Consider the following 142,604-nt stretch of genomic DNA (forward strand, 5'->3'; position numbering starts at 1 on the left):
TTAAAATTGTAAATTGATGTATATTAATAGCCCATTTAAAGTCTGTGAATTCAATAATAGACAGGTTGTCACAGGACAGAGGATTGGTTAACACCATCAGACACATCCTGAGGTTGGTGTGACCACTAAGGACACCAGCACAGACTAAACAACAGGGGTCAGATGCAAATAGAACTAAGTTATGGGTGTAACCAACCATTGATCTATTTTTACTTCAGACCATGGTCTCACTGGTTGGTTATAACTGCCACTTTTTTGGACTGTCAGAGGTCCTCTAAGTGTTGTTTTCCTTTGGGGGGAAAATCCAGTTCTCTTCAAACCGTTTTCGACTAACTTAAGCCTACTTTACACTGACAGACTTTGACAAGATTTGGGAAAGATTCTTGAAAGATTGTAGTTTTTTGAGTAAAGCTTGAATTAGTTAAAACACTACAATCTTTTAAGAATCTGTCCCAAATCTTGTTAAAGTCTGTCAGTGTAAGGTAGGCTTTAGCTGTAGTTGTCAGCCTAAGGTTGAATGATTCCTTTCTGACAAGAGAAAGTAATGCAGATTTAACCACCAACCCCTCAACCTTCATTAGCTATCACCCAAAACACTTTTTCAGAAGCGCAATGAACTGTTATCATTCTTATAGTTGGTCGGCTGAACCTAGTATACTCAGTGTACTGATACTTGGCAACAAACTTAAACAAGGTGTTCAGATAAAGATACAAAAATATCATATAGACAGAAATTGCTATTAGAATAGTGTTCATGGAACGTACTGTGATTTTGACACAGAATCTCCCTTTTAAATATGGTACACTTTGATTCATTTATCCATTTCTTCCTACTGTATTTCTTTTATTTGTTATTTCAATGTCATAACATTTTATGTTACTGCTTTTATGATGTCACCTTATGTTGTTTATACCTGCTTGTGCTGCTTGAGAAGCTGCTTTGAGAATATTTCAGTAGTGAAAGGCACTATACAAATAAACTTGCCTTGACTTCTACTGTATGACATCATTCTGAACTCAAAGCTTATGACGATTCTGATGCAATTCAATTAAAATTGTAGTCGTTTTGTTTTATTCAAAGATCATAACTTGTTGCCTGAAGCAGATGTAGAGCTTGTGTTGTACCCCTCCCACACACCAATATTTACAAAGCCTGTGTAATAGGAAATTCATGCGGCAAATGTCAGTGCAGCATAAAAAAGTTAATTATAATTTATAATAAAAAGGGAAATGATAATACTTAAGTGAAATATAAAACAGCTTTTCTGGAATTCAAGACCTTTTGGAATAATGGCCTTTGGAATACTTTGGGAAAGGGTCATGATCCTATCATTACAATACATACTACTAGGCTATATAAAGTGTTCCTAACATGTTTTGGCAATGTCAGAGACTTCATTTTCCGTATTATAAAGTTGGTGTAGCATTATTTTTAAGGTGAAATAACTGCATTGTGTTGATTTAATATAATCTGTCACAGTTAGTAGGTCAAGTGGTTGTCAGTTGCAGTAATTTCAGCAGTTTAAACATTTGGAAATGGAACATTATTATAATGTCCAGAGTTTGATCATGCTACCTTGACCATTCGCAAATACAAGATATTCCACTGGAAAGTACCACCGCTGAGTAGAATGGATGAATTGAGTATTGCACTGTGTTCTCTAATGTAAAAATGGCATATATTCAACTTTGGTTCGTAAAAAAATAAACTCAATTGCAATTTTACAAGCCCAATTAAAACCTTGTATTTAGGCTGGTATTATAACGGTTCGTTAGACTAAATCGTGCCCTCTTTGGCAACTAGATTGAACTTTAATGGCTTTGCGATATTTTACATCATAAGTAGTTTTTGTTCTAATTCGCCATTTTTTAGTGGCTATATCTAAGTTCAAGATATTCGTCGGAGGGATGGCACAACCATGCCTCATGTTCATGATAGCTCTTTGGTTATTCATCAAAACCCAGACAAAAATGGTTTCCATTCTATGTCACCTTTAAGCTACTCCATATGTCATTCCAAAATGAGGCTAACCTCTTGTGCCACTAGTCCACAATAACGTTACAAGAACACTTTAACAAACGCCTTTTATTTTAACACTGTACATCACAGAAAGGACTTTCACTTGAAATTGCACAGAATCAGAAACACCTAATCATTCCATTGTATTCAGCAAGTGTCCCTGAAAGAGGTGCACCAAAAGATGAAATGATAAAAAGGAACTTCGGCTCTCTTCAGCAACTCATAAACATCTCTGCTATCGCCCCCCCCCCCCCCCCTATCAGAAATGAGGCTCCAAGACAGACCACTGAGAACGTGCTTGTTCCTTTGGAGCTGTTAAAGGCACCCGGTTTTAGATCAGCAGTGCATGAGAATAACTTGTATGTGTGTGCCTACATTTAGTCTCTATCAGAACTAGGTTCACAATGAGGAGGGTCTCTCAGGCTTTTTTTGGACACTGTCGGTAAGGCAAGGAGCGTGTGGCTGATCCTGCAACGCTAAATCTGTGGCGTGTGGGTCTGTGTGTATGACTGTGTGTGGGAGTGTGTGCATGGCTGTGTGTGGTCGTGTGTGCATGGCTGTGTGTGTGCCAATGGGATTCCGTATAAGAGTGTGCTGGTAGACAGTGTGATTTTCAGTTTCTCTAAATAAATATTATTTATCCTCAGAATCCAGGAACTCATCTAGGAACTCCAACACTTCACCCTGTGACAGAAAATATACATATTGAACATACCTGATTGATTTTCATGCTTAGCATTAATGGTATGGTTTTACAATGAACTATTGCTAGGTAGACAGCTAGAAATAAACACATACTGGAACAAGACATATTCTCAAGCCATGAACTCGAAAACTACCACTCTTATAGGCGTGTACTGTAGTGTGCAGAGAGAGTGTTTGTGAAATTGCCCTAAGCTACAGCCAGAGCTTAAGCCAACCTCCCTCTACTGGCCAAGTACTAGAAATGCAGGCAAAAAAACAATTTCTCCAGAGCGTTATCATTCCCATTCTCAGAAACAGGAAATTATACAAATGCCTTTGTGATCTCTAAAATATTTTCTATATCTAGATCACAGTATATCTGCCACCAATGGATTCTGTGAGCAGTTACTTTGATCATTTGTGTATTCATTTGCTCTCATCAGAATATGGTCATTTGAAGAAATGCGACCAAAACATTCAGCTATTTTCACTACTATTCAACTATTATGAGATCGATGCAGTATACCGGTACTCTTTTGCCCCCTGTGAGCATTGCCCGTAGTGGAGGTAGAGACATCACTGACCTCATCATCATCCAGTAGTTTTTGACGAGAGAACTCTAACATCTGTGCTTGCATGGTGGTCTGATTATGTATTCGAATGGCCTCCTGTATAGAACACATAAAACACATATTTGTGTTAGTTTACATTCATTAGACTTTCATGCAAAAACTTACAATGGGCACTACATGAAATGCATACAACATGCACATGTTGCCCTCGTGAAGAATGTATCCCAGTAGGATTATTTACCCAGGGGGGTATTCCAAGTATGTGGTTTAATGGGTAACCTGGGTAAGTCAACTCAGAGTAAGGTAAACCTCCTACAACAAGAGTCCTGTGGGATTGTTTTGTTAGGCAAATGAAGCCATACAGCTCTTCTTTTAGCAGGTTTACCACTTAATACTCTGAGTTAACTTACCCAGGTTTGTTTCTAAACCACCTACTTGGAATAACCCCCTGGAGTGAGACCGTGGCGTGGATTTAGAAAACAGCATCTCACCGCTCTTGGTTGGAAGTCGTCGTCGCCGAGCCCCCATTTGTCCCGATGGTATCGGTAGTAGACCACGTTATTCTTCATCACCTCATCCTCAGGGTCAAACAGCAGATAGCTCACGGCACACGGCACTGCGTTTTTTAGATCATCCACTGACCACAGCAGCACACAAACATCAGGATAAGCAAACATGGCAGAGATTGCAAACATACACGCACAATCAATTCAACAGTGGCATTTATCCTCGACTACTAAAACTAAAAGGAAATCATTTTGTTTAGCATATGTTTGAGATGTCTTTACAGTAATCAAATGTCACTCAATGGTTCCGCCAGTCGACAAACTGATTGATTGATAGATTGATTGATTTTACCTATCTACCTAGAAAACATCTTGCTCATATTGGATCTTGATATTTTGTATGACCGTGCTGGTCATTTTTACAGGATAGCTTGATAATAAATTGTTCACTATAACACACCAAGACAACAATCGTCCACATAACCATACTGTAAACTGAACTCACATCACACCATAAATGCATAAATAACAGCCTTCGTTTGACTTACACTTATAGTATGCAAACTGCAGGTAATGGTACATTGTCGCCACATATTTGTCAACAACAAAGCCTCCAACCACTGGGTTCAGTTCAGCCTCACAGCGCACCTTCCTCTCCAGGACCTCCGAATAATGAGCTGGGGCACGGGGGCAGATCAAGAGAACAGTTAGAGAACAGATGTTCAACATTACCGTAATTTCCCGACTATTAGCCACGGTTTATACATTGATTTTGCAAAATTTCTTCCGCGGCTTATACATACTGCGGCTTATATGCGGGAAATTACTGTACAGCTCATTCCCCCCAATTAACATCATTGTCTAGAATGACATTCCGTATCTAAAAAAGAATATCCTATCTAAAGTTGTGGCCCATGCTCATTGAATGAGTGAGTGAGTAAGACTGAGTTGAAGCTGATTGATCCAATTGCTCATTAGCATCTTTATTACAAGAGAAGGCTACCTGCAAATGGATGAATATGGTTCAAAAATACTTGAGAACTTCTTCTCACTTTCGTTCCTTGTATTCTGAAGCAAGAAAAGTCTCTGTGACAATGAACCTTTGGACAGTACTGCATCCAAAAGACTATTCTGACTACACTGGCTGTCTGTATAGTCTGTGATTAACTTTGGCATCAGGCACGAGTAGCCTACAGTAGAAAGCAACACTGAGGACATTCACCTGCAATGGAGGGGAAGAAGTCCTTGAAGTCTTTAATTTCTCTGGGACCTTCCGAGGCTGCCAGGCACTCATCATACACCTTGATGTAGTCCCTAAGGGCCAGTTCCATGTCCGATATGGACGTGCGGAAGTTATCCCCGTTGAATGCCCGCACTGCACGCACAAATAAGGTCTGCAAAAGATGTCAAGCAACACACACAAACATAAGGCACAATAAAACACAACACATTGAGTGAATGCATTGAATGAATGAATGAATGAATGAATGAATGAATGAATGAATGAATGAATGAATGAATGAATGAATGAATTAGCCCAATGCAAAAACAATCCCCTCACCCAAAAGGAGACAATAAGCAACTGCTGCATAACGCTGCACTTTAAAGTGGCAGACAACTGCACACACACACTTAGCCAGTAATACTCAGTAAATCAGAATATTACATATGCAATGACAAATGACAAAACTGTATCATGTAGCCCATAGCATGCTGCTCTGATTTACAATTATGATGATCATGATGTCTACTGTAGACAAATATTATGTCACTGGGGATCACTCTGTTTATCTTCCAAATTCGCAAAAAGATGTGGTAAAGATAGATACATGCGAAGACTTAAGGATAAGGTGTGGAGAGAATTGTGGCATTTCTATTGAATAGAACTAAAAATCCGTCCATATCCACATCTGAACACATGGGCACTATGTATGTTCAAACAGGCACGCATCTTGTATGTGCATGTTTGTCTAGACGTCTGAAATTCGTAAATGAGTCACAAAAAACGTGATAAGTATATCCACCTCGTAAGACTTGCTCTCCAGGTCTTTCAGATGATCATCAGAACCAGGCAAGCTCTTGTAGTAGGCCATATTCCTCTTCATCATCTCGTCCTCGGGATGTTTCAGTAGGAATGTGTGAGCCGCAGACACGGCCTTGGCAACGTTATCACTCTACACAAGCAATTAAGCAACACACAGAGACACTTGTCAATATTGGAAACACTTCTTCTTCGGAGCATGGTGCGTAACAACTGGTCTAGGGGGGAAAAACTACAAGCTAGGCTATCTTCATCTACTTACTTTGAAGTAGGCGAACTGGAGGTATTTGTATGGTTCACGTTTCTCGAAGTCCTCCACAGTTTCACGGCTGGGGAGGGTCTGTCGGAATGCGGGTAGACCCTGCTTGCACCGCTTCAAGCACTGCGCGCGCTTCATAACGTTACCAAACGCGTGAAGCTCCGGGAAGTCAGCGAAGCGCTCCTCCTGATCGATGCGCACAGAGCTGCAATTTAGATTGCAGAAGGCCTCGCTGTCCCGCAACAGCCGGTAGAGGCGCAGACTCACCTCCAAGAACTCTACGGTCTCCTTCCATTTTTCTCCACTGTATTGGTCTAGCGCATGCCGATACGCGGAGTCCAGTGGCATTAACTCGTGTCGAGGAAAACTTCGGAAGCTATATTTTTCATACTGCGCACTGACGAGCAGGCCAAGTGAGAATAGCACAAGACCGAACAAAGAAATATGCATCCTCGACAGACGTGACACCATGATAATCTCCACAGAGCGCTCCAGATCTTTCTGCGATTGTGTGTGAGTTTAGTCCCGCCTGCAAACTTTCCACGTCTCCAGGGGCGCGGCCCAACTGGATGTCCGGAGCGACGCAAATTATTTGGCGTGGGAATACCGGTGAAAGCCAAATATGTATTTGTTTTTTCTCTAAAGACAAATGCTTATTTCAGCTGCTGCTATTATTCGTGTTGATGTTGTCATCTGTCCAATGATTACTTCCTGTTTTTTTGTTTTTATTTTTTCCCTCACATGCCCATTATAACTGTACGACTGGGGGACGTCGCATCAGTAGGCTTACCCTCCTCCTACGCCACGTGGAACGCCTTTCATTTGGCTACCCTTTTCCGGATAGCGGAAAAAAAAACCAATAACGCCCCGCCTTTCCAAATACATTTCTGCGCAGCCTATAGCGAGAAGTTAACTTTTGGGGTCAATCTAAGAAGAAGCCACGAAGGGTGGTCTGCGCAGTTTTGCAGGCGAAGTTCCACGTCTACAGGTTTGATTTGCGCCTCTGGGCATAGCTTACGACGTGGTTACTACGAAAACGGGAGAGACCGAAGTAGAGGAAAGTTGTGTAGGTAGGCCACACTGCAGGAAATCACTGCAAGAAGGAGGAGATCAGGCGGCACCGGCGATCCATCCCACCTCACTTGCATCTGGAAGATGATAACGCTTACGCACAAGATGATTTTATTACCGTTTTTCGTAGCTTTTGTTTCGTGTAATGCCCCGCCGGTACCAACCGATGACATAATAATTGAAAAAACTTTTAGTCCGGAGCAATGTCTGCGCGCAGTTAAGGATGGAGATTATGTTAGATACCATTATAACGGCGTGTTCCCAGACGGGAAGAAGTTCGACTCCAGGTGAGAAAATGTCTCTCAGTCACTGTCGTAAACTCTCCCATTTGCCCAACACGTCTGCCCCATTCATTGAGTGGCCACGCAAGCACAATGTGGAGTTAATTTAGTCAATCTTTGCTTTAATAGGCCTACTGCATCTATGACTTTTACCTTCAATCAGTTGAACCATTCGGTGCATCTGAGATTGCTCCGTTTTTCAGTCTACAGGCCTATTGCAAATCATGGTTGAGCAGTGGTTCATGTAGCATTAGTGGAATGTTTGGTCTGATTTAAAATGTTGACTGTTATTTCTGTGTCTCTTATGTGTATGTGGCAGTTATGATCGTGGCTCCACCTATAATGTTTTTGTGGGTCGGAAGCAACTTATCGCAGGGATGGATAAGGCTCTGCTGGGAATGTGTGTGAATGAACGACGACTTGTGAAAATACCTCCACATTTGGCCTACGGCAAAAATGGTTACGGTAAGTGGTGTTTGTGTGTCTCAGTGCAGCCTATCACGAGCATGTTTTGTTTGTGACTGTTTCTCTTTCAACTCATTCATGCATGATGTACCTGGCAGCTGAGGAGTTGCACACAAACGGGACTCCATCAGCTTTCAGTGCGTGTGTAGACTTGCATACTGTAACCAAAGATGGCCAAGAGAGCAGCCCATGGATAGGAAAAAGACATATGACTGACACACTGAACATCCAACCACTGAATGTGAACAATGGGACAGGCAGAAGCAACAGAACGAAGTTGCGCGTTCCCTAGGCCTCAGAGGACCCGTGGCACTTTGTGGGTGGGACTTCTGATGTCCGACTAGCTTCGACGAAGCTCCTGACGAGGAGCTGCTCATGCAATAGAATTAAAACATTTCATTTCTGAATTGGAAAAAAAGCGAACACACTCACAGAGAAGTACTTTTAATTGATGCAGGCTAGTCATAGCTGCCAAGTGGCTCTGCTCTAAGAAGTTATTTTCTTAGTTTAGTTGACAAAATTCAGGTTTTTGCGGTTTAATGGTATGTTAAAACAGTTGATTAGTTTTCATAAGTTTCCAAAACTCATTGTGGCAGTGATCAATTCAACTGTTGTAGCTCTGGTTATTCGCTGTGTAGTTTTGTGGTCCAGAAGTGAAAATGTACAATTTCAGATGTAGACCTATTATATACTGGAGAGGTTGAAATCCCTGTGCTGTAATTGGTAGAGGATTTCCCACACCGGCCTATCAACAACCAAGCCTGTTCAAGACATGATGTGGGACACAACAACAATGCACAATTAGACAGTGTAAAATCACAAATATGCCACAATGTTGTACATGTTGATCCGTAAAGGCCCTCCCTCATGGTACAATATGCGTTACCAGTAACCTGAATGCCCAAAGAATCATATCAGCAAAAACAATATAGCCAACAAAGCATCTTACATGTGCAATAAATAGGCTTCTTTAGTGAGTGCTTACAAAATTAAGAACAGGTTTTTAGGGTGTCTTGAAGTCGTATAGTGCTAGCCAAGTCTGTTGGCTTATTGCCTTATTATTGTTCTTAGGCAATAGTTTCTAATGCCTTTTTAAAAGTGAAACTCAAAATCAGTCTGAAGATGTTGCAGCCAGAGTGTTTTGGAACATGTTGACCTACTTGGGAAAATCCTTACTCCTTAGGCTAAATACGACTCAAAGCACCTTCATAAATGTGTAGTAAATGTGAAATAAATGTGTTCTGGTACAGGTGATGTCATCCCCCCAAATTCCGTGCTGCACTTTGACGTGCTGCTGCTGGATATCTGGAACTCTGACGATCAGGTGCAGAGCAACACCTACCACACGCCCGAGCACTGCGGCCGCAAGGTGCAGGTGTCCGATTACGTCCGCTATCACTACAACGGAACCCTTCTGGATGGAACTCTGTTTGACTCAAGGTGACGACATGGAATCGCCACGTGGGATTAAAAACGTATTAATGGGATGTTTTTGTTGATCTTTCCAGCTTGATTTTTGACACCTCCCCCTTGTGTTTCGTCTTTACAGTCACACGCGCATGCGTACGTATGACACCTACGTTGGCATCGGCTGGCTGATCGCTGGGATGGACCAGGGCCTTCTGGGAATGTGTGTGGGCGAGAGGCGCATCATCACCATGCCTCCATCACTTGGCTATGGGGAGAATGGAGATGGTAAGCACTAGCATTTAGAAATATTTAGATTTATTATTACAGTTATGCCCTTCTATTCCCTCAGTTTGTCAGTACTATACTGGTGTGATGGCTTTTGTGTTCATTTTATACATATTATTATATTATTTGCATCTTTCATATTAACATCTTTCTGTTCATTTTGGAGAGTTTGTTAAGGTTTTCTGCAGAGAGCTATTATTGGTTTTACTACATTGTGAAGCAGTGCTATACAGAAATGCAGAAGTTGAGACACGATAAACAAGAAGGTTGCTAACTTTGAGACATGATAAACAAGAAGGTTGCTAACTTTGAGACACGATAAACAAGAAGTTTACTAACTTTGAGACACGATAAACAAGAGGTTCGCTAACTTTGAGACACGATAAACAAGAAGTTTGCTAACTTTGAGACACGATAAACAAGAATGTTGCTAACGCTGCCTCTGTGTCTTTATACCTCTGTAGGAAGTGACATTCCTCCTCAGGCGTCACTTGTGTTTGATGTGGTGCTGTTGGATCTGCACAACCCAAAGGATGATATCGCAGTGGAGGTTCAGCATCTCCCAGACCCTTGTCCACGAAAGAGTGCTGTTGGTGACTTCATGAGGTACCATTACAATGGATCCCTGCTGGATGGTACCTTTTTTGACTCAAGGTAATTTGTTCAACTTTGTTGGCACAGAATTATGGTTCAGGATTTTTAGAACGTTTCCAAGTGTTCTTATATTAGATACTGCATCTCAGCTATCCATGCATCACATTTGTTTTTGTGTTGTAGTTATTCAAGGAATCACACTTATGACACATATATTGGGAAGGGCTATGTGATCGTTGGAATGGACCAAGGACTGCTTGGTGTTTGCATTGGAGAGAGGAGAAGAGTCACCATCCCACCTCATCTTGCTTATGGAGAGGAAGGGACAGGTATGCATTAGCCACAGAAAGAGACAGAAAGAGAGAGAGAGAGCGTGTGTGTGTGTGTGTGTGTGTGTGTGTGTGTGTGTGTGTGTGTGTGTGTGTGTGTGTTATCTGTGTGTGTGTGTGTGTGTGTGTGTGTGTGTGTTTGTGTGTCTTTGTGTGTGTGTGTGTGTGTGTGTGTGTGTGTGTGTCTATGCAGCTACGTGTGTAACAGAATATCTGGTTGCTGGTGTGGTTACCTTGTCCAACCTATATTCTACTCTGTTCCTATTCTGAAACTCTTCCTCCTCAGGCACCAAGATCCCTGGCTCCGCAGTGCTGGTGTTTGATGTGCATGTGATAGACTTCCACAACCCATCTGACTCAGTAGAGATAACCAGCACCAAGCCTGAATCCTGCTCGCCTGTATCCAAAAATGGAGACTATGTCAAATACCACTACAACGCTACTTTACTGGACGGCACAGACATAGACTCTACGTAAGTTACAAAGAAACACACACGCCGCTAAAAATGGATGTTATGTCAAATGCCACCACATTGCCGTTTTACTAGACAGCACACACATAAAGTTGCACCGAAACACACACAGCAAAGCCGAATGTGTCCATGTAGGTCTTTGTGTCTATGGTGCTTGTCTGTAGCTTCAGCATTGTCTTGTCACATTTAACAATAACTAGTCTTCTATCTGTACCATTGACTTATATGTGATGTTATTATTTTTAAAGTATATTTTCTAGGCTTTTTTGCCTAGTGACAGGAGGCAAGCGGGAGAGAGAGAGAGATGGGGTGGGATTGGGAAATGACCAGAGGTCGGATTTAAACCTGGGTCCCCGTCCCACTCGGTTCCATTTATGGCATGAGCGCTGTTAGCCCGTTGCGCCACAGCGCCCCCTACTGATATGTGATGTTGTCTTCTTGTGCAGTCACAACTATGGGAAGACATATAATGTGGTTCTGGGAGCCGGCCAGGTGGTCATCGGCATGGAGCAAGGCCTGATGGGAATGTGCGTGGGAGAGAAGCGCCGCCTCGTCATCCCTCCTCATCTGGGCTATGGGGAGAGGGGAGTGGGTAAGACTCACACGTACACACACGTAAACACACACAGTGACCTACAGAGAGGAAGGAGTGGGTAGACCCAGACCGCTCGGTCATCAGAACTCGTCCACCCCAGAGCTTACTGCATACTGTAGATCTAGGGTTTTTCCTCGATGGTGTTTTGAGCCCCCAACGTCGTCTTCCAGGCAGCGCTGCCTCTGTTGACTTAAAGGCACTTAATCCTACCCCTAACCCTAACCTTAAACCCATGCCTAACCCTAGTGCCTTCTAGGCAGCGCTGCCTTGAAGACAACGTTGGGGCCTCAAAAGACCAAGAAACAGAGTGGCTCGTTTTCTTGTTCTGTGTCTTTGCACTTCACTGTGAAGCACTTGTGGTGCGGCTCAGCTGTCTGTAAACGTGCTATAGAAATCAACTAGACTAACTCTTTGACTAGAGTGGGCCATGGTAAATGTGTAGTTCCACATTATATGTCTCTGACACATGCATCAACTACTGAGGCATTCTTTGTAGAAATGAGAAATGCTACTTTCTATCATAGATGGTGGCTAAACAACCTTGACCCTGTTCAAATGCCAAGAACTTAAAACAAAAATTGTTACATCTCATTACACTATAATGGATGACTGGTACGTGACCAAGGAACAATAGATAGATAGTCGAAGCTTCGCATCAGGACTTTGATCAGTGTTTATCAACAGTAGTTAGCTGATGTTTCCTATTTCCCTCCCTTTAATATCAATCACATTTCCAATCATTTCACCCATACAGTGATGGAAAACATCATGATATCCTTCTAACGTGTGTGTGTATGTGTGTGTGTGTGTGTGTGTGTAGAAGGAGAGGTTCCAGGCAGTGCTGTGCTTGTGTTTGATGTGGAGATGATTGACATGGAGGAGGGCCTCCCCGAAGGCTACATGTACATATGGAACAACGATGTCTCTCCAGACCTCTTTGTGGAGATGGACAGGGACAAGGACGGCAAAGTCGAAGCAAGCGAGGTACATACATCATCTGTCCTAAACCCATCTGATGTTTGGATTGTACCTGTAATTAAGAGTGCTTACTTGTTTCTACATTTCTAACTCATTTACCTGTGTGTGTGTGTGTGTGTGTGTGTGTGTGTGTGTGTGTGTAGTTCTCAGACTACATTATTAGACAAGTGAATGAAGGTCGTGGTCGCCTGGCTCCTGGCTTTGACCCTAACCGCCTCATCGAGAACATGTTCAATAATCAGGACCGCAACAAAGATGGACACATCACCGAGGCAGAGTTCAAACTGAAGGCAGATGAAAGCACTCATGATGAACTTTGAGAGGGGTCTCAGGAGGGTCCAGTGATTTCAGGGGGTTTATGAACAGATGTCTGTGGTTGAATGTCAGGATGTAAGAGGTAACTATGGAATGAAATTACTGAAAAAACGTTTGTATGCCTGTAGATTATAGTTTGTACTCGTAGAAATGTTTTGTACTCGTACAAAAAAAATGTGTACATGAAAAATAATTTTGTATGCCTGTAGATTATAGTTTGTACTCGTAGAAATGGTTTGTACTCGTAAAAAAAAGATTTGTACATGAAAAATAATTTTGCTTGTAGAAAAAAGTTTTGTGTTCGTACCAGGATTCTGTGCTTGTAGAAAAATCAAGGAGGCAAAGTAATTGGCCGGTGGATTTGTGGTGATTGGCTACTTTGAGATAGCAGTGTTGTGATTGGCTGGCTACTTTGAGATAGCATGGTGATTGGCTAATTCCAAAAAAGTTCCAAAAAAAGTTTTGTGTTCGTACCAGGATTCCGTGCTTGTAGAAAAAAGTTTTGTGTTCGTACCAGGATTCTGTGCTTGTAGAAAAGAGTTTTGTGTTCGTACCAGGATTTTGTATTGGTAGAAAAAAAAAAAATTATTACAAGGACAGGTTTTTATTACAAGCTCAAAACTTTGTTACAGACACAAAAAACATTTTTTTACAAGGACAAAATTATTTTTCATGTACGAATTTTTTTTTTACGAGTACAAAACATTTCTACGAGTACAAACTATAATCTACAGGCATACAAAATTATTTTTCATGTACACATTTTTTTTTTACGAGTACAAAACATTTCTACGAGTACAAACTATAATCTACAGGTATACAAACGTTTTTTCAGTAATTTCATTCCATAGGTAACAGCGGTGTGTTTATGTGTACATGTGTATCTATGTGTGTGTGAGTGTGTGTGTATCTATGTGTGTGTGTGTGTGTGTGTGTGTGTGTGTGTGTGTGTGTACGTACGAGTACAAGTACGAGTGTAGCAGTGCAGAGAGTGTGGTGCCATTATGTGAGCTGTTTGCTGTTAGAATGCTCTTTTATAAAAAATAAATTCAAAACCCTCTAACCCATAAAGGGTACTGGTGTGTTTGTCTGTCCTAATGTTATGCGTAAGTACTGTATGTGGTTCCATTTATGTAGCCTGGTAGTAAACCAGACCTTGGAATCAGATTAAGGGGCCACGAATAATGAAAATGGCGGCAACAAGCATGCATTTGAAAATCTCACTGCACGCAATTGGATAACTGCGACCAATGTTCACTCTGACTGATATTTTATGCCTTTAATCAGATAGGATAGTAGAGTGAGACATGAAGTGAGTGGGAGAGAGAGTTGGGGTGGGATCCGGAAAGGACCACGGGGCGGGAATCGAACCTGGATTGCCTGCGTGCGGTGCAGGTGCCCTAGCCAGTCTAGGCTATATCTAACTGTACTGTTAACATACTGTAGACTGGCCTTGCACATTGAATACCTCAATACATATACATGTTCTATAATGTATACTTGCATACTAATGTATACAAAGACAAACAAATAATACATGATTTGTATAATCACTTAAACATAAAAAGAGCAGTCAACTGGTGCAAATATTTATTTCAGGTGAAAAAGTATGGGCTACATGTGGATTATCAAACCAGATCTTCATGTTGATATCTTCTTTTTCATTATTTTCATTTAATTGATCTGGAGGAATAAAATACTGGAGTTTATATGGTGTGGATGTCTTGTCTGAACAACTTTGAACAAAAAAAAAAGATTAGTTTACTGTTGACTAAATACTGGAACTGGAAGATGAATGAGGAGAATGAATTGCTTACAAAACATTTTTGTCGAAATCTGGATTCTTCATTAACTTCATTAACTTCTTCTAACTTCATTAACCACTGAAATTAGTATTGTAGAACTGTGAAAAACGTACCAATATAAGGTTATAGACTTAGTAATTTCGTTCTCAATATGAAACTGTGTCTTTTCCATGTGTTTTGGAGTTGGCATTCCACACAGTCTGAAGACCTTTCTGGTTACGTAGTCCTATACGATGACAATGTGACAAACCGTAAGGTTAAAAAGAATTATAAAACTTCAGTAACACATAAGCTTTTACTGTATACTCTACCCTTTTAAATTATTATTTTATTGTTGTTAGAATTGCTCTTAAAAAGCTTAAAATGTTTTACCATGTTTTAAGTGGCTTTGGTTAAAAAGCGTAAGCCAAATGTAATGTAATGTAACATTGTTCATTATTATTTATTTTGATGGAATTGGTGTAAATTGCACCATGGCATCATCTAAGAACATGTACTGTAACAGATCAGTGATTCTGTGCTTTGTGACACTTACCTGAACATCACGCAAGGATTTTATCTTGCTCATATCAAACTTAGGTTGTGGCCTGCACCAAGCGGGTTTTGAATCGTCGGGAAAGATATCCAAAAGCATCTCCCAGCACAGTTCATAGATATGCTTCACAAAGAGACATCATGTTGAAATCATAACCTCACACAGGACTAGTCTCATGTAAAGGTGTTAATAATGAATCATAGTAATGCAACTGATGGATTTAAATTAGTTCATTCAGATCTCACCTTGCAGTAATTGCGCCTGGTGGTCATCGTGAGATGTTGTGCGCAGGTTAAACTTTGTATAAAAAGTTCAGATGGAACTGGCTTGTGCTTTCCAGATAGAACCCTTGGACCTTCTCCTCCAAGGTCGTGCATCTCCCACAATTCCTTGACCACAGAGTGCACCAGGTTTTGCACCTCAACTTGCTGATGGTTAGGAGATGGCTGTGAGGTCTGCCTGGAATCCACTTTCAGCTCATGAGCTTTTGTCTTCACACTCATTTTATTGCTCTGGTCAGCGGCCGGTTGAAAAGAAAGAGAGAGAGAGAGAGAGAGAGAGAGAGAAACATTGATCTGAAATAACCAGTATTTCCTTTGATGTGTATACAAATCAGTTTCTGCTATACTATACTAATGTATGACAGCAGTCTCTCGGCATTAATAATACAGTAGGAAAACAACTCATGTGTAAGTTGTCATGACAAGTGAAATACACAAACTAGCTGGATAAAGTTAGCATAAGGAACACAGCATACTGTAGGTGAGCATCTTACAGTTCCAGTGGGCTGCGGCTGCTGTGGGGTCTTTGATGCCTCTTCTCCCATGTTGTCATGAACTGCTGGAGGCAGTTCAAGAACATCATCAGCTTCCACATCAGCCTGGGTCCCAATCAGATCTGTGTGTGGCTGCAAAAACAATTCCCATCACTAATACATCTCACATTAGAGGGGTTTACAAAAAAAGTTAAGCTGGCTGCTTTTCTTTTTTAGGAAAATTGGTGTAGGAAGTCAATTTCACTCTTTGTTGAGGACTATGATTAAGAAACAGAGAGAGAACTCAGTTTATCCTATACTATACTTAATATATGACAGCAGTCTCTGGGCATTAATAATACAGCAGGAAAACAATTAATGTGCAAGTTGTCATGACAAGTGAAATACACAAACTAGCTGGATAAAGTTAACATAAGGAACATAACGTAGGTGAGCATCTTACAGTTCCAGTGGGCTGCAGCTGCTGTGGGGCTAATGATGCCTCTTCTCCCATGTTCTCATGAACTGCTGGAGACTTTAGCAGCTCAAGGACATCATCAGCACCATCCACCACATCCGCCTGGGTCCCAATCAGATCTGTGTTTGGCTGCAAAAACAATATCAGACAGAGAGAGAAAGAAACATTGATCTGATATAACCAGTATTTCCTTTGGTGTGTATACAGTTTCTGCTATACTATACTTAATATATGACAGCAGTCTCTCGACACTGATAATACAGCAGGAAAAACAGTAATGTGCAAGTCGTCATGACAAGTGAAATACACAAACTAGCTGGATAAAGTTAACATAAGGAACATAATGTAGGTGAGCATCTTACAGTTCCAGTGGGCTGCAGCTGCTGTGGGGCTAATGATGCCTCTTCTCCCATGTTCTCATGAACTGCTGGAGACTTTAGCAGCTCAAGGACATCATCAGCACCATCCACCACATCCGCCTGGGTCCCAATCAGATCTGTGTGTGGCTGCAAAAACAATATAAGACAGAGAGAGAAAGAAACATTGATCTGAATAAAATAACCAGTATTTCCTTTGGTGTGTATACAACTCAGTTTCTGCTATACTATACCTAATATATGACAGCAGTCTCTCAGCATTAATAACACAGCAGGAAAACAACTCATGTGCAACTTGTCATAACAAGTGAAATACACAAAGTAGCCTAGCTGGATAAAATTAACATAAGGAACATACAGTTCCAATAGGCTGTTGTTGCTGTGGGGCTAATGATGCCTCTTCTCCCATGTTCTCATGAACTGCTGGAGACTTTAGCAGCTCAAGGACATCATCAGCACCATCCACCACATCAGCCTGGGTCCCAATCAGATCTGTGTGTGGCTGCAAAAACAATTCCTATCACTCATACATCTCACATTAGAGGGGTTTACAAAAAAAGTGAAGCTGGCTGTCTTGTTTTAGGGAAATTGGTGGAGTAAGTCAATTTCACTCTTTGTTGAGGACTTTCATTAAGAAACAGACACATAAATAACAAAATACACCACTTCTTCTAACATTGAAACAAATTGGTGGTTCATGGCATTCTATAATTTGCATGGGAATGTAGATTCAACAGCTAATTTAAACTTCTCTAAAACCAAAACACATTCTTACTGGTACATCTGAAGGGCCCAGTTCAGAATCAGGCAACACCAGAACCTCCATTAACTCACAACCGCTGTCAGGTGTAGCAGTGGCCTGCTGAAAAGAGAATTAAAACAATCATTGGTGCATGCAATAACATTTCTTTTGGTGTGTACAGAAATCTGTATCAAGCCATCAGGTTCTGTCATTCTATTATGTAAATTATGTCATCAGTCTCTCTGCATAAATATCATAGTACACAAAGTAATGGGCAAGCAATCCTAATATACTGGATACAGACTAGCTGGATGCTAAGGTTAATAGAACAAAGGTCCTCAGGATCAGGCAAAAGCTGTAGAGCTTCTGAAGTGCCGTCTCCCATGTTCTCATCAACAGGCTGCAGTTGCTGTAGAGCTTCTGAAGTGCCGTCTCCCATGTTCTCATGAACTGCTGCAGACTTTAGCAGCTCAAGGCCATCATCAGCACCATCCAGCACGTCAGCCTGGGTCCCAATCAGATCTGTGTGTGGCTGCAAAAACAATTCCTATCACTCATACATCTCACATTAAAGAGGTTTACAAAAAGGCTTTGTTTTCTAAATAATACAATTTCCAACATGCACAACCACCTATGCAACAACACAATCTACTAATATTACTTCTGCAAACAGACGCCTTTGTCAACACTTTTAAGTAAGAATAATATTGAAAGTGCTCCTGTGAAGTGCTCTCCATAAGAAATGTCCCTCTTACCTGTGTGGTTGGTGTTGACAGCAGAACATCTGATAACATCAGTGTGGCCTCTGCTACCTCCACCACCTCAGGTGTGATGCTCTCAGCAACTGCAAGGTCTTTCCAAACATTGTTTTCCACAATGTCTCCACCAGCATGCTGAGAACCTTCCTCGCTGTTCTCTTGGTCCTCTGTCTCTGTGATAATTTCACAGTGCTGCTCACACGTCTGTTGACAAAATAATTTAGAAAATAATCAATTAAAAGAGCACAGCAAGTGAACCTGGAGCAAGATGGCTTTAAAAATAGCATTCTTACCGGTACAGCTGGAGGATCCAGTTGAGAATCAGGTGTAGAAGTGGCCTGCTGAAAGGACACATAAAACAATTATTGATCCATGAAATTTCTTTCGGTGTGAATAGAACTCTGTATTAAGTCATTGGTTTCTGTCATTCTAAATGTGTCATCATCCACCAAAAAGGGTTTTATTTTCTTAATTATAACATTTCCAACTTCCATAACCCAACACCTATGTCATAACACAATCTACAACCTGTATATTTTGTAGAAGGGAAATTGGTCAAGTTCTAGGAGGACTTGGCCTATACATGATGTATTGCTCTTAACATCAATTACTATTTCTTCTAACAGTCTCAGATCCTGTGCTCTGCTATATTCAAATGAAGACTTCTCCAAAACCAAAACACATACCATCACGGCTGTTGGGCACAGTGGAGAATCAGACAAAACCTCAAGTTCCGTCATCTCAAAACTTCTGCCAGGTGTAGCAGCGGCCTGCTGAAAAGAGAAATAAAACAATCATTGATCCATTAAATAACAGTTCCTTGGTGTATAGAAATCTGTACCGTGTCATCAGGTTCTGTCAGTCCACGTGTGATGACATCAGGCTCATAGCAAAATTATTGCTCTACAGTAACAAATGTGATCCCAAGACAAGACATACAGTATATAGACTATGGGATGCAGAAGAAGGTGCATGCCTACCAGCATAGCTGCAGAGATCAGCTGGTCATCAGGGTAAGGGAGGGTGGACACATTTGCCTCCATCACCTCACATTTGGTGAGAAGGCCTGGAGAGTGATGCAAGTTTTCCTTGTCTCCCACTTTTGCATCAAACAGCTCCTTCGGAACCTGACACAACAAATATTGGAAATGATACAATATTTACAATTTGCATCTGTGTAATTTCTTTCCTAATTATTTGATGTAAGGTTGGTCTTCAGCTAGTAAACCTGAAGCACATCACACACCCGTACGGCTGCATCTTTGCACTGTTTTATGTGACAGGTCTCATGGATGCTTGTATTGCTCTCCTTGGTACTGCCCACGGCTGCACGCGTTCCTGATGGAAAAACATAGTAAAATTTACATTTCTGTATGTTTAGATAAATATTTTCCCAAAATGATTAAAAAATGAGGCAACTGACCTAGTGATGCCTGAGTTGAGCTGCTCTCCTCTCTAAAGTAATGACAAAGTGGCACTTCCTTGTCCTTATTGCCAATGGTCATAGCTGGAAGTGGATGAGCTATTTCCACCTTCTCTGTAAACTGCCTCACCATTTGCTCCAAACTGCCCAAACGAGACCTGCAGTCTTCCACAAGATCCCTGAGACCATATCTGGAGATAGCAATGGCAAGCATGTCAGTACAATAGGGAAAATATCATGTTTTTCATGGTCAATCGGTGAAAACAGATACAGTACTGTACATCACCTCTCGTCATCAGCTTCATTCTCCTTCTTGTATTCACTGACCATCGAAGTAGATGGGCAACAAATATGTGCTTCCTGCAGAGACATTTTTGTGAATTTTTTTTTTACCTGAAGTGATCCTAATAAGTAATTTTGAGCTGTAAGATGAACTAATATCTGAGGAAATTTCACCTGGCTGTGGGACTTTCTATCGTCCTGCAGGTGGACCGTAGTTCCCATGGTTTTCTCGATTTGCTTAACCATAAGGACAAACCACTGCCTGTCACGGTCGGCCGACTGCATGACTTTGGTGCAGGTATTCATTAAATCCTACAGAAAGAACACAAATGATCAATCATGATGACTCAAAACTTTTATCCAAAAATCAATCTGATGTTCTCAATGGACAGGATTGATGAACTATACCATTGTGACTGTGCTCCAGTACTTTGCACGAGCATCACTCTCAGCTAGCATCCTCTGCAGCACAGCCAAGTCCAATGGCTCATTGTCGTTCCTTGTGGGACAGCTAACAGCTACAGCCATCTCCTGAAAAGAGGAGCAGAGGGATTTCCTTTTCAACGTACACTTTATCTGGAACCTCTGTTTCTCTCTCCAGTGTTGTGATGTGTGATCAGAACCACCTGTACTCAGGTTTGCTATGAATGTATAAGTAAACTAACATGTGACAATTGCTGCTATCTCTTGTGCTAATTCTTCCCCGGTATCCATAGTAATGATAGATCTGATCTTTCATAGGTCAAGCACTAAAGACATACAGTTTGGCTTGAGATAGTGTGCTACATAATTTTAAAAACATTATATATGTCAGTTTGTAAAGTGGAAACAATATTTTACCATTTTGTTATTGGAGTGGTATTGGGAACAGTTATTGGGATTTGGGCTATTCCACACACATTTCTAACATACTGACCACCACCAGACCAAATGTTTACCTTAGTTGAAACCACTAGATAGAAGGATAACCATCTCAGCATTGTACTGTATCAACACTTTACATGTTATCATTTTACATCTTATATTCCTCATGGTGTTTGCCCTTACAGTATATGCCTTTTAAATTCTTACCATGTGTGCCAAAGCTGGGTCCATGCTATTGCCCCCTGGAAGTTTACCATGTGGCTCATCTGAAGGCAAACATAATTTACATAATGATAATGAAGACATCAATCTAACTAGACAATCCACTAGACATGATACATTACATTTGTAAATTCAATCTCTAAATTCATTGGACATATACTTACTTCCAGCCAATGGATCATCCATTCTGAGTGAAACTCTCAGGTTTGATGTTTTCAAAGAATTCAATACATCAACACCTGATAAGCTTAATGACAAACAAACCTACCTCCAACCAAACCAAACCTCAAATGACCATGGGATCACTGAAGATTCTTCTCTGTCAAATTTGGAATGGAATTTCATGGTGTCATAAAGTAAACATTCCATAAGTTGTCATGGCAACAATTGTGATCTAAATCTGAGGCAGCAATAAGGGTTAGAATGTCCTGTCTGCTCAACTCCCCAAATCAAATGAGATGACTGCGTGAGAGCATCATTTAAGTTCACTAAAGAAGATGTAACATGAGCAGGCTTACCTGAATGAGGTGTAGGCATGGTGCCAGGACAAGAGTCTCACACACTAAATATTAATATGACATTATGGAGTTAATGGATTAAAAAGCATATAATCAGCAGAAGGTTTTTTGCCCTAAAGATGGCTCTCATTGGAGAGGGTATAACGTTTTAAATAGCTTGGTTTGAAATGTTACTGATCAGGACCGATCAGGACCAAGCCCACTGATTCCATGAGCAGGGGCGAATGGCCAGGGGCCCCCACCCCCAAAAAACAGCTGAGCACACCCCAAAACACACTGGACAGCTGCACTCGCTAATTTACCCGCATTTTTTGCGGTTCGGCCCGAGCTTTCATACTGAAGGAATACTTGGAATAACCCTCCTGTAGGGGTAGGATTAAAAAAAAAAAAAAAAAAAAAAAAAAAAAAAAAACACCATTGCAATCTTTAAATCCACAAAGACAGGCATTTCACGTTGACTGTAGCATGGAATGAAATCGTTGATAGGCTAGCGACAAACAAAGCATGAACTCATGAACGTCTGTCCCATTAACTGTTAGCCGTTTAGAGACATAGCGAACATAGCTAAAAGGACAATGAACTCTTACCTTGGTCTACAAGCTATCAGTTAGTCCACAGTCATATCCGTCATGCATTCTTCTCGATATGAGCTTGTTGAGAGCATAGGTTGAGAGTCGTTCTTCACACGGACTAAATTCACAGTTCCACTCCAGAAACATTAGGCCTGTTGTAGCGAAATTAAGCGAATGACCACTATTCTGACTCTTCTTCAGGTAATAGCAATGTTAGCCTACTCTCCTTCAATAACAACTTTTTATACGTTAATTTGATGAACAGGCGAGGCTAGCATAATATCAGTGGCGCTATTAACGTCCATTGTCATTGTTTCTTGATTTAATCTACTGGATTCAGCAGGCTTAAAAAGTCCTATCAATTTAAAAATGTTTGCAGGTTTTTAAGCTTTTCTTTAGCTCTAGCCTTCGTTTTCGAGCCCCGCTCTCATTCTGTCTTCCTTTTTTTTTTATTGCAAAAATGGTGCAAATACAAGTGTAGGGGTAGACTGAGTACAGTTGGGACAGTTTTTGCTTTCCCCATTACCACTTGAAAGTTTGACTGTAAAAAGCCATTGAAAATAACTGTGTTCTTACATGGTATATCTTTGATCTGTGCGCTAAAAATAAAACCCAAAGTATATATCCGTAAGTTCTTTAGATTTTTCACAATTAACTCATAAACACAAGGTGGCATTTTGTCTCAACCGTACCCTAATATAATTATATTGAGTACAGTTGAGACAGTAGCATGGTACAGTTGAGACGCCCATTCATGATGCTGGAAGGCTGACTAGCCATTCACTGCAAATGTAGCAAACTTTTTAAAATGTGTAATCTGAGTGTTTCTTTTTATTTTAATCTATTTTTTTAATCTAAATTGGCATCAGATAGACATAAAGCAGGGACAAATGTTTAAAGATGAAAATATATTTTTTTTTCTTGGTTTCATCATGGCTAATTTTCAAATTATGATGTAATCCTTAAAATCGTCATGTTATAAGATATATTCATTAATAATATATAGTTTAAATATCAAAAACATTCATTTTATTGACATTTGTGTTCTATATTGCCTAAATGCCATCATAATATGCACAAATAAACACCATGCAATCCAATGGGATTTTATCCGGGTACAGTTGAGACAAAGTGTCTCATCTGTACCCTTCTGACCATCTTGCACATTTTTCTAAATAATGCAACAACCTTGCATGAAAGGATGTCATGAAATATGTCAGTTTGTAGAGCACAGAATGACCTTTGCAATGATGTAAGAAAAGTATAACAGTCACATTGGAGTAACAAGATATTCAATGTGGAAGGAACATGGTTAAGTGAAATTCTCACTATGGTAAAAATACTTTTGCCAATATCTTTGGACAGGAGATATGCACAGTGTCCAAATTTCCCATGATTAAAGAGAACACTAACACACATATGTGTAGCAAAAATCATAGATCAGGCTTGGTTTGCAGGCAAGATATTTAAGGTGTCTCAACTGTACACATGACCCAACTGTACTCAGTCTACCCATATATGATAGCCTACAATCAAAACCAAATCAATTAAAAATACATTCACTCTCATTCTTTCTTTCCAGTAATGTGAATGACGTCTATTTTTTGAAAACAAATGTAACCTCATGAACTACGCCATATTTACCCAGTGTCTTCTTGCTACTGCTTAATATTTATCTTGGACCAATTAAATTGAATGTTCATTCTCTTAAGTAAATTTTACTGATTTTGTTTGTTTGTTTTGATGGCCAAAGGGGGCCCCTATATGACACGTGGGGCCCCTAGCCGTTGATCCGCGCCTATCCATGAGGAAGACACAACGGCATCTTTTTAATTAGACACCTCGAGAACTTTACAGATCCATTAGGCTATTGAAAGCATTATCGCAGGCATAGCAGTAGGCCTAACACGAAAGAAGAAAAATATGCAGTCCTGAGGGTGGTGAGGTCAGCAAAACAGGATTACACTACCAGGAACTGTCCGCCTAGATCAGATGTCAGTCCAGAGCTAAGAAAAACCCATCCCAAATAATCCCAAACTGCTGCAAAACCACTTACCTGAGAGACTGAGAAAAAACACTGTTAATGTTCTGGAGGATTCAGTCAGAGTCCAGATCTCAATCCAATTGAGAATAATGGCTATTATGATCACCATGCAAACAATTGAGAGCAGTTTCTCAAGAGAAATGCGTGAAAATGGCATTATCCAGATATAAAAACCTAGGCTAATAATAACACAATAACACGGTATTCACACATGCTAAAAACGGACAATGATAAATTATTTGAATGGGATGAACACATGCAATCAATGTTATTTAAAGAGGAACTATGCAGGATTGGCGATTTCATCTCTGGTTTCGTTTTTCGTTTTTGCTCGTTTTATGCTTGCATATTTCTCTGCAGAGCTTCCCCGACAGCTTCAGCGTGTATAGTTATACATATATAGGATATATATAAATATATAAATTGCAAGTGTGGTTCTTCTTGTTCCTTACGCATCTCAGACTTCCAGATGTAAACAAGGAGCGATCGTGTCCTGCAGAAACTGCAAGGTTGCAATAGCGGATAGGGACACTGGGGGCGGGAGGAAATATTACTGTTTTCGATGAAACTGGTCAGTCAAACAAAACAACGATTTCTGAGCGATTTTATGACTATGAAAAAGTTGCATAGGGTCTCTTTAATCAACTTTGTGGAGATGGACAGAAGCAAGGATGGTAGGCTAAAGTTGAAGCAAGCGAGGTAGGCTACATCATCTCTCCTACACCCATCTGATGTTTGGAATGCAGATGTTGTAGTGCATACTTGTTTCTACATTTCTAACTCATTTACCTGTGTGTGTGTGTGTGTGTGTAGTTCTCAGACTACATTATTAGATAAATTAGATAAATTTCCTCAGATAATAGTCATTTTACAGCTCAAAGTTACTTGTAAGGATCACTTGAGGTAAAACAAATGTTCACAAAAATGTCTCTGCAGGGAGCACATATTTGTTGTCCATCTACTTTGATGATCAGTTCATTCAAGAAGGAGGAGGGTGTGGGTGTCATGGGGGTCTTTAATCAGATAGGATAGTAGAGTGAGACAGGAAGTGAGTGGGAGAGAGAGCTGGGGCCTGTGTCGCGGTATATCTAACTGAATATAGTAGGGCTAGCTCGGCAGTGGAAAAGAGGCAATAGATACTGTTAACATAGACTGGCCTTGCACATTGAATACCTCAATAAATATACATGTTCTATAATGTATACTTGCATACTAATGTATACAAAGTCAAATAATACATCATTTGTATAATCACTTAAACATAAAAAGAACAGTCAACTGGTGCAAATATTTATTTCAGGTGAAAAAGTATGAGCCACATGTGGATTATCAAACCAGATGTTCATGTTGATGTCTTCTTTTTCATTATTTTCATTTAATTGATCTGGAGGAATAAAATTCTGAGTTTATATGGATTGTCTCTAACTTCATTAACCACTGAAATCAGTATTGTAGCACTGTGAAAAACTTACCAATATAAGGTTATAGACTTCGTAATTTCGTTTTCAATATGAAACTGTGTCTTTTCCATGTGTTTTGGAGTTGGCATTCCACACAGTCTGAAGACCTTTCTGGTTACGTAGTCCTATACGATGATAATGTGACAAACAGTGAGGTTAAAAAGAATAATACAAGCTTCGGTAACATAGAAGCTTTTACTGCACTCAACCCTTTTAAATTGTTCTTAAATTGTTGTTAGAATTGCTCTTAAAAAGCTTAAAATGTTTTACCATGTTGTAAGTCGCTTTGGTTTAAAAGTGTCAGCCAAATGTAATGTAATGTAACATTGTTCATTATGATTTATTTTGATGGAATTGGTGTGAATTGCACCATGGCATAATCCATGTTAACATGTGCTGTAACAGATCAGTGATTCTGTGCTTTGTGAAACTTACCTGAACATCACGCAAGGATTTTATCTTGCTCATATCAAACTTAGGTTTTGGCCTGCACCAAGCGGGTTTTGAATCGTCGGGAAAGATATCCAAAAGCATCTCCCAGCACAGTTCATAGATATGCTTCACAAAGAGACATCATGTTGAAATCATAACCTCAGACAGGACTAGTCTCATGTAAAGGTGTTAATAATGAATCATAGTAATGCAACTGATGGATTTAACTGAATTCATTCATATTGTTAAAAGATCTAACCTTGCAGTAATTGCGCCTGGTGGTCATCGTGAGATGTTGAGCGCAGGTTAAACTTTGTATAAAAAGTTCAGATGGAACTGGCTTGTGCTCTCCAGATAGAACCCTTGGACCTTCTCCTCCAAGGTCGTGCATCTCCCACAATTCCTTGACCACAGAGTGCACCAGGTTTTGCACCTCAACTTGCTGATGGTTAGGAGATGGCTGTGAGGTCTGACTGGAATCCACTTTCAGCTCATGAGCTTTCGTCTCCACACTCATTTTATTGCTCTGGTCAGCGGCCGAATGAAAAAAGTGAGAGAGAGAGAGAGAGAGAGAGAGAGAAACATTGATCTGAAATAACCAGTATTTCCTTTGGTGTGTATGCAAATCAGTTTCTGCTATACAATACCTATAATGAGAGCAGTCTCTCGACATGAAATATACAAACTACTGTAGCTGGATAAAGTCAGCATTAGGAATACTGTAGGTGAGCATCTTACAGTTCCAGTGGGCTGCAGCTGCTGTGGGGCTAATGATGCCTCTTCTCCCATGTTCTCATGAACTGCTGGAGACTTTAGCAGCTCAAGGACATCAGCGCCATCCAGCACATCAGCCTGGGTCCCAATCAGATCTGTGTGTGGCTGCAAAAACAATTCCTATCACTCATACATCTCACATTAAAGAGGTTTACAAAAAGGCTTTGTTTTCTAAACAATACCATTTCCAACATGCACAACCACCTACAGTATGCAACAACACAATCTACTACACTAATATTACTTCTGCAAACAGACGCCTTTGTCAACACTTTTAAGTAAGAATAATATTGAAAGTGTACTGTGAAGTGCTCTCCATAAGAAATGTCCCTCCTACCTGTGTGGTTGATGTTAACAGCAGAACATCTGATGACATCAGTGTGGCCTCTGCTACCTCCTCCACCTCAGGTGTGATGCTCTCAGCAACTGCAAGGTCTTTGCAAACATTGTTTTCCACAATGTCTCCACCAGCCTGCTGAGAACGTTCCTCGCATTTCTCTTGGCCCTCTGTCTCTGTGATCATTTCAGTTCCAGTGGGCTGCAGCTGCTGTGGGGCTAATGATGCCTCTTCTCCCATGTTCTCATGAACTGCTGGAGACTTTAGCAGCTCAAGGACATCATCAGCACCATCCACCACATCAGCCTGGGTCCCAATCAGATCTGTGTGTGGCTGCAAAAACAATATCAGACAGAGAGAGAAAGAACCATTGATCTGAAATAACCAGTATTTCTTTTGGTGTGTATACAGTTTCTGCTATACTATACTTAATATATGACAGCAGTCTACCGGCATTAATAATACAGCAGGAAAAACAGTAATGTGCAAGTCGTCATGACAAGTGAAATACACAAACTAGCTGGATTAAGCTAACATAAGGAACATAATGGAGGTGAGCATCTTACAGTCCCAGTGGGCTGCAGCTGCTGTGGGGCTAATGATGCCTCTTCTCCCATGTTCTCATGAACTGCTGGAGACTTTAGCAGCTCAAGAACATCATCAGCACCATCCACCACATCAGCCTGGGTCCCAATCAGATCTGTGTGTGGCTGCAAAAACATTTCCTATCACTCATACATCTCACATTAGAGGGGTTTACAAAAAAAGTGAAGCTGGCTGTCTTGTTTTAGGGAAATTGGTGGAGTAAGTCAATTTCACTCTTTGTTGAGGACTTTCATTAAGAAACAGACACATAAATAACAAAATACACCACTTATTCTAACATTGAAACAAATTAGTGCATGGTCCATGGCATTCTATCATTTGCATGGGAATGTACGTAGATGCAACAGCTATTTCTTACTGGTACATCTGAAGGGTCCAGTTCAGAATCAGGCAACACCAGAACCTCCATTAACTCAAAACTGCTGTCAGGTGTAGCAATGGCCTGCTGAAAAGAGAAATGAAACAATCATTGGTGCATGAAGTAACATTTCTTTTGGTGTGCACAGAAATCTGTATCAAGCCATCAGGTTCTGTCATTCTATTATTATAAATGATGTCATCAGTCTCTCTGCATAAATATAATAGTACACAAAGTAATGGGCAAGCAATCCTAAAACTGGATGATACAGACTAGCTGGATGCTAAGGTTAATAGAACAAAGGTCCTCAGGATCAGGCAAAAGCTGTAGAGCTTCTGAAGTGCCGTCTCCCATGTTCTCATCAACAGGCTGCAGTTGCTGTAGAGCTTCTGAAGTGCCGTCTCCCATGTTCTCATGAACTGCTGCAGACTTTAGCAGCTCAAGGCCATCATCAGCACCATCCAGCACGTCAGCCTGGGTCCCAATCAGATCTGTGTGCTCCTGCAAAAACAATTCCTATCACTCATACATCTCACATTAAAGAGGTTTTAAAAAAAAAAAAAGGCTTTGTTTTCTAAACAATAACATTTCCAACATGCACAACCACCTATGCAACAACACAATCTACTACACTAATATTACTTCTGCAAACAGACGCCTTTGTCAACACTTTTAAGTAAGAATAATATTGAAAGTTTACTGTGAAGTGCTCTCCATAAGAAATGTCCCTCCTACCTGTGTGGTTGGTGTTAACAGCAGAACGTCTGATGACATCAGTGTGGCCTCTGCTACCTCCTCCACCTCAGGTGTGATGCTCTCAGCAACTGCAAGGTCTTTGCAAACATTGTTTTCCACAATGTCTCCACCAGCATGCTGAGAACCTTCCTCGCTGTTCTCCTGGTCCTCTGTCTCTGTGATCATTTCACAGCGCTGCTCACAAGTCTGTTGACAAAATAATTTAGAAAATGATCAATTAAAAGAGCACAGCAAGTGAACCTGGAGCAAGATGGCTTTAAAAATAGCATTCTTACCGGTACAGCTGGAGGACCCAGTGGAGAATCAGGTGTAGAAGTGGCCTGCTGAAAGGACACATAAAACAATTATTGATCCATGAAATAACATTTCTTTGGGTGTGTATGGAATTCTGTATTAAGTCATTGGTTTCTGTCATTCTAAATGTACACTATGTTATCATCCACCACATCAGCCTTGGTCTCAATCAGATCGGTGTGTGGCTGCAAAAATATATTCCTATTACTCATACAGCTCACATTAGAGGGGTTTAGAAAAAGGGTTTTATTTTCCTAACCATAACATTTCCAACATGCATAACCCAACACCAATGTAATAACACAATGTACTACACTAATATTACATCTACAACCTCTATTTTTTGGATCTATACCTCTATAAGGGAAATTGACCAAATTCTATAGGCCTACATGATGTATTGCTCTTAACATCAATCATTATATTTCTTCTTTCAGTCTAACAGATCATGTGCTCCGTTATATTCAATAACAAATGAAGAATTCTCCGAAACAAAAACATTCTTACCATCACGGCTGTTGGGCACAGTTGAGAATCAGACAGAACCCCACGCTCCGTCATCTCAAAACTGCTGCCAGGTGTAGCAGCGGCCTGCTGAAAAGAGAAATAAAACAAGCATTGATCCATTAAACTTTAATGATTAAAGAACAGTTCCTTTGGTGTATGGAAATCTTTACCGAGTCATCAGATTCTGTCAGTCTATACGTGTGATGACATCAGACTCATAACATAATTATTAGTCTTGCTATCAACATACTAAGCTCAATTTTTTAAGATTGAACATTAGTATGGGGAGGCTGCACTTTATTTCTACGGCACAATGATCAATGGGCATCGTTCAAATGACTCCATGCGCTTGCATAGTCCTTCAACCAATCAGACCAACGATCCGGTGTGTCTTTTGGATAAGCTAGTTTGTGATTGGAGTCAAAGGTTCTGGCAGGGAACAGAGGAGATAGATTATGCAGGTTTCCAGCCTGAGCTGCCGGGCAAAATCCAAATTCGCCGGAAGTTCAGGCAGGGTTCACCCAGCCTACATAATTATTGCTATACAGTAACAAATGTGATCCCAAGACATGACATAGACTATGGGATGCAGAAGAAGGTGCATGCCTACCAGCATGGCTGCAGAGATCAGCTGGTCATCAGGGGAAGGGAGGGTGGACACATTTGCCTCCATCACCTCACATTTGGTGAGAAGGCCTGGAGAGTGATGCAAGTTTTCCTTGCCCTCCATTTTTCCATCAATCAGTTCCTCAGGGACCTGACACAACAAATATTGGATATTGTACAATATATACAATTTGCAGCTGTGTAATTTATATCTTAATTATTTGATGTAAGGTTGCTTTTCAGCTAGTAAACCTATGAAGCACATCACACACCCGTACGGCTGCATCTTTGCACTGCCTTGGTGTAAGGATGCTTGTATTGCTCACTATGGTAGTACCCACGGCCAAACACGTTCCTGAGGCAAAAACATAGTCAGATTTACATTTCTGTGTGTTTAGACAATTATTTCCAAAAATTATTTTCAAAAATGAGGCAACTAACCTAGTGATGCCTGAGTTGAGCTGCTCTCCTCTCTAAAATAATGACAAAATGGCACTTCCTTGTCCTTATTGCCAATGGTCATAGCTGGAGGTGGATGAGCTATTTCCACCTTCTCTGTAAACTGCCTAACCATTTGCTCCAAACTGCCCAAACGAGACCTGCAGTCTTCCACAAGATCCCTGAGACCATATCTGGAGATAGCAATGGCAAGCATGTCAGTACACTAGGGAAAAGAAAATGTTTTTCATGATCAATCGGTGAAAACAGATACAGTACATCACCTCTCGTCATCAGCTTCATTCTCCTTCTTGTATTCACTGACCATCGAAGTAGATGGGCAACAAATATGTGCTTCCTGCAGAGACATTTTTGTGAATTTTTTTTTTACCTGAAGTGATCCTTACAAGTAATTTTGAGCTGTAAAATGAACTAATATCTGAGGAAATTTCACCTGGCTGTGGGACTTTCTATCGTCCTGCAGGTGGACCGTAGTTCCCATGGTTTTCTCAATTTGCTTAACCATAAGGACAAACCACTGTCTGTCACGGTCGGCCGACTGCATGACTTTGGTGCAGGTATTGATTAAATCCTACAGAAAGAACACAAATGATAAATCATGATGACCCAAAGTTTTATCCAAAAATACATTTCTATCAGATATTCTCAATGGGTAGGATGGATGAACTACAGTATACCATTGTGACTGTGCTCCAGTACTTTGCACGAGCATCACTCTCAGCTAGCATCCTCTGCAGCACAGCCAAATCCAATGGCTCATTGTCGTTCCTTGTGGGACAGCTAACAGCTACAGCCATCTCCTGAAAAGAGGAGCAGAGGGATTCCTTTTCAACGTACACTTTATCTGGAACCTCTGTTTCCCTCTCCAGTGTTGTCATGTGTGATCAGAACCACCTGTACTCAGGTTTGCTATGAATGTATAAGTAACTATAACATGTGACAATTGCTGCTATCTCTTGTGCTAATTCTTCGCCGGTATCCATAGTAATGATAGAACTGATCTCTCATAGGTCAAGCACTAAAGACATACATTTTGTCTTGAAATAGCGTAGGCTACATAATTTAAAAAACTTAATATATGTCAGTTTGTAAAGTGGAAACTATATTTGACCATTTCGTTTTTGGAGTAGGTATTGGGAACAGTTATTGGGATTTGGGCTATTCCACACACATTTCTTACATACTGACCACCACCAGACCAAATGTTTACCTTAGTTGAAACCACTAGATACAGTAGAAGGATAACCAACTCAGCATTGTATCAACACTTTACATGTTATCATTTTACATCTTACATTCCTCATGGTGTTTGCCCTTATATGCCTTTTACATTCTTACCATGTGTGCCAAAGCTGGGTCCATGCTATTACCCCCTGGAAGTTTGCCATGTGGCTCACCTGAAGGCAAACATAATTTACATAATGATAATGAAGACATGTAGACAATCCACTAGACATGATACATTAAATTTGTAAATTCAATCTCTAAATTCATTGGAATTGGAAATATATACTTACTTCCAGCCAATGGATCATCCATCCTGAGTGAAACTCTCAGGTTTGATGTTTTCAAAGAATTCAATGCATCAACACCTGATAAGCTAATGATAACTAAACCTACCTCCAACCAAACCAAACCTCAAATGACCTGGGATCACTGAAGATTCTTCTCTGTCAAATTTGGAATGGAATTTCATGATGTCATAAAGTAAACATTCCATAAGTTGTCATGGCAACAATTGTGATCTAAATCTGAGGCAGCAACAAAGGGTTAGAATGTCCAGTCTGCCCAACTCCCCAAATCAAATGAGATGTCTGTGTGAGAGCATCATTTTTAAGTTCACTAAAGATGTAACATGAGCAGGCTTACCTGAATGAGGTGTAGGCATGGTGCCAGGACAAGAGTCTCACACACTAAAGATTAATGACATTATGGAGATCATGGATTGAAAAGCATAATCAGCGGAAGGTTTATCATTGCCCTAAAGATGAATGGCTCTCATTTGGAGAGGGTAGAACGATTTAAATAGCTTGGTTTGAAATGTTACTGATCAGGACCAAGCCCACTGATTCCATGAGCAGGGGCGGATGGCCGGCCCCCCACCCCCCCAAAACACACTTGACAGCTGCACTTGCTAATTTGCCCACCTTTTTTGCAGTTCGGCCCGAGCTTTCATACTGAAGGTGGCTTGTCTCCTCCTGTAGGGGTAGCCTACACTTTTTTGCCGCCTTTTTCAATCTTTAAATCCACAAAGACAGGCATTTAACATTGACTGTAGCATGGAATGCAATCGTTGATAGGCTATCCTACAGTAGCAATAAACAAAACATGAACTCATGATGAACATCTGTCCCATCAAGTTAGCCGTTTAGAGACATAGCGAACATAGCTAAAAGGACAATGAACTCTTACCTTGGTCTACAAGTTATCCACAGTTAGTCCACAGTCATTTCCGTCATGCATTCTTCTCGATATGAGCTTGTTGAGAGCCTTGCGTTCTTCACACGGACTAAATTCACAGTTCCACTCCAGAAACATAGGCCAACTGTTGTAGCGAATGACCAACATAGCATAACTAGCTATTCTGACTCTTCTTCAGGTAATAGCAATGTTAGCCTACTCTCCTTCAATAACAACTTTTTATACGTTAATTTGATGAACAGGCAAACCAGCATAATATCAGTGGCGCTATTAACGTCCATTGTTATTGTTTCTTGATTTAATCTACTGGATTCAGCAGGCTCAAAAAGTCCTATCAATTTAATTTCTTTTGCAATTCGCTTTTCTTTAGCTCTAGCCTTTCGTTTTCAAGCCCCGCTCTCATTCTGTCTTTCTTTTTTTTTTATTGCAAAAATGGTGCAAATACAAGTGCAGATATATGATACAATCAAAACCAAATAAATTAAAAATACATTCACTCTCATTCTTTCTTTCCAGTAATGTGAATGACGTCTATTTTGAAAACAAACGTAACCTCATGAACTACGCCATATTTACCCAATCAGTACTGCTACTGCTTAATATTTATCTTGGACCAATTCAGTTGAATGTTCATTCTCTTATGGAAACTTTACTGATTTTGTTTGTTTGTTTGTTTTGTTTTTTGTTTTTATGGCCAATGGGGGCCCCCAAGACACGTGGGGCCCCTAGCCGTTGATCCGTGCCTGTCCATGAGGAACACACAACGGCATCTTTTTAATTAGACACCTCAAGAACTTTACAGATCCATTAGGCTATTGAAAGCATTCTCGCAGGCATAGCAGTAACACGAAAGAAGAAAAATATGCAGTCCTAAGGTTGGTGAGGTCAGCAAAACAGGATTACACTACCCTCAGGAAATGTCCGCCTAAATCAGATGTCAGTCCAGAGCCAAAAAACCCCATCCCAAATAATCCCAAACTGCTGCAAAACCTGAGAAAAACACTGTTAATGTTCTGGAGGATTCAGTCAGAGTCCAGATCTCAATCCAATTGAGAATAATGGCTATTATGATCACCATGCAAACAATTGAGAGCAGTTTCTCAAGAGAAATGCGGGAAAATGGCATTATCCAGATATAAAAACCTAGGCTAATAATACAGACAAAAACGGCTAAAAACTACGGTGGCCCTGAAGTGCAAAACACAACACAAATAAGACAACACAACACAAATAAGACAACACAACACATAAAGAGAAAACACAACACAAAAAGAGACAACACAACACAAAAAGAGAAAACACGGCCCCAAAGTGCACAACACAACGGCAAATCACACAACACAACACAAAAAGAGACAACACAACACAAAAAGAGAAAACACAACGGCAAATCACACAACACAACACAAAAAGAGAAAACACAACGGCAAATCACACAACACAACACAAAAAGAGACAACACAACACAAATAAGACAACACAACACAATTAGAGAAACCTCGGCCCCGAAGTGCACAACACAACGGCAAATCACACAACACAACACAAAAAGAGACAACACAACACAATTAAGAGACAACACAACGGAATACCTTCGGGCCACATGAATCGTCGCTGGGACACGTACTAGGCCTACAGCCCGCAGAAAATAGCATGCTGGGTCTTCACATGTCCATAAGAACCCACAGTAATGGAATATCCACGTTGTGTTTCATTCATAATATGTTTGGTGTATAATCCAACTCATACAAAAGCAACAAGTTTGAAACAAATAATCAGAAATCAGGAAGTAAAACAGCTTGTAACTCTGTCACCGTTCTAGATACCGTCATATACCATATGGTAATTTTTTGTGAGATCCCCCTAGTTACCGTGGTAGCTACCACACATCAGAGCGATGGCTTTGCCCCACATGTCTTTCTGCGACGAGATATTCAAAACCGGAGGAGATTGGGCAAGAGAGCTGTCAATCAGGCTCCCCAAAAATCTCCAGAATATTAGCTTTCTTTTGACACCAATATTATGCTTCTACTCAAAGGGGTTCTTGTGTAAGAGTTTTATTGTCAGTAGCCTATGCACCATTAAATCTTCGAATTATTTCAGCCTGCATGTCTCTTTAAATCTTTTAATGAATGTTACGAGGACTTTACTAGGGTTTATAAAGTAAAGTCGCATATCACTGAAATCGTCTACCCCTTGGCTTCAACATTATCCGGTTTTCAATAACGAGGCATGTGGCTGACTAGTGCTGTCGTCATTCAAAGCTAGGGAGCCTGATTGACAGCTCTCTTGCCCAATCTCCTCCGGTTTTGAATATCTCGTCGCAGAAAGACATGTGTGGCAAAGCCATCGCTCTGATGTGTGGTAGGCTAGCTACCACGGTAACTAGGGGGATCTCACAAAAAAATTACCATATATGGTATATGACGGTATCTAGAACGGTGACAGAGTTACAAGCTGTTTTACTTCCTGATTTCTGATTATTTGTTTCAAACTTGTTGCTTTTGTGTGAGTTGGATTATACATCAAACATATTATGAATAAAACACAACGTGGATATTCCATTACTGTGGGTTCTTATGGACATGTGAAGACCCAGCATGCTATTTTCTGCGGGCTGTAGGCCTACGTAGGCTACGTGTCCCAGCGACGATTCATGTGGCCCGAAGGTATTCCGTGTTGTCTCTTAATTGTGTTGTGTTGTCTCTTTTTGTGTTGTGTTGTGTGATTTGCCGTTGTGTTGTGCACTTCGGGGCCGAGGTTTCTCTAATTGTGTTGTGTTGTCTTATTTGTGTTGTGTTGTCTCTTTTTGTGTTGTGTTGTGTGATTTGCCGTTGTGTTTTCTCTTTTTGTGTTGTGGTGTGTGATTTGCCGTTGTGTTTTCTCTTTTTGTGTTGTGTTGTCTCTTTTTGTGTTGTGTTGTGTGATTTGCCGTTGTGTTTTCTCTTTTTGTGTTGTGTTGTGTGATTTGCCGTTGTGTTTTCTCTTTTTGTGTTGTGTTGTCTCTTTTTGTGTTGTGTTGTCTCTTTTTGTGTTGTGTTGTGTGATTTGCCGTTGTGTTTTCTCTTTTTGTGTTGTGTTGTCTCTTTTTGTGTTGTGTTGTGTGATTTGCCGTTGTGTTGTGCACTTCGAGGCCGTTTTTTCTCTTCTTTGTGTTGTGTTGTCTCTTTTTGTGTTGTGTTGTGCACTTTGGGGCCGTGATTTCTCTCTTTGTGTTGTGTTGTCTTATTTGTGTTGTGTTGTCTTATTTGTGTTGTGTTTTGCACTTCAGGGCCACCGTAAAAAACGGACAATGATAAATTACTTGAATGGGATGAACACATGCAATCAATGTTATTTAAAGGGATAATCCGGAGTGAAATGCACTTTAGATCAATTTTTCGGACTATTGGGAGTACATACGTTGAGTTGACACCAAAATCATGTCATTCGGATGTATTTTGAGAAAGTTCGAGTTCACCGTTTTTAGCCAAAACTCGTTAGCCTGGAAGTGACCGGGGCAGGTCCTTTCGCCACTACAAAACGCTATTTTTATACCTCTTCTACTGTTCCAAACAACACTACACTTACGTGGTAGTGAGTAGAGGGTCCCTAAAGCCAAACCGAAGTTAATCGAGTCAGTACCTTTCCGGAAATGTTAGTAAAGTGTTGTTGAAGCGTTGCGCAGCTACCGCAGCGGCATTTCCGGAAGGTACTGACTCGATTAAATTCATTCTGGACTCTCTATCCGACCACATAAAGACGTGGGGATACTTCGGTTTGGCTTTAGGGACCCTCTACTCACTACCACGTAAGTGTAGTGTTGTTTGGAACAGTAGAAGAGGTATAAAAATAGCGTTTTGTAGTGGCGAAAGGACCTGCCCCGGTCACTTCCAGGCTAACGAGTTTTGGCTAAAAACGGTGAACTCGAACTTTCTCAAAATACATCCGAATGACATGATTTTGGTGTCAACTCAACGTATGTACTCCCAATAGTCCGAAAAATTGATCTAAAGTGCATTTCACTCCGGATTATCCCTTTAAGAGTCATTGCATGAGAAAACCAGGCAAAACCAGCAGGAGGTAGGAAGATGGGTGTAGCGGCCATATGCCTTGACTGAGTCTGTGTGGGGTTTTGGTATCCACCCGCGGTGTGTGGGTCACGTGAGTGCAGGGTGTGGGAACCAATTAACCAATATAGGCACCTGGGCACTGGTATCGCAGTATTGGAGAGGGGCTCAGTAGGGAGAGCACACTTTTCGTTGACCGTATCAGTTTGTACCATCGTTTAATCTCTCGTTCTACTGGCACTAGCACTGGCACTGCACGGATATTTGGATTACATTTTAACATGAATTTTTGGATGTTTTTAAACTTTGCTAATAAACGACAGAACTCCGAACAAGACTGTTTGCGCGTCAGCGTTGCTCCCTCCCTGTGCTCCTCGGTGGCCTAAGTATCCACCGCAACAATGTCAACGAAAACGTGCAGCTAAGTTTGTAGCCCAACAAGTATCGCGAACGTTCTTTGTGGATTAAGACGACAGGCCTACGGCTGAATAAGGATATTGGGTTTTCTGTCTAATGCTGTTGGAAACAGGAACAGTTGGATGTATGGACAAAGAACTTCAAGTCCAAGGATTACAGCAACGCGAACTCCAGACTGGTAGGCCTATAAAAAACACTTTATTCAAGCTGTGCATTGGCTAACGCCGTTCTGCTGATTCGTGGTGAGTCCGTTGGAGAGCTACAGCCTGCCTGAGAAGTTTGTGGATGTGTTGAACTCTTCGAACGTAAAATTGACTTTAGAGCTGAACTTGTTGTAGCTACTGCTATAGCCTACTGCAAACAGATGAACTGTCGACAAACGGCAACATGAGTGAAACAGGCGATTCCAGCGAAAACGTTTTTGATGCAGTGCTTGCTAAACGTGAAATAAAACCCACTGAAAAGGCATTAGCATTACAAATTGAAAATCTTCAGAAGGATCGCAAAAAACATGTAGATAAAATCAAAGCGTTGATTCCAGCAATGAAAGAACTTATGAAACGAAACGAAAATGCACCACAAGTGAAAACTAAGTTGCCAACTCTAACACAATTATATAAATCTGCCGTTGAGTTTCACGATTCATTAATTCCTTTATTGCCTGACGATAGGAAAACAACTCACAATGAATGGTTCTCAAGCATAAAAAGCTATACCAGCGCATTTAAAGATGACGTGCTGATGTGGTTAAATGAACATGAAAAGACTCGTGATTCTGTTGAAACATTGCCCACTTTCGTTACAAATGACGGCGTGGCAACAAGTGTGCCTCAAATGAGTAATGCATCTCAGGAAAATGATGTTGATCAGGTGAAAATCAATTCTAATCCTGTTGAAACAATGTATGTCTCTGCTACAAATGACTGTGTTGCAACTGTGCCTCAAATATGCAATGTGTCTCAAGGAGATGATTTTTGTCAGGCGCAAGCAAAGACCGTAGACCATGACATAGGCCTACATAGGCCCATAGACCTAATGTTACAGGATGACGTGCAACCAGAAGACAGCATATCAAATGTGCCAAGTAGACGCTCTGTACACGGTTCACAAAGGAGTTCCACATCAAGCACCTCTTCTGCCCGTATAGAAGCTGAAGCTAACCTGGCGGCATTGATGGCACGGCAAAGGATGATACAAGCAAAACACGCACTTGAAGAGGAAGAAGAGCAGTTAAGGAGACGGAAAGAGAGACTTAAGCTGGATGAGGAGATTGCTGCACATATGGCTAAAGTAAGCGTGTTTAAATCTGCTAGTGTGACCAGTGGGAGCACTTCTAAACGGTTAAAACCTAAGGATTCATATTCGAGACGAATTCAAGTAAACCCACTGAATGCAAATGCGGCCTCATTCATCCCTTGGACATCTAAGCCACCGAAAGTGGTCATGCAGGCCACAAACAGGAGTGGCGACCCAGCCACCAGGACAAAAAGCAAAATGGTCAACCGAGACTCTAGAGTTCAGTTCTCTTTCTCAGAACACGACAAGCCGCAGCCAAATCTTCACATTGGCCCACATGATCAGTCACAGAGCATGAACCAACGCACATGCAATGCTGAAAGTCTGCTGGACAACACTGGTCAAAGTACAGTTTTTGATCTCGTGAACAAGCAAAACGTAATAACCACGTTACTGATGCAACAACAGCAAGCATCCTCTCTGCCAAAGAGAGAAATTCAAGTTTTTGAAGGCGACCCACTGCAGTATCATTCCTTTATGAGGGCCTTCGAGAATGGAATTGAAAGTAAGTCGGATAGCTACAGTGACTGCTTATATTTTCTTGAACAGTTTACTAGAGGGCGCCCAAGAGAACTGGTAAGAAGTTGTCTGTACGCTGATCCTGAGAGAGGATACGTTCAAGCAAAAGGGCTGTTGCAAGAACATTTTGGCAACGAGCAGTCCATTTCAGCTGCTTATATGGAAAGGGCTCTACAATGGTCTCCAATTAAGACAGAGGACGTTAAGGCGCTGCAAGATTACAGTCTCTTTCTCCGAGGTTGCTGTAATATGATGAACGATGTACAATACATGTATGAATTGGATGTGCCAGCTAACATGCTTGCCATCATAAGAAAGTTGCCTTATAAACTAAGAGATCGCTGGAGAACAGTAGCCTGTGAGATACAGGAAAGACGCCGCCAAAGGGCCGTTTTTAGTGACCTTGTTCATTTTATTGAAAGACAAGCAAAAATTGTAAATGATCCAATATTCGGAAAGATTCAAGACTCCTCGCCAACGTCCAGTAAAGGGCTGGACCAAATCTATTCTGCCCCCCGGGCTCGACCCAATAGAAGTAGTTTTGCGACGACTGTCAATACTGTTGAAACAAGGGAAAGGACTCCAGATAACGACCCACCCATGAATGCCTGTCTGTTTTGCGGAAGTGGACACAAATTGGACGTGTGCCCCCAACTGAATAAAAGGTCTCACAGAGAAAAGATCGCCTTCTTAAAGGAAAAGGGTGTTTGTTTTGCTTGCCTGTGTAGAGGTCACATAAGTAAGGATTGTAGGAAGCGTCTGTCCTGTGATGCATGTAGTTTGAGGCATCCTACAATACTTCACATACAATCAAATGAAAGGCAAAACGAATCTGAGACTGAGGCATTATGTGCTGCAGTGAGCAAAACCTTTGTGTCCAGTGGTTTGACTGGGGCTGGTGAAAGTGAATGTAAACTTCCCATAGTGCCGGTGCAGATTAAGTCCAACAAAAGTGACAAAATTCTGACAACTTATGCCTTTTTAGATCAAGGCAGCATCGCCGTCTTCTGCACCGTCAACTTGATGAATAAACTCAACCTCTCAGGGAAGAAGAGACATATTCTGTTACGAACAATGGGTCAAGAGAAGGTCACTGACAGTTATGTCGTCACTGGGCTAGAGGTGGCTGGTCTGGATAGCGACGTGTTCTGCCAATTACCTTGTACTTTTACGCAGCAAAAAATGCCTGTCAATGGAAATAACATCCCACGTCAGACTGATATCGAAAGATGGCCTCACTTGAGGCACGTCACTTTACCACAAATCAACTCTGAAGTTGAACTGTTGATAGGCACTAATGTGCCAAGGGCTCTGGAACCCCTAGAGGTGATTCGCAGCATTGATGACGGACCCTACGCCATCAAGACCATTCTGGGATGGACCGTCAATGGACCACTTGGAGGAGATGGCGGCGATCTCGGCACAGCAACGGTTAACCGAATCTCTGTTGTGAATCTTGATGAACCTCGGCAGCAGCAGTTTAAGACTGACTTTCCAGAGTGCAGCCATGATGAACAGCAAGGCATGTCAAGAGAAGATCAAAGATTTACGGAGCTTGTAAAAGACTCTGCTAAGCTGGTGAATGGTCATTATCAGATCGCTTTGCCCATGAGAGATGGTCAAGTAAGCATACCAAACAGGAAGGATGTAGATCAGCGTACTGTAAGGCTACGAAGGAGATTCAAGAAAGACGTGTCTTTTCGGGAACAGCATATAGACTTCATGAATGACATTGTCTTAAAAGGATATGCAGAACAAGTACCTAAAGAGCTGATTCGCGAATTGGTGGACTTAAGAATGAATCTCTTCAGCGCAACTTCATCGCCAAGTTGTGCTAACTTTGCTTTGAGGAAATGTGCAGAAGATAACGCACATAAGATCACGGTGCAAGAAAGGCCTCCAACGAGAAGGGGCATCCGCTCCATTGTGAGTCCAATTTACGATCCTTTAGGAATCCTGAGTCCTATCGTCCTTACTGCTAGGATCATTCTGCAGCAGCTGTGTAAGAAGGGGCTTGGTTGGGACGATCCTATACCATCGTCAGCTGCATTGGAATGGACACAGTGGCTTGAAGAGCTGAGCCATTTAGAACAGCTCTACATTAAAAGACGCTTAAAACCACCAGACTTTGGAGAAATAATCACAGCACAGTTACATCCTTTTGCAGATGCAAGTGAGGATGGCTATGGTGTTGTAATCCACCTGCTCTTGCAGAATGTACGTTCCGAGCTGCATAGTTCCCTGACAAAGAGGTCTTGTCCGAAGGGTTCAGATTAAGACCAAGACTAACTTCATAGACAGACCAATGACAAAGTTGTGTCTTTTGCAAGAGGCCCAAGCCTGAAGATCTTGTTTTGTTCTGACCATATAACTGACATGACTGACCATACTTTACTCACTTAGGACAGAGAGTGGTGGTAAAGACTACTCTGACGGGCTATGTGCTTGAACCTCTGGCCTCAGACTGACTTTGACCTGTCAAGAAAAGGACACATTCCGCAGGAGTTGGATTATGTTTACATGGACGTTATGTGTGTTGTGTGTAATTATTACATTGGTACATGGTTGTAATAATTAGGGGCTGGAATGTAGCGGCCATATGCCTTGACTGAGTCTGTGTGGGGTTTTGGTATCCACCCGCGGTGTGTGGGTCACGTGAGTGCAGGGTGTGGGAACCAATTAACCAATATAGGCACCTGGGCACTGGTATCGCAGTATTGGAGAGGGGCTCAGTAGGGAGAGCACACTTTTCGTTGACCGTATCAGTTTGTACCATCGTTTAATCTCTCGTTCTACTGGCACTAGCACTGGCACTGCACGGATATTTGGATTACATTTTAACATGAATTTTTGGATGTTTTTAAACTTTGCTAATAAACGACAGAACTCCGAACAAGACTGTTTGCGCGTCAGCGTTGCTCCCTCCCTGTGCTCCTCGGTGGCCTAAGTATCCACCGCAACAATGGGGGTCGGCCAAATCGGCTCATACTTTGTATGTGATAAGTATGTGGAACTATGAACAGCCATATACTTAAAACCCTCAAACTCTTTTTTGTTGTGGAGTTCTGGGGCCCCTCTCAGAGAACCTCAAAAATCCAACAATTCATGGCTGAAAATGACTGAAATTGCCATTTCTACCCTGATTATCCTGATAAAGATATGAACATGAGCTTTATGTTTCCATAGAGCTTAGGTAGAATAGTTTTAAAGACCAAAAGGTGCACTAGGGGGTTATCTGCACCACTGAAAGCAGAATTTTCATCCCTCTATAATTGGTCATTTTAGGAGGCATTATCTCACATTCGCAGTGGCTTTGGTGGATGGTTTTACTGTTGCTGGACAGAGGAACATCTTCTGATTCAAAAACAATTGTCGTCTAATTGGGCCACACATAATGTGCTCCGTGCCAGGAGGGTCTTTACGGGTTTTTTTCGGGTTTTGGAGTATAATAAACCAGGTTATAATATCTCACTATAGGGTAATTTATGGTCAATTTTTGTGTCACTGTATGAGAAATTGTTGAAGAAAGCTTTAATTAACTAGAAAGCACTCAAAGAGTGCAGACCTCTGCATGCATTGTTGTTCTTGGTTGTCATACATTTGAAACTAGACTATTCAGATCGCCACCGAGTGGCCATACCATGCCATTACATCGCAAACATCTGGCATTACATCTGTTTGTGATGTAATGCCATGGTATGGCCATGTGATGGCAATCTGAATATGGTTTATCATAGGCCAAAACACGACAAATCCTGCTAAAGACCCTCCTGGCACGGCACACATTATGTGTGGCCCAATTAGACGACAATTGTTTTTGAATCAGTAGATGTTCCTTTCTCCAGCAACAGTAAAACCATCCACCAAAGCCACTGCGAATACGAGATAATGCTTCTTAAAAATGACCGAAATTTAGAGGGAGGAAAATTCTGCTTTCAGTGGTGTAGATAGATAACCCCTCGGTGCACCTTTTGGTCTTTAAAACTATGCTACCTAGGCTCTATGGAAATATAAAGCTTATGTTCATATCTTTATCAGGATAATCAGAGTAGAAATGGCAATTTCAGTCATTTTCAGCCATGAATTGTTGGATTTTTGAGGGTCTCTGAGAGGGGTCCCAGAACTCCATAACAAAAAACAGCTGGAGGGTTTTAAGAACAGTATATGGCTGTTCATAGTTCCACATACTTATCACATATACAAAGTATGAGCCGATTTGGCCGACCCCCATCTTCCCACCTCTGCCTGGTTTTCTCATGCAATGACTCTTAAAGAGGAACTATGCAGGATTGGCGATTTCATCTCTGGTTTTATGCTTGCATATTTCTCTGCAGAGCTTCCCCGACAGCTTTAGCGTGTATATTTATACAGTACATAGGCTATACTGTATATAAATATATAAATTGCAAGCGTGGTTCCTCTTGTTCCTTACGCGTCTCAGACTTCCAGATGTAAACAAGGAGCGATCGTCTCCTGCAGAAACTGCAAGGTTGCAATAGCGGATAGGGACACTGTGGGCGGGAGGAAATATTACTGTTTTCGATGAAACTCAAGCAAAACAACAGCGATTTTATATTTTATTTCTAACTCATTTACCTGTGTGTGTGTCTGTGTGTGTGTGTGTGTGTGTGTGTGTGTGTGTAGTTCTCAGACTACATTATTAGATATTAGACAGGTGAATGAAGATCATGGTCGCCTGGCTCCTGGCTTTGATCCTAACCGTCTCATCGAGAACATGTTCAACTAGAAATGTGCATGTCCAAGGACCAAAAATGCTAACTATGCAAAAATGCTAACTATGCTAAACAGGTTGATCAGCGAACTTGGCTAATGATTTCTTAGCTGATGATTTCTAGCAGTTTTGCTTAAAATGCTAACTATGCTAACCATGCTAGCTATGCTAACCAGGTTGATTAGCTAACTTAGCTAATGACTTATATTATTTCAACAATGCTTAAAAAAAAGGCTGCCAAAAACAACAAAAAAATATTTCCCCATTCATTTCAACCGGCGAAAAACGTGAATATCGGAAAAACACCAACCGGCAGCCATCCGACATTAACAAGCAAGCTACACCGGATTGGGCCTGATGTTTTAGTGTTGGAACGGCGTCGATAGCTCAAACTATCTAGGAGAAGAGGCGTCTTAAAAAAATGGACGATTATTAGATTATTAGTGGGCTTGCTTTACAGCAAGCCCACTAATAATCAGGACCACAACAGAGATGGACACATCATCGCGGCAGAGTTCAAACTGAAGGCAGATGAAAGCACTCATGATGATGATTTTTGTCAGAAGGGTCCAGTGATTTCAAGGGGTTTATGAACAGATGTCTGTGGATGAATGTCAGGATGTAAGAGGTAACAGCAGTGTGTTATGTGTACGTATGTACCTGTGTGTGTGTGTGTGTGTGTGTGTGTGTGTGTACCATAGACTGTAAAGGTGTGTACGAGTAGTGCAGAGAGTGTGCTGCCGTTATGTGCTGTTACAATGCTCTTTTATAAAAATAAATTCAAAACCCTCTAACCCATAAAGGGTACTTGTGTGTTTGTGGGTCCTATTGTTATGTGTAAGTACTGTATATGGTTCCATTTATGTAGCCTGGTAGTAAACCAGGCCCTGGAATCTTTTATGAATAATGAAAATGGCCCAGCTCGAGGGATGGCACCAAGCATGCATTGGATAACACTACGACCTACGACCTACCACTGCGACCTACGACCTGACTGATTCTGGACTGTCATCATCAGTTCAGCTCGCCCGCACCTTTTTTGGTTACCACAGATAGTTGGGGTAAATGTAACGTGCATCATTGCTCGTGGCCAGAGTATCTTGCAGACACAATTCAAATTGTGCTCTCATGAGAACTCTGGATTTCCAGGGTACCATTTATGCACGATATATGACATGATCTGAACTGGCTATAATTCCCAGGGATACCCCCCGATATGTGAGCATCTACAGTATATTAACCTCAGAATTGCCTATTAGGTGAAAGGAATAGTTTGGAATTTTGGACATAGGACCTAATTTCCAACTTTACCGAGGTGATATAGGTCGGTGGAAGAGTTTTTTTTTTTTTTGGACTTTTTGACAGGACAGTAGAGAGAGACAGGAAGCGAATGGGTGAGAGAGTCGAGGTGGGATCCGGAAGGGACCTCGGGGCGGGAATCGAACCCGGGTCGCCGGCGTGCGGTGCAGGTGCCCCAGCCAGTTGCGCCACGGCTGGGTCCTGGTGGAAGCCGTTTTTATCGCGTTTAGCCCCTTCCTTCAGTTGCAGCGTCCCCCTTTGCTAACGCTGGTTTTGAGCTACCGCATTTCTATGGTAACATCAGTCTGACATCAACAACAGTCTTACTCACTCCACCGCACACCCGAGACAAGTCAATTAAAATGTCAGACTATCGATATACATGTCCGTGTTGATAGAATAATTTTAGAAATAAACCTAACCTTGCAACTCAATGATTTATTACAATTTGAGGGACTAGTTTCTCAATATCAATTCCGCCACTGCCATACAGGGAACAAAGTAGGCTATTGCAATGCGATGCAAGGTTAGTTTTATTTCTAACATTGTTCTATCAACATGTGGCATGTGCATCGATAGTCTGACGTTATAATTTATTTGTTTCGGGTGTTCTGTGGAGTGTTTTCAGAGGCAGGCTGGATGTTACCGTTGACTTGCGTTATCTCGGCACCTACGTTAGCACGAGATGAACGCTGCAACTCAAGGAAGGGCAGAAATTCACTGAAAATGGTCTTCACCGACCTATATCACCTCGACTAAGTTGGAAATGAGGTCCTATGTCCAAAATTCCGAACTATTGCTTTAATGGTATGAATATTCCCTATGAACACAGAGTGTGTGTGAGTGTCATGGGGGGCTTTAATCAGATAGGGTAGTAGAGTGAGACAGGAAGTGAGTGGGAGAGAGAGCTGGGGCCTGTGTCGCGGTATATCTAACTGAATAGAGTAGGGCTAGCTCGGCAGTGGAAAAGAGGCAATACTGTTAACAAAGACTGGCCTTGCACATTGAATACCTCAATAAATATACATGTTCTATAATGTATACTTGCATACTAATGTATACAAAGACAAACAAGTAATACATCATTTGTATAATCACTTAAACATAAAAAGAACAGTCAACTGGTGCAAATATTTATTTCAGGTGAAAAAGTATGAGCCACATGTGGATTATCAAACCAGATCTTCATGTTGATGTCTTCTTTCTCATTTTCATTTAATTGATCTGGAGGAATAAAATACTGAGTTTATATGGATTGTCTCTAACTTCATTAACCTCTGAAATCAGTATTGTAGCACTGTGAAAAACTTACCAATATAAGGTTATAGACTTAGTAATTTCGTTTTCAATATGAAACTGTGTCTTTTCCATGTGTTTTGGAGTTGGCATTCCACACAGTCTGAAGACCTTTCTGGTTACGTAGTCCTATACGATGACAATGTGACAAACAGTGAGGTTAAAAAGAATAATACAAGCTTCGGTAACATAGAAGCTTTTACTGCACCCTTTTAAATTGTTCTTAAACTGTTGTTAGAATTGCTCTTAAAAAGCTTAAAATGTTTTACCATGTTGTAAGTCGCTTTGGTTTAAAAGTGTCAGCCAAAAGTAATGTAATGTAACATTGTTCTTATTTTGATGGGATTGGTGTGAATTGCACCATGGCATAATCCATGTTAACATTTGCTATAACAGATCAGTGATTCTGTGCTTTGTGAAACTTACCTGAACATCACGCAAGGATTTTATCTTGCTCATATCAAACTTAGGTTTTGGCCTGCACCAAGCGGGTTTTGAATCGTCGGGAAAGATATCCAAAAGCATCTCCCAGCACAGTTCATAGATATGCTTCACAAAGAGACATCATGTTGAAATCCAGAAATCATAACAGGACTAGTGTAAAGGTGTTAATGAATTATAGTAATGCAACTGATGGATTTAACTGAATTCATTCGTATTGTTATAAGATCTAACCTTGCAGTAATTGCGCCTGGTGGTCATCGTGAGATGTTGAGCGCAGGTTAAACTTTGTATAAAAAGTTCAGATGGAACTGGCTTGTGCTTTCCAGATAGAACCCTTGGACCTTCTCCTCCAAGGTCGTGCATCACCCACAATTCCTTGACCACAGAGTGCACCAGGTTTTGCACCTCAACTTGCTGATGGTTAGGAGATGGCTGTGAGGTCTGACTGGAATCCACTTTCAGCTCATGAGCTTTCGTCTCCACACTCATTTTATTGCTCTGGTCAGTGGCCGAATGAAAAAAGTGAGAGAGAGAGAGAGAGAGAGAGAAACATTGATCTGAAATAACCAGTATTTCCTTTGGTGTGTATGCAAATCAGTTTCTGCTATACAATACCTATAATGAGAGCAGTCTCTCGACATGAAATATACAAACTACTGTAGCTGGATATTATATATATGGATAGGCATATTTGTTTAATATGCACTTAGTCTTTTGAGTGTTTGTTATGTGTTATGGTTTGTATAATAGTTTTGTTTTGTTATAATTTGTCCATTGTTAAAATGTTACATTTATTCTGCTATTGTCCTTAAATTTAGCCATACCTTGCTATAGTTATTGTTATTAGATAATTAACTGAGTGACTTATTTGATTGCTTTTGTCATTTCATTGTTTTATTTCTCATTAGATTAGTGCTTAAATGATTGTTGTATTGATAATATTGCTATTCTCCCTTTTTTGAAATTGTTCACTGTTATTTAATTTGTATTGCTATTCATTTGTATGTCGCTTTGGACAAAGGCGTCTGCTAAATAACCATAGCCATAGCCATAGCCATAGCCATAGCCATAGCCATAGCCATAGCCATAGCCATAGCCATGGATAAAGTCAGCATTAGGAATACTGTAGGTGAGCATCTTACAGTCCCAGTGGGCTGCAGCTGCTGTGGGGCTAATGATGCCTCTTCTCCCATGTTCTCATGAACTGCTGGAGACTTTGGCAGCTCAAGGACATCATCAGCACCATCCACCACATCCGCCTGGGTCCCAATCAGATCTGTGTGTGGCTGCAAAAACAATTCCTATCACTCATACATCTCACATTAAAGAGGTTTACAAAAAGGCTTTGTTTTCTAAACAATACCATTTCCAACATGCACAACCACCTACAGTATGCAACAACACAATCTACTACACTAATATTACTTCTACAAACAGACGCCTTTGTCAACACTTTTAAGTAGGAATTATTTTGAAGTATCCCTGTGAAGTGCTCTCCATAAGAAATGTCCCTCTTACCTGTGTGGTTGACGTTAACAGCAGAACATCTGATGACATCAGTGTGGCCTCTGCTACCTCCTCCACCTCAGGTGTGATGCTCTCAGCAACTGCAAGGTCTTTGCAAACATTGTTTTCCACAATGTCTCCACCAGCCTGCTGAGAACGTTCCTCGCTGTTCTCTTGGGCCTCTGTCTCTGAGATAATTTCAGTTCCAGTGGGCTGCAGCTGCTGTGGGGCCTTTGATGCCTCTTCTCCCATGTTCTCATGAACTGCTGGAGACTTTAGCAGCTCAAGGACATCATCAGCACCATCCACCACATCAGCCTGGGTCCCAATCAGATCTGTGTGTGGCTGCAAAAACAATATAAGACAGAGAGAGAAAGAAACATTGATCTGAAATAACCAGTATTTCCTTTGGTGTGTATACAGTTTCTGCTATACTATACTTAATATATGACAGCAGTCTCTCGGCATTGATAATACAGCAGGAAAAACAGTAATGTGCAAGTCGTCATGACAAGTGAAATACACAAACTAGCTGGATAAAGTTGACATAAGGAACATAATGGAGGTGAGCATCTTACAGTTCCAGTGGGCTGCAGCTGCTGTGGGGCTAATGATGCCTCTTCTCCCGTGTTCTCATGAACTGCTGGAGACTTTAGCAGCTCAAGGACATCATCAGCACCATCCACCACATCAGCCTGGGTCCCAATCAGATCTGTGTGTGGCTGCAAAAACAATTCCTATCACTCATACATCTCACATTAGAGGGGTTTACAAAAAAAGTGAAGCTGGCTGCCTTGTTTTAGGGAAATTGGTGTAGTAAGTCAATTGCACTCTTTGTTGAGGACTTTCATTAAGAAACAGACACATAAATAACAAAACACACCACTTATTCTAACATTGAAACAAATTGGTGGTTCATGGCATTCTATCATTTGCATGGGAATGTAGATTCAACAGCTAATTTAGACTTCTCTAAAACCAAAACACATTCTTACTGGTACATCTGAAGGGTCCAGTTCAGAATCAGTCAACACCAGAACCTCCATTAACTCACATCTGCTGTCAGGTGTAGCAGTGGCCTGCTGAAAAAAGAAATAAAACAATCATTGGTGCATGAAGTAACATGTCTTTTGGTGTGTACAGAAATCTGTATCAAGCCATCAGGTTCTGTCATTCTATTATGTAAATTATGTCATCAGTCTCTCTGCATAAATATCATAGTACACAAAGTAATGGGCAAGCAATCCTAATATACTGGATACAGACTAGCTGGATGCTAAGGTTAATAGAACAAAGGTCCTCAGGATCAGGCAAAAGCTGTAGAGCTTCTGAAGTGCCGTCTCCCATGTTCTCATCAACAGGCTGCAGTTGCTGTAGAGCTTCTGAAGTGCCGTCTCCCATGTTCTCATTAACTGCTGCAGACTTTAGCAGCTCAAGGCCATCATCAGCACCATCCAGCACGTCAGCCTGGGTCCCAATCAGATCTGTGTGTGGCTGCAAAAACAATTCCTATCACTCATACATCTCACATTAAAGAGGTTTACAAAAAGGCTTTGTTTTTGTTTTCTAAACAATAACATTTCCAACTTGCACAATCACCAATGCAACAGCACAATCTACTACACTAATATATTACTTCTGCAAACAGACGCCTTTGTCAACACTTTTAAGTAAGAATAATATTGAAAGTGTTACTGTGAAGTGCTCTCCATAAGAAATGTCCCTCCTACCTGTGTGGTTGGTGTTGACAGCAGAACGTCTGATGACATCAGTGTGGCCTCTGCTACCTCCTCCACCTCAGGTGTGATGCTCTCAGCAACTGCAAGGTCTTTGCAAACATTGTTTTCCACAATGTCTCCACCAGCATGCTGAGAACGTTCCTCACTGTTCTCCTGGTCCTCTGTCTCTGTGATCATTTCACAATGCTGCTCACACGTCTGTTGACAAAATAATTGAGAAAATAATCAATTTAAAGAGCACAGTACATGTAGCAAGTGAACCTGAAGCAAGATGGCTTTAAAAATAGCATTCTTACAGCTGGAGGACCCAGAAGAGAATCAGGTATAGAAGTGGCCTGCTGAAAGGACACATAAAAAAGGGTTTTATTTTCTGAACCATAACATTTCCAATATGCATAACCCAACACCTATGTCATAACACAATCTACTACACTAATATTACCTCTACAACCTCTATTTTTTGTAGAAGGGAAATTGGTCAAATTCTAGGAGGACTTGGCCTATACATGATGTATTGCTGTTAATATCAATTAGGCTACTATTTCTTCTAACAGTCTCAGATCATGTGCTCCGTTATATTCAAATGAAGACTTCTCCAAAATCAAAACACATTCTTACCATCACGGCTGTTGGGCACAGTTGAGAATCAGACAAAACCCCATGCTCTGTCATCTCAAAACTGCTGCCAGGTGTAGCAGCGACCTGCTGAAAAGAGAAATAAAACAATCATTGATCAATTAAAGAACAGTTCCTTTGGTGCATAGAAATCTGTACCGAGTCATCAGGTTCTGCCAGTCCATACGTGTGATGACATCAGGCTCATAGCTTAATTATTGCTCTACAGTAACAAATGTGATCCCAAGACATGACATATATAGACTATGGGATGCATAAGAAGGTGCATGCCTACCAGCATGGCTGCAGAGATCAGCTGGTCATCAAGGGAAGGGAGGGTGGACACGTTTGCCTCCATCACCTCACATTTGGTGAGAAGGCCTGGAGAGTGATGCAAGTTTTCCTTGCCTCCCACTTTTGCATCAAACAGCTCCTTCGGAACCTGACACAACAAATATTGGAAATGATACAATATTTACAATTTGCATCTGTGTAATTTCTATCCTAATTATTTGATGTAAGGTTGGTCTTCAGCTAGTAAACCTGAAGCACATCACACACCCGTACGGCTGCATCTTTGCACTGTTTTATGTGACAGGTGTCATGGATGCTTGTATTGCTCTCCTTGGTACTGCCCACGGCTGCACGCGTTCCTGAGGGAAAAACATAGTAAAATTTACATTTCTGTATGTTTCGATAAATATTTCCCCAAAATGATTAAAAAACGAGGCAACTGACCTAGTAATGCCTGAGTTGAGCTGCTCTCCTCTCTAAAGTAATGACAGAGTGGCACTTCCTTGTCCTTATTGCCAATGGTCATAGCTGGAGGTGGATGAGCTACTTCCACCTTGTCTGTAAACTGCCTCACCATTTGCTCCAAACTGCCCAAACGAGACCTGCAGTCCTCCACAAGATCCCTGAGACCATATCTGGAGATAGCAATGGCAAGCATGTCAGTACACTAGGGAAAAGAACATGTTTTTCATGATCAATCAGTGAAAACAGATACAGTACATCACCTCTCGTCATCAGCTTCAGTCTTCTTGTATTCACTGACCATCGAAGTAGATGGACAACAAATATGTGTTTCCTGCAGAGACATTTTTGTGAAAATTTGTTTTACCTCAAGTGATCCTTACAAGTAACTTTGAGCTGTAAAATGACTATTCTCTGAGGAAATTTCACCTGGCTGTGGGACTTTCTATCGTCCTGCAGGTGGACCGTAGTTCCCATGGTTTTCTCAATTTGCTTAACCATGAGGACAAACCACTGCCTGTCACGGTCGGCCGACTGCATGACTTTGGTGCAGGTATTCATTAAATCCTACAGAAAGAACACAAATGATAAATCATATTGACCCAAAGTTTTATCCAAAAATACATTTCTATCAGATATTCTCAATGGGTAGGATGGATGAACTACAGTATACCATTGTGACTGTGCTCCAGTACTTTGCACGAGCATCACTCTCAGCTAGCATCCTCTGCAGCACAGCCAAGTCCAATGGCTCATTTTCGTTCCTTGTGGGACAGCTAACAGCTACAGCCATCTCCTGAAAAGAGGAGCAGAGGGACTCCTTATAAACGTACACTTTATCTGGAACCTCTGTTTCCCTCTCCAGTGTTGTGATGTGTGATCAGAACCACCTGTACTCAGGTTTGCTATGAATGTATAAGTAAACTAACATGTGACAATGCTGCTATCTCTTGTGATAATTCTTCCCCGGTATCCATAGTAATGATAGAACTGATTTTTCATAGGTCAAGCACTAAAGACATACATTTTGGCTTGAGATAGCGTAGGCTACATAATTTTAAAAACGTAATATATGTCTGTTTGTAAAGTGGAAACAATATTTGACCATTTTGTTATTGGAGTGGTATTGGGAACAGTTATTGGGATTTGGGCTATTCCACACACATTTCTAATATACTGACCAACACCAAACCAAATGTTTACCTTAGTTGAAACCACTAGATAGAAGGATAACCAACTCAGCATTGTATCAACATTTTACATGTTATCATTTTACATCTTACATTCCTCATGGTGTTTGCCCTTATATGCCTTTTAAATTCTTACCATGTGTGCCAAAGCTGGGTCCATGCTATTGCCCCCTGGAAGTTTGCCATGTGGCTCACCTGAAGGCAAACATAATTTACATAATGATAATGAAGACATGTAGACAATCGATACATTACATTTGTAAATTCAATCTCTAAATTCATTGGAATTGGAAATATATACTTACTTCCAGCCAATGGATCATCCATCCTGAGTGAAACTCTCAGGTTTGATGTTTTCAAAGAATTCAATACACCTGATAAGCTAATGATAACTAAACCTACCTCCAACCAAACCAAACCTCAAATGACCTGGGATCACTGAAGATTCTTCTCTGTCAAATTTGGAATGGAATTTCATGATGTCATAAAGTAAACATTCCATAAGTTGTCACGGCAACAATTGTGATCTAAATCTGAGGTAGCAACAAAGGGTTTAGAATGTCCAGTCTGCCCAACTCCAGAAATCAAATGAGATGACTGTGATGTGTGTGAGAGAGCATAATTTTTGAGTTCACTAAAGATGTAACATGAGCAGGCTTACCTGAATGAGGTGTAGGCATGGTACCAGGACAAGAGTCTCACACACTAAAGATTAATATGACATTATGGAGATCATGGATTAAAAAGCATAATCAGCAGAAGGTTTATCATTGCCCTAAGATGAACGGCTCTCATTTGGAGAGGGTAGAACTATTTAAATAGCTTGGTTTGAAATGTTACTGATCAGGACCACGCCCACTGATTCCATGAGCAGGGATGGATGGCCAGGGCCCCCAACCCCAAAACACACTGGACAGCTGCACTTGCTAATTTGCCCGCCTTTTTTGCGGTTCGGCCCGATCTTTCATACTGAAGGTGGCTTGTCTCCTCCTGTAGGGGTAGCCTACACTTTTTTGCCGCCTTTTTCAATCTTTAAATCCACAAAGACAGGCATTTAACATTGACTGTAGCATGGAATGCAATCGTTGATAGGCTATCCTACAGTAGCAATAAACAAAACATGAACTCATGATGAACATCTGTCCCATCAAGTTAGCTGTTTAGAGACATAGCGAACAAAGCTAAAAGGACAATGAACTCTTACCTTGGTCTACAAGTTATCCACAGTTAGTCCACAGTCATTTCCGTCATGCATTCTTCTCGATATGAGCTTGTTGAGAGCCTTGCTTTCTTCACACGGGCTAAATTCACAGTTCCACTCCAGAAACATAGGCCAACTGTTGTAGCGAATGACCAACATAGCATAACTAGCTATTCTGACTCTTCTTCAGGTAATAGCAATGTTAGCCTACTCTCCTTCAATAACAACTTTTTATACGTTAATTTGATGAACAGGCAATTTGCAATGAGGCAAACCAGCATAATATCAGTGGCGCTATTAACGTCCATTGTTATTGTTTCTTGATTTAATCTACTGGATTCAGCAGGCTAAAAAAGTCCTATCAATTTAATTTCTTTTGCAATTCGCTTTTCTTTAGCTCTAGCCTTTCGTTTTCAAGCCCCGCTCTCATTCTGTCTTTCTTTTTTTTATTGCAAAAATGGTGCAAATACAAGTGCAGATATATGATACAATCAAAACCAAATAAATTAAAAATACATTCACTCTCATTCTTTCTTTCCAGTAATGTGAATGACGTCTATTTTGAAAACAAACGTAACCTCATGAACTACGCCATATTTACCCAATCAGTACTGCTACTGCTTAATATTTATCTTGGACCAATTCAATTGAATGTTCATTCTCTTATGGAAACTTTACTGATTTTGTTTGTTTGTTTGTTTTGTTTTTTGTTTTTATGGCCAATGGGGGCCCCCAAGACACGTGGGGCCCCTAGCCGTTGATCCGTGCCTGTCCATGAGGAACACACAACGGCATCTTTTTAATTAGACACCTCAAGAACTTTACAGATCCATTAGGCTATTGAAAGCATTCTCGCAGGCATAGCAGTAACACGAAAGAAGAAAAATATGCAGTCCTAAGGTTGGTGAGGTCAGCAAAACAGGATTACACTACCCTCAGGAAATGTCCGCCTAAATCAGATGTCAGTCCAGAGCCAAAAAAACCCATCCCAAATAATCCCAAACTGCTGCAAAACCTGAGAAAAACACTGTTAATGTTCTGGAGGATTCAGTCAGAGTCCAGATCTCAATCCAATTGAGAATAATGGCTATTATGATCACCATGCAAACAATTGAGAGCAGTTTCTCAAGAGAAATGCGGGAAAATGGCATTATCCAGATATAAAAACCTAGGCTAATAATACAGACAAAAACGGCCAAAAACGGACAATGATAAATTACTTGAATGGGATGAACACATGCAATCAATGTTATTTAAGAGTCATTGCATGAGAAAACCAGGCAAAACCAGCAGGAGGTAGGAAGATGGGGGTCGGCCAAATCGGCTCATACTTTGTATATGTGATAAGTATGTGGAACTATGAACAGCCATATACTTAAAACCCTCAAACTCTTTTTTGTTGTGGAGTTCTGGGGCCCCTCTCAGAGAACCTCAAAAATCCAACGATTCATGGCTGAAAATGACTGAAATTGCCATTTCTACCCTGATTATTCTGATAAAGATATGAACATGAGCTTTATGTTTCCATAGAGCTTAGGTAGAATAGTTTTAAAGACCAAAAGGTGCACTAGGGGGTTATCTGCACCACTGAAAGCAGAATATTCATCCCTCTATAATTGGTCATTTTTAGGAGGCATTATCTCACATTCGCAGTGAATAGAAGAATAGAATAGAATATATACTTTTTTTGATCCCGTGAGGGAAATTCAGTTCTCTGCATTTAACCCAATTTAACCGAATTAGTGAACACACAGCACACAGTGAACACACAGTGAGGTGAATCACACAACCCAGAGCAGTGAGCTGCCTGCCCAACCAGCGGCGCTCGGGGAGCAGTGAGGGGTTAGGTGCCTTGCTCAAGGGCACTTCAGCCGTGGTGGACTGGTCGGGGATCGAACCGGCAACCCTCCGGTTACAAGCCCGATGCGCTAACCAGTACACCACGGCTGCCCCTTTTTTTTTTTAAAAAAAAAGGACAACGCTGAGTCGGTCCAGTGCTAATTGAATTGCACACTGACTTCAGGTATATCTGGACAACATGCAGGTGCTCAGGCTGGACGCTTTGGTGGATGGTTTTACTGTTGCTGGACAGAGGAACATCTTCTGATTCAAAAACAATTGTCGTCTAATTGGGCCACACATAATGTGCGCCGTGCCAGGAGGGTCTTTACGGGTTTTTTTTCGGGTTTTGGAGTATAATAAACCAGGTTATAATATCTCACTATAGGGTAATTTATGGTCAATTTTTGTGTCACTGTATGAGAAATTGTTGAAGAAAGCTTTAATTAACTAGAAAGCACTCAAAGAGTGCAGACCTCTGCATGCATTGTTGTTCTTGGTTGTCATACATTTGAAACTAGACTATTCAGATCGCCACCGAGTGGCCATACCATGCCATTACATCGCAAACATCTGGCATTACATCTGTTTGTGATGTAATGCCATGGTATGGCCATGTGATGGCAATCTGAATATGGTTTATCATAGGCCAAAACACGACAAATCCTGCTAAAGACCCTCCTGGCACGGCACACATTATGTGTGGCCCAATTAGACGACAATTGTTTTTGAATCAGTAGATGTTCCTTTCTCCAGCAACAGTAAAACCATCCACCAAAGCCACTGCGAATACGAGATAATGCTTCTTAAAAATGACCGAAATTTAGAGGGAGGAAAATTCTGCTTTCAGTGGTGTAGATAACCCCTCGGTGCACCTTTTGGTCTTTAAAACTATGCTACCTAGGCTCTATGGAAATATAAAGCTTATGCTCATATCTTTATCAGGATAATCAGAGTAGAAATGGCAATTTCAGTCATTTTCAGCCATGAATTGTTGGATTTTTGAGGGTCTCTGAGAGGGGTCCCAGAACTCCATAACAAAAAACAGCTGGAGGGTTTTAAGTACAGTATATGGCTGTTCATAGTTCCACATACTTATCACATATACAAAGTATGAGCCGATTTGGCCGACCCCCATCTTCCCACCTCTGCCTGGTTTTCTCATGCAATGACTCTTAAAGAGGAACTATGCAGGATTGGCGATTTCATCTCTGGTTTTATGCTTGCATATTTCTCTGCAGAGCTTCCCCGACAGCTTTAGCGTGTATATTTATACAGTACATAGGCTATACTGTATATAAATATATAAATTGCAAGCGTGGTTCCTCTTGTTCCTTACGCGTCTCAGACTTCCAGATGTAAACAAGGAGCGATCGTCTCCTGCAGAAACTGCAAGGTTGCAATAGCGGATAGGGACACTGTGGGCGGGAGGAAATATTACTGTTTTCGATGAAACTCAAGCAAAACAACAGCGATTTTATATTTTATTTCTAACTCATTTACCTGTGTGTGTGTCTGTGTGTGTGTGTGTGTGTGTAGTTCTCAGACTACATTATTAGATATTAGACAGGTGAATGAAGATCATGGTCGCCTGGCTCCTGGCTTTGATCCTAACCGTCTCATCGAGAACATGTTCAACTAGAAATGTGCATGTCCAAGGACCAAAAATGCTAACTATGCAAAAATGCTAACTATGCTAAACAGGTTGATCAGCGAACTTGGCTAATGATTTCTTAGCTGATGATTTCTAGCAGTTTTGCTTAAAATGCTTACTATGCTAACCATGCTAGCTATGCTAACCAGGTTGATTAGCTAACTTAGCTAATGACTTATATTATTTCAACAATGCTTAAAAAAAAGGCTGCCAAAAACAACAAAAAAATCTTTCCCCATTCATTTCAACCGGCGAAAAACGGGAATATCGGAAAAACACCAACCGGCAGCCATCCGACATTAACAAGCAAGCTACACCGGATCGGGCCTGATTTTTTAGTGTTGGAACGGTGTCGATAGCTCAAACGTTCTAGGAGAAGAGGCGTCTTAAAAAAATGGACGATTATTAGATTATTAGTGGGCTTGCTTTACAGCAAGCCCACTAATAATCAGGACCACAACAGAGATGGACACATCATCGCGGCAGAGTTCAAACTGAAGGCAGATGAAAGCACTCATGATGATGATTTTTGTCAGAAGGGTCCAGTGATTTCAAGGGGTTTATGAACAGATGTCTGTGGATGAATGTCAGGATGTAAGAGGTAACAGCGGTGTGTTATGTGTACGTATGTACCTGTGTGTGTGTGTGTGTGTGTGTGTGTGTGTGTGTGTGTGTGTACCATAGACTGTAAAGGTGTGTACGAGTACGAGTATGAGTGTAGCAGTGCAGAGAGTGTGCTGCCGTTATGTGTTTGCTGTTACAATGCTCTTTTATAAAAATAAATTCAAAACCCTCTAACCCATAAAGGGTACTGGTGTGTTTGTGGGTCCTATTGTTATGTGTAAGTACTGTATATGGTTCCATTTATGTAGCCTGGTAGTAAACCAGGCCCTGGAATCTTTTATGAATAATGAAAATGGCCCAGCTCGAGGGATGGCACCAAGCATGCATTGGATAACACTACGACCTACGACCTACCACTGCGACCTACCACCTGACTGATTCTGGACTGTCATCATCAGTTCAGCTCGCCCGCACCTTTTTTGGTTACCACAGATAGTTGGGGTAAATGTAACGTGCATCATTGCTCGTGGCCAGAGTATCTTGCAGACACAATTCAAATTGTGCTCTCACGAGAACTCACACGATTAACCTCAGAATTGCCTATTAGGTGAAAGGAATAGTTTGGAATTTTGGACATAGGACCTAATTTCCAACTTTACCGAGGTGATATAGGTCGGTGGAAGCGTTTTTTTTTTTTTTTTTACTTTTTGACAGGACAGTAGAGAGAGACAGGAAGCGAATGGGTGAGAGAGTCGGGGTGGGATCCGGAAAGGACCTCGGGGCGGGAATCGAACCCGGGTCGCCGGCGTGCGGTGCAGGTGCCCCAGCCAGTTGCGCCACGGCTGGGGCCTGGTGGAAGCCGTTTTTATCGCGTTTAGCCCCTTCCTTCAGTTGCAGCACCCCCCTTTGCTAACGCTGGTTTTGAGCTACCGCATTTCTATGGTAACATCAGTCTGACATCAACAACAGTCTTACTCACTCCACCGCACACCCGAGACAAGTCAATTAAAATGTCAGACTATCGATATACATGTCCGTGTTGATAGAATAATTTTAGAAATAAAACTAACCTTGCAACTCAATGATTTATTACAATTTGAGGGACTAGTTTCTCAATATCAATCCGCCAATGCCATACAGGGAACAAAGTAGGCTATTGCAATGCGATGCAAGGTTAGTTTTATTTCTAACATTGTTCTATCAACATGTGGCATGTGCATCGTCTGACGTTATAATTTATTTGTTTCGGGTGTTCTGTGGAGTGTTTTCAGAGGCAGGCTGGATGTTACCGTTGACTTGCGTTATCTCGGCACCTACGTTAGCACGAGATGAACGCTGCAACTCAAGGAAGAGCAGAAATTCACTGAAAATGGTCTTCACCGACCTATATCACCTCGACTAAGTTGGAAATGAGGTCCTATGTCCAAAATTCCGAACTATTGCTTTAATGGTATGAATATTCCCTATGAACACAGAGTGTGTGTGAGTGTCATGGGGGGCTTTAATCAGATAGGGTAGTAGAGTGAGACAGGAAGTGAGTGGGAGAGAGAGCTGGGGCCTGTGTCGCGGTATATCTAACTGAATAGAGTAGGGCTAGCTCGGCAGTGGAAAAGAGGCAATAGATACTGTTAACATAGACTGGCCTTGCACATTGAATACCTCAATAAATATACATGTTCTATAATGTATACTTGCATACTAATGTATACAAAGACAAACAAGTAATACATCATTTGTATAATCACTTAAACATAAAAAGAACAGTCAACTGGTGCAAATATTTATTTCAGGTGAAAAAGTATGAGCCACATGTGGATTATCAAACCAGATCTTCATGTTGATGTCTTCTTTCTCATTTTCATTTAATTGATCTGGAGGAATAAAATACTGAGTTTATATGGATTGTCTCTAACTTCATTAACCACTGAAATCAGTATTGTAGCACTGTGAAAAACTTACCAATATAAGGTTATAGACTTAGTAATTTCGTTTTCAATATGAAACTGTGTCTTTTCCATGTGTTTTGGAGTTGGCATTCCACAAAGTCTGAAGACCTTTCTGGTTACGTAGTCCTATACGATGACAATGTGACAAACAGTGAGGTTAAAAAGAATAATACAAGCTTCGGTAACATAGAAGCTTTTACTGCACCCTTTTAAATTGTTCTTAAACTGTTGTTAGAATTGCTCTTAAAAAGCTTAAAATGTTTTACCATGTTGTAAGTCGCTTTGGTTTAAAAGTGTCAGCCAAAAGTAATGTAATGTAACATTGTTCTTATTTTGATGGGATTGGTGTGAATTGCACCATGGCATAATCCATGTTAACATTTGCTATAACAGATCAGTGATTCTGTGCTTTGTGAAACTTACCTGAACATCACGCAAGGATTTTATCTTGCTCATATCAAACTTAGGTTTTGGCCTGCACCAAGCGGGTTTTGAATCGTCGGGAAAGATATCCAAAAGCATCTCCCAGCACAGTTCATAGATATGCTTCACAAAGAGACATCATGTTGAAATCCAGAAATCATATCAGGACTAGTGTAAAGGTGTTAATGAATTATAGTAATGCAACTGATGGATTTAACTGAATTCATTCGTATTGTTATAAGATCTAACCTTGCAGTAATTGCGCCTGGTGGTCATCGTGAGATGTTGAGCGCAGGTTAAACTTTGTATAAAAAGTTCAGATGGAACTGGCTTGTGCTCTCCAGATAGAACCCTTGGACCTTCTCCTCCAAGGTCGTGCATCACCCACAATTCCTTGACCACAGAGTGCACCAGGTTTTGCACCTCAACTTGCTGATGGTTAGGAGATGGCTGTGAGGTCTGCCTGGAATCCACTTTCAGCTCATGAGCTTTCGTGTCCAAACTCATTTTGTTGCTCTGGTCAGCGGCCGGTTGAAAAAAGTGAGAGAGAGAGAGAAAGAGAGAAAGAGAGAGAGAGAGAGGGAGAGAGAGAGAGAGAGAGAGACATTGATCTGAAATAACCAGTATGTCCTTTGGTGTGTATACAAATCAGTTTCTGCTATACAATACCTATAATGAGAGCAGTCTCTCGACATGAAATATACAAACTACTGTAGCTGGATAAAGTCAGCATTAGGAATACTGTAGGTGAGCATCTTACAGTTCCAGTGGGCTGCAGCTGCTGTGGGGCTAATGATGCCTCTTCTCCCGTGTTCTCATGAACTGCTGGAGACTTTAGCAGCTCAAGGACATCATCAGCACCATCCACCACATCCGCCTGGGTCCCAATCAGATCTGTGTGTGGCTGCAAAAACAATTCCTATCACTCATACATCTCACATTAAAGAGGTTTACAAAAAGGCTTTGTTTTCTAAAAAATACCATTTCCAACATGCACAATCACCTACAGTATGCAACAACACAATCTACTACACTAATATTACTTCCACAAACAGACGCCTTTGTCAACACTTTTAAGTAGAAATTATTTTGAAGTATCCCTGTGAAGTGCTCTCCATAAGAAATGTCCCTCTTACCTGTGTGGTTGGTGTTAACAGCAGAACATCTGATGACATCAGTGTGGCCTCTGCTACCTCCTCCACCTCAGGTGTGATGCTCTCAGCAACTGCAAGGTCTTTGCAAACATTGTTTTCCACAATGTCTCCACCAGCCTGCTGAGAACGTTCCTCGCTGTTCTCTTGGCCCTCTGTCTCTGAGATAATTTCAGTTCCAGTGGGCTGCAGCTGCTTTGGGGCCTTTGATGCCTCTTCTCCCATGTTCTCATGAACTGCTGGAGACTTTAGCAGCTCAAGGACATCATCAGCACCATCCACCACATCAGCCTGGGTCCCAATCAGATCTGTGTTTGGCTGCAAAAACAATATCAGACAGAGAGAGAAAGAAACATTGATCTGAAATAACCAGTATTTCCTTTGGTGTGTATACAGTTTCTGCTATACTATACTTGACAGCATATATGACAGCAGTCTCTCAGCATTGATAATACAGCAGGAAAAACAGTAATGTGCAAGTCGTCATGACAAGTGAAATACACAAACTAGCTGGATAAAGTTAACATATGGAACATAATGTAGGTGAGCATCTTACAGTTCCAGTGGGCTGCAGCTGCTGTGGGGCTAATGATGCCTCTTCTCCCATGTTCTCATGAACTGCTGGAGACTTTGGCAGCTCAAGGACATCATCAGCACCATCCACCACATCAGCCTGGGTCCCAATCAGATCTGTGTGTGGCTGCAAAAACATTTCCTATCACTCATACATCTCACATTAGAGGGGTTTACAAAAAAAGTGAAGCTGGCTGCCTTGTTTTAGGGAAATTGGTGGAGTAAGTCAATTTCACTCTTTGTTGAGGACTTTCATTAAGAAACAGACACATAAATAACAAAATACACCACTTCTTCTAACATTGAAACAAATTGGTGGTTCATGGCATTCTATCATTTGCATGGGAATGTAGATTCAACAGCTAATTTAGACTTCTCTAAAACCAAAAACACATTCTTACTGGTACATCTGAAGGGCCCAGTTCAGAATCAGGCAACACCAGAACCTCCATTAACTCACAACTGCTGTCAGGTGTAGCAGTGGCCTGCTGAAAAGAGAATTAAAACAATCATTGGTGCATGCAATAACATTTCTTTTGGTGTGTACAGAAATCTGTATCAAGCCATCAGGTTCATTCTATTATGTAAATTATGTCATCAGTCTCTCTGCATAAATATCATAGTACACAAAGTAATGGGCAAGCAATCCTAATATACTGGATACAGACTAGCTGGATGCTAAGGTTAATAGAACAAAGGTCCTCAGGATCAGGCAAAAGCTGTAGAGCTTCTGAAGTGCCGTCTCCCATGTTCTCATCAACAGGCTGCAGTTGCTGTAGAGCTTCTGAAGTGCCGTCTCCCATGTTCTCATTAACTGCTGCAGACTTTAGCAGCTCAAGGACATCATCAGCACCATCCAGCACGTCAGCCTGGGTCCCAATCAGATCTGTGTGTGGCTGCAAAAACAATTCCTATCACTCATACATCTCACATTAAAGAGGTTTACAAAAAGGCTTTGTTTTCTAAATAATACAATTTCCAACATGCACAACCACCTATGCAACAACACAATCTACTAATATTACTTCTGCAAACAGACGCCTTTGTCAACACTTTTAAGTAAGAATAATATTGAAAGTGCTCCTGTGAAGTGCTCTCCATAAGAAATGTCCCTCTTACCTGTGTGGTTGATGCTAACAGCAGAACGTCTGATGACATCAGTGTGGCCTCTGCTACCTCCTCCACCTCAGGTGTGATGCTCTCAGCAACTGCAAGGTCTTTCCAAACATTGTTTTCCACAATGTCTCCACCAGCATGCTGAGAACCTTCCTCGCTGTTCTCTTGGTCCTCTGTCTCTGTGATAATTTCACAGTGCTGCTCACACGTCTGTTGACAAAATAATTTAGAAAATAATCAATTAAAAGAGCACAGCAAGTGAACCTGGAGCAAGATGGCTTTAAAAATAGCATTCTTACCGGTACAGCTGGAGGATCCAGTTGAGAATCAGGTGTAGAAGTGGCCTGCTGAAAGGACACATAAAACAATTATTGATCCATGAAATTTCTTTCGGTGTGAATAGAACTCTGTATTAAGTCATTGGTTTCTGTCATTCTAAATGTGTCATCATCCACCAAAAAGGGTTTTATTTTCTTAATTATAACATTTCCAACTTCCATAACCCAACACCTATGTCATAACACAATCTACAACCTCTATATTTTGTAGAAGGGAAATTGGTCAAGTTCTAGGAGGACTTGGCCTATACATGATGTATTGCTCTTAACATCAATTACTATTTCTTCTAACAGTCTCAGATCCTGTGCTCCGCTATATTCAAATGAAGACTTCTCCAAAACCAAAACACATACCATCACGGCTGTTGGGCACAGTGGAGAATCAGACAAAACCTCAAGTTCCGTCATCTCAAAACTTCTGCCAGGTGTAGCAGCGGCCTGCTGAAAAGAGAAATAAAACAATCATTGATCCATTAAATAACAGTTCCTTGGTGTATAGAAATCTGTACCGTGTCATCAGGTTCTGTCAGTCCACGTGTGATGACATCAGGCTCATAGCAAAATTATTGCTCTACAGTAACAAATGTGATCCCAAGACATGACATACAGTATATAGACTATGGGATGCAGAAGAAGGTGCATGCCTACCAGCATAGCTGCAGAGATCAGCTGGTCATCAGGGTAAGGGAGGGTGGACACATTTGCCTCCATCACCTCACATTTGGTGAGAAGGCCTGGAGAGTGATGCAAGTTTTCCTTGTCTCCCACTTTTGCATCAAACAGCTCCTTCGGAACCTGACACAACAAATATTGGAAATGATACAATATTTACAATTTGCATCTGTGTAATTTCTTTCCTAATTATTTGATGTAAGGTTGGTCTTCAGCTAGTAAACCTGAAGCACATCACACACCCGTACGGCTGCATCTTTGCACTGTTTTATGTGACAGGTCTCATGGATGCTTGTATTGCTCTCCTTGGTACTGCCCACGGCTGCACGCGTTCCTGAGGGAAAAAAATAGTAAAATTTACATTTCTGTATGTTTAGATAAATATTTTCCCAAAATGATTAAAAAATGAGGCAACTGACCTAGTGATGCCTGAGTTGAGCTGCTCTCCTCTCTAAAGTAATGACAAAGTGGCACTTCCTTGTCCTTATTGCCAATGGTCATAGCTGGAGGTGGATGAGCTATTTCCACCTTCTCTGTAAACTGCCTCACCATTTGCTCCAAACTGCCCAAACGAGACCTGCAGTCTTCCACAAGATCCCTGAGACCATATCTGGAGATAGCAATGGCAAGCATGTCAGTACAATAGGGAAAATATCATGTTTTTCATGGTCAATCGGTGAAAACAGATACAGTACTGTACATCACCTCTCGTCATCAGCTTCATTCTCCTTCTTGTATTCACTGACCATCGAAGTAGATGGGCAACAAATATGTGCTTCCTGCAGAGACATTTTTGTAATTTTTTTTTTTACCTGAAGTGATCCTAATAAGTAATTTTGAGCTGTAAGATGAACTAATATCTGAGGAAATTTCACCTGGCTGTGGGACTTTCTATCGTCCTGCAGGTGGACCGTAGTTCCCATGGTTTTCTCGATTTGCTTAACCATAAGGACAAACCACTGCCTGTCACGGTCGGCCGACTGCATGACGTTGGTGCAGGTATTCATTAAATCCTACAGAAAGAACACAAATGATCAATCATGATGACTCAAAACTTTTATCCAAAAATCAATCTGATGTTCTCAATGGACAGGATTGATGAACTATACCATTGTGACTGTGCTCCAGTACTTTGCACGAGCATCACTCTCAGCTAGCATCCTCTGCAGCACAGCCAAGTCCAATGGCTCATTGTCGTTCCTTGTGGGACAGCTAACAGCTACAGCCATCTCCTGAAAAGAGGAGCAGAGGGATTTCCTTTTCAACGTACACTTTATCTGGAACCTCTGTTTCTCTCTCCAGTGTTGTGATGTGTGATCAGAACCACCTGTACTCAGGTTTGCTATGAATGTATAAGTAAACTGACATGTGACAATTGCTGCTATCTCTTGTGCTAATTCTTCCCCGGTATCCATAGTAATGATAGAGCTGATCTTTCATAGGTCAAGCACTAAAGACATACAGTTTGGCTTGAGATAGCGTGCTACATAATTTTAAAAACGTTATATATGTCAGTTTGTAAAGTGGAAACAATATTTGACCATTTTGTTATTGGAGTGGTATTGGGAACAGTTATTGGGATTTGGGCTATTCCACACACATTTCTAACATACTGACCACCACCAGACCAAATGTTTACCTTAGTTGAAACCACTAGATAGAAGGATAACCATCTCAGCATTGTACTGTATCAACACTTTACATGTTATCATTTTACATCTTATATTCCTCATGGTGTTTGCCCTTACAGTATATGCCTTTTAAATTCTTACCATGTGTGCCAAAGCTGGGTCCATGCTATTGCCCCCTGGAAGTTTGCCATGTGGCTCATCTGAAGGCAAACATAATTTACATAATGATAATGAAGACATCAATCTAACTAGACAATCCACTAGACATGATACATTACATTTGTAAATTCAATCTCTAAATTCATTGGACATATACTTACTTCCAGCCAATGGATCATCCATCCTGAGTGAAACTCTCAGGTTTGATGTTTTCAAAGAATTCAATACATCAACACCTGATAAGCTTAATGACAAACAAACCTACCTCCAACCAAACCAAACCTCAAATGACCTGGGATCACTGAAGATTCTTCTCTGTCAAATTTGGAATGGAATTTCATGATGTCATAAAGTAAACATTCCATAAGTTGTCATGGCAACAATTGTGATCTAAATCTGAGGAAGCAACAAAGGGTTAGAATGTCCAGTCTGCCCAACTCCAGTCTGCTATTACTGTTTGTTTTTTGTTTATGTAAAGCACATTGAATGACCTCTATGAAATGTGCTATATAAATAAACTTGACTTGACTTGACTTGACTTGACTAAAGATTAATATGACATTATGGAGATCATGGATTAAAAAGCATGATCAGCAGAAGGTTTATTGCCCTAAAGATGAATGGCTCTCAGTTGGAGAGAGTAGAACGTTTTAAATAGCTTGGTTTGAAATGTTACTGATCAGGACCAAGCCCACTGATTCCATGAGCAGGGGCGGATGGCCAGGGCCCTCCACCCCAAAAAAACAGCACACCCCAAAACACACTGGACAGCTGCACTTGCTAATTTGCCCACCTTTTTTGCGGTTCGGCCCGATCTTTCATACTAAAGGCGGCTTGGAATACTCCTCCTGTAGGGGTAGCCTACATTTTTTTGCCGCCTTTTTCAATCTTTAAATCCACAAAGACAGGCATTTAACATTGACTGTAGCATGGAATGCAATCGTTGATAGGCTATCCTAGCAATAAACAAAGCATGAACTCATGATGAACGTCTGTCCCATCAACTGTTAGCCGTTTAGAGACATAGCGAACATAGCTAAAAGGACAATGCTACCTTGGTCTACAAGTTATCCACAGTTAGTCCACGGTCATTTCCGTCATGCATTCCTCTCGATATGAGCTTGTTGAGAGCCTTGCGTTTGTCACACGGACTAAATTCACAGTTCCACTCAAGAAACAAACATTAGGCTTACTGTTGTAGCGAATGACCAACATCTGAGCATAACTAGCTATTCTGACTCTTCTTCAGGTAATAGCAATGTTAGCCTACTCTCCTTCAATAACAATTTTTTATACGTTAATTTGATGAACAGGCGAACAGCATAATATCAGTGGCGCTATTAACGTCCATTGTTATTGTTTCTTGATTTAATCTACTGGATTCAGTAGGCTAAAAAAGTCCTATCAATTTAAAAATGTTTGCAATTCGCTTTTCTTTAGCTCCTTTCGTTTTCAAGCCCCGCTCTCATTCTCTTTCTTTTTTTATTGCAAAAATGGTGCAAATACAAGTGCAGATATATGATACAATCAAAACCAAATTAAAAATACATTCACTCTCATTCTTTCTTTCCAGTAATGTGAATGACATCTATTTTGAAAACAAATGTAACCTCGTGAACTACGCCATATTTACCCAATCAGTGTCTTGCTACTGCTTAATATTTATCTTGGACCAATTCAATTGAATGTTCATTCTCTTATGTAAACTTTACTGATTTTGTTTGTTTGTTTGTTTTGTTTTTTGTTATTATGGCCAATGGGGGCCCCCCATGACACGTGGGGCCCCAAGCCGTTGATCCGCCTGTCCATGAGGAAGACACAACGGCATCTTTTTAACTAGACACCTCAAGAACTTTACAGATCCATTAGGCTATTGAAAGTATTCTCGCAGGCATAGCAGTAACACGAAAGAAGAAAAATATGCAGTCCTGAGGGAGGTGGGGTCAGCAAAACAGGATTACACTACCCTCAGGAAATGTCCGCTGTTGTGTTTGATAAGGATCACGCAAACACCGGTGATATCGTTAACTCAGGTATCCTTTACTTATCATTCAAACTTCCCGCTGACAGCCCAAGCAATCAAACATTATAAGTCAGTCAGGCATAACACAATGCTACCAGCACAATAGATTGACTATTCAATGCACAACACAACGGCAGCTCAATGCCTTACACAATATACAGTAACTGAACGATAGCTCAATGTCCCACACAAACACTTGTGTGCAGACATAACACCCCCCCCCCCCCCTCCTTACAGGATTTCAGACATGAATCTTTGATTGGAAGTCCTGCAAATGCCCAGGGCGAGAACGAGTGCAAACAGGTCGCGGAGAGCCAGGAGGCTGAGGCTGGGCGGTGTGTGATGAGGGGGTACCAGTCTCAGACAGCGGATCAACAGGTGTGTCTGGGGCCTGTGTGGGACTTATCTGAGGCGCCGGGACGTACAGCCAAGCTGGAGGCATGGTTTGAGGTGTCACCACCGTTGTACATGCTGGAGGAGGCGGCACCTTGCAGAGGCGGCTTGAGTGCCATCGAGAGCCATCACTCAGGGAAAATGTGGCTGCACCTAACTGGCGGGTGACTTGGAGAGGGGAATACCAAAATGAGGCCAGTTTGTTGCCTCTGTGGGGCCTGCGAACTCTGACCCAATCCGAGACGCTGATGTCGGGAACCTTAACGCGTGCTGACAAGTAAAATCTTTGCTTCATCCGCCTCTGCCGATGGGCAACAGAGGCCTTGACCGGGTGGCCCTTGAGGCATGACGGGGCTGAGGCGGTCAAGAGGAAGGCGGAGCTCACAGCCGAGCATGAGAGACGCTGGGGAGACACCTATCGTTGAGTGCTGAGTGGCCCTGTAATGAAGCAGCGTGTGCCGGATGGCCAGAGGGAAGGTCCACCCAAAGCCATCGATATCTCAAAGTTGCGACAGCCGTTGACTTCCATGTTAAAGCCAGATTATAGCGGTCACGTGGTATAGTGGGTAGACTCAGTAGTTCCCTCGGTCCCTGGTTTACTACGGGATTGACAGCAGCGATCGCATTAATATTTACGGTAAATACTCGATGAAAATTACTATAGGCCTAAACTGCATTTCCACATACATATATCACTCAATGAAAATGCATTATTATGCACACGACTATATAAGTCATGTAGAAAAGTCTGAGATATTCATTCATTGGAATAGTTCCCGGATGTGCCGCCATTGTTTGTACATGGGAGTCAATGGTAGTGTCGCAACTTTGAGATATCGATGGCTTTGGGTCCACCCTTGGACCCTGTGTGCTCTGAGGCTGTTCTTCAGTGACTGGTGGAACCGTTCAACGCCACCGTTGGCCTGAGGGTGATAGTATGCTGTGCGCACATGACGGATGCCTTTGCTTTTGAGGTAGGGCATGAACTCTGCAGAGACGAGTTGAATCAGATGTCAGTCCAGAACCAAAAAAAACCCATCCCAAATAATCCCAAACTGCTGCAAAACCACTTACCTGAGAGACTGAGAAAAAACACTGTTAATGTTCTGGAGGATTCAGTCAGAGTCCAGATCTCAATCCAATTGAGAATAATGGCTATTATGATCACCATGCAAACAAGTTTGAGAGCAGTTTCTCAAGAGAATTATCCAGATATAAAAACCTATAGGCTAATAATACAGACCTACCGGTATTCACACATGCTAAAAACGGACAATGATAAATTACTTGAATGGGATGAACACATGCAATCAGCCTAATCAACTTTGTGGAGATGGACAGAAGTAAGGACGGTAGGCTAAAGTTGAAGCAAGCGAGGTAGGCTACATCATCTCTCCTACACCCATCTGATGTTTGGAATGCATGTTGGAGTGCATACTTGTTTCTACATTTCTAACTCATTTACCTGTGTGTGTGTGTGTGTGTGTGTGTGTGTGTGTGTGTAGTTCAGCCAGGAATACTTAGAGACATAACTGAAGTTAACAAAGATTTTAATCGGGATAGAAATTAGCAAAAACTAGAAATGCAATTCCAAGGAATTACCAGTGCATGAAAATGCAAAAATAGATAGATAATGTAGATATGGTTACTAAGGTGTAGCTAGGGTAAACATGGTGGTTGCATAGTTTACAGAGAGTTGATACTGTGAAGGTAGACAGTTTAAAGATGAAACGATCCAGTTCTAACTTAACTAATGATTTCTATTCATGTTAAAATGTTGATTAGCTAACTTAGCTAATGATTTCTAGCAGTTACGCTAAAAATGCTTATTATGCTAGCAATGCTAACTTTACTAACAATGCTAACCAGGTTGATTAGCTAACTTAAGCGATGATTTCTAGCAGTAATGCTAAAAATGCTAACTATGCTAACAATGTTAAATTTGCTAACAATGCTAACAATGTTAAATTTGCTAACAATGCTAACCAGGTTGATTAGCTAACTTAGTTGATGATTTTTTGCAGCTATGCTAACAATGCTAACCATGCTAACTAGTTAACTTGCTAGTGAGGACTTTTATTTTGAAACATTTGTTGCTAGGGTATCCATGGTGGCCACTATCAGGAAACAAGAAGTTACTGCAGTATAATCATGTTGGTTGCTATGGAAACGGTCATAAACACTTAATTTTAATGGTTGCTATGTTGGTTGCTAGGTACATGGAGGTTTCATGTAGTTGACTGGAGGCATAGTGGATGATAACTGACAGTTGGAATGGTTGAACAGTTCAATAGTTGAGTAGTTTCAGTGGTTAAATGATTTAATAGTGTATTATTGCAGTGAGGACCTTTATTTTGAAACAGTTGTGGACAGAGGAAGTAGTGAAACAGGATCTGTAGTCTTAATGAGATTGTATGCTTAAAGCCTGAGACAGAAGGTGCCTCTCATATATAGCGTTTACGCGTCCTCTCTCGCTCCTCACTGATCTACATAAAGAATGATGGAGCGGCAACAATGGGATAGTCTAGCCCTTCTTCTATCTTTCTTTATGTAGATCATTGAGGATCGAGGAGTGAGGGAGGACATATAAACGCTGCTTGAGAGGGACCCACAGTAAATACTTTAAAAGTTGTATATAGTCTAATTAATGTTGATAGACAGAATGTTTAATGGATGTTGATAGGCAGATTGTTTAATAGATATTGATTGACAGTTTAATGGGTGGATGAGTGAATGGTCTGAAGAAGATGAATGGATAGAAGGTTGGATGGAATGTGCCTTATATTCTTGTTAAGAGAGACACTGATACAGCTCTCTGAGAGTAGTTGACACAGGTGTAATCAATTTAACTGGCTAGTCTTAAGACAGCCAGAGTGTACTCTTAAAGCCTGAGACAGAGTAAATAATTTAAAAGTTGAATCTAGATAGTCTAATTAATGTTGATAGACAGAGAGTTTAATGGATTTTGATAGACAGATTGTTTAATAGATGTTGATAGACAGTGTAATGGGTGGATGAGTGAATGGTCTGAAGAAGATGAATGGATAGAATGTTGGATGGAATGTGCCTTATATTCTTGTAGAATGGAGAGACACAGCTCTCTACTGAGAGTAGTGGATACAGATACAGGTGTAATCAATTTAACTGGCTAGTCTTAAGAGAGCCAGCCTGAGACAGAGTAGATTGTTTAAAAGTTGAATGTAGAGCGTCTAATTGATGTTGATAGGCAGACTGTTTAGAGTGGGTGGATGAGTGAATGGTTTGAAGAAGATGAATGGATATAAAGTTGGATGGAATTAGGAGGACTTATTTTGATACTGTTGTGCGCAGAGGATACAGGGGAACAGAATATGTAGTCTTCAGAGAGATTGTATGCACTTGTATGAGATTGTATGCTCTAGCCTGAGAGAAACTGACAGTTGGTGCCCAGGTGGCTGACCAGCTGGAGTAAGATTCTAATTGCTGCCGTGATGTCATAATGAGCAATGTTAAGTCTATGGGGGAAATTGTAATAGTTTTTAACTAATAGTTTAAAAAGTATAAAAGTTACAAAGTTGAAAAATACAAAGCCCACATCGTGTAAGTAAGACCTACGCGACAAAATTTGAATGGTGTTTCTACGTTAAGCGGTTGAAGCTGAATTGGCTGCGTTAGAAGAAGAACTAGAAATGCAATTCCAAGGAATTACCAGTGCATGAAAATGCAAAAATAGATAGATAATGTAGATATGGTTACTAAGGTGTAGCTAGGGTAAACATGGTGGTTGCATAGTTTACAGAGAGTTGATAGTGTGAAGGTAGACAGTTTAAAGATGAAACGTTCCAGTTCTAACTTAACTAATGATTTCTATTCATGTTAAAATGTTGATTAGCTAACTTAGCTAATGATTTCTAGCAGTTACGCTAAAAATGCTTACTATGCTAGCAATGCTAACAATGCTAACCAGGTTGATTAGCTAACTTAACCGATGATTTCTAGCAGTAATGCTAAAAATGCTAACTATGCTAACAATGCTAAATTTGCTAACAATGCTAACCAGGTTAATTAGCTAACTTAGTTAGCATTGTTAGCATAGTTAGCATTTTTAGCATAACTGCAAAAAATCATCAACTATGCTAACCATGGTAACTAGCTAACTTGCTAGTGAGGACTTTTATTTTGAAACATTTGTTGCTAGGGTATCCATGGTGGCCACTATCAGGAAACAAGAAGTTACTGCAGTATAATCATGTTGGTTGCTATGGAAATGGTCATAAACACTTTTTAATGGTTGCTATGTTGGTTGCTAGGTACATGGAGGTTTCATGTAGTTGACTGGAGGCATAGTGGATGATAACTGACAGTTGGAATGGTTGAACAGTTCAATAGTTGAGTAGTTTCAATGGTTAAATGATTTAATAGTGTATTATTGCAGTGAGGACCTTTATTTTGAAACAGTTGTGGACAGAGGAAGTAGTGAAACAGGATCTGTAGTCTTAATGAGATTGTATGCTTAAAGCCTGAGACAGAAGGTGCTTCTCATAGCGTTTACGCGTCCTCTCTCGCTCCTCACTGATCTACATAAAGAATGATGGAGCGGCAACAATGGGATAGTCTAGCCCTTCTTCTATCTTTCTTTATGTAGATCATTGAGGATCGAGGATCGAGGGAGGACATATAAACGCTGCTTGAGAGGGACCCACAGTAAATACTTTAAAAGTTGTATGTAGATAGTCTAATTAATGTTGATAGATAGAATGTTTAATGGATGTTGATAGGCAGATTGTTTAATAGATATTGATTGACAGTTTAATGGGTGGATGAGTGAATGGTCTGAAGAAGATGAATGGATAGAAGGTTGGATGGAATGTGCCTTATATTCTTGTTAAGAGAGACACTGATACAGCTCTCTGAGAGTAGTTGACACAGGTGTAATCAATTTAACTGGCTAGTCTTAAGAGAGCCAGAGTATCTTAAAGCCTGAGACAGAGTAAATAATTTAAAAGTTGAATGTATATAGTCTAATTAATGTTGATAGACAGAGAGTTTAATGGATGTTAGACAGATTGTTTAATAGATGTTGATAGACAGTTTAATGGGTGGATGAGTGAATGGTCTGAAGAAGATGAATGGATAGAATGTTGGATGGAATGTGCCTTATATTCTTGTAGAATGGAGAGACACAGCTCTCTACTGAGAGTAGTGGATACAGATACAGGTGTAATCAATTTGACTGGCTAGTCTTAAGAGAGCCAGCCTGAGACAGAGTAGATTGTTTAAAAGTTCAATGTAGAGCGTCTAATTGATGTTGTTGATAGGCAGACTGTTTAGAATGGGTGGATGAGTGAATGGTTTGAAGAAGATGAATGGATATAAAGTTGGATGGAATTAGGAGGACTTATTTTGATACTGTTGTGCGCAGAGGATACAGGGGAACAGAATATGTAGTCTTCAGAGAGGAGCCTGAGAGAAACTGACAGTTGGTGCCCAGGTGGCTGACCAGCTGGGGTAACATTCTAATTGCTGCCGTGATGTCATAATGAGCAATGTTAAGTCTATGGGGGAAATGGTGATAGTTTTTAACTAATAATTTAAAAAGTATAAAAGTTACAAAGTTGAAAAATATAAAGCACATATGGCATAAGCAAGACCTACGCAACAAAGTTTGAATGAAGTTTCTACGTTAAACGGTTGAAGCTGAATTGCGAGCGTTAGAAGAAGAAGTTTAATAATAATAATAAGAAGAATAGGAAGAACAGTACAGTGCATTTTCATGCACTGTAATAATAAGAACTAGAAATGCAATTCCAAGGAATTACCAGTGCATGAAAATGCAAAAATAGATAGATAATGTGGATATGGTTACTAAGGTGTAGCTAGGGTAAACATGGTGGTTGCATAGTTTACAGAGAGTTGATAGTGTGAAGGTAGACGTTTTAAAGATGAAACGTTCCAGTTCTAACTTAACTAATGATTTCTATTCATGTTAAAATGTTGATTAGCTTACTAAGCTAATGATTTCTAGCAGTTACGCTAAAAATGCTTATTATGCTAGCAATGCTAACTTTACTAACAATGCTAACCAGGTTGATTAGCTAACTTAACCGATGATTTCTAGCAGTAATGCTAAAAATGCTAACTATGCTAACAATGCTAGATTTGCTAACAATGCTAACCAGGTTGATTAGCTAACTTAGTTGATGATTTTTTGCAGTTATGCTAAAAATGCTAGCTATGCTAACAAAGCTAACCATGCTAACTAGATAACTTGCTAGTGAGGACTTTTATTTTGAAACATTTGTTGCTAGGGTATCCATGGTGGCCACTATCAGGAAACAAGAAGTTACTGCAGTATAATCATGTTGGTTGCTATGGAAACGGTCATAAACGCTTAATTTTAATGGTTGCTATGTTGGTTGCTAGGTACATGGAGGTTTCATGTAGTTGACTGGAGGCATAGTTGATGATAACTGACAGTTGGAATGGTTGAACAGTTAAATAGTTGAGTAGTTTCAATGGTCAAATGATTTAATAGTGTATTATTGCAGTGAGGACTTTTATTTTGAAACAGTTGTGGACAGAGGAAACAGTTAACAGGATCTGTAGTCTTAATGAGATTGTATGCTTAAAGCCTGAGACAGAAGGTGCCTCTCATATAGCGTTTACGCGTCCTCTCTCGCTCCTCACTGATCTACATAAAGAATGATGGAGCGGCAACAATGGGATAGTCTAGCCCTTCTTCTATCTTTCTTTATGTAGATCATTGAGGATCAAGGAGCGAGGGAGGACATATAAACGCTGCTTGATAGCAATAAATACTTTAAAAGTTGTATGTAGATAGTCTAATTAATGTTGATAGACAGAATGTTTAATGGATGTTGATAGGCAGATTGTTTAATAGATATTGATTGACAGTTTAATGGTGGATGAGTGAATGGTCTGAAGAAGATGAATGGATAGAAGGTTGGATGGAATGTGCCTTATATTCTTGTTAAGAGAGACACTGATACAGCTCTCTAGCTGAGAGTAGTTGACACAGGTGTAATCAATTTAACTGGCTAGTCTTAAGAGAGCCAGAGTGTACTCTTACAGCCTGAGACAGAGTAAATAATTGAAAAGTTGAAGGTAGATAGTCTAATTAATGTTGATAGACAGAGAGTTTAATGGATGTTGATAGACAGATTGTTTAATAGATGTTGATAGACAGTTTAATGGGTGGATGAGTGAATGGTCTGAAGAAGATGAATGGATAGAATGTTGGATGGAATGTGCCTTATATTCTTGTAGAATGGAGAGACACAGCTCTCCACTGAGAGTAGTGGATACAGATACAGGTGTAATCAATTTAACTGGCTAGTCTTAAGAGAGCCAGCCTGAGACAGAGTAGATTGTTTAAAAGTTGAATGTAGAACGTCTAATTGATGTTGATAGGCAGACTGTTTAGAATGGGTGGATGAGTGAATGGTTTGAAGAAGATGAATGGATATAAAGTTGGATGGAATTAGGAGGACTTATTTTGATACTGTTGTGCACAGAGGATACAGGGGAACAGAATATGTAGTCTTCAGAGAGATTGCCTGAGAGAAACTGACAGTTGGTGCCCAGGTGGCTGACCAGCTGGAGTAACATTCTAATTGCTGCCGTGATGTCATAATGAGCAATGTTAAGTCTATGGGGGAAATGGTAATAGTTTTTAACTAATAGTTTAAAAAGTATAAAAGTTACAAAGTTGAAAAATAGAAAGCACATATGGCATAAGCAAGACCTACGCAACAAAGTTTGAATGAAGTTTCTACGTTAAACGGTTGAAGCTGAATTGCGAGCGTTAGAAGAAGAAGTTTAATAATAACTAGAAATGCAATTCCAAGGAATTACCAGTGCATGAAAATGCAAAAATAGATAGATAATGTAGATATGGTTACTAAGGTGTAGCTAGGGTAAACATGGTGGGTTGCATAGTTTACAGAGAGTTGATAGTGTGAAGGTAGACTGTTTAAAGATGAAACATTCCAGTTCTAACTTAACTAATGATTTTTATTCATGTTAAAATGTTGATTAGCTAACTTAGCTAATGATTTCTAGCAGTTATGTTAAAAATGCTAATTATACTAGCAATGCTAACTTTATTAACAATGCTAACCAGGCTGATTAGCTAACTTAACCGATGATTTGTAGCAGTAATGTTAAAAATGCTAACTATGCTAACAATGCTAAATTTGCTAACTTAAGTGATGATTTCTAGCAGTAATGTTAAAAATGCTAACTATGCTAACAATGCTAAATTTGCCAACAATGCTAACCAGGTGGATTAGCTAACTTAGTTGATATTTTTTTACAGTTATGCTAAAAATGCTAACAATGCTAACTATGCTAACTAGCTAACTTGCTAGTGAGGACTTTTATTTTGAAACATTTGTTGCTAGGGTATCCATGGTGGCCACTATCAGGAAACAAGAAGTTACTGCAGTATAATCATGATGGTTGCTATGGAAACGGTCATAAACACTTAATTTTAATGGTTGCTATGTTGGTTGCTAGGTACATGGAGGTTTCATGTAGTTGACTGGAGGCATAGTGGATGATAACTGACAGTTGGAATGGTTGAACAGTTCAATAGTTGAGTAGTTTCAATGGTTAAATGATTTAATAGTGTATTATTACAGTGAGGACTTTTATTTTGAAACAGTTGTGGACAGAGGAAACAGTTTACAGGATATGTAGTCTTCAGAGAGATTGTATGCTTAAAGCCTGAGAAAATGACAGTTGGTGCCCAGGTGGCCGGCCACCTGGCGTAAGATTCTAATTGCTGCCGTGATGTCATAAAGAGCAATGTTAAGTCTATGGGGGAAATTGTAATAGTTTTTAACTAATAGTTTAAAAAGTATAAAAGTTACAAAGTTGATATATACATTGCCCACATCGCGTAAGTAAGATCTACGTAACACAGTTTGAATGAAGTTTCTACGTTAAACGGTTCAAGCTGAATTGCGTGCGTTAGAAGAAGAATAATAAGAAGAAGATGAAGAAGTTGAAGACTAGGAAGAACAGTACAGTGCATTTTCATGCACTGTAATAATAAGAAGAAAAGGAAGAACAGTACAGTGCATTTTCATGCACTGTAACTAGAAAAGCATTTCCTGAAGGAAATACCAGTGCATGGAAAGTCATTGCAAGGATTATGCTAGGGTACTTAAAGTGATTACTAAGGTGTTGCTAGGCTAATTAAAGTGGTTACTATTCCATAAAAAGTGGTTACTAGGTTGGTTGCTAGGGAAATCACGTTGGTTGCTAGGTAAATCACGTGGGTTGCTATGGTGGTTGCCAGGGTGTAATTATGGAAGTGGTTGCTAGGTTGTTACTAAGTAATTTTAGTGGTTGCTTTGCTATAAAAAGTGTTATTTTAATATAGTTTTAAAAAGTTATTGAATTTGGAAGAAATAGAGAGAGTGATAGAGAAAGTGAGAGGAAGTGAAGAAAAATAAGTGAAAGAAAGTGGGAATGACAAGTGAGCTATCCAGTTCAATGGAGAGACACACAGAGAAGAAGTTAAATTCAATTCAATTCAATTCAATTTTATTTATAGAGCGCCAAAATATTACACATGTCTCATGGCAGCGTGTTAAACCTTCAAAGAGAGCCCATGAGCAACAGGGGCAAGGAAAAACTCCCTAGAATTGGAGATACATATAGGAAGAAACCTCAGACAGATCCACGACTCAAGGGCCCAACCCATCTGCCAAGGGTCAGTTACAGTAGAGTAAAGTTCTTTGTAGTGAGAGGGGTAGACGGGTGTGTGCTCCTCTTGCTCCAGTCTCCTGTAGTCCACCATTAGGTCCTTGGTTTGACCTAGGCTGTTGTCCTGGTACCAAGAGGGGTTAACACACCTGAAAGGCATCAGTGCTTAGTGTTAGAGTCCCAACTGCACAGGGAGGAACTGATGTTCAGGTCTCTCGGTTTCATGATTAAAAACTATGGTGTTAAAAAACGGACCTGTAGTTGATGAAGAGCATCCGTAAGTAGAGCATGATGGACGAGATGACATTGGCAAAGTTTCATGGCCTCGATCACAGTCCCCACATCAACAGTCTATGGGATTCTCATGTCTGCAGTTATTGTAAATCCACATAACGGTGCTTGTGATGTCCATTGCCGCTTCCTCTATGGCAACAGAATGAACATAAACACCACTTTTCATTACCAACAATGTGCTCAAGGAGTATACTAGCTCCTTGTTTAGGATCAGATAAACCATTTTATAAAAGACAACCATGCTTGTCAGCATTGTTGATCTGAATTAAAGTTTTCCTTTCTATGCACGAAGGGTCCATGTTTTGTTAAAGTGGTATCTATTGCACTAGGGAGCGCATGTAGATGTTAACTTACCAAGACTCCCAAGAAAGAAGACTTTAGGTCCTCAGTAGACAAGGCCTTCTAGGAGGCTATTTTGAAGTGTTCATTTCACCACACTAAAGCAGCAGAAAACATTAAGACACTTTAGTGACGTCTAACTGAACAGGTAAAGACGGAGAAAGATGGAGAAATAGACAGATAGACAGTTAGGGAGAGACACAGATACCAATAACAATTACTATATTCACTTAAAAGGTCATGGGGAAATTGTTGAAGTCAACATAAGGCATCTTAAGCAATTTTCCTAATATTAATACTTTAAGACTAGGCTTACTCTTTGGGGGTTTCAGCATCATCCCATGTTAAAATAGTCATGTGTTTCAGGGAGTCCTTGTTGAAATTTGGTGCCAGGAGTGGTAATCTCATTGCTGTTTCAGATAACACGGAGAAATAGACAGATAGACAAGACAGACAGACAGACAGACAGTTAGGGAGAGACACAGATACTAATATCAATTACTATATTCACTTAAAAGGTCATGGGGAAATTGTTGAAGTCAACATAAGGCATCTTAAGCAATTTTCCTACTATTAATACTTTAAGATCAGGCTTACTCTTCGGGGGTTTCAGCATCATCCCATGTTAAAATAGTCATGTGTTTCAGGGAGTCCTTGTTGAAATTTGGTGCCAGGAGTATCCATCAAATTGCTCTTGGAGATAAACAGATGAACATATAGAACAAATAGATGAATAGATAGCTAGACAGACAGATTCTTATATCAGATATAATTCACACACCATTGTAATTACTACTATTAATGTATTTTCCTTCGCTATAATACTAGTGACAATAAACAATAGACTACTTGAACTTGAAAATACTTACCAAATTCTTATGAACCCATTTTTCTTCTAAAGGTCGTTTATTCATTTCCAAAGAAACGATACCTAAGTTTCAGTGGCAGTGTAGTCTAAGGAACTTTGTCAGCATGCAAAACTTGTACAAACCATAACATCTAATTAAACTCAGTTAAGCATTAAAGGCACTCCCATAGTTGCTCCAGGGTGACTAATCCCTGTGTTGGTTTGGATAACGTTAATTGATATCTGGGGAATACAAAGCATAAGTGTTTTTGACATTCTGTCCAAACAGTTATTTTGTTCACATTATGTTAGTATTTCAAGGCCATACGATTCTACACCTTTGCCATCAATTGATAGATTAAACAGTCACATCATATACTATTGTAAAATCATATGTAAATTAAGTTAAAATACAAAACACTGGATCGTGATAACTATAATACGTCTGTAGAACGCCTGAATGGGCACAGTGCCGATGATCAGAGATGAAAATATTATCCAACAGCGTATTCTTCTCTGTGGTAGAAGTAGTAATGAGATTTGTGAAAGCTCTTGACTGAAACAGCTCAAAGATTGGTTTCCTTCCTGTGGCCAATAGGTCCTCATTAAAATCCCCACAAACAATAACTGGGCCGTCTGCAATGACCTGTAAAGACTCCAACAGGTGACGGAGATTGGTCAAAAATAGATTTATGTTGTAATCAGGTGATCTGTAAATCACTGCAATCAGAACATGAACTGGAGCCACAACCTTCACTACCAGGAATTCGAGGTCAGTAACACCCTGAATGTATGGCACTTGATGAGCCTGAACATGGTTTTTAAGAAACACAGCAACTCCCCCACCATTCTTCTGGGCTAGATGAGAAAGCGTAGAGTATGAAACATGCCTGTTGCGGTTATACATGTGATAATTCTCCAACTGCAGAGTGTCTGGGACAAAGTTGCCAAATAGGTGTGTTTCAGTGAAACACAAAATATCTGCAAGACACATTTCATGATGTTTCTTGATATCTTCCATATGGGCTGACAGTCCCTCTGTGTTGTGGTGAATCAGTGTTAGCCGTGATGATGAACCAAGTGAGTTGAGATGGTGAAGGAGGGGCATAGAATTTTCCACTTGTGCTTTTGGCATACTTTCCAACGCAGTTGCTACTTCAGGATCAGCATATATTTTGCCTTCATCAAAATCAAGTATGTGCAGTCCACGCAGTGAGGTAGTTCTACTGAGACCAACATATGCCATGCCTGGTTCAAAAATCCGCTTCAATGAAACCACTATAGACACTGTTGACATCCCTTGGCATTTATGTATGGTAACCCCATAACAAAGTGTCATCGGGAACATGTGGCGAACCACTCCTTTTTTACTCAGAGGTTCCTCGATTCTGTCAATATATGTCAAGTTATCCGACACTCCTGGAGGCTGGTTGTGATGTCTCTGCCCTGCACTGGGATTGTCTAGCTCAATACCGAGTAGCCTTACAAATGTTTTGCCAGCTTGGCCATCATAGACAATTTTAGCGATCTTTCCAAAAGAGCCATTCACCAGTCCATCTTCTACATCAATGTTTCGGATTAGCATCACACGAGCACCTTCAGCAAGTTGTAATCTATCTGGTAGATCACCTTTACAACCTTCAAAAGGTGCACTCTGCCTTTCCATACGACCAGTTTGAAGATCTTTTTTATAGTCATGAGCATCTACATTCACCAGTTCAGAGTACAGAGCAGATATGGTATCAGCATTGTGCTGGTTTACCTCTTTATTTGTGGCAAAAACATGTAGGATGTCTTTAGGACAGTCCTGAGCTTGAGTTAAGGCTTGGGCAAGTAGAGCTTTGTCCGCATCAGATAATGCCTCTCCTTTGCGTTTCACTCTGACCCTGTTCAGCAGCTCAGCAAATGGTAGATCATCTTTTTGGCGCATAATTTCTGTCAGTGTAACTACTTGGAACTGGTCCTTCCAGAAATCCAAAACGTGACTCTCAAACACACAGAGAGGTTTGGCTTTACCCGGTGGTGGTAATTGGTAGTAATCGCCTAGGACTAGCAGAGAGAGGCCCCCAAAAGGTTTCTTACTGCCTTTGATTTCTTGCAACCTCCAATTGACATAGGCAAAAAGTTGTTTGGATATCATGGACACTTCGTCAATAATCAAAATCTCAGCATTGGACAAGGTTGCCCTCACTTCATCCAGACGGTTCCCAAAACACTGGTAAGGTGGTTTAAGGCTTCTTGGCAGTTTCAGTACAGAGTGCAGTGTCTTGCCTGCTATATTAAAGGCTGCTGTGCCAGTAAATGCTGTGAGAAGCACAGTGGGCATAGACATGTCTCTTTCCTCTGTAATACGGGGTAACTTCCGAAGTATCTTTGATGCCTCTGCGTAGATGCATTTGATGAGGTGTGACTTGCCTGTGCCAGCTCCACCAGTGACAAAGTAAAAAAACTGATCAGCACTCTGTCCCCACACACGTCTTAAGCACCACTTGCGCACCGCGTAGAACACTGAAGCCTGCTTTTGATTTAAATTCTGATACATTTGTCGCACAACATTGGGGTCTATTTTAGGAGCCTCAAACATTGGCATAGTACTTCCTCCCCTTGTGGGACTCCGACAAAAATCTGGGACATCATCTTGTTCATTGATTTGATCTGGACTTATTTCCTCACGCTCCAAATTGCACTCCAGCCTAAGAAGCTCCGTCTCAGGCGCTAGTGTTGTCCAAGCATCTTCCATTGGACCATTTTCTTCCAAGCTCTCAATAGCTTTCTCTATAGCATCATTATTCTTTTCAAACTGCGACCTGTTCTCTTTGACAACAGAAAATACTCTCTGAAGATGGTCTCTTCCAGGAAGCTGTACAGAACCAGATGAATAAAATGACTCATAGGTTGGGTAGCCTGTGGGTTTCAATTGTGAATCTGAACGATAAGGGAGGTAAAGTTTGAGTAATGTGCCATAGAATTTCTCTGGAGCCGTTTTCTCTGAGAACCTGGCATACCTGATAACGGCAGGCTTTCCCTTAGTTCGCTTCTGAATGAAGCCCATTTCATTTTGAAGTGGTAAAACTTTGCTGCTTTCTTTCTGTCTCCCATACACCATTCTGTAGGTGGAAGCAAACTCTGCCATGGACATGGTCTCAAAGTCAGGTGTATCAGGTCTGTGTTTGTATTTGTCTGCCATTCCAGACATCCAAACATTCTCTGAGTCAGGAATACGGTCATTCAAGTACCGTAAAGGGAGGCTCATCTTCAAAGCGTTATCGTCAGTGGGTATGAAGATCACATTTCGTGAACAAGACCTCAGTTTCAAGCTACAAACTCTAGCAACTGCCTCTTGAACACTGACCTCTCTATTTTTGGAATAGGCCTGCATGATTTGTTTCATTTCCTCACAATCTGACGTACTGGATTGAGAAGTGTCCTTCACAACGCTTTTCAGATAGTCACTCATCTCGTGTTCGGCTTTGGAAATATATGACAAGATGTACATTATACAGGAATAAGGATTCAAGATGAACTGAATGTCCATGTTTGCATTCCAGGCCCTTAACAAATGTTCATTATAGCCATTTATCCAGCAGTCCTTTGGTTGCCGTTTCATAACCAAGACACTGGATGTGGTTAAGAAACTGACACAGTCGAGATATTCCTCATAGCTTAATTTGCATTGCTCAAGTAGCTGGGGGATGCTTTCAAATGATGCTGTTGGATTATTGAGCAATTCCCATAAAGGCTTCAATTTGTTTTTGGCCTCTTCAGGACTCATGCAGGAACGATCATCATCTGATTCATCTTCAGACTCATCCACAACCTCTGCTGGCATTGGTCGCGTTATAAAGGTTTCCTCTACAGGCTGTTTAGGAAATCCGAATCGACAGTGCTTACCCCCCTTCTTACAGGACTTAGAGTGGCCTTTACTGTGGGTTTGCACCTCATTAACAATCTTGAATAGCTCAGGATCTGTGTTTGGGTCTGGCAGCTGGCATGTTATGTACTTATCCACAAACTCGCACACTTTCTCATCTGGGTCCTCCTCAAATACAGGTGCATTCTTACACCAAACCAACATATGTATATGTGGTGAACCTCTAGCTTGATACTCCACTCGATAGAAGTAGTCTATTACCTCACCAATGGGCTGTGCTGGTGACAGGATTAAGTGTCTTAGCAGTGCATCGACGCGCTTGTCAAACATGCGCATGGTGGTGACGGGGTTACTACGCAAAATCTCACATTTTGAAGCCCAGTCCAACTCAGAGAAGTCAACGTGCTCGCCTTGTTGTGTCTTTATTGCTTGTATGACCTCTGGCCATCTCATTTCTGCAGCACTAAATGTGCAGAAAAAAGTTGGAGTGCCCAGCTGCCGAAGCATTGCAAATAGGTCTCTAAGGGTTTTTTCCCAATAGGCAGGGGTTCCTCGCAAAGGTTGCATGAATCGTGTGGCATCTTTATTGTTTACCAGTTTCTCTACTTCTCGTTTGTCCTGTAGCATTCTCGCCGTGATTTTACGACCATCTCTAGTCAGAGGCTTCCCTTTACGCAATTGAATGGACATACTAGACCTTGCTAAATACATTTCTGTGACAAACTGTGCAAAGAAAATGTAAGTAGAATCAAGAGCAAAACGATTGTCAACAGAGAAGAGACGTGCATTGAAATATCTGCTTGGCGATAATTTCCTGAGCCTCTGTTCATCAAAAGTGTTTGTTCCCGTAGGGAGCTGCACAGGAAAAGCCATGGCCTCTAATTTGGGAACTTTGAAGAAACTTACTGGTTTGTTTCCTTCAGCTGGAGCCACAGTGAATACACCCTCGCCAAAAGTTAACATTTCCTGTGCAATATCACATGGCTGTAAGCAAGAATCTATTGAACATCCACCACTTTGCGGTCTAGTTTCCTGTTCAGAGTCAACGGAATCCTGTGCCTGGTTTGCCTCATGGTTTGTCTCACTGTGAGAAACATTTGTCTGTGAATGTCCTTCTACAGTTTCAGACAATTCACACTCATCCCACATATCAGTCTCCATTAGGTCAACCGCTTGTTCAATATCAGCACTGAGGTCATCATTGACGTCACTCTCACTTCCCAAGCTGTCAATTTCATCCTCAATAGCTGCAACATCATCCATTATAGTTATGTCCCTATACTCTGGATGAATCTCTTTAAGTTTTGATAAAGCTCTTCGTACGTTGTTCATATCAACAGTTTGGAACTGGTAGTGGCCTGTATAGTTCATTCTTCTTTTCAACTTAACTTTCAAAAGCTGAGACTGACTGCTGGGCCTAGGCAAAGCATTGACCGTTGCTTCAACCTCTGAAGGTACACATACAACTCCACCATGTATTAATTTCTGCTGGCCTTTGGGAAGACTGATTATCTTTGCAAACGGTATGCATCGTGCTATAATGTGCCTTTCAAGTATATTCAGATCACTGAGCTCTGGGGGAATTGGCGAAAGTTCTAGCATGTTCGTCACAGCAATGGGCGGCATTTTTCCAATCATTACATTTTCATGACAGCTATGACAAATCCACTCTGTTGTCTCTTCAGGGGCACAACATTGTCCAAGCACATCACATGCATCCCCGCATGTGTGTACATATGTACCGGATAAACATCGGCCTACCATGGCAAGGTTCTTTTTATACTTTGCGTGATTGCACTTTTTTACTTGCTTGAAAAACAATGCTCTGTGACAGACTGTGCAGACATAAGTAGGCCCATTCTGTATCGCCATTCGAAAGGATTCAATGGCTTCCTGCAAAAGGGTATCTTCAGGAGGTGTTGGCAGTTGTTCAATCTCTGACAATGATTGTAGGAACCTGGCATGACGATACTTGTGCTGTATTCGCAAAGCACAGCGCATTTTATGAAGCTTAGTTTTCTGTAGAAACCGATAGTGTCTGAAACATGGGTCATTTCGATATTTCTCATTAAAAGCTTGTCTTGTTTTTTTACTGTACAAGGGGTTGGATGCATAACGAGATCTCATAGCTGACTTCTTCATGGACCGGAATTCCGCATCATGGCAATAACGCTGGTTCATGCATTGCTTTCGCTTAGATTTAAATTCTGCATTATTCGAGTAACAATAGTTTAAATACTGCTTGTGCTTTAATCTGAATGCTGCATCATGGTAATAACGGTACTTTATGTATTGTTTTTGCTTCAATTGAAATGCGGCATCACTGGAATAACGTTTCTTTATGTATTGTTTTCGCTTCAATTGAAATGCGGCATCACTGGAATAACGTTTGTTCACGTATTGTTTTTGCTTCAATTGAAATGCGGCATCACTGGAATAGCGCTTCTTTATGTACTGTTTTCGCTTCAATTGAAATGCGGCATCACTGGAATAACGTTTGTTCATGTATTGTTTTTGCTTCAGTTGAAATGCGGCATCATTGGAGTAGCGTTTCTTTATGTATTGTTTTTGCTTCAATTGAAATGCTGCATCATTGGAATAATGGCTGGTGACATAGGACTTTTGACTAGATTTAAATTTAGGATCTTTCCTGTAATGATCCTGTAATGATCTCTTACTTGTGTTTGCTTATAGGCTTTGTACTGACTACAGTTTGCATACTTCTTTCTTTCATAGTCCAACTTTTTGTCCCTTTTGCTTTTGTAATACATTTGCTGATATACTCTTTGCTTTTCTTTCTTTTGAGCATTTACATGACTTTTGGTACATTTCGCTTGTGTGATCAGTGGGCTACACAAAGCAGCTGGTGCTAGAGACACTCCTGTCTGAACTGGCTGCACACTGTCAACAACGGAGTTTGGCTGTTCGTTATGGCTTTTAGATGTGAATGACACTGGCATAAGCTCATAAATCCACCCATCAGCTGATTCAAGCAGAGACCAGAAAACAAGCAGTCGATCAATCATATTGCTCAAACTGGTAAAGGTTATCATCACAGCAGTACCATGCTCGGTTGGGACGCCATTAGCCGTACGAGAATGTGGATCGAAAAATCCATATCTTTCTGCATTGTCTTTAAACAAAGCAATTGTTAGGCTGCCTACAGTTAACAATGCAAGATTTACATCACTTGACAAACAGTGTAACCTTTCAGAGAGTTTTACCATATCTCCACCGTCAGGACCCTCTTGTCTCAGATAACCATACCGTGACGGGAACTTCTCAACATGATACATCTGCCCATGGATATCAACACTATCTGGTAACTCATCTAATGCCAAATGAGCTGGTGCAATCCTGCCTCCACTGCTCAATCTTTCCTGTGTATTACTATACATCAAGTTACCTTTTTGCAAGATGTAGTCAAGATCATCACTGTTCAGCACAATTTGATCATGCAGGACAGCAAGACAACTCATAAAACCTTTAGACCTGTCTTTCAGAGTCAGACAGACAACTCATGGAAATGCACTGTATTGATATTCCTTCGTTTTTTCTTTTTATTTTTATTTTTATTATTATTCTTCCAGGCCCTAATTTGACTTGAACCACTTATCGTAGGAACTTGGTTCAAACTTTGTCACGTAGCTCTTGCATCAAATTTTCAGTCTATTTCTTTTCATATTTCTATGACTTTTACTTTTTGAGATATGAAATAAAAACTAAACTTAATTTTGCCATAGACTTAACATTGGCTTTGTGACATCATAATTAGCTTTCAAAGAAATAGAATGGAATCAACTTTGCCAGTGTTCTCTCACTGACTTCAGCAACTTCAATGGAACTTCTTCTCTGTGTGTCTCTCCATTGAACTGGATAGCTCACTTGTCATCCCCACTTTCTTTCACTTCTTTTTCTTCACTTCCTCTCACTTTCTCTATCACTCTCTCTACTTCTCCCAATTTCAATAACTTTTTAAAACTATATTTAAAATAACACTTTTTATAGCAAAGCAACCACTATAATTACTTAGTAACAACCTAGCAACCACTTCCATAATGACACCCTGGCAACCACCTTAGCAACCGACGTGGTTTCCCTAGCAACCAACGTGATTTCCCTAGCAACCAACCTAGTAACCACTTTTTATAGAATACTAACCACTTTCTTTAGCCTAGCAACACCTTAGTAATCGCTTTAAGTACCCTAGCATAATCAGGAATGTAGGCTTGTCCTAGCTAACGTTAACGTTCCGACTTCAATGTGCAATGATTGTAACGTTAACAATTTACTTGATCGGGAAGTGGATTCTCAGCTTCGTTTTGCCAACAAGTCATGATTAGCGTACCTACTCTATCTTCATGAAAGGTAGGCTTGCCCTAGCTAAAGTGAAATACACAAGTGAAATACACAAACTAGCTGGATAAAGTTAACATAAGGAACATTCTGTAGGTGAGCATCTTACAGTTCCAGTGGGCTGCAGCTGCTGTGGGGCTAATGATGCCTCTTCTCCCATGTTCTCATGAACTGCTGGAGACTTTAGCAGCTCAAGGACATCATCAGCACCATCCACCACATCAGCCTGGGACCCAATCAGATCTGTGTGTGGCTGCAAAAACATTTCCTATCACTCATACATCTCACATTAGAGGGGTTTACAAAAAAGTGAAGCTGGCTGTCTTGTTTTAGGGAAATTGGTGGAGTAAGTCAATTTCACTCTTTGTTGAGGACTTTTATTAAGAAACAGACACATAAATAACAAAATACACCACTTCTTCTAACATTGAAACAAATTGGTGGTTCATGGCATTCTATAATTTGCATGGGAATGTAGATTCAACAGCTAATTTAGACTTCTCTAAAACCAAAACACATTCTTACTGGTACATCTGAAGGACCCAGTTCAGAATCAGGCAACACCAGAACCTCCATTAGCTCAAATCTGCTGTCAGTTGTAGCAGTGGCCTGCTGAAAAGAGACATGAAACAATCATTGGTGCATGAAATAACATTTCTTTTGGTGTGTACAGAAATCTGTATCAAGCCATCAGGTTCTGTCATTCTATTATGTAAATGATGTCATCAGTCTCTCTGCATAAATATCATAGTACACAAAGTAATGGGCAAGCAATCCTAATATACTGGATACAGACTAGCTGGATGCTAAGGTTAATAGAACAAAGGTCCTCAGGATCAGGCAAAAGCTGTAGAGCTTCTGAAGTGCCGTCTCCCATGTTCTCATCAACAGGCTGCAGTTGCTGTAGAGCTTCTGAAGTGCCGTCTCCCATGTTCTCATGAACTGCTGCAGACTTTAGCAGCTCAAGGCCATCATCAGCACCATCCAGCACGTCAGCCTGGGTCCCAATCAGATCTGTGTACTCCTGCAAAAACAATTCCTATCACTCATACATCTCACATTAAAGAGGTTTACAAAAAGGCTTTGTTTTTGTTTTCTAAACAATAACATTTCCAACTTGCACAATCACCAATGCAACAGCACAATCTACTACACTAATATTACTTCTGCAAACAGACGCCTTTGTCAACACTTTTAAGTAAGAATAATATTGAAAGTGCTCCTGTGAAGTGCTCTCCATAAGAAATGTCCCTCTTACCTGTGTGGTTGATGCTAACAGCAGAACATCTGATGACATCAGTGTGGCCTCTGCTACCTCCTCCACCTCAGGTGTGATGCTCTCAGCAACTGCAAGGTCTTTCCAAACATTGTTTTCTACAATGTCTCCACCAGCATGCTGAGAACCTTCCTCGCTGTTCTCTTGGTCCTCTGTCTCTGTGATAATTTCACAGTGCTGCTCACACGTCTGTTGACAAAATAATTTAGAAAATAATCAATTAAAAGAGCACAGCAAGTGAACCTGGAGCAAGATGGCTTTAAAAATAGCATTCTTACCGGTACAGCTGGAGGATCCAGTTGAGAATCAGGTGTAGAAGTGGCCTGCTGAAAGGACACATAAAACAATTATTGATCCATGAAATTTCTTTCGGTGTGAATATAACTCTGTATTAAGTCATTGGTTTCTGTCATTCTAAATGTGTCATCATCCACCAAAAAGGGTTTTATTTTCTTAATTATAACATTTCCAACTTCCATAACCCAACACCTATGTCATAACACAATCTACAACCTCTATATTTTGTAGAAGGGAAATTGGTCAAGTTCTAGGAGGACTTGGCCTATACATGATGTATTGCTCTTAACATCAATTACTATTTCTTCTAACAGTCTCATATCCTGTGCTCCGCTATATTCAAATGAAGACTTCTCCAAAATCAAAACACATACCATCACGGCTGTTGGGCACAGTGGAGAATCAGACAAAACCTCAAGTTCCGTCATCTCAAAACTTCTGCCAGGTGTAGCAGTGGCCTGCTGAAAAGAGAAATAAAACAATCATTGATCCATTAAATAACAGTTCCTTGGTGTATAGAAATCTGTACCGTGTCATCAGGTTCTGTCAGTCCATGTGTGATGACATCAGGCTCATAGCAAAATTATTGCTCTACAGTAACAAATGTGATCCCAAGACATGACATACAGTATATAGACTATGGGATGCAGAAGAAGGTGCATGCCTACCAGCATAGCTGCAGAGATCAGCTGGTCATCAGGGTAAGGGAGGGTGGACACATTTGCCTCCATCACCTCACATTTGGTGAGAAGGCCTGGAGAGTGATGCAAGTTTTCCTTGTCTCCCACTTTTGCATCAAACAGCTCCTTCGGAACCTGACACAACAAATATTGGAAATGATACAATATTTACAATTTGCATCTGTGTAATTTCTTTCCTAATTATTTGATGTAAGGTTGGTCTTCAGCTAGTAAACCTGAAGCACATCACACACCCGTACGGCTGCATCTTTGCACTGTTTTATGTGACAGGTCTCATGGATGCTTGTATTGCTCTCCTTGGTACTGCCCACGGCTGCACGCGTTCCTGAGGGAAAAAAATAGTAAAATTTACATTTCTGTATGTTTAGATAAATATTTTCCCAAAATGATTAAAAAATGAGGCAACTGACCTAGTGATGCCTGAGTTGAGCTGCTCTCCTCTCTAAAGTAATGACAAAGTGGCACTTCCTTGTCCTTATTGCCAATGGTCATAGCTGGAGGTGGATGAGCTATTTCCACCTTCTCTGTAAACTGCCTCACCATTTGCTCCAAACTGCCCAAACGAGACCTGCAGTCTTCCACAAGATCCCTGAGACCATATCTGGAGATAGCAATGGCAAGCATGTCAGTACAATAGGGAAAATATCATGTTTTTCATGGTCAATCGGTGAAAACAGATACAGTACTGTACATCACCTCTCGTCATCAGCTTCATTCTCCTTCTTGTATTCACTGACCATCGAAGTAGATGGGCAACAAATATGTGCTTCCTGCAGAGACATTTTTGTGAATTTTTTTTTTCCTGAAGTGATCCTAATAAGTAATTTTGAGCTGTAAGATGAACTAATATCTGAGGAAATTTCACCTGGCTGTGGGACTTTCTATCGTCCTGCAGGTGGACCGTAGTTCCCATGGTTTTCTCGATTTGCTTAACCATAAGGACAAACCACTGCCTGTCACGGTCGGCCGACTGCATGACTTTGGTGCAGGTATTCATTAAATCCTACAGAAAGAACACAAATGATCAATCATGATGACTCAAAACTTTTATCCAAAAATCAATCTGATGTTCTCAATGGACAGGATTGATGAACTATACCATTGTGACTGTGCTCCAGTACTTTGCACGAGCATCACTCTCAGCTAGCATCCTCTGCAGCACAGCCAAGTCCAATGGCTCATTGTCGTTCCTTGTGGGACAGCTAACAGCTACAGCCATCTCCTGAAAAGAGGAGCAGAGGGATTTCCTTTTCAACGTACACTTTATCTGGAACCTCTGTTTCTCTCTCCAGTGTTGTGATGTGTGATCAGAACCACCTGTACTCAGGTTTGCTATGAATGTATAAGTAAACTGACATGTGACAATTGCTGCTATCTCTTGTGCTAATTCTTCCCCGGTATCCATAGTAATGATAGAGCTGATCTTTCATAGGTCAAGCACTAAAGACATACAGTTTGGCTTGAGATAGCGTGCTACATAATTTTAAAAACGTTATATATGTCAGTTTGTAAAGTGGAAACAATATTTGACCATTTTGTTATTGGAGTGGTATTGGGAACAGTTATTGGGATTTGGGCTATTCCACACACATTTCTAACATACTGACCACCACCAGACCAAATGTTTACCTTAGTTGAAACCACTAGATAGAAGGATAACCATCTCAGCATTGTACTGTATCAACACTTTACATGTTATCATGTTACATCTTATATTCCTCATTGTGTTTGCCCTTACAGTATATGCCTTTTAAATTCTTACCATGTGTGCCAAAGCTGGGTCCATGCTATTGCCCCCTGGAAGTTTGCCATGTGGCTCATCTGAAGGCAAACATAATTTACATAATGATAATGAAGACATCAATCTAACTAGACAATCCACTAGACATGATACATTACATTTGTAAATTCAATCTCTAAATTCATTGGACATATACTTACTTCCAGCCAATGGATCATCCATCCTGAGTGAAACTCTCAGGTTTGATGTTTTCAAAGAATTCAATACATCAACACCTGATAAGCTTAATGACAAACAAACCTACCTCCAACCAAACCAAACCTCAAATGACCTGGGATCACTGAAGATTCTTCTCTGTCAAATTTGGAATGGAATTTCATGATGTCATAAAGTAAACATTCCATAAGTTGTCATGGCAACAATTGTGATCTAAATCTGAGGCAGCAATAAGGGTTAGAATGTCCTGTCTGCTCAACTCCCCAAATCAAATGAGATGACTGCGTGAGAGCATCATTTAAGTTCACTAAAGAAGATGTAACATGAGCAGGCTTACCTGAATGAGGTGTAGGCATGGTGCCAGGACAAGAGTCTCACACACTAAATATTAATATGACATTATGGAGATCATGGATTAAAAAGCTTAATCAGCAGAGGGTTATTGCCCTAAAGATGGCTCTCATTGGAGAGGGTAGAACGTTTTAAATAGCTTGGTTTGAAATGTTACTGATCAGGACCAAGCCCACTGATTCCATGAGCAGAGGCGAAAGGCCAGGGGCCCCCACCCCAAAAAAACAGCTGAGCACACCCCAAAACACACTGGACAGCTGCACTCGCTAATTTACCCGCATTTTTTGCGGTTCGGCCCGAGCTTTCATACTGAAGGAATACTTGGAATAACCCTCCTGTAGGGGTAGGATTTAAAAAAAAAAAAAAAAAAAAAAAAAAAACCATTGCAATCTTTAAATCCACAAAGACAGGCATTTCACGTTGACTGTAGCATGGAATGAAATCGTTGATAGGCTATCCTAGCGACAAACAAACAAGGGGGCAGGCATATTCCCGGAAGTAGAAACACGAAATGAGCTGGTGATCAACACTCTGCTAACTCCCTTGGACGGCCATAGACTTTCAGATTTTTGCGATCCCATAACTTCATGTAACATGTGCCCTTTGTCTCCCTTATAGCTTCTGTGTATTCTATATAGGGTATCGAAGTCAAAATTAATTCACTGTTTCCCCGTATATTACGTTGGTTTCCCGTAAAGAAGTATTTTAGCATGTCGGTTGTAGGGAAGCTAACGTTCGACGTCACATTTCCCGTAATGTCTGGATCAGAAGCTCAGTGTTGGCTGTTAGAGCTATGTGTTAGAGCTCAGTCCAGCCTGCACGAAAACCATGACGGGAAGTCATTCACAAGATCAGTGAAAAAGCGTATAGCCCACGGTAGCCTACTGTTTGATAGGGTAAAGCATTACCTATAGGCAAGACAACATAATATTAATATTAAAAACGAACGTTGGACAAGGAAGACTCAAACTTTTTTCTCCTCCATAAATGTTTTGAAAATGATCATGTGTGGTAGTTTTCAACATGAACACGACATGATATCTTCTACTCTGCTTGATATAATGAATGTTCAACGTAATAAATACATAGCCTACATAAATAAATGTTTAACTTTAATGACTGATCACTGTTTATTTATTACTAGAGCTTAATAAATAGTAATAAGTGATAACAAATTCAGTAGTGTGTTGCCTCCACTGCGGAAATACTGCACTTACCTTTAACCTCTTAATGCAGATGGAGATTCTTGTCAAATTTTGAACAAATTTTGAACGATTTGTTTTTATACAATAACAGTCATTATGCCAAGTTCCACGGGCAGCACAATGATCACTCAGGGCTTAAATTAAAGACACATGACATGGGCCAAGATATAGATTTACCTTCAGGATTTTATTTACTTCATGAAGTTTCTTTTTCACAACATCATATACAAAAAATAAAAGTTCCCTATTGTTTTTGAGGTTTACTGTCGTAGAGTTTACAGTATGTGCAGGTCATGCATTTCCTGATTCATCATGGTCTTGGGAGGTACTGCACAACGTTTGGAGCAGACATAGATGTATGTACTGTAGGTGCTACACAGCAATTCCTAATAGGTGCATTTAGGCATTCTCAAGTGTCCAAAACCTCTCAAAACTCCGAAAAACAAAAATGTGTCTGTCACTATTTATCTGTGTGTGTTGCTTTGATATTGTGTCACAGTACAGACACCCAGATAGCAATAGGTCAGTGGCCCACTGGCGGCCCACCAGCGGCAGAGTTGGCGGTCCAACGGCGGTACCCACCAGTGGCCCGCTGGAGTTTTGCTCATCGGTTCTCTAGCGGTCCACCGGCGGCTCAGAAGCGGCTCCAGATAAAGGGCCACCCTTTTGCCGCTTACTACCCACCAGCTTCTAATTGGCCTTATTTATGGCCTTAATAATTAAAATTATGTACTAAAATATAGCAATAATACATTATAACACTTTCCATTTGCCCTCAATCAGAACAATTTACAATTATTTACAGGGCTTACCAAAGTTACCAAATTTACTAAGGTGAAGACAGTGCCTGCTGATGAGAAACCTATAAATGTATTCTGTAATTTAATAATCCAATATAAAAACATTTATCCTCAGCAACTATCACACAGACTCACCACACATAGTATTAGGTTCAATACATTTTGTTTATTTATTTCTTTTACATGCTCATTTACATGCTTTATTTCTTCTACATGCTTAAACAATTTATTAAAATTATTTTTAATAATGATATTAATATGCAACACACTCTTCAGGTGTAAGGACTTAAAAGCCACCTTTCCTGCTGCACCAGTCTAATTAATTTGGAGCGCCAGGGACCTCCTCAAAGCCCGGCCCAGCATCCTCTTAACAGCATCTCGGTGGTTTTCCCTCCCAAGTATGTTCACCTGAAATACAAAGACCAAAATTACAATGGCATAACTTCCAGTCAAACATCTTAGCTGTTTTCAGCTTAAGCTGTTTTGCTATTTCATGCACAACCATCAAATACAGAGGGTATATATGATGACAAAAAGTGACAACATGTCATGTATCAAGCACACAACGCTCCACTTGGGAATGAGATTCAAGTTTAACAACACTCAAGGAGTTGAATAACGTGGCTCTCAATATATGATGTCTGTTCCCCAAAAATGTAGTGGGGAAGGGAAAAGAGATGTGAAATGCGACAGTTGTTTCAGATAACAATGGCTACTCACATGGTCTCACTTCTCGACACCCATTCCGTGATTTGAATAGTATTTTTGAATCAGTGAGTAAGTCCACATTAAAGCAAGGCAGAGCCACATTCATTACGAGAGCCAGGCTAGGACTTTTTGCCTACAATAATCACATGGCAAAACACTTAAAAAACAGACATACCAGTTGATTTTTCAGGTCCGCATCGGATGCAAGCCGCCTCTCCAACTCGTCCAGGTCCTCAACATTACTCAATGGCCTGTTGTTGTCCTCCACGAGGCCAAGATCCGCCACACCACCACCACCTAGCTTCTGCAGCATAGATGTGTTCACAGCCACCTGCTGCTTTACCCCAGCTCCTCCTCAATTGTTCGGAAGTGCTGCAGAACAAGTCTGTAAAAATCTATGAATCAAAAGAAATAGATTGGAATTGGCATGACACAAAAAGTAAAGATGCAAAGAAGTTGTGACAGACATTCATGGCTTGTTTCTCCCTTGATATTGGTGCCAGATTAATGAAAATGCAGTTCTACCTTGCTGGGGTGTTATTGGCAGCGCTGTGAGCGAATTTGACGGAGGTGTAGGTCTGACTGGTAAACTCTGTTGAACAGATTAGAAATGAAAAGGCGTATTTAGTGAGATGATTACTGCAATGGCAGGGTTCATACAAAAAAATTGAGCTGAATTTACTACCTTTTCACTACCATCAACATGTTTTCTACTACAAAAGCAAAAGGTGAAGAGTAATGTAATGCAATACCTTTCCAAAACACAATAACACATTTAAGAACAGGATTTAACAATGAACCAAGCTACTGGCATTTGAACAGGGGTGTGTAGGCTGTGAATAGGCACTGTATTATGTATTTACCGGCATGGCTGGAGTTGATGAAGCTTGCTGGGTGGTGGTGCTGGCAAAGGTGTAGTGGTCTGACTGGTAAACTCTGTTGAACAGATTGGATATGAAAAGACTTGTTTAGTGAGATGATTACTGCAGTGGTATGACACCTGGCACATGTTAACTAGCGCCTAAAGTACAAACACTTCTAAAGGATATTTCCACTTAATTTTCAGACAAACCAAGCAAGGGACCACATTTACAGACTCTACAAATACTAACCATGATATCCATGTTTTATTTAAATGACTTGAAAGAGATCGTCAGGTATAAATGCACCATACAGTAGTGGTCAGTTCATTCATTCAGATGCTGTTACATGCTAACTAGCGCCTAAAGTACAAACACTTCTAAAGGATATTTCTACTTAATTCTCAGACAAACCAGGCTAGGGACCACATGTACAGACCCTATAAATACTAACCATGATGTCCGTTTTTTATTCAAATGTCTTGAAAGAGATCGTCAGGTAATGCACCATGCTAGTGTGGCCAGTTCATTCATTCACATGCTGTTACATGCTAACTGGCGCCTAGAGTACAAACACTACTAAAGGATATAACACTTCTAATAATTTACAATCTACTGATAAATACTGATAAATACTGACGGTCGACATTACGATTGACGTTAGTGAAACTATAATGAACAGTAAAAAGTTAGCCTGTCTGCCTCTAACGGTTTTCTTTTGCTATCCACTTCAGACTTTAGCCATAGCTAGACTTTAGCGAGTCTAACGCTTTATTAATCTATTCGATGTAGGTTTTTAAAAACGTGATCATCGACTTAACAGTACAGAAATACCATTTTGCAAGAAATGAGTGATTCAGACAAAGACTAAAAATATGTTTAAAAAAGAATCAGATTGTACTTACAAGATCCAAGAAATCGCAGTCAGTCGAGGTCGAATGGCAAAATATCTGTATGAACATCTATCAGACGAGTTACAGCGCGGCCAACGTCACAAAATGAGTTTGAGTCTGCGCAGTACGATGAACAGGAAACGATTTTTTGTTTCAGCCCCCTCTCATTGAGAACGACGGAGTCTGTTTGTCCATTTCTTTTAGGTCTATGCAAACAAAGCATGAACTCATGAACGTCTGTCCCATTAACTGTTAGCCGTTTAGAGACATAGCGAACATAGCTAAAAGGACAATGAACTCTTACCTTGGTCTACAAGCTATCAGTTAGTCCACAGTCATTTCCGTCATGCATTCTTCTCGATATGAGCTTGTTGAGAGCATAGGTTGAGAGTCGTTCTTCACACGGACTAAATTCACAGTTCCACTCCAGAAACATTAGGCCTGTTGTAGCGAATGACCACTATTCTGACTCTTCTTCAGGTAATAGCAATGTTAGCCTACTCTCCTTCAATAACAACTTTTTATACGTTAATTTGATGAACAGGCGAGGCTAGCATAATATCAGTGGCGCTATTAACGTCCATTGTCATTGTTTCTTGATTTAATCTACTGGATTCAGCAGGCTAAAAAAGTCCTATCAATTTAAAAATGTTTGCAGGTTTTTAAGCTTTTCTTTAGCTCTAGCCTTCGTTTTCGAGCCCCGCTCTCATTCTGTCTTCCTTTTTTTTATTATTGCAAAAATGGTGCAAATACAAGTGTAGGGTAGACTGAGTACAGTTGGGACAGTTTTTGCTTTCCCCATTACCACTTGAAAGTTTGACTGTAAAAAGCCATTGAAAATAACTGTGTTCTTACATGGTATATCTTTGATCTGTGCGCTAAAATAAAACCCAAAGTATATATCCGTAAGTTGTTTAGATTTTTCACAATTAACTCATAAACACAAGGTGGCATTTTGTCTCAACCGTACCCTAATATAATTATATTGAGTACAGTTGAGACAGTAGCCTAGCATGGTACAGTTGAGACGCCCATTCATGATGTTGGAAGGCTGACTAGCCATTCACTGCAAATGTAGCAAACTTTTTAAAATGTGTAATCTGAGTGTTTCTTTTTATTTTAATCTATTTTTTTTAATCTAAATTGGCATCAGATAGACATAAAGCAGGGACAAATGTTTAAAGATGAAAATATCTTTTTTTTTCTTGGTTTTATCATGGCTAATTTTCAAATTATGATGTAATCCTTAAAATCTTCATGTTATAAGATATATTCATTAATAATATATAGTTTAAATATCAAAAACATTCATTTTATTGACATTTGTGTTCTACAGTATATTGCCTAAATGCCATCATAATATGCACAAATAAACACCATGCAATCCAATGGGATTTTATCCGGGTACAGTTGAGACAAAGTGTCTCATCTGTACCCTTCTGACCATCTTGCACATTTTTCTAAATAATGCAACAACCTTGCATGAAAGGATGTCATGAAATATGTCAGTTTGTAGAGCACAGAATGACCTTTGCAATGATGTAAGAAAAGTATAACAGTCACATTGGAGTAACAAGATATTCACTGTGGAAGGAACATGGTTAAGTGAAATTCTCACTATGGTAAAAATACTTTTGCCAATATCTTTGGACAGGAGATATGCACAGTGTCCAAATTTCCCATGATTAAAGAGAACACTAACACACATATGTGTAGCAAAAATCATAGATCAGGCTTGGTTTGCAGGCAAGATATTTAAGGTGTCTCAACTGTACACATGACCCAACTGTACTCAGTCTACCCATATATGATAGCCTACAATCAAAACCAAATCAATTAAAAATACATTCACTCTCATTCTTTCTTTCCAGTAATGTGAATGACGTCTATTTTTTGAAAACAAATGTAACCTCATGAACTACGCCATATTTACCCAGTGTCTTCTTGCTACTGCTTAATATTTATCTTGGACCAATTAAATTTAATGTTCATTCTCTTAAGTAAATTTTACTGATTTTGTTTGTTTGTTTTGATGGCCAAAGGGGGCCCCTATATGACACGTGGGGCCCCTAGCCGTTGATCCGCGCCTATCCATGAGGAAGACACAACGGCATCTTTTTAATTAGACACCTCGAGAACTTTACAGATCCATTAGGCTATTGAAAGCATTCTCGCAGGCATAGCAGTAGGCCTAACACGAAAGAAGAAAAATATGCAGTCCTGAGGGTGGTGAGGTCAGCAAAACAGGATTACACTACCAGGAACTGTCCGCCTAAATCAGATGTCAGTCCAGAGCTAAGAAAAACCCATCCCAAATAATCCCAAACTGCTGCAAAACCACTTACCTGAGAGACTGAGAAAAAACACTGTTAATGTTCTGGAGGATTCAGTCAGAGTCCAGATCTCAATCCAATTGAGAATAATGGCTATTATGATCACCATGCAAACAATTGAGAGCAGTTTCTCAAGAGAAATGCGTGAAAATGGCATTATCCAGATATAAAAACCTAGGCTAATAATAACACAATAACACGGTATTCACACATGCTAAAAACGGACAATGATAAATTATTTGAATGGGATGAACACATGCAATCAATGTTATTTAAAGAGGAACTATGCAGGATTGGCGATTTCATCTCTGGTTTCGTTTTTCGTTTTCGCTCGTTTTATGCTTGCATATTTCTCTGCAGAGCTTCCCCGACAGCTTCAGCGTGTATAGTTATACATATATAGGCTATATATAAATTGCAAGTGTGGTTCTTCTTGTTCCTTACGCGTCTCAGACTTCCAGATGTAAACAAGGAGCGATCGTGTCCTGCAGAAACTGCAAGGTTGCAATAGCGGATAGGGACACTGGGGACGGGAGGAAATATTACTGTTTTCGATGAAACTGGTCAGTCAAACAAAACAACGATTTCTGAGCGATTTTATGACTATGAAAAAGTTGCATAGGGTCTCTTTAATCAACTTTGTGGAGATGGACAGAAGCAAGGATGGTAGGCTAAAGTTGAAGCAAGCGAGGTAGGCTACATCATCTCTCCTACACCCATCTGATGTTTGGAATGCAGATGTTGTAGTGCATACTTGTTTCTACATTTCTAACTCATTTACCTGTGTGTGTGTGTGTGTGTGTGTAGTTCTCAGACTACATTATTAGATAAATTAGATACATTTCCTCAGATAACATTCATTTTACAGCTCAAAGTTACTTGTAAGGATCACTTGAGGTAAAACAAATGTTCACAAAAATGTCTCTGCAGGGAGCACATATTTGTTGTCCATCTACTTTGATGATCAGTTCATTCAAGAAGGAGGAGGGTGTGTGGGTGTCATGGGGGTCTTTAATCAGATAGGATAGTAGAGTGAGACAGGAAGTGAGTGGGAGAGAGAGCTGGGGCCTGTGTCGCGGTATATCTAACTGAATAGAGTAGGGCTAGCTCGGCAGTGGAAAAGAGGCAATAGATACTGTTAACATAGACTGGCCTTGCACATTGAATACCTCAATAAATATACATGTTCTATAATGTATACTTGCATAATAATGTATACAAAGTCAAATAATACATCATTTGTATAATCACTTAAACATAAAAAGAACAGTCAACTGGTGCAAATATTTATTTCAGGTGAAAAAGTATGAGCCACATGTGGATTATCAAACCAGATGTTCATGTTGATGTCTTCTTTTTCATTATTTTCATTTAATTGATCTGGAGGAATAAAATTCTGAGTTTATATGGATTGTCTCTAACTTCATTAACCACTGAAATCAGTATTGTAGAACTGTGAAAAACGTACCAATATAAAGTTATAGACTTAGTAATTTCGTTTTCAATATGAAACTGTGTCTTTTCCATGTGTTTTGGAGTTGGCATTCCACACAGTCTGAAGACCTTTCTGGTTACGTAGTCCTATACGATGACAATGTGACAAACAGTGAGGTTAAAAAGAATAATACAAGCTTCGGTAACACAGAAGCTTTTACTGCACTCAACCCTTTTAAATTGTTCTTAAATTGTTGTTAGAATTGCTCTTAAAAAGCTTAAAATGTTTTACCATGTTGTAAGTCGCTTTGGTTTAAAAGTGTCAGCCAAAAGTAATGTAATGTAACATTGTTCTTATTTTGATGGGATTGGTGTGAATTGCACCATGGCATAATCCATGTTAACATTTGCTATAACAGATCAGTGATTCTGTGCTTTGTGAAACTTACCTGAACATCACGCAAGGATTTTATCTTGCTCATATCAAACTTAGGTTTTGGCCTGCACCAAGCGGGTTTTGAATCGTCGGGAAAGATATCCAAGAGCATCTCCCAGCACAGTTCATAGATATGCTTCACAAAGAGACATCATGTTGAAATCCAGAAATCATAACAGGACTAGTGTAAAGGTGTTAATGAATTATAGTAATGCAACTGATGGATTTAACTGAATTCATTCGTATTGTTATAAGATCTAACCTTGCAGTAATTGCGCCTGGTGGTCATCGTGAGATGTTGAGCGCAGGTTAAACTTTGTATAAAAAGTTCAGATGGAACTGGCTTGTGCTTTCCAGATAGAACCCTTGGACCTTCTCCTCCAAGGTCGTGCATCACCCACAATTCCTTGACCACAGAGTGCACCAGGTTTTGCACCTCAACTTGCTGATGGTTAGGAGATGGCTGTGAGGTCTGACTGGAATCCACTTTCAGCTCATGAGCTTTTGTCTCCACACTCATTTTATTGCTCTGGTCAGCGGCCGAATGAAAAAAGTGAGAGAGAGAGAGAGAGAGAGAGAGAGAGAGAGAAACATTGATCTGAAATAACCAGTATTTCCTTTGGTGTGTATGCAATCAGTTTCTGCTATACAATACCTATAATGAGAGCAGTCTCTCGACATGACATATACAAACTACTGTAGCTGGATAAAGTCAGCATTAGGAATACTGTAGGTGAGCATCTTACAGTTCCAGTAGGCTGTTGTTGCTGTGGGGCTAATGATGCCTCTTCTCCCATGTTCTCATGAACTGCTGGAGACTTTAGCAGCTCAAGGACATCATCAGCACCATCCACCACATCAGCCTGGGTCCCAATCAGATCTGTGTGTGGCTGCAAAAACAATTCCTATCACTCATACATCTCACATTAAAGAGTTTTACAAAAAGGCTTTGTTTTCTAAACAATACCATTTCCAACATGCACAATCACCTACAGTATGCAACAACACAATCTACTACACTAATATTACTTCCACAAACAGACGCCTTTGTCAACACTTTCAAGTAGAAATTATTTTGAAGTATCCCTGTGAAGTGCTCTCCATAAGAAATGTCCCTCCTACCTGTGTGGTTGGTGTTGACAGCAGAACATCTGATGACATCAGTGTGGCCTCTGCTACCTCCTCCACCTCAGGTGTGATGCTCTCAGCAACTGCAAGGTCTTTGCAAACATTGTTTTCCACAATGTCTCCACCAGCCTGCTGAGAACGTTCCTCGCTGTTCTCTTGGCCCTCTGTCTCTGAGATAATTTCAGTTCCAGTGGGCTGCAGCTGCTTTGGGGCCTTTGATGCCTCTTCTCCCATGTTCTCATGAACTGCTGGAGACTTTAGCAGCTCAAGGACATCAGCAGCACCATCCACCACATCAGCCTGGGTCCCAATCAGATCTGTGTTTGGCTGCAAAAACAATATCAGACAGAGAGAGAAAGAAACATTGATCTGAAATAACCAGTATTTCCTTTGGTGTGTATACAGTTTCTGCTATACTATACTTAATATATGACAGCAGTCTCTCGGCATTGATAATACAGCAGGAAAAACAGTAATGTGCAAGTCGTCATGACAAGTGAAATACACAAACTAGCTGGATAAAGTTAACATAAGGAACATAATGTAGGTGAGCATCTTACAGTCCCAGTGGGCTGCAGCTGCTGTGGGGCTAATGATGCCTCTTCTCCCATGTTCTCATGAACTGCTGGAGACTTTAGCAGCTCAAGGACATCAGCAGCACCATCCACCACATCAGCCTGGGTCCCAATCAGATCTGTGTGTGGCTGCAAAAACATTTCCTATCACTCATACATCTCACATTAGAGGGGTTTACAAAAAAAGTGAAGCTGGCTGTCTTGTTTTAGGGAAATTGGTGGAGTAAGTCAATTTCACTCTTTATTGAGGACTTTCATTAAGAAACAGACACATAAATAACAAAATACACCACTTCTTCTAACATTGAAACAAATTGGTGGTTCATGGCATTCTATAATTTGCATGGGAATGTAGATTCAACAGCTAATTTAAACTTTTCTAAAACCAAAACACATTCTTACTGGTACATCTGGAGGACCCAGTTCAGAATCAGGCAACACCAGAACCTCCATTAACTCAAAACTGCTGTCAGGTGTAGCAGTGGCCTGCTGAAAAGAGAAATAAAACAATCATTGGTGCATGAAATAACATTTCTTTTGGTGTGCACAGAAATCTGTATCAAGCCATCAGGTTCTGTCATTCTATTATGTAAATTATGTCATCAGTCTCTCTGCATAAATATCATAGTACACAAAGTAATGGGCAAGCAATCCTAATATACTGGATGATACAGACTAGCTGGATGCTAAGGTTAATAGAACAAAGGTCCTCAGGATCAGGCAAAAGCTGTAGAGCTTCTGAAGTGCCGTCTCCCATGTTCTCATCAACAGGCTGCAGTTGCTGTAGAGCTTCTGAAGTGCCGTCTCCCATGTTCTCATGAACTGCTGCAGACTTTAGCAGCTCAAGGACATCATCAGCACCATCCAGCACGTCAGCCTGGGTCCCAATCAGATCTGTGTGCTCCTGCAATAACAATTCTTATCACTCATACATCTCACATTAAAGAGGTTTACAAAAAGGCTTTGTTTTTGTTTTCTAAACAATAACATTTCCAACTTGCACAATCACCAATGCAACAGCACAATCTACTACACTAATATTACTTCTGCAAACAGACGCCTTTGTCAACACTTTTAAGTAAGAAAAATATTGAAAGTGTACTGTGAAGTGCTCTCCATAAGAAATGTCCCTCCTACCTGTGTGGTTGATGTTAACAGCAGAACGTCTGATGACATCAGTGTGGCCTCTGCTACCTCCTCCACCTCAGGTGTGATGCTCTCAGCAACTGCAAGGTCTTTGCAAACATTGCTTTCCACAATGTCTCCACCAGCATGCTGAGAACGTTCCTCACTGTTCTCCTGGTCCTCTGTCTCTGTGATCATTTCACAGCGCTGTTCAAAAGTCTGTTGACAAAATAATTTAGCAAAATAATCAATTAAAAGAGCACAGCAAGTGAACCTGGAGCAAGATGGCTTTAAAAATAGCATTCTTACTGGTACAGCTGGAGGATCCAGTTGAGAATCAGGTGTAGAAGTGGCCTGCTGAGCGGATACATAAAACAATTATTGATCCATGAAATAGCATTTCTTTGGGTGTGTACGGAACTCTGTATTAAGTCATTGGTTTCTGTCATTCTAAATGTACACTATGTCATCATCCACCACCACATCAGCCTTGGTCTCAATCAGATCGGTGTGTGGCTGCCAAAATACTCATTCAGCTCACATTAGAGGGGTTTAGAAAAAGGGTTTTATTTTCCTAACCATAACATTTCCAACATGCATAACCCAACACCAATGTAATAGCACAATGTACTACACTTGTATTACATCTACAACCTCTAATTTTTGGATCTATACCTCTATAAGGGAAATTGGTCAAATTCTAGGAGGACTAGGCCTACATGATGTATTGCTCTTAACGTCAATCATTATATTTCTTCTTTCAGTCTAACAGATCATGTGCTCCGTTATATTCAATAACAAATGAAGACTTCTCCGAAACAAAAACATTCTTACCATCACGGCTGTTGGGCACAGTTGAGAATCAGACAGAACTCCACGCTCCGTCATCTGAAAACTGCTGCCAGGTGTAGCAGCGGCCTGCTGAAAAGAGAAATAAAACAAGCATTGATCCATTAAAGAACAGTTCCTTTGGTGTATAGAAATCTGTACCGAGTTATCAGATTCTGCCAGTCCATACGTGTGATGACATCAGGCTCATAGCATAATTATTGCTATACAATAATGTGATCCCAAGACATGACATAGGGATGCAGAAGAAGGTGAATGCCTACCAGCATGGCTGCAGAGATTAGCTGGTCATCAGGGGAAGGGAGGATGGACACATTTGCCTCCATCACCTCACATTTGGTGAGAAGGCCTGAAGAGTGATGCAAGTTTTCCTTGTCTCCCACTTTTGTATCAATCAGCTCCTCAGGGACCTGACACAACAAATATGGAAAATGGTACAATATTTACAATTTGCAGCTGTGTAATTTATATCCTAATTATTTGATGTAAGGTTGGTCTTCAGCTAGTATACCTGAAGCACATCACACACCCGTACGGCTGCATCTTTGCACTGTCTTATGTGACAGGTGTCATGGATGCTTGTATTGCTCTCCATGGTACTGCCCACGGCTGAACACGTTCCTGTGGCAAAACCATAGCAAAATTTACATTTCTGTATGTTTAGACAAATATTATTTGCCCAAAATGATTAAAAAATTAGGCAACTGACCTAGTGATGTCTGAGTTGAGCTGCTCTCCTCTCTAAAGTAATGACAGAGTGGCACTTCCTTTACTTTATGACCAATGGTCAGAGCTGGAGGTGGATGAGCTATTTCCACCTTCTCTGTAAACTGCTTCACCATCTGCTCCAAATTGCCCAAACGAGATCTGCAGTCTTCCACAAGATCCCTGAGACCATATCTGGAGATAGCAATGGCAAGCATGTCAGTACACTAGGGAAAAGATCATGTTTTTCATGGTCAATCGGTGAAAACAGATACTGTACAGTACATCACCTCTCGTCATCAGCTTCAGTCTCCCTCTTGTATTCACTGACCATCGAAGTAGATGGGCAACAAATATGTGCTTCCTGCAGAGACATTTTTGTGAATGAATTTTTTTTTTACCTGAAGTGATCCTTACAAGTAATTTTGAGCTGTAAGATGAACTAATATCTGAGGAAATTTCACCTGGCTGTGGGACTTTCTATCGTCCTGCAAGTGGACCGTAGTTCCCATGGTTTTCTCAATTTGCTTAACCATAAGGACAAACCACTGCCTGTCACGGTCGGCCGACTGCATGACTTTGGTGCAGGTATTGATTAAATCCTACAGAAAGAACACAAATGATAAATCATGATGACCCAAAGTTTTATCCAAAAATACATTTCTATCAGATATTCTCAATGGGTAGGATGGATGAACTACAGTATACCATTGTGACTGTGCTCCAGTACTTTGCACGAGCATCACTCTCAGCTAGCATCCTCTGCAGCACAGCCAAGTCCAATGGCTCATTGTCGTTCCTTGTGGGACAGCTAACAGCTACAGCCATCTCCTGAAAAGAGGAGCAGAGGGACTCCTTACAGTATAAACGTACACTTTATCTGGAACCTCTGTTTCCCTCTCCAGTGTTGTAATGTGTGATCAGAACCACCTGTACTCAGGTTTGCTATGAATGTATAAGTAAACCACAATGCTGCTATCTCTTGGACTGATTCTTCCCCGGTATACTAACCTATGATAGAACTGATCTTTTATAGGTCAAGCACTAAAGACATACATTTTGGCTTGAGATAGCGTACATCATTTTAAAAACGTAATGTATGTCAGTCTGTAAAGTGGAAACAATATGTGACCATTTTGTTATTGGAGTAGATATTGGGAACAGTTATTGGGATTTGGGCCCTTATATGCCTTTTAAATTCTTACCATGTGTGCCAAAGCTGGGTCCATGCTATTGCCCCCATCTCCGATGCTTCCCAACAGTAGTGGCTTTAGTGGAAGTTTGCCATGTGGCTCACCTGAATGCAAAAATGATTTACATACGATAATGAAGACATGTAGACAATCTACTAGACATGATTACATTTGTAAATTAAATATCTAAATTCATTGGAAATATACTTACTTCCAGCCAATGGATCATCCATCCTGAGTGAAACTCTCAGGTTTGATGTTGTCAAAGAATTCAATACATCAACACCTGATAAGCTTAATGATAACTAAACCTACCTCCAACCAAACCAAACCTCAAATGACCTGGGATCACTGAAGATTCTCTGTCAAATTTGGAATGGAATTTCATGATGTCATAAAGTAAACGTTCCATAAGTTGTCATGGCAACAATTGTGATCTAAACCTGAGGCAGCAACAAAGGGTTAGAATGTCCAGTCAGCCCAACCAAAGATCCTTCATTAGGCTACTCCGTTTTAACCCTCTCTGGCCCAACTCCCCAAATCAAATGAGATGACTGTGTGAGAGCATCATTTTTAAATTCACTAAAGATGTAACAGTGGTTAGCCTCATTTCTGACAATGAGCAGGCTTACCTGAATGAGGTGTAGGCATGGTGTCAGGGCAAGCGCCTCACACTAAATATTAATGTGACATGGAGATCATGGATTAAAAAGCATAATCAGCAGAAGGTTTATCATTGCCCGACCTGATCAGGACCAAGCACACTGGTTCCATGAGGAAGGCACAACAGCGTTTAATCTTTTTAATCTTAGACACCTCAAGAATTTTACAGATCCATTAGGCTATTGAAAGCATTCTTGCAGGCATAGGAGTAGCCTAACACAAGAAATATGCAGTCCTGAGGGTGGCGAGGTCTGCAAAACGTAGGCCTACCACATGGATTAAACTACCTTCAGGAAATGTAGGCAAATCAGATGTCAATCCAGAGCTAAAACAACATCCCAAATAATCCCAAACAGCTGCAAAAGCACTTGGGCCTACCTGAGAGACTGAGAAAAGGCATTTCGTTAGTTAGCCTATAGGCTACAAGAAACAATGCTGTGCTCTTTAGGCGAATAAAAGTCAGAATAAGACTAAGCATTTCACTGCAATTTGTGTAGCCTAATTGTGTATGACAAACAAAATTTGATTTGTTAAAAGTGAAATGGTTCAAAAACAACACTGTTAAAGTTCTAGAAAATTCGGTCAGAGTCCATATTTCAATCCTATTGCGAATCAATGGCTATTATGATCACCGTGCAAACAAGTTTGGTGGACATGAGTCGGTGACACAATATTTCTGAATTTACAGAAGCCTAGCCTAGTATATTCCTCCTGACACATTGGAGCCCAGGCGATGGCAGTAATGATTCTACACACGGGGTGCGGCCGCCTACAGTAACAGCGAAGAAGATATCGAGCCACTGCGCACGTATGTTCGCGCAGACGTAATGTTATTCATCCGATCAGCTGACTTTGAATGTGATGCTGCTGAAGGTCCTCTGAATCAACAACCTGATCATTTTACTCTTATGCGTCGATAATTAAAAGAAGTGCTGCATTTTGTCATACAGTGTACAACTGTAACAAATTCACCCCCTATTGAGGTAAGATCTCTGTCTTATTTGCTCAGCATTTTATTGTCGTGACAGACAGCAACCAAGGAAGGAAGCGTTGCGCTTAACCTGCTGTCAAGAAGACTTGTAGCCTTGTAACCGAGTCTGTTATGTTTCATGACTTAAACAGACATTATACCCTCTCTGCTGTTACTTTGTATTGTCTGGTGGTTATGGAGTTGGTAGCATTATGTCTCACTTGGTGAAGGAAATGACAATGAGCCATGAGCGTCCGTTTTTGTCATGAGACTCGTGACCCAAAGCATGTGAAATGAGGAAATGGAACAGAAGTGATTAACGGGCCATAGTTTAGAGATAGATGGCAGTATTCATATGAATAATTTATGAACAGTTAGGATTTCAAGTAGCCTATACAAAACAGTGCTTTTGTGAATATTTTTTCTTGAATTTCCCCTTGGGGATCAATAAAGTATCTATCTATCTATCTATCTATCTAATATTTAATGTGAATAATTTATGTGAATAAATATCCCCCAATTTCATGTTATTGTAGGGCAGGAGAACAGAGGACTCACACAGCCATGACAGAGTTCTGGTTGATTTCGGCCCCTGGCGATAAGACTTGCCAGCAGACATGGGACAAGATGAACATGGCCACTTCCCGTCCCAACATCCTCTCCACCAACAACAAGTTCAACATCCCTGATCTTAAGGTGTGTGGGTTTGTGAGGGGAGTTACGTTGTCATCTAATAGGACATCCTTCAATTCATCATCATTACTTAAGAATCGTATAATAACTTGAAAGCATTTGTCAGCTGTGGAAAAACATTGTAGCAATGCACAGGGATGGTGGTAGTCCAAAAGTTAGGGGTCTTGGCTTCCAAATGGATCTGGAGAATGTTGTGAACTCAGTCCTAGGAGCTTTGTGCCCTTGGGCAAGGCACTGAACATCAATCTGCTCCAGGTGCCAGGTGGCAATTGGTTCACTGTAAGTTTCTCTGGATAAAGGTGGCCTCTATATTACAAATAATGTTTCGTAACACAAGGGGGTTTTAGTGGTGAAACTTTACTGGACTTTCAATAGGGCAGTGTTGGGAAACCCTGATGTATCTTCCCTGTCTTCAACAAAGTGCTTATTACAGCGTGCAAGTGTAATAACATGCTATTTTTGTCTTATGATGCATGCAACAGGTTGGAACTTTGGACGTTCTTGTGGGTTTGTCTGATGATCTGGCCAAACTGGACTCTTTTGTGGAAAGGTCTGTTACTTGGGACTTGTGCTTGTGATTTTATTTCGAAGTCCTAAACTGCCATGTTTTGTCTGAGTATTGCTTAAACATGGGGAATTGTGAATTGTAAGGAGTCTTGGAGGCTAGCAGGAACAACAAGAGTTAACGTACCCTTTACATGACCATGTACCTTAAAAATGAATTTGTACAAATGAGTTACATGCTAACATAATGACATGATATAATATTTTTTCACCACTTGAATTGCTATTCTTGCCGCCTGTGAACGTCTTCTCTGCAGTGTCGTGAAGAAGGTGGCACAGTACATGGCAGACGTACTGGAAGATAGCCGAGACAAAGTCCAAGAGAACTTGCTGGCCAATGGAGGTGAACATGTCATTTAATCAAAACATTTGCCATTTCTTGGAATTAGCATTTTTAGGGGCCTCCATGCAAAAAGGCATGCAAATGTCTTCAGCTATGAGGTTAATACACGGCAACAGTTATGGTATTACTATAGTTTTGTTTCTTATAACTTGCATAAAGCATTGTCCTGCAGCTTTTACACAATGTGGCTAATGCACAGGAAATGACTGTAATTACAACACATGTTTACATTAGATTCCAAAACATTTGATTTCGGTTACAGTTACTAACACATTCATATAATTCAAAAATGGCACCACGCAGAATGTCTGATTTGTTGTGATTTCCCCTCTACACAGTTGATCTGATTACCTACATAACAAGGTTCCAATGGGACATGGCCAAATACCCAATTAAACAGTCTTTAAAGAATATCTCCGAGATTGTCTCCAAGGTGAGAACAAAAACTAGAATAAAGGAATAAATCTATGTCCATGTCAAAGATATTCAACTTAGACCCTAACTGCACTTTTGGTATATTTCTCTCCCACATTGTATCTATCTCCCCCTTCAATCCTGCATCTTGCCTTCCATTTCCATCTGCACAGCAAGTGACTCAGATTGATAACGACCTGAAGGCCAGAGCATCTGCCTACAACAACCTGAAAGGAAACCTTCAGAACCTGGAGCGCAAAAATGCGTGAGTGACCTAGTCAGTCCCTAGTGAGAGAATCAGGGAGGGATCAGAACTGGGATATGCTATACGACATGGCGCTGATTGATTACAGTGTTTCAAAAGCCCTGTCTGGCCACAGACGCCATGTTGGCCATTGTGATGACCGGAAAACCCAAGCACCATGTTCAGTAATGTCATAAAGGCTAAGGCAGTAACAGGAACACCTGATACTAGTGATGTGCCTATGCAGGTATCAACAGCATTGCTTTTTATTTGAAGTTAAATGTACATTTAAAACACAATTCAATTCTTTACAGACAGCTGTATGTTAAAGTTCACTAGCATTTAGCAAACGCAGACTCACAATGACGGGTTTGGGAATGGGACCCAGGTCGATGGATGGTCAGGTGGTGATGTTACTGGTACTCCACCACACATGCACCACTTGTCTACAGTATGTTTGGATGAGAGGATGAAGTGAATTATTTTTGTGCATTTTTGTCTGTAACAGACTTGATCATGATATTGCCTATTGATGACACCTACTGCACTAGTAAAAACTGATGTGATGTGTGTTTTTTTTCCACCAGGGGAAGCTTGCTGACTAGGAGTTTGGCTGACATTGTGAAGAAAGAAGACTTTGTGCTTGACTCAGAATATCTTATTACCCTTTTGGTTGTTGTTCCAAAGTAAGAGCTACTGTACATTTGAATCACTTTTTTGATAATTGTGTTTTTGGGTGTCGGAATGCATTTCTGTGAAAAAATGTTAGTGCATTTATTATCTATTCTATTTGTGTTTGATACCACAGGACAAACTATGCTGACTGGCAGAAAACATATGAATCCCTGGCTGAAATGGTGGTTCCTCGATCAACAAAGTGAGTATCCACAAAGTGAACTCTGAAGTTACTGTAGATAAAAACATATCCAACCCTGCAGTGCAGATAGTACTGTACGAATACACAGGTATAATTGAATAGGTGCACTCCCTATTATATAAGTGCCCTTTTAAGTGTGGTCTTGGTGAGCTGTTTTGTTCAGTTTCTGGAACATGTTGTAGCTGAAGAGTCTTTGCTGGGAACAGTTGCCTGAGAATTCTGTTTGTGTCATGCAGAGACATGCGTGCCTTTTAGGCAATAACATTAATGGTCGCCTGGTCCCGATGAACAAGCCCAGTTTCTATGGAAACCAAGCCCAACCCTTGCTGCTGGCACAGATAGAAGGATAAAATGCCAGTCATATTCAGACATTTTAGAAAGATAGATAGATTTCGCAGCGTTCAAATTGTACAAAAAATATGTGTTTGTCTTCGTCTGTATTCATGAAGACTGTCTTGAAATGAAGGTGTCTTAAAATTCTGAGAACAAAAATACAAGTCATTTCTAAACAGCCCCATGAATGTTTTGTGTTGCCTGTCCAGTCAAAGTGACTCTTATCTGAGGTGTAAACATCAGATCACCATAAAAGAGGTAGTATTGTGAGATACGTATGTAATGCTATGTTTTTTTTTAAAGTGTTTATGCTTTGCCCTATCCTTTTTCCAGTCTGTTGTTTGAAGATGGAGAAAGTGGCCTGTTCAGTGTCACCCTCTTCAGAAAAGCGGTAGATGACTTCAGGCTCAAGGCCCGGGAAAATAAGTAAATTTCTCCTTTTCTATTTGCTACTGTAATGTTCGAGAGTGCTATACTGTTGCGCGTAGTTAAGCCAGCCAACGAGTGGATACTTTATGACTCAGCCCCTTGAAATGTGTGCAATTGGAAATAATTCTGTGGTGCATCCTTGGTCTGCCAAACTTTCAAAACCTTTACAGGATTGGCATAGCTAAAAGATTCTTAAAAACGGAAGGGAAAACTGTCCATGTCACATTGCTGAACATTAAAACGGCCTTTTGTTAATCTGTGGTGATTTGTGAGTTGTCTGTGATTTAGGATGAACTTAAACAAACTGTGTCCTCTTGGTCTTTTCAAGATTTGGTGTGCGTGACTTCCAGTACAATGAGGAGGAGATGAAAGCAGACAAAGAGGAGATGACGCGCCTCTCCACTGACAAGAAGAAGCAGTTTGTATGTGTTGAAAATAGGTAGCACTCAGTAGGACCATCACCATAGAATGTGCTTCAGACCTTGATATTTTGTTTTATTTTGAACAACCTTGATATTTTAGTGTTTCACATTTTTGCCTTCCAATATCCTGCTTGGTCCAATTATAGTTGCTAGGAAGGTTACATATCTGATTTACCAAGGCTGCAAAGCTTGCCTTGTCTTGTGTAACCGCAATAATAGCAATGTTGTATGTAAATATTATATTATATAAACAAACATTGATTTGCTTATGTATTTTTTGTTTTCACCCACTTGGCGTTAATGGTTTTGGCTCTCTGTTGTTATTTCTGAAGTGAACCAGTCACTGATTGATTCGTTCATTGATCAATCCACTTCAACAGGGCCCTCTGGTTCGGTGGCTCAAAGTGAACTTCAGTGAGGCATTCATAGCTTGGACCCACATCAAGGCTCTGCGTGTGTTTGTGGAGTCTGTCTTGAGGTAACAAAACAAAATCTAATATCCATCACATTTTTTCAGATGTGTTTCTGTTTCTTTGTGAGAAGATTTCTCTGTGCTTGTTTTCAGTCTGTGTAAATATTTGTAAATGTTTATCACCTAGTAATGATGGCAATGGGTTTGATCTACAGGTATGGGCTGCCAGTCAACTTCCAGGCCATGCTCCTTCAGCCCAACAAGAAGAACATGAAGAAGCTGAGGGAGGTCCTCTATGACCTTTACAAACACCTCGACAGCAGCGCATCCGTTATAGATGTGAGTAAAGACACGTGGTTGTATCTATGCTCCTCTTCAAGCTGATTTAATGGCCTGTACAGACTACACCATTTTTTTGTCTTCCATGATTATGTCTTACGATGGACCATGTTAGACAAGGCGATCGGAGAACCACAAAATCTTGCCCCGTCTTGGTCGTAAGACTGGCCACATTACAAGATAATCTATCGTAGCCTTCTTGTCTCGTGTCGTCACCGTGTCAGTGTCCACAGGGGAGTCGTAGGAGATTCCCCCACAATTCTGACATGCTAGACTTTTGGTTGTAACGTCATGGAATGTCGCAGACAATAAATCGTATGGTCGTTGAATATGTCACTTCCTCCCTCGAGTGTCATTCCCGACTTTGAGTATTTGGACACGACAATGGAGACACAATCGTGGCAAAATCGGTCTGAAATCGTGTAGTCTGTACAGGCCATAACAGCTGTGTTTTAACTGAAAGTGCTTTGAAAAGAAGCGCTTAGCTAGAATTCTACATAAAGCACAGTGTGACATATTGCAGCACTACATGTGTTGCAGTCTCATTGGATGAAATGGTTTTACCATGTAGATTTGGCTGGACGAAATAGAATTAATGATGTATTTCAAGATAGTATTTTTTAAAGACGAAGGTGTAGAAAGCCACCCATCCTTAGTCTGTGAAGAGCAGTAAAGTAGAAGATCCTGATGACTGGAGATAGTCCCTCATGTCTCTTTTCTGATAGATCCTCTAGTACAAACATACAGTAACGTGTGCACTACAAGCAGTTTTACAGCATTATATTTTTAAATATCACTTTGGTCGTTTTGATTGGCATGTTTTAGGGTAATGTTGATGGGTACATGGGTCCACTGTGTTACATCTTCTATTCTCTACTGAACTCATTTGTTTTGATGTCTTATAGGCCTCCATGGATATTCCTGGTCTGAACCTAAGCCAGCAAGAGTACTACCCTTATGTTTACTACAAGATTGACTGTAGCCTGCTGGATTTCAAATAGGATGGCACCAATCATCTGTATGTCAGTGTGAAGCCTCATGTCAGATTCCTAAAGCTTTAATTTATTTCCTTTACGTCGCTGTCGAAAGTTTTCTTTCAGTTCCAATGATGCTGTTTTTTTCCCAGTACCCTGTCTGTTTGACTTTCCCAGCTGTGTGCCCCTGCTTATGTGTAAATTGAAGTCGCCTGTGCTCAAAAGGCCATACTGCATTCTCACCAAAGCTGCAAAGCTGTGTTTATTTTTTATTCGGTTATGTTGTTATTCCTGTGAGAACTGTCGGTATTACAGAGTGTCAATCACCGTACAGTATACATGAACACTCTGTGAAAATAATGAACTATTTGGGGTCTAGTGTGTATCCTGTGCAATGATGACTGAATTTGAAACCATTCCTTTATTTGTGTTGATAATGATGTGTTGAAGTGAAGATGTGTGTGGATGGACCATTCTAACGGTGGTGTGGTACTGTATTTCTTAACTCCCCACAGCACTTCTAACATCATGTGATAGATGTAGTGATTATCTCTGATTGTGGTATCAAAGCAATATGTATATTCACATGTGTTTATGAAACAATTGATTGTGAAAAAACAAACCCCAACACTTACAAAACAAATAAATGTATATTTAAAAGGACAACCAAATGTTATTTTCTCTTGATAATATATCCTCAAACCAAAGATGAATTTGAGGTAAATGTGCAAGAGATCTACAACATACAGTATACAGTAAAGGCCATTTACCTTTTTTAAAAAAAAAAAAAAACTCAAATGATAAAACTTACACCACATAAATTATTGCTTCAGCCCTATATTTTATTACCTCTCAAAACATGTGACCTGAGCCAGGGGATATAATGGTTTCACATCTATTATTTCCCCATACACAGGAGGGTATTCATAGTGGGCTGGGCACACAAGTACTTGTTTGTAGAATGTAGATGTTGTGGAATGCTGAGTGTGCTGGTAAGTTTCTTGATGGGTTGTGGAGGAAGATTATAAAGCAGGATTAGTAATATTTTTTTTGTTTTTGACAATTATGGGCTGAAACATTTAACACAATGCAAATCTTGCACATCTTTGGGACCTCCAACAGTTTTGAGCTCTTGGATAACTTACCTAAGCTATGAGCTGTAGCATAGCACACTGAAAAAGAATAGCTGATGTTCACAAAGCAGGAGAAGCCTATGAGAAGATAGCAAAAAGTGTTTTCAGGTAGCCGTTTCAGTGTTTATAACGTAATTGAGAATTGGCAGCTATTATTAATGGTGGGGGTCAAGTTGAGTTCTGGAAGACCAAGAACATTTTCCAAAAGAACTGTGTGTATAATTGCTTGTCATGGCGAAACAATAGCCCTGTTTCATCTTAAGGCAGATTTCACAGACTGGCGTGCAAATGCCCTCACGAAAGAGCCATCAGATGATGAGCACTGAAAACAGCCCTAGACTTCCACAGATCTAGAAGCCTTTTGCAAGACAAATGTCCCTCAGGTAAGAATTGAAAAACTCTTTAAAAGCATAAACATAGTCATATGTAGTCTCATAAATATATATTTATACTTTGGCCACTTTGGAACCCGCGGACAATCCCACAAAAAAGAAACACATATCAACCCATGTGGTACCCATGTAGAACCCAGGTAGAATTTAAGGCTGGGGTCTAGATGGGTCCAACGTATGTTGCCATATATATATATTTTTATAATAAATAATAATAATTTATATGTTTACAGTGCAACAGCAACAGATTTTTGAAGGAGTGACTAAAGCCCTGACTGCACACAGATGGACTTAAATGGGTCCTTGATGAACTTATGAATGTGTTGGAAGTTAGGTGTAAAGGTGCAAATACTGAAGGAGCAGTTGATCAGTTGAAAGTGAAAGGTGGAAATATGTGAAAATTGTTAGTTTGTTGAATATGTAAGGAGAAAGTCAGCTCAAGTCAAGTCACTTTTATCAGACAGACACACACACAGACACACACACACAGACACACAGACACAGACACACACACACACACACACACACACACACACACACACACACACACACACACACATACACAATTAAATTAAAATAGGCTAATAAATCATGGACATGAGTGACTCTCCTGGCAACTGAGCAACTCAAGTTGCAACATTGTGTTCTTTAAAAGTATATCGCAAATTCGTCAGCAATATGGGGTCAGGCATTCTTGAATGTCCAACGAGGCTGGAGCTCCGTAAACACAGGTCAGCTGTTGCTCTCTGGCCGGATTGAAGCCATTCAGCAGATCATCAGCTCGGCAAATGCACTTGTTTGTACTTGTTCTGACAGAATCGGGATTATAACATGGACTGTGTGTAGGCCATGGGAGAGAAAGGTCATTAGGCCTAAATTTACAGTGCAACGCAACAGCAACTTTGCTGCGAATCACTGAAGTGTGCCATGACAACCACTGGATGGCGCACATATGCTTGGTAGTACCTTCACGAGGCGAGAAATTATTCATTTTCCCAAATGAAGTGACAAAAGACTGAACGGTCATTGCATTAATTGAAATTGTGTAGCAGATGAAAAAACTGATTTAAAGCGTACACAAATACCGCACTTTTTCAGTCAATGTGAATCAAACACGTTAGAAAATTCGCAACGTTTGATATAACGAATGCGCTTGAGAATGGAAAAATGCACTAACAAACCCTTGTTAGTGAACAGCATTTTAATTTTGTTTTGGTAAATATTATGTTCTGTTATGCCACTCTTAACATAAAAATTGCACAAACCAATTTGCGACAAAATAACAACACTGGTCAAGTTCAAGTAGCCTAGTGTATTGTCATGCACAATAAGAGACAGTTCAACTTTAAATGATTAATTAAAACAGTAATTAAGAAAGGAATCGTGTGTGTGTGTATGTGTGTATTTGGGGGATTCCAAACCGAAATGATTAGGCTACATTAATTTCAGATTATTGTGGGTAAAGGCTAACCTGCTCAATGCATATTTACCATGTAAACACGACTGGCTTTGAGACCATGCGGAAAACACCGTCATATGACCGCCTCTATAAGAAACGATGGGTATTCTCGCACCACTTGGAACACCGATTTAACGTCAGGGAACAGTGGAGGTAGCGCAGGCCACATCAATGATTGACCCAACGTAAAAATCCGACCGTTTCTTTGCGCGTTTTATTGCCAACTGGCCGCTCTGCTTGTGGGGAAGACAACAGGATGGCCAAACGGCCAGGAGCCGACGAGGGTATGTTGATTTCACCAACGCTCCTTCAAGACTTCACCAATGAAGCAAACGCCGGAGACGTTAATATGGATTGCATGGACGGAGTGGCAGACGAATTGACTCTGGATGAGATTTTAGTTCTTTATAGCCAACCTATAAATGAAGAACAAGCATGGGCAGTGTGTTATCAGTGCTGTAGGTGTCTGGCGCAAAAACACCGGCGAAGAAATTCAAAATCAGCTGAAGCGCCCAGTGGAGACTATGGTAGGAGGATTGACGGCCCCGGGGATGTTAGGATTCTAAAAGATGGGACCGTAAAATTACAACATCAAAACAATCAAGGTAAGAAAGGCAAAGAATACGTTTGGCATACAATTGCCGGTGACCTGTTATGATTACTACGTTCTAGCCGACACGAGCTTGATTTGAATGTGTTTGTTTTACGCATACGTTTTTTTAAATGATAACTTTCAATTTCAAATGTAGGCCTACTATTTTTAATGTCTCATTCAGTAAATCTGTAGCCTATTTTAGTTAAATGGTGTACTTAGGCTAAGCAAAACATTCTCATTCACTCATCACTTAGTCAGTCCATGCTGGCACATTCTGCGTCTTTTCGGAGGCCATCGTTTACTGTCTGCGCCATGTGGTAAATTTGTTTACTGATGTGTCAACTCATCCAATCCCATGTACTCTAACATCAATTAAAGATTAAGCTTAACCAAAATAGAAATGTTGGGATTTTTCCCCCCTCACCAGTCAGTCCACTCACTGACGTGGCGTTGTGGTCAATTTGTAGGCTAACGTTACATTTGAGTTGTAGGTTGCATTACAATGTATCCGTGTTATTGGCCTACCAATAGGCTTGTTCTGTTTTTGAACAAACTGCGGCGGCATATTGGATGCTGAGGTACGGTATAAAGAGATTTTCAACAGTAAACAGTCGAGAAGGTGAAATGTAAGGTGCCGCTTGGGCCGTTGCTAAATGTAAACAATAGTGCCATGTGATCAATGCCATGGCTGACCACCTTGAGGGGACGAACAAAAGGAACGGGTCCCTATACAGTGTGTCGGCATGCTCTCCTCTCGTCATCCTCTGTAATATTGGTTATGGCTAGCATTTTTGAGCATCAGAAAGGTTACATACTTTGTTAACATGTGAAATGTGAGATTCAGTGCAGGGGTTGTTAATACTATTGATAACCATTTAGATTGTATTGTGGCGAGCGGCCGTGGAAGAATATCAGAGAGTCAGATATACTTGAATTGCAATCCTTGCGTCCCATACACCGCACGACCACAAGGAATAATGCATTTATTAAGCATCAGCTATTCATAACCACTACAGCAAAACTGGCCAGAAATAGCCAAACACACTAAGACACTCAGTCGCGGTAGTTAAAGTACCAGTTAAGGTTAACATGAATTCAACACTATTACCAGACACACACAATGGAAACCACAGCAGGCACATAACAGTTAACATGCAAACACAACACTAAAACATGACTTTTACCTCAACCATAAACAGTCCCATGAGCCTTTGTGCTAACTAGCTCAGATCTGAATGATATCTCCCCCTCTGGTCGCTACATAGCCCCCACCTGAGGGGTCAGCCGTCCTCGGCGACCCCATCACTCAATACAAAGTCCCTCAAATGTCCAGGCTGTCTCCGCTGGCGAGCAGGCCGTCTGGGGCTCACAGGTGGTTCAACTGGGGGAGAAGCAACCTGATCGGCCTGCGGGGTGATACTGCTGTCCCCTGCTCCAGCTAGAGATGGGGCAAGGGGCCGGTAAGGTGAGAGTCTATCCCGATGCAGCACCACCTTGCGCCCCTGGCCAGGCATGCGCACCCGGTACACCACCTCAGACAGTCGATCCAACACCTCTCCGGGCCCTCGCCAGTGGCTGCGGAGCTTGGGAGAAACACCCTTCTTGCGAACAGGACAATAGATCCACACCTTGTCCCCTGGTACAAAGGCCTGTCCCTGGCATCGCATGTCGTAATCCCACTTCTGACACCAATGTGGCGAGCGGCCGTGGAAGAATATCAGAGAGTCAGATATACTTGAATTGCAATCCTTGCGTCCCATACACCGCACGATCAGAAGGAATAATGCATTTATTAAGCATCAGCTATTCATAACCACTATAGCAAAACTGGCCAGAAATAGCCAAACACACTAAGACACTCAGTCGCGGTAGTTAAAGTACCAGTTAAGGTTAACATGAATTCAACACTATTACCAGACACACACAATGGAAACCACAGCAGGCACATAACAGTTAACATGCAAACACAACACTAAAACATGACTTTTACCTCAACCATAAACAGTCCCATGAGCCTTTGTGCTAACTAGCTCAGATCTGAATGATATCTCCCCCTCTGGTCGCTACAGTATTATTGTGCTTGTAAATATTGAAGTAGCCAGGTCATTGGAAGCACTGCTGACATGCATGCATACAGTATTTTGGAAATGTTTTTCCCTGACATTTATGTGATCTCTGTCTCTCCTGATTCCTGGCACACACACCCAGGCAGAGTGTGATTAATATCTGTGCAGATTTAATCATATGTGCCGGTTGCTCCATATCGCCCCAGGACCCTTGGATCAATGTATTTCCCCTCCCTCCCTCTCCCAGTAGAGTTCATTAATCCCACCCCCCTTTATCCCGGTTGACAGTGTGCAGCCTAGGTTTTTGGATGCAGAATCCAAGGCCATTATCGACAGTTGATCTTTTCTTTTTTTTCCTCCATATATTCTGTGTTCCTCCTTTTTTTTGTTCTTGTCTTGCTTTGCCTCATAAAAGCCTGTGCTCTGCACTGAAGTGAGAAATAGGACCATGATTTGGTTACCTGTTAGGAGGCTGATGTTGGGATGTTCATCCATGGGTGTTTCTGTAGACTTAGGACGTCTGCCAGTCTCATAACCTTTGCATTTTGAGTTGGATGGTGCCCAGTGCACATGGATGCGGGGTAAGTATGCGGTGGTGTGTTAGAAAATGTCAATTTCTCGAGTGATGGGTTACCCAGGGAATAGACCGATGGTTTAAGAGCTTGTACATGGCATTTGATATCATCAGTCGTCTTGAATTCCACTCTCCTGCATCCCCAAAAGACTGGCTATCACCCACCCAGCTGTGGACGTCCACTTGTCAGACCTGAATGACCAATCACAGCTGGGCATGGCTCTTGGCTGGGCCCACACACAAGCTGTGAATCAGCCCCAGAGGGAGTGATTTATTTCTCAAAGAGAATAATGTACGACATTCATCTTTTATTCAGCCCAGGAGGAGGTGTCTGAGGCAGATTTGCAGTGTACCAGCTCTTTTGTTTAATTGTATGCGTGTGGCACTGTTCCTTGTTGATGTTGTTTTTGTTTGTTGTTAGAAGCGTAGTTTTGCATTTTGTAGCCGTAATGTTGTGTGGGAGTGCATCCAGCTTTGAGGACACAGGCCACAGCATTCGGAGGCCAAGCAAGCACTGCCTTGGTGATGCATGGATGTTTTGTCCAAATGAAAGGGTCACATTCACTTTAATGAGATGAGATTGTTGGATTGCTGCTATGCATCTATTTGCTTGACTAAATAGAGGGTGCTTGTGTTCATCTGGGGAGGTTTTATAGATCATATGGTCACTCAGACATCCGTACAACTCTTTCATGACCCCAAAGTGGTAAATTCTCATGATCGTTTCGGAAAGTATTTCATAAAGGACATTATTCACAAAGCCAAATACACTGATATTCTTAAGCCTGGCCTCCAACCAGAGATTATTCCCCTGGGAGTTTCCATCAGAACTGTAGTATAATTGTTTTTCTAGAGACCAAAATAATTACGAGTATCATGTTAGGTGTGTTCCATCGTGTTTTGACTGTTTTATGTTGCCTCTGTTTTGAAATAACCCTGTCATTGTGATTGACATCATTAGGGCGTAACCTAGAGTTTGTTCTGCCTGGTTAATTAAGTGCTGGAATGCTCTCGGCTCTTGGGCAACTTTCACCTCCCTCCCCAGTCCCCACCTTTCACGCGAGACTGTGGATGCCCAGACAGGCATGTGTGGCTCTCCAAGGAAGAGTCAGCCAGCCAGGGGCAGCGTTTCGCAAAACCATAGTTGCTAACTACTGTACGTTAGCATAGTTGCTAACTACTGTAAGTTAGCAACTATGTTGATTGCAATGCAATTTCCCATTGCCAACCAACCAAGTTGCTAACAGGTTAGCAACTAGGGTTTTGGGAAACGCAGTCCAGCATGGTTGCCAAGACCAAGGCAGAGAGAGATGGGGGGGGGGGGGGGGACTTCTTGCCACTGAGATGCAGCTTGTGTGTCACAAGTTAGAGAAGTGCAGCCGGACACACCCTGTCCTTGCAGCCCTTAAATCAAATGTTCCTGTCTGTTGGTATGGCCCCTCTCTCCCTCTCTCCCTCTCTCCCTCTCTCCCTCTCTCCCTCTCTCCCTCTCCTGCCTGTGCCAAGGGCTCTGGGCTCCTGCAGCTGTGAAAGGCTGACTTGTGAGATGTAGGTTAATCTGGCCTGGATGGCCCTGCACGTACCTTTTCCCTGCTCAAGTGCCTCACTGTGTCTCTGGGCTCTGAGGAATTAGGCCGGTCATGAGAGTGTGATCTGTCTCAGTGTCTTTCTGAAACGGCAGCGTTTATCCGGCTGAATACCTCGCTGTGTGAGCAGGAATGTAGTGCGGGCTGTCGAGAACCCAGTGAAAGCTTTTTAAAAATAACTCTTACAACTTTCAAGAGATTTAATGAGCAATGCACAATCAAAATATCGGGCATAGTCTTTGTTTTTATAGTAGGTTAGATGTTTACGTTTTTTTGGATGGGAAAGGAGAGCCATCGAATTCCAGAATTCCAGTCACTTTTTTTGTATTCTGCAACTATTTTCTTGCGTATTTTTGGAGAGAATGCATTGTTGTTTTGGTCATTCACCACTAGCATTCTCCTGGACATTAGAAAGGAAATGTTGAGTTTTATGAAGTAAGGGTCTGAAGTGGTCTCAACTCATGTTATAGATGATGCCAGGAGATTATAGCCTCACGTCACACACCTAATCATAGGAAAATTAGTGTTACTTAGTGGTAGGCCTTATATTCTCTAGTTGTTTTGAGTCCCTCATCTCTTTAGCTAAAGACGTGCGCAGGATGTTGTTATGGGGGCGGCGACTGTAGTCCCCCCCTTGCACTGCTTCTCATCCTCAGGGGGTTTAGCCTTGGACTTAACCTGAAGACATCTGGTCTTGGAAAGTCTTATCAGTCTGCCTGGCGCAGCCATCGACTGTTTTTGTGCCCTATAACGCATGCCCGCCCCATGCAGACACTCCATGCCAGACCACCCTGCACCCCTCCGTTTAATATTTCATGTTGTCTGAGGCTGTGTGAGGTACAGTATGGCCTAGGTCCTGGGTTTGCTCTCACGTTGCTGGAAAGGACATAAGGAAGCTAAAACATGCTTGATTTTCTTCTATGAATTTATGCATGCTTCTTGTTCATGCAAAGGTTCAACGTCAGCAGAACAGATTTCCATGAATAAATGATCAGGAGTATCTGAGGACCTGGTGTGTGCTACGGAAAAGACATGCATCTGTGCAGACATGCATATTTGATTAATTGTCAGTAGAAGATAAGTCATTTTAAGATCTTGTTATTAATTTGTTTTTTTTTTTTTCTGTCTGTCTTTCCCCTTCCAGAAACATTCCGATCAGCCAGCACATCAATAGAGGTGAGTACTCTTCTGAAGCATTGGCTCCTGTAAAGTGAAAGACTTCTCATGATCAGAGGATTGAGTCTGTGTTCTTGAACTGGTTAAGACCGTTTTGTTTTAGTTTATCTGTGTGGAAGTTTACCTGTGTGGATGTTCACCTGTGCCTCAGATGGACGTCTGAGGGCAGACACGGGTCGTTCAGTGTGGTGACGGGAAGGTGATTCATGCTGTCGTGGTGACCGTTCCAGATGGGGGAGCTTGAAGTGTCTGATCTCGTTAGCACTCTCCCCTCTAGCAGATCTAAACAAGCCTGGAATTAAGACTTGCTGCCACACACACACACACACACACACACACACACACACACACACACACAAAATAGTCTGAGACCTCCTGGTGTCCTCATAGCCGTGTGGTGGAGTGTAGTTTCTGTCCTGTTGTGCAGGCATTCTGACTCTAATGCCTCCATATAACAGTATTCGGGCCAGTCTTCCTGGAGCTCAGCTATGTCTGTGGGTTGTGCTTGTTTTCCATGAATCACTGTTGCCTTCCTGCCATACTTACGCCAGCAGTAGCCAACAGAGTAGAGTCCCACACTAGAGCCTTCACTCTCTCTTTGTGTGTGTGTTTGTGAGAGAGAGAAAGAGAGAGAGAGAGAGAGAATGTGTGAGATTTACTCCAGATTCTAAACAGAAACCAATAGCAAACCAAAAGCCCATCTTGGCGTGGGAGTGCGGGTCCTAATGACCCCTCCTGTCACTCAGGGGAAACACATCCAGCACACACTGCCTCTATAAACCACAATCAACACACACACACACACACACACACACACACACACACACACACACACACACACACACACACACGTACATACACATACACACACACACACACACATGTGTACTGTAAGTGTAGTGTAGTCAGCAGTTCAGAAAAGACTCAGGCTGAGTACCGGTCTACGCCCACAACAGCGCTAACTAGATGACCATATTCAAATGTGCTTTTGTGAAGTCGCCGAGCGACTCTGCTGACCGGTAGCCGAGCGACTCTGCTGACCGGTGGTTCTGAGGATGGCGGGCTGCTGCTCCGCATGCTGATGAGGCGGTACTGGGCAGCGTGTCCAGGACTCGGTGGGCAAAAATAAGATCTGGGTGAGAGTTGGCACACTGGGCACTGCAGGAACAGATGGAACTACGTAGGGAACATGTACCCACACTGATGCATACATGCACGCACGCTCACACGCACACACACTCACACGCACACACACACACACTCACAAATATACTGTATATAGACACACTTACATGTACACACATATACAAACATATGAAGAGTTCAGATGCAAAAGCCTCTACAGGTAAAAGCCACTTTTTTTTGTCTAAAATATAGACTTTTAGGCGAAACCCAGTACAGTACAAACACCCAATACAGTCACACACAAATGCGCCGGATATTGCAGCAAGGCAACACATGAAGTGTGTTGTGTGGTGGCCAATGTGCTGATACTGACAGTCATACGCCCACGTCCCTGACTGACCATTGGTCTTTCATCTCTCTCTCTCTCTCTCTCTCTCTCTCTCTCTCTCTCTCTCTCTCTCTCTCTCTCTCTCTGTCACACTACCTTTATTCCTTTATTTCTCTCCTACACACACAAGCCCATGTGCACACACACTTCATGTAGGGAAGATTAGGGCAGTGTGGGATTGCTTCATGTACAGCGCTGTAAAGGAGATTGACTGGCTGGTTGAGATGACAGAGGGGCCGTTTGTTTTGACTGGTCAAAGAGACGGATTCATTTGCAAAATCTCTAGAAAGGCTCCTGCTCTATACGCCTTTGGGCGAAGGTAGGGGTGTGTGTGTGTGTGTGTGTGTGTGTGTGTGTGTGTGTGTGTGTGTGTGTGTGTGTGTGTGTGTGTGTGTTTTATACGCTGGCCGAGCTCCTTCTGCCTCTGTTAATCTGAGCTCATGTGATGGCCCAGTCTGAGCCACACACACACACACACACACACACACACACACACACACACACACACACTCCTCCTCTATGTTGCTCGGAGCTCCACATCCTCTCAGTCTTATGACAACACTGCTGCCTCTCGCTCAGTCACGCCAACCTGACTCACTCACCCTATTTCTTTCTTTCTCTCTCTCTCTCTCCCCCTCTCTCTCTCTTGCTCTCAGTCTCTCATCCCCTCTCCATGACCTCTCTGCTTTGTTCATTGCATTGCTCCTCTCTCTCCCCCATTAACACTCCTCTTCATCCTGGTGGTGTGGTGTTGGGTGCCTCTCTCTCTCTCTCTCTCTCTCTCTCCCTCTCCCTCTCCCTCTCTCCCTCTCTCTCTCTATGCCATGGTGTTGATTGGCTCCCTGGTGGGATTCACCCTCTCCGTGCTCTCTGGACGCTTTACCCTTTGACACTAATCTCATCTGGGTAGAGTAGGGGCAAGAGAGAGAGGTGGAGAGAGCGGGAGAGAGAGCTGACCTACTTTCTCCCTGCAACTCTTGTTTTGATGACCGCTGATCTCTAAATGGTGTGTAAGTGGCACAATGGTCCATTGCACCTCCTCCTCATAACCAGCGCCCGTTATTCAAGGCACATGCTGACCACTGGGCAAACACGGCTGGGCAGCAGCAGTTTTGCCCGCGTTGCCCCGTCTGGGTAGAGCTCCCGTTAGAGCCAATTGGGCACCTTTTAGAAGGATGACTGATATGTTTTTGTATGTTTTTGACTGTTTGTAGAGATGGGTGCGCGCATACAAAAATGTGTTTTAACAGGTGCCAGACAAAAATGTGTCAGAGAGAAGGGGATAGTCAGCATGCTGTATAATGTCTCAAAAAATAAATGTATTTATTTACTAAAAGAGGCAACGTTTCAATCAACAGATCTTCATCAGGCAGCCTAAATAAATAAAGTATTTTTGGAGCCATTATGCAGTGTGCAGACCACCCCCTTCTCTCTTTGTCTGACTGTTCCACATTTCCCACCCTCTTGGTCAGTAGTAAACTAGGCAAGTGTTATGTGTCACTACATAGTGGCTTGTCTAAATCTGAGCAAAAACCCACCTGAGGTATTTCACCAAACAATAGGTCTGGTCTACTCCTGTGTGTGGTCATTTGATTGGTGGCTCTGGTCACCTACGCTGGCTGGGCTGGACAGTGTTCGGGGGTTGTTAATGGGCTGCGACTGGTTTGATCCCCGCCCCCCGGCAAAGCGGATTGGAACCTGAGTTTCAGGTCACGAGATTAAGGTGGGATTAGCGGCCGCCTCATTAGCCGTTTCTCCCGCAGCCACGTCGTACTCTTCCTGAGAATCAGACAGCGGCGTCTCCTGGATATAGTGCCGCCACAGTGCACAGCCCAACACGGTGGTGCACAGTTTGATGCTTGTGACTGTGCGTGTGTGTGTGTGTGTGTGTGTGATGTGTTTGTGTTTGTGTGCGTAATGGATGCCTCCAGGTCCCGGTCTGCTGGCTGGGGAGGGATTTGTTTTGCTGAGAGGAAAAGAGTGGTGCCCTTGTCCTTAAACGCCTGCAGGTCTCTGGAAGACACACACACACATACACACACACACACACACACACAGGCACACACACATATTGTATCACCTCCCTCTACTGCACTGTAGATGCACCCTCAGCTGACTCACGTTAAGACCCTTGAGGTCAAAGGTGAGAACTGAAGGGTCATGCCTGTATGTGTGTGTGTGTGTGTGTGTGTGTGTGTGTGTGTGTGTCTGTCTGTGTCCTCCAGTACTGAAAGACCAAAGTAGAGAGAAATAAGGTCCTGCTCAGCACACCCAGATGGGATGTTGTTGTTTTTGTTCATCTATGTTGTTCTATTTGATTGGAATGGGCCATTTGAGAGAATTAAACTCTGCACATGTCTTTGGTGTGTCCCTGGGCTGTCTTGTCTTGTTGGACTACCTCTGATCCAGTCTTTTTCAAAAGTGTTGTTTTTGAGAACCTGATTCACCCAGGGTGAACATGTCTTCCAGAGAAGGCTTCCTTGTTTAACAAAACATGCATAGATTTGTTTTTTCAAAGACCCTACTGTATGTAAGCTGATAATGCACAAGGAAACGCTTTGAGCTGTGTTGCTGGAAATCGCTCACTTTTATCTTTTTGTGGAAACCTTTAATCATCAGTAGGCAAATGTGTCATGCTCATCCAATCAGAGGGCATGGAACCAGTTATGAGCTTGCCCAACAACATTGCTCAGAAAGTTGTCTTACACAGTTTTCCTACTGTACCTGGAACATGTAAATCCTACGGTATCTTACACTGACAGACTTTGACAAGATTTGTCGTGTGTGCAGCACGCTTGTAGACCAGAAGGAGTCTATGGATATGGCTAGGCACTGTGTCATCATATCCGCTTCCGTGTCCGTTTGCTAATATTCTAGCGGTTAAGGTGTTCTGTCCCAACTTTACATGAGCAAAATGTGTAAAGTTGTATGTTACGCTGTTAGACTGAAAATAACTAGCTAGCTAACCCTAACCAAACCCCAACAGAGCTTTAAGACCGTTAGAAACACCCGTGTTTACATTAGCTTGCTATTGCCAACACCCTTACTTTACATGACCTAAAAATGCTACACAGACGACGATTTCTAACGATTCCTAACGTCACATCACTAGCCATCCCCATTCTTCCCTTCCTGTGTTAGCTGCACAGTAATTGTCTGCTGAAGTGCTGTATTGATCACCAGACAGCATGTGGTCCATGGGCAGCATGGCAGCAGTCTCGCTGGTCAGGCCTGGGGTCCCGTCCAGTCTCCACCCGCTCCCAGCATGCATGGTGTCCCCCCCGCAGTTCAGTTCCATTTCTGCTGCATTGCTCACCCTGCTCTCAGCACCAGTGTCCCCGTCGGGTGGACACACACACACACACACACACACACACACACACACACACACACACAGGAACACACGTCAATAACCCTGGGTTTGCTTTCTAGAGCAGGAAATATGAGCTTCTGGTCCCCACGGGATGCTAGACGACTGAAGTCATATCCCTCGGGGAGGATTGATGGCATGCTACTAGTGTTTTCAACATACAGCCCCCCCCATAGATGTTTTTGATGCTTCAGGATATGTTCCTCTTCACTACCATCCATTCAACTGAAGGGATCTCTATAAATACCTACAGCGTGGTGCTTTTTAACCCTCGTGCCTTGAGTTAAATAGCTTTGTGTCGGGTTCTGGACGCAAGTCAATTCTCACATGTAATCACATCCTCTCTCGGGGACGTTGCATCCACTGGGCAGAGAGAGCGGCTGTGTGTTGTTTTTGCAGGATTTGGCCCCACCTGCGAGCAGCCGCTCATCCTCTTTGTCCTCTCCATGTAGGGAAGTGTTTTGCGTTTCACGTGAGCATCTCTCGGAGGTCTGCAGTGGGCGCAGTCCTGACCTAGTTCAGACAGACCACTTTAGGCATGAGCTGGCTTCATTCAGACGGTCTTAACAGGTGGAAAGGAATGACCCATGGTGCTGGTGATTATAGTTGTGAGTTGCCTACGCTAAAAGAGTGAGCTCCGAACCGTACTGTAGCTCCATCGCATAATCGAAAGGTTCAGACTGTAGTTCCATTTTTTCTGCAGGTGTCTGCAGGTCTGGATCACCCGATAGAGCTCACATGCAGTGGTTCACCACAGCGCTGCCCGACTGTCAGTGTGGATCTCTTCAGTCACTCGTTTGCCTCCACAGCAGAGCTGCCACGTTCACGTCTGCCTCTGTGCTAGATGAGTTAATTTGGGAAATGCACTTTTGGGGTCAGCATTTCTCTCTGGCACTGTCTCAGTCTGTGCCTCGGTGTCCTCACATCTCCTCTTCCTCCTTTCCTCTTGTTCCATCTCTCTCTTTCTTACTTCATCTTTCTTAATTAATTTTTTCCCACTTGGAGCAATTGAAGAACTCTTTTCTAAAATGCTATAAATCCATTTTTAAAACATTTAATACGTAATATAATTGTGTGTTTTAAGGTAATATCAATAAACATTTAGTTGTGGTGTTTTGATTTTGAGCTTTGAGTAAAGATAAAATTGAGTAAAGACGAAATTACTTTGAAAACAAACAAGCAAATCTACAGTATATATATATATATATATATATATATATATATATATATGTGTGTATATATATATATATATATATATATAATTAATTCATTAATTCATTTTTATGGAAATGCATTAAAATGGTGGATGTGGCGTTTTGAAAAAGCGCTCCTCAATTACTCCGAGCGCTTTGTTCTGTGAGGTGGGCAGTCTGGCCAGGGCTGCTTTGGGACATGGGTGGGTGTCCTCCTGGCCCGCTCAAGTTAACGGCGCGCCGCGTGCCAGGGCGTCCCTTTGTGTGCGGAACAGTGGCTTATCCCTGTGCTGTCTGAAGGGAACAAAGCATCCGCCGCACCAGAGCGCTGTGGATTTAGGCGAGTGTGCGTTACGTAACGCGCTCTTCTCTCGTCTCTCGTCTCTCTCTCGCACGCTCGGTCGGTCACACTCTCTGCTGCCGCACTGTCCGTCCCTGCGGCCCAAACGCGTGTCTGGGCTCTCTTGTCATCACACCCCCCCGCCCCCTCCGCCCCCGCCGGCTTGACGAGGTGACTGGTCCGGACGTTGAGCTCGTCCTCAGCTGGCTGGGCTGAAAGGGCCCGAGGAGAGGAAGCCTCACTGACGGCGCCCGTTTAGCGCTGCGCCTCGAGCTGCCCGGAGACGCTAGCGGCCAGGGCAGATTTAGCTCTGTGACTGGCCTCCCATGGAGGTGGCACACACGAGCTCACCACCACCACTAGTGCTGCTGCATCCTTGTGGAGTATTCGGTTTCATGTTCTTTTCATTGTCTTGGGTTCTGGCTTTTGTTGAGAACGGTCTTTGATTTGCTTATGAATGCATAGCCTGAAGAGTTTAGTCCTTAGTGTTAGTGTGTTAGTGGTCTACAGTATTTGCAATAGGACCATTTTTCAGATGCTAGGTCCAGAGTCATGGATCCCATGCACATGCCATGCTCCTACCTACTGGTCTCATTGCACCTTTTATGGGTACCGTATGTTTGCATGTGTGTCCCTTGGTACCCTTTCTGTGTTATGTGTTATTGTTACTGTCAGCTGGGTCTAATGTATGGGGCCAATAGGCACTTCCCCCCTCTGCATGTCTGCAGCATCGCTGGTAAGAGGCAACCCATCTCCATAGAAACGCAACCTCACAAACCCTTTGTTATTTACAAGAACACTGTTATTTACATGAAGTCAAAGGCTAATTTGCATGACCGTAGGGCCATTTGGCTAATCACTCTCCCTTTCCCTAAGTCAGTTGGATAGTGTGCAGCTCTTGCTGACTAGGATGGCCAAAACAGACCAAAGGTGTTGAAAATCATACTGTGTGTATGTCAAAAAGGGAGAAGCCATGTGTCTGTGTTTGCTGGTGTATCTGTTTCTCGGCCCTGTACTCTGTTTGCAGTCTGCGAGGCCTCCATTGAGGGGGTAGATGAGGAGGTGTGAATAAGAGGGTGTCTGAGTCACAGTGTATCGTGAGAGGAGCCCCTCCATTAATCAAGCCCTGCCATACTGAAGGCCAAACACCTCTGTTCTTCTCTGGCATCAAAACAGGATTTCCGCCATGTTCATACAGTGCTAACGTGATCGCTATTGATCGCCCGCTTATTGAAGCATGAGCTGCTGCTGTTGGCAGACAAGCCTGTCTGTGGACCCTGTGTGTGTGTGTGTGTGTGTGTGTGTGTTTGTGAGAGTGAGTGTGTGTGTGTGTGTGTGTGTGGGAGACGTTATGCTGTATGTTATGTCATGCGGTGAGGAGCAGTTCAGAGATGTACACATGTGCCACTGAACGTGCGTGCACATGCATTGGAATCTCATTACAGATCATGTGTTTGTGTATATCGGCAGAAGGAAGACTTCAGCGTTTTCACACACCGCACACACACACACACACACACGTGCACCAGACTGGAAAGCTAGACATGAAACGCTGCTTTGATGACGATGCGGCATAAACGCTGGGCCAGTTTTGTCAGGGTCGACTCAAAGGGATTCTCACGCTGAAACAATTTAATGGAGCCTAGAGAGACTTTGTACAGAGCCTGCCATTTTCCCACTCTTGCCAAAACTAATCTTCACAAAGCGTCTGTTGCTGTTTCTCCTGGCAGTGCTCTGAGTATTCAGTCATGTAAAACCAGCTATTGGCTACAAGTGGCCGTTTAGACGTGAGTGGGTTTAAATGAAGTGGCTACTTAACTTTTAAGGGATTGATTATTGACTGTAGTTATTCCACAGACCTCCGAATTCTTGAATGTTTTGTTCCAAAGAGTAAGTTTTGGAATACTTTAGTCTGGCATTGGAATGTACTGGGTAGGGCAGTCTTTGGTTTCCAGGTAACCCTGCTCACATAATGATTTGTCATGAGTTTCCACTTGCGAAAGTTGTGATGTCAGATGGTGCCTGGGCGCGGAACCTTCTGCTGAAGAATTCACGGAAACCGTTACAGCGCTACAGAGAAACTGACCTCAGCTCAGCCGCTGTGAGCCTGGAGCGAGTTCAGCTACGCATGAGGCAATGGCGTTGTGCTCTGGTAGTCGCCAGGCTTCTGCTGCTCACATGACCGAGCACAGACACACTTCTCCCTCTGAATGCCAAGGAGTTAGACTCCGTCTGTGTGTTTGTTGTAAGACTGTTATGTAAACTTGGGGGAAGGACATTGACAGCCCCCTAGTGCTGCGCATCCTTCCGCCACAGCTGTGTGTGTGTGTGTGTGTGTGTGTGTGTGTGTGTGTGTGTGTGTGTGTTTGTGTGTGTGTCCGGTGGTGATGTCATGTGAATGGTGCCCATGCCTTGAGTCTTCTCATTGTGTTGTTGTTCTTCTGCAGCATGAGGACAAGCATGTGTACGTGTGTTCAGTTGATGAAAACAACCACATGTACATGAATGCCACAGTGGAAAACAAACAAACTTGGATGCAGATGTTGAAGATGTTACCAAAGGATGTTACTCTGGGATGTGACTGAAATTAAATGCCGGTTTAGCTGCCATTCACAACCATGTAGTTTTTATTTGACCTGGCCTATTTTCACAATGCAGATGACATTTAGATGGGCTATGGCTGTCCCAGTTCTGGGAGACATGAAAGGGAGGCCCCACCGAGCTCCTGGGACTCTGTGTGTCTTTGTCCTGGCCAAGTGCGTTTCTCCTCCGGGGTGTGTGAGGACCATGTTTGCTCATCTCTGCTCCTCCGTCAGCTCTCCCCGACCTCGTCAGCTGAGCCTCCTGCCGCCTCGCCCCCCTCCCCTCCATCCCCCTCCATCCCCCTCCACCCTCATTCCTCACCAGTCACAAGTCTCCAAATGAGATTGTGACGCGTAATTGGGAGAGAAGTCCAGCTCTCTCTCTCTTTCTCTCTTTCTCTCCCCCCCTCGCTCCCTCCCTCCCTCCCTCCCTCCCTCCCTCTCTCTCTCTCTCTCTCTCTCTCTCTCTCTCTCTCTCTCTCTCTCTCTCTCTCGTTTGGGTTAACTCCTGAGTTGCTCATAGTGTGTGGGAGCTTCTGCAGGGACATACAGGATCTCCATTCTGTCTGCATGAGTATTCTCTCAGCATCACTCATTGGGGCCCTCTGGCAAAACAACAAATCAAGAGCAGACCGTAAAGAGACAGTTGTGCTGTCTTCATTTCTATGTATCTAATGACATAAGTGTTGTCAATGTTTACTCTGGATTCCCAAGTGAATAGATAGAGGAATAAAATGCAGTAGATAGAAATTGTTTGCAGGAGTTGCCATGTGTTTTGGAGATATTATAGTGTGTGTGTGTGTGGTGTGTGCTTTTGTGTGTGTGTGTGTGTGTGTGTGTGTGAGCTTGTGTGCGCACACAAGAGCACACGAGAGAGAGAGAGGTGTTTTCCCTGTGGAGGTCTTCAGATTCCCAGGCTCCCCATGAGCCAAATCTGCTCATGTGTCTCCTTGTCGGCGTCGGCGATCTCGGTAGAGAGTCAGGCGATCCTCCCGTTCCCGCTCGCCCATTCCCTGCTGTGGGAACGCTGGCCTCTCGCCCTCCTCTGGAGATCTTTGTCCTGCCGCTGGCACCCGCGCTGCCCTGGCTGGACGCGCCGGCCCTTAGGGCGCACTCACACTAGGTACGTTTCACCCGTACCGTACTGGAGCACGGTTGCCTCTGGTCCCTGGTCTGCGCTCACACTGCATAATATCAAACCGTACTTGGGTACGATTGAGTTGCTGTGTTCTAGAATCTTTATGCAACGTGTGATTGTTAATTGGAACGTTACTGTTTATTTCGTCATTAATGACATCGTGCTTCCATGCGTACCGTACCAGAGTCCACCTCCTCGAAGCGTACTAGCGTACCGTACCTCAGTACGGAACGAAGCGATCACACTGGTCAAATGAACCGGACTTTAGGGGCAAAGTGTACTCGGGTACGGTACGAATTGCCTAGTGTGAGTACGCCCTTAATCCCACCTTGGACAGAGTGCCTTACCTCCCCTGACTCCTCAAAGGCCTGATGGCGTGCCAGGCCCTCTAACGTGGCTCTGCAGTATACGTGGGTGGTATTAAATGGATGTGATTTTGGTCTTTTCTAGTCAAACAGTCGAAATATTGTACTTGCCATTAAACCGGGAGCATGTATGAGAAGGTGACCAGATGTCCGAGACCAAAACCGGGGACATAATCCCAAAAATGTGGAAAAAACGGGGACATTTCCAGTTTGACTATCAATCTCATTGAAATACATGCTATTTTTATCCTCAAAAACGGGGACATGGGTAGTTTTTCTGTATTTTCCCCGGGACAGGCAACCAAAAACGGGGACAGTCCCATGGAACTGGAGACGTCTGGTCACCCTAATGTAAGACAGTGTGCGGATATTTTTCCTTTGACTACGTTTGTGCCCATATACAGTATATGCACCTGTCGGAATTCTATAGATGTGCGTACATTGCTATACTTCATATTGGTCTTTTCTGTCCTGGGCAGATCAGGTCCTCTCTCCCCCTGTCTGCGATGCTCCTCACAGGAGGCCTTACCATGTGTCCAGCTGTTACATAAACTGCCCCCGCTGCCCATAAACCCTCTGCTGTGAGGTCATTTGCTGCAGAAGGGGACAGCGGATGGTGATGCTGAACGCTTGGAAGAGGTCAAAGGGTTCTTGTGGTAGTGTCCTTCATGGAGATCTATCTATCAAAGGCATTTCCAAACATTATTTGTTGTTGGTAGTGATAAAATGCACGTTGTATAAAGGTTTTTGAACTGTTTTGAAAGATCTGAAATGGTTGATGTCACGCATGGCACAGTCTCCAAAGAGGCTCAGTATAACTGTGGTTGGTGTTGATGGTGAGAATTTAATGTTGTTGGGGATTGCTGAAAGTCAAACTGCACTCACACGCAGCATCTTGATTAAGCTTCAAGTAGTAGTGACTTTTCTGGCGCCAACCTCTTCAGCTTAATGCTGAGGTTTGGGCATGTTTGTTTGTGTCTCCTTGAGCATGGCATTTCATGGTTGACCGAGGTGTGTGTGTGTCTGTGTGTGTGTGTGTGCCTGTGTCTTTGTGTGTCTTCAAGATAAGAATCCTTTAGTCTCCTGAAGATAAGACTTGGCCCCTCCCGGCCCATAAAAAATTAAGGATTCTTCTCTTCTCTCTTGCACATTTTGATGTGATCTCCAATCTCTGGGGAACATTAAGATTATTTTAAACTCTTGTCCAGGGCAACCTTGCACAGCTGCCGATCTCTGACCAAAGCTGTTTTAGGCCTTCAATTGTATTAGCCGTAATTGAAGGCTCATCGTTGGCCTGTGCGGTTTTGTTTTTTTAAGGGGTCATACCAGTCTACTGGACTCATGCATTGGCTCTGCTCCTCAACATGGCTTCTTTGACATTGTATTGTTGCGTTGCTATCCGGCCAATCCTACCACCCCGCCGCTGCTCACGTCTGGAGGGTTGAATTGAGTTACGGAATTGAGTGGAGCCTGGGAGCACCATGCCATATAGTGCGCCAGTGATGACTTCAGAGACAGAGAGGGCCTTTGTGTGTGTGTGTGGACCAACATCTGGGCACATGAGGATGAGCTAGGTCCGGTCTGCTGGTGTAAACGGTGAATTGTCAGGTTTTGTTGGCGTTTTTCCCCCCCAGCTTCAGGCTACTAGTGTGCAGGAAGTGTTTCTCAGTTCTCAGCATCAGGAAGCCACATGATTGTGGTGCGTCATGGCAATAGTATTTACGAAAGCTCACTGATGGAGGTCAGTGAGTGAAATCAGACAGGCAGTTGAGTGGTGCGCACACTGCCCACTCTTGGTAGGCCTGTTCTGATGCTCCATCTCAAGTCATGTTGTCTCAGGAGAGAACCACCACATAATAGATCTGCCAATAGAGTGAAGACGAGCATTTAATAAGAGCCCCATTATCCTTGTGTGATCGTTAAACAAGGAAAGTGCTCTTCCATTAGGATTGTGTGCTGACTGACTCGGCGCAGGATGTTTTCACTGATGAAAGTGCTCTCCGAGTGTCACTGAGCCACGAGAGAGCCATCGGAGCTCATTATTGTTATTGCGTCGGTCTCGTGTGCAGTCCTGCTCTATGGTGATGGACTATGTGGCTTGGGTTCTGTCGGAACACATTTAGAGAACTCTCCTTTCAAGTCATGGGACCAAAGAATTTCATACAGTAAATAATTGCCCCCAAAGCACCTTGGGAACCGTGTAGTTCAATCTTGTTGCAGCATGACATGGCTGTCATCAGTAATGAGGAGGAAGTGCCTTAAGTAAAACCATTATGTGTGTTCATACTTGTTTGACTTAAGCAGTGTTCTGTAATGTGTTTGTCAGATGACTGTTACTAGTTCAACTTGTACTGAGAACATTCATAAAATGTCAAACAGTGTACAATGTCCATGTTCAATATACATGGAAGTTTATGTTTTTTTGTTTTTCTTTCATATCCTAATCTCTTACGATCATGATGGGTTAATTGATAATGATGATGATAATAATGATAATAATAATAATAATAATAATAAATTTTATTTAAAGGCGCCTTTCTTGGCACTCAAGGTCACCATACATACATACATACATACATGCATACATACATATATACATACACATACACATACACATACACACACATATAAAAAACAACAACAATAAAATATGCATTTATATAAAAGGTTGGCTTGCTGATGAGTAGAATATGTGTTTCAATGTATCGGTGCATGTTTTATCTTGCAGATCATCGAGTCCCTGGGCATCATGATCTACAAGGCCCTGGACTACGGCCTGAAGGAGAACGAGGAGCGCGAGCTGAGCCCACCTCTCGAGCGTCTCATCGATCTCATGACCAACATGGCCGAGAGCGAGGCCGAGAAAGACCCGTGTCCTGACGAAGGCTACGAGGCCACCGAGGAGGAGGATGAGGGCGAGGAAGATCCAGCCGGAGTCTGCAACATCCGAGGCTACCGTGACGTTTTGGAGGTGAGTGACGGGCGGCGTTGTAAGGATGTTGGTTTAAAATGCATGTGTCTCTTACATACCAGCAGGCACAGAACAAAAATCAACCACGGTATATGGAGATCCAAATACAACAGCAAAGCTACTGCCACCTTTGCAGAAGTTTGTGTGCTATAAGAAGACCGAATCTCAATCAATATGAGTTCTTGATTCTCCCATGTGAGGTTTACCCTTCGTACAGACCAGAGCCGTACAGAGCAAATCAGACTACAGATTTAGGAGTAAACAATAAATATGTTGCTCATTATGTCAGTGACCACGACCAGTCTTTGCAATCCTTAGCATAAAATCTTTGAATCGCCTTACCATAAGAACTTTCTTACAGACAATAACTGTATTGCGCCCTCCCCTTAATTTTCTATGTTACATAAGTAATACTTGCTAAGAGGTTCATATCCAGCACTCTGTTGTTGGCTATTCCCCTTTGGACCTCTAGTTTATCACTCCCCAGACATCCTATATGTAAGCAGCTTTAGGTTGAGCTAGCGGCCTGTTTATGCGCTAATCTGTATGAGTAGCCTACGGTAAAAGAGAAATCCCTTTATGAAACCCGGCCTGAGGCTGGTGGCGTAACGCTATTGGACACTGTATGTTATGAATGTATGGTTTGGTGCAGGTGTGTTGGCGTGGGAACAGCTGATTGAGATGGAGCTGCTACTGTACGTGGTGGTGATTACGTGGCCAGCACTCTGTGCTAGCTGCACAGTTTGCTGCGGGTAGCTATTAGATAATTCATATGGAGGGGTTGTGTCCTCCTCTGGGTTCCCGGGGTCAAATGAGGTGTGTGTGTGTGTGAGTGTGTGTGTGTGTGCGCGTGCGCGTGTTGTGTTTGGGCAAAGAGCGTGGTATTCATTGCGTGTGTGTAGTTTTAGCAGGCTGCCTGTGTAGCGCTGTGAGGTATGAGAGGAGTGAACTGAATTTGAGCATCTGACTGGAAATAAGCTACCCACGGGGGGACGCAGGGCCTCTGTCCTTTAGGGAGCTAGCTCGCTCTCTCTCTCTCTCTCTCTCTCTCTCTCTCTCTCTCTCTCTCTCTCTCTCTCTCTCTCTCTCTCTCTCTCTCTCCCTCTCTTACTCTCTTTCTCTCTCTCTTACTCTCTCTCCAGCTCTCTCTTGCACTCTCTCTTACTCTCTCTCTCCTGCTCTCTCCCTCTTACTCTTCTCTCTCCTGCTCTCTCTTGCTCTCTCTCTCTCTCTCTCTCTCTCTCTCTCCTGCTCTCTCTGTCTCTCTCGCTCTCTCTCGCTCTCTCCTGATCTCTCTTGCTCTCTCTCTCTCTCTCTCTCTCTCTCTCTCTCTCTCAATCCTCCAGGGCTCTTTCTCTTTCTGACTGACTGCATATCTCCCCATTTCAGTCTTTCGTCTGAACTCTTTTTTTAAATCCGTGTCCCTCGGTCCCTTTACATTTCTGTCAGCGCTTAAGTTCATGTCACCAAACAGGGAACTGGGTGCCTTTGCCAGACAGGGCCCTTTAGAGTCGTCTAGTGAGACGGGTTTTCTTTCTTTAACTCGTTAGCTGTTCTTTTTTATCTCTCTGTGGCGTCGTTCTGCATCGTCATTGCTTTAGGGGAAAGAAGGTGATTGTTGACACCTGCACTAGTTCATTCCACGGCAGGGCGGGCCTGGGTGGGTGTCGCGGCAGAAATGTTATTCGGCAGGTTTCGCTCCCGGCAGGTCAGGGTAATTTCACTTCGTGCCTGCATCAGGCGTGAGGCGGCTTTGTTCCGCTTGAGCTGGTCAGAATGAGCGTGTGAACGTGTCTGTGTTTACGCCTGTCCATCGCACCTCGTCAGGGATGGGCCACCACCGGTGTCTTGTCTGTGGTGACATGTGCAAGGCATGATGGGTGATCTATGTGCTCATCTAAATGGCGTCTTTAGCCCATCCTAATTGCCCGGTCCAACACCCCAATATGCATGTGCAGTTTGTTTGAGTCATACATACATTTGAAATGACTCGTATAATTATGTATTTCTTAAGGTTGAACAGGGTCATAAGATAAATGAATCATCATACTAACAATATGATATATTTTATTCTGTATTAGAACTTTAATACAACCAACCAACAGCACTGTCTTGTCCTGTAATTGAAAAGGAAACACTTTGCATGTAGAGCCCACTGTCCTTAGCTGTTTAACCAGAAAGACTTGCAGACTTATGCTAACTGAAGAAACAGACACCGTTTCCTGGTTACGTTCTTAGAATTTTGTCACTTTTATAGATCATGACTGTGAAATTGTGGGGCAACAGCCCCGCTACTTAAGTAGTTGGTTAATGGAAGAAGCACTGAATATGAATGAAATGAATTAAATTGTCTGTGAGATGAATAGATGCAAATATAAGTGTATGCAATCACCTTGGACCGACATGTTATGTCCTGAAGGCAGTACTACTCAGACAGGGCACATGGTGAGCCATTCAAATCCTATGGGGTTTGTAAACATCTCACTGACCAAAGTCTGTCTCCTCTTCAGCTGTGCACATCCCACCTGCCCAGTCCCTCCGACGCCCCCAGCCACTACCAGGCCGTGTGCCGCGCTCTCTTCGCAGAGACCAGGGAACTGCGCACCTTTCTGGAGAAGATCAAGAGTGCCAAGGAGGTAAGACGCACGTAAAGTCCCCGACGTGTGTGTGTGTGTGTGTGTGTGTGTGTGTGTGTGTGTGTGTGTGTGTGTGTGTGTGTGTGTGTGTGTGTGTGTGTGTGTGTGTGTGTGTGTGTGTGTGTGTGTGTGTGTGTGTGTGTGTGTGTGTGTGTGTGTGTGTGTGTGTGTGTGTGTGTGTGTGTTAGTGGCCCCAGGCGAGCCATCTCTCCTCCAGACAGAGGGAGATGAGTGACTTGACATCATGAATTTGCATCAGAGACAGACTCCTCTAGACACGAGCTCTGGAATGGGCACACAGTCTCTGGCCTGGAGGCTGTAGTAGGCAGACGCTAGTAGGACAGTCCATATCTTTGTTCTGGGTTGAAATATTTCCGAGGATGAACCATTCTCTCAAGAGTCAGGACATGAGCGTCAGTTCTTTGGCACTGCTCATCTAATTCAGAGAATTGATGCATGATGAAATTGTTCCTGTTGCATCTTTTCTCTATTGGTTCCCAAAGAAGACAACATACTGGGCCTGTAAATCTGTAAACATCAGGCTGGTATTTATAGACACTGGTTCAGAGGCTGTTTTTTTTGTGGAGAGATCTCCATACTGTTGAAAAGACAGAGTGTTGAGGCGGCGAGTGAGTCATCGGCGACGAGAACGAGCGAAGCGTGCAAATGATTCGTTCCTACCACCTCCACCCCACCCGCCAGGCTGCACAACATACAGACTCATTCAGACTCCTCCTCAGTGCCAGGGTTAATGGCTGGAGCGTTTGTGCCGCTCTGGAAGGGCAGCCAAGGACTCTGGGTTGAGCTTCTGTGGCCTAGTATGTGCCTGTCATAGCTACATGCCAAAGACATGTTAAATATAGATATAATTGCCACTGTATTGTGTTTTATTGTGTTGTCATTGTATTGTATTGTAAGTAGTGCTGGGTTACAGAAGGTTATGTTCATTCTTCTGGTACATTCCAGTCTCTCATCCAGCCTGTTCATTAGAATGTCAGGTATCAGTCACCTGGACAGGATCACACACCTTGCTGTTCTTGGTGCCCAGTTGTTAATCCCCGTTTCACTGCCTGTAACCTGGCTGGCATGAGGGTTTGGCCGGTCTCCATGTCCCCTCCTCCCACTGTCCTTGCCTTCTCACCCTCTCATCTGTGGCAGTGCCACCCACAACCACCTTTAAACCAGCAACATGCCTCACACTCACTGCTCCCTTTAAACCCCTGAGGGACCTGAAAGGATGGATGTCTCATAAGTTTGACGTAAAGTCTTAAGCCTCTGTTGCTATGCACCCTCTAGGTGTGCACGTTTTTGAGTGTGTTTATCCTCCTATTGCTGTTACTTCACCCTGTGTAACATGGGAGATGTGGGCCCTAACCACCTGCAGAGAGTGCCTTTTAAAAACAAGGCCTGCAGCGACATGACTCATGTGGTGCAGTTTTGCTGAGGGATTTAAGCATCCTTAAGAGCGTTGCATCAGTGCTGGAACCAGGCTAAAAAACACATAGCCAGGTTAAAACACACACACACACACAGATATACACACACACACACACACAGATATACACTCACACACACACACACGCGCACGCGTGTACGCACCTCTAGGTACTTGTGGTCCAGCCAGATTAAATGTGACTACTGGCACTCGTTGGGGCTGCATCAGCGCTCGCCTGACTCTCCTGCATCTGCGCCGCAGGGCCGTGGCGTAGTGTAGCGTGGAGTCGGACGCGTCTGAACGCAGCGGAGGATTTAGCCGGAGCAGCTTATGTAATGTACAGCACAGCCAGGGAGGCCCATGCGAGAGAGTGGAGCCCGATGGAGAGGGTGCAGTAAGGAGATTAGGCTGTCAGAGAGGCTGCACTGCACTGCACTGCACGGCACGCCAGGTCCTGGTCCTCCTCCTCCTCCTCCTCCTCCTCCTCCTCCTCCAGGCCTAGCTACAGCTAGGTAGGCTCATTTAGTGTTGAGTTAATAGCCCATTAATGAATACACCTCTGCCCAGAGTACGGATGCCACAGGTAGAGGCGTTGGCACGCTGGCATCAGTGATGCCGTCCAAATGCGTCATCAGTCTCCTTCTCTCCTCGTGTTGTTGTATATAAATAAACTCCCTGCTGGTATGAGAATGTGCTTACTAGGGTGAGCGCTGTGTGTGTGTGTGTGTGTGTGTGTGTGTGTGTGTGTGTGTGTGTGTGTGTGTGTGTGTGTGTGTGTGTGTGTGTGTGTGTGTGTGTGTGTAAAGCAATCCACAAGAGAGTTGGGGAGAGGAGGAGGTGCGGTGAGAAGACCGAGTCAGCAGAGCTCCCAGCATCCTTCGCTGCCCTTTGATCAGAGCGTGACTGACGATGATTGGCGTTGATGGTGTGATGTTGCCGATGTCTCCGGGTTAATCAAAATTCCAAACGTGTGCACACGCATTCTTTCTTGAAGTGTGTGAGGAAGCAAGACGGGTTCTCATTAACTTGATGTGTTCGGAGAGAACAGCCCAGAGATGATGGCAGTATTTTCCCTCCTTCTCTTCTCTGTGTTATTGAAGAACTGCACACAGAGCTTTAATAAATGACTAGCAAAGTGCCATTGGTCTTTGATTTAGCAGCTCTGCCATGCAATGTTAACCGAGTCTCCACAAACACTTCAGACTTGTGATGGTACTGCATCTCACTACTGTGGTGCTAGAGCTCGTCATTTCTCGACTATTAGCCGCAGCTTATACATTGATTTTGCAAAATTTCTTCAGCTTTGAGGTTAATACAGGGGGGGCAGTTAATGTGGTGTTAATATGTTTTATG

At 41.7% G+C, this 142,604-nt stretch overlaps 9 protein-coding genes and 6 long non-coding RNA genes across 20 annotated transcripts in view; 3 read left to right on the plus strand and 12 right to left on the minus strand.

Moving 5' to 3' along the window:
* Positions 1-2,071: 2,071 nt before the first annotated feature.
* crtap (cartilage associated protein) lies at positions 2,072-6,794 on the minus strand. Its single transcript, XM_062528837.1, has 7 exons — positions 6,086-6,794; positions 5,807-5,956; positions 5,005-5,176; positions 4,331-4,459; positions 3,768-3,913; positions 3,289-3,372; positions 2,072-2,704 (listed from the first exon to the last, which is right to left on the minus strand). The coding sequence occupies exons 1-7, from the start codon at positions 6,551-6,553 to the stop codon at positions 2,654-2,656; spliced, it is 1,200 nt and encodes a 399-aa protein (XP_062384821.1). The 5' UTR covers positions 6,554-6,794; the 3' UTR covers positions 2,072-2,653.
* A 176-nt stretch (positions 6,795-6,970) lies between these two features.
* fkbp9 (FKBP prolyl isomerase 9) lies at positions 6,971-13,986 on the plus strand. Its single transcript, XM_062528831.1, has 11 exons — positions 6,971-7,440; positions 7,754-7,899; positions 9,150-9,339; positions 9,449-9,594; positions 10,059-10,248; positions 10,372-10,517; positions 10,804-10,990; positions 11,437-11,582; positions 12,406-12,569; positions 12,707-12,960; positions 13,730-13,986. The coding sequence occupies exons 1-10, from the start codon at positions 7,238-7,240 to the stop codon at positions 12,881-12,883; spliced, it is 1,695 nt and encodes a 564-aa protein (XP_062384815.1). The 5' UTR covers positions 6,971-7,237; the 3' UTR covers positions 12,884-12,960; positions 13,730-13,986.
* A 1,280-nt stretch (positions 13,987-15,266) lies between these two features.
* Positions 15,267-16,513, minus strand: LOC134072258 (uncharacterized). The gene is made up of 3 exons (XR_009937146.1): positions 16,436-16,513; positions 15,464-15,730; positions 15,267-15,341 (listed from the first exon to the last, which is right to left on the minus strand). It is a non-coding gene; the product is annotated as an uncharacterized LOC134072258 (long non-coding RNA).
* A 2,863-nt stretch (positions 16,514-19,376) lies between these two features.
* LOC134072259 (uncharacterized) lies at positions 19,377-19,824 on the minus strand. Its single transcript, XR_009937147.1, has 3 exons — positions 19,751-19,824; positions 19,574-19,665; positions 19,377-19,454 (listed from the first exon to the last, which is right to left on the minus strand). It is a non-coding gene; the product is annotated as an uncharacterized LOC134072259 (long non-coding RNA).
* A 40-nt stretch (positions 19,825-19,864) lies between these two features.
* Positions 19,865-20,523, minus strand: LOC134072257 (uncharacterized). Its single transcript, XR_009937145.1, has 4 exons — positions 20,441-20,523; positions 20,207-20,344; positions 20,037-20,110; positions 19,865-19,941 (listed from the first exon to the last, which is right to left on the minus strand). It is a non-coding gene; the product is annotated as an uncharacterized LOC134072257 (long non-coding RNA).
* Positions 20,524-25,720: 5,197 nt separating this feature from the next.
* Positions 25,721-28,270, minus strand: LOC134072352 (uncharacterized). Its single transcript, XM_062528985.1, has 7 exons — positions 28,220-28,270; positions 27,822-27,965; positions 27,256-27,588; positions 26,883-27,023; positions 26,404-26,670; positions 26,148-26,270; positions 25,721-25,837 (listed from the first exon to the last, which is right to left on the minus strand). Exons 1-7 carry the CDS (start codon positions 28,268-28,270, stop codon positions 25,721-25,723), a joined length of 1,176 nt encoding a protein of 391 aa, XP_062384969.1.
* Positions 28,271-28,469: 199 nt separating this feature from the next.
* Positions 28,470-53,507, minus strand: LOC134072238 (uncharacterized). 4 transcript variants are annotated; one of them, XM_062528836.1, is made up of 12 exons: positions 53,426-53,507; positions 53,257-53,315; positions 52,604-52,723; positions 52,360-52,497; positions 52,194-52,264; positions 30,824-31,014; positions 30,655-30,737; positions 30,387-30,533; positions 29,777-29,863; positions 29,251-29,298; positions 28,955-29,161; positions 28,470-28,720 (listed from the first exon to the last, which is right to left on the minus strand). In XM_062528836.1, the coding sequence occupies exons 1-12, from the start codon at positions 53,445-53,447 to the stop codon at positions 28,472-28,474; spliced, it is 1,422 nt and encodes a 473-aa protein (XP_062384820.1). In that variant the 5' UTR covers positions 53,448-53,507; the 3' UTR covers positions 28,470-28,471. The 4 variants fall into 4 exon arrangements, with proteins under 4 accessions (XP_062384820.1, XP_062384819.1, XP_062384818.1 ...); XM_062528835.1 differs by having other exon boundaries at positions 52,604-52,726; XM_062528834.1 differs by lacking the exons at positions 52,194-52,264; positions 52,360-52,497; positions 52,604-52,723; positions 53,257-53,315; positions 53,426-53,507 and adding exons at positions 31,105-31,178; positions 31,275-31,412; positions 31,519-31,641; positions 32,180-32,238; positions 32,359-32,430 and having other exon boundaries at positions 29,251-29,295.
* On the minus strand, positions 46,718-50,259 carry LOC134072247 (uncharacterized). The gene is made up of 6 exons (XM_062528847.1): positions 49,816-50,259; positions 49,399-49,542; positions 47,546-47,812; positions 47,297-47,419; positions 46,887-46,999; positions 46,718-46,798 (listed from the first exon to the last, which is right to left on the minus strand). Coding segments are annotated over exons 1-6 (699 nt in total). The 5' UTR covers positions 49,867-50,259; the 3' UTR covers positions 46,718-46,797.
* Positions 53,508-60,421: 6,914 nt separating the features above from the next.
* Positions 60,422-61,230, minus strand: LOC134072255 (uncharacterized). The gene is made up of 3 exons (XR_009937143.1): positions 60,997-61,230; positions 60,748-60,870; positions 60,422-60,450 (listed from the first exon to the last, which is right to left on the minus strand). It is a non-coding gene; the product is annotated as an uncharacterized LOC134072255 (long non-coding RNA).
* A 165-nt stretch (positions 61,231-61,395) lies between these two features.
* On the minus strand, positions 61,396-63,021 carry LOC134072353 (uncharacterized). Its single transcript, XM_062528986.1, has 5 exons — positions 62,873-63,021; positions 62,455-62,598; positions 61,884-62,216; positions 61,508-61,651; positions 61,396-61,416 (listed from the first exon to the last, which is right to left on the minus strand). The coding sequence occupies exons 1-5, from the start codon at positions 62,921-62,923 to the stop codon at positions 61,396-61,398; spliced, it is 693 nt and encodes a 230-aa protein (XP_062384970.1). The 5' UTR covers positions 62,924-63,021.
* Positions 63,022-78,398: 15,377 nt separating this feature from the next.
* On the minus strand, positions 78,399-80,003 carry LOC134072256 (uncharacterized). Its single transcript, XR_009937144.1, has 5 exons — positions 79,748-80,003; positions 79,467-79,560; positions 79,166-79,248; positions 78,773-78,940; positions 78,399-78,666 (listed from the first exon to the last, which is right to left on the minus strand). It is a non-coding gene; the product is annotated as an uncharacterized LOC134072256 (long non-coding RNA).
* A 14,533-nt stretch (positions 80,004-94,536) lies between these two features.
* LOC134072253 (uncharacterized) lies at positions 94,537-97,404 on the minus strand. Its single transcript, XR_009937141.1, has 5 exons — positions 97,285-97,404; positions 96,383-96,455; positions 96,045-96,111; positions 95,695-95,914; positions 94,537-95,219 (listed from the first exon to the last, which is right to left on the minus strand). It is a non-coding gene; the product is annotated as an uncharacterized LOC134072253 (long non-coding RNA).
* Positions 97,405-104,218: 6,814 nt separating this feature from the next.
* On the minus strand, positions 104,219-106,206 carry LOC134072354 (uncharacterized). The gene is made up of 8 exons (XM_062528987.1): positions 106,148-106,206; positions 105,862-106,052; positions 105,682-105,773; positions 105,416-105,562; positions 105,138-105,224; positions 104,613-104,660; positions 104,316-104,522; positions 104,219-104,224 (listed from the first exon to the last, which is right to left on the minus strand). Exons 1-8 carry the CDS (start codon positions 106,189-106,191, stop codon positions 104,219-104,221), a joined length of 822 nt encoding a protein of 273 aa, XP_062384971.1. The 5' UTR covers positions 106,192-106,206.
* A 2,331-nt stretch (positions 106,207-108,537) lies between these two features.
* Positions 108,538-115,387, plus strand: atp6v1c1b (ATPase H+ transporting V1 subunit C1b). Its single transcript, XM_062528840.1, has 13 exons — positions 108,538-108,696; positions 109,220-109,379; positions 109,859-109,926; positions 110,198-110,283; positions 110,622-110,716; positions 110,871-110,962; positions 111,529-111,627; positions 111,750-111,818; positions 112,485-112,577; positions 112,909-113,002; positions 113,383-113,480; positions 113,630-113,753; positions 114,659-115,387. The coding sequence occupies exons 2-13, from the start codon at positions 109,248-109,250 to the stop codon at positions 114,752-114,754; spliced, it is 1,146 nt and encodes a 381-aa protein (XP_062384824.1). The 5' UTR covers positions 108,538-108,696; positions 109,220-109,247; the 3' UTR covers positions 114,755-115,387.
* Positions 115,388-117,844: 2,457 nt separating this feature from the next.
* Positions 117,845-142,604, plus strand: part of spire1a (spire-type actin nucleation factor 1a) — a 39,879-nt gene continuing 15,119 nt past the window's right edge. For all 3 annotated transcript variants that reach the window (XM_062528820.1, XM_062528822.1, XM_062528821.1), the window contains exons 1-4: positions 117,845-118,316; positions 123,677-123,708; positions 136,938-137,180; positions 139,691-139,816. In XM_062528820.1, coding sequence (XP_062384804.1) covers positions 117,968-118,316; positions 123,677-123,708; positions 136,938-137,180; positions 139,691-139,816 — 750 coding nt within the window. In that variant the 5' untranslated portion in view covers positions 117,845-117,967. The remainder of the gene's footprint in view (positions 118,317-123,676; positions 123,709-136,937; positions 137,181-139,690; positions 139,817-142,604) is intronic.

This window comes from Sardina pilchardus, chromosome 24, assembly GCF_963854185.1.
Source record: "Sardina pilchardus chromosome 24, fSarPil1.1, whole genome shotgun sequence".
NCBI lineage: Eukaryota > Metazoa > Chordata > Actinopteri > Clupeiformes > Clupeidae > Sardina > Sardina pilchardus.

Bases quoted from the DNA above. Each gene is read 5' to 3' on its own strand.
- crtap (XM_062528837.1), bottom strand. From the start codon at position 6,553: ATGGTGTCACGTCTGTCGAGGATGCATATTTCTTTGTTCGGTCTTGTG. The intron at 4,460-5,004 runs GTGAATGTCCTC...CCCGTGCCCCAG, and splicing joins CTTCTTCCCCTCCATTGCAG to CTCATTATTCGGAGGTCCTG. The intron at 3,914-4,330 runs GTAAGTCAAACG...TGCTGTGGTCAG, and splicing joins GCAGTTTGCATACTATAAGT to TGGATGATCTAAAAAACGCA.
- fkbp9 (XM_062528831.1), top strand. From the start codon at position 7,238: ATGATAACGCTTACGCACAAGATGATTTTATTACCGTTTTTCGTAGCT. The intron at 10,518-10,803 runs GTATGCATTAGC...CTTCCTCCTCAG, and splicing joins TTATGGAGAGGAAGGGACAG to GCACCAAGATCCCTGGCTCC. The intron at 10,991-11,436 runs GTAAGTTACAAA...CTTCTTGTGCAG, and splicing joins GGCACAGACATAGACTCTAC to TCACAACTATGGGAAGACAT.
- LOC134072352 (XM_062528985.1), bottom strand. From the start codon at position 28,270: ATGGAGGTTCTGGTGTTGCCTGATTCTGAACTGGACCCTTCAGATGTA. The intron at 27,966-28,219 runs GTAAGAAATAGC...ATGTTTTTGCAG, and splicing joins TGGACCCTTCAGATGTACCA to CCACACACAGATCTGATTGG. The intron at 26,671-26,882 runs GTAAGATGCTCA...GCCGCTGACCAG, and splicing joins AGCTGCAGCCCACTGGAACT to AGCAATAAAATGAGTGTGGA.
- LOC134072238 (XM_062528833.1), bottom strand. From the start codon at position 32,380: ATGGATGATCCATTGGCTGGAA. The intron at 30,738-30,823 runs GTTAGTTGCCTC...TTTTTGCCTCAG, and splicing joins CTCAACTCAGGCATCACTAG to GAACGTGTTTGGCCGTGGGT. The intron at 29,864-30,386 runs GTAGGCATGCAC...TTCTCTTTTCAG, and splicing joins TGATCTCTGCAGCCATGCTG to CAGGCCGCTGCTACACCTGG.
- LOC134072247 (XM_062528847.1), bottom strand. From the start codon at position 49,866: ATGGAGGTTCTGGTGTTGACTGATTCTGAACTGGACCCTTCAGATGTA. The intron at 47,813-49,398 runs GTAAGATGCTCA...GCCACTGACCAG, and splicing joins AGCTGCAGCCCACTGGAACT to AGCAATAAAATGAGTGTGGA. The intron at 47,420-47,545 runs GTTAGATCTTAT...CTCTTTGTGAAG, and splicing joins CCAGGCGCAATTACTGCAAG to CATATCTATGAACTGTGCTG.
- LOC134072353 (XM_062528986.1), bottom strand. From the start codon at position 62,923: ATGGAGGTTCTGGTGTTGCCTGATTCTGAACTGGGCCCTTCAGATGTA. The intron at 62,599-62,872 runs GTAAGAATGTGT...ATGTTTTTGCAG, and splicing joins TGGGCCCTTCAGATGTACCA to CCACACACAGATCTGATTGG. The intron at 61,417-61,507 runs GTAAGATGCTCA...CTCTCATTATAG, and splicing joins AGCTGCAGCCCACTGGAACT to GTATTGTATAGCAGAAACTG.
- LOC134072354 (XM_062528987.1), bottom strand. From the start codon at position 106,191: ATGGTCAGTGAATACAAGAGGGAGACTGAAGCTGATGACGAGAG. The intron at 106,053-106,147 runs GTGATGTACTGT...TGCTATCTCCAG, and splicing joins ACTGAAGCTGATGACGAGAG to ATATGGTCTCAGGGATCTTG. The intron at 104,523-104,612 runs GTAAGAATGCTA...TTTTGTCAACAG, and splicing joins TGGATCCTCCAGCTGTACCA to ACTTTTGAACAGCGCTGTGA.
- atp6v1c1b (XM_062528840.1), top strand. From the start codon at position 109,248: ATGACAGAGTTCTGGTTGATTTCGGCCCCTGGCGATAAGACTTGCCAG. The intron at 109,927-110,197 runs GTCTGTTACTTG...TCTTCTCTGCAG, and splicing joins CTGGACTCTTTTGTGGAAAG to TGTCGTGAAGAAGGTGGCAC. The intron at 111,819-112,484 runs GTGAGTATCCAC...TCCTTTTTCCAG, and splicing joins GTGGTTCCTCGATCAACAAA to TCTGTTGTTTGAAGATGGAG.